This window comes from Pyrgilauda ruficollis, unplaced genomic scaffold (assembly GCF_017590135.1).
Source record: "Pyrgilauda ruficollis isolate IOZ18807 unplaced genomic scaffold, ASM1759013v1 scaffold14, whole genome shotgun sequence".
Classification (NCBI taxonomy): Eukaryota; Metazoa; Chordata; class Aves; order Passeriformes; family Passeridae; genus Pyrgilauda; species Pyrgilauda ruficollis.
In genome coordinates, this window is record NW_024512543.1 from 5,078,984 (window position 1) to 5,195,787 (window position 116,804).

General features: G+C 42.6%; 4 protein-coding genes across 5 annotated transcripts; 1 reads left to right on the forward strand and 3 right to left on the reverse strand.

Annotated features, from left to right (window-relative positions):
* Positions 1-1,988: 1,988 nt before the first annotated feature.
* Positions 1,989-9,865, reverse strand: LOC121349447 (synaptojanin 2 binding protein). 2 transcript variants are annotated; one of them, XM_041459885.1, is made up of 4 exons: positions 9,715-9,865; positions 5,700-5,836; positions 4,096-4,191; positions 1,989-2,649 (listed from the first exon to the last, which is right to left on the reverse strand). In XM_041459885.1, the coding sequence occupies exons 1-4, from the start codon at positions 9,779-9,781 to the stop codon at positions 2,509-2,511; spliced, it is 441 nt and encodes a 146-aa protein (XP_041315819.1). In that variant the 5' UTR covers positions 9,782-9,865; the 3' UTR covers positions 1,989-2,508. The 2 variants fall into 2 exon arrangements, with proteins under 2 accessions (XP_041315819.1, XP_041315820.1); XM_041459886.1 differs by lacking the exon at positions 9,715-9,865 and adding an exon at positions 9,181-9,457.
* Positions 9,866-9,929: 64 nt separating this feature from the next.
* Positions 9,930-16,869, reverse strand: LOC121349534 (disintegrin and metalloproteinase domain-containing protein 20-like). Its single transcript, XM_041460080.1, has 2 exons — positions 14,830-16,869; positions 9,930-10,088 (listed from the first exon to the last, which is right to left on the reverse strand). The coding sequence occupies exons 1-2, from the start codon at positions 16,867-16,869 to the stop codon at positions 9,930-9,932; spliced, it is 2,199 nt and encodes a 732-aa protein (XP_041316014.1).
* A 5,097-nt stretch (positions 16,870-21,966) lies between these two features.
* MED6 (mediator complex subunit 6) lies at positions 21,967-34,024 on the reverse strand. Its single transcript, XM_041460072.1, has 8 exons — positions 33,893-34,024; positions 28,399-28,558; positions 27,300-27,391; positions 25,031-25,113; positions 24,208-24,316; positions 23,635-23,750; positions 22,859-22,886; positions 21,967-22,480 (listed from the first exon to the last, which is right to left on the reverse strand). Exons 1-8 carry the CDS (start codon positions 33,912-33,914, stop codon positions 22,353-22,355), a joined length of 738 nt encoding a protein of 245 aa, XP_041316006.1. The 5' UTR covers positions 33,915-34,024; the 3' UTR covers positions 21,967-22,352.
* A 16,272-nt stretch (positions 34,025-50,296) lies between these two features.
* Positions 50,297-78,872, forward strand: TTC9 (tetratricopeptide repeat domain 9). Its single transcript, XM_041460081.1, has 4 exons — positions 50,297-50,498; positions 50,581-50,985; positions 72,403-72,585; positions 77,724-78,872. The coding sequence occupies exons 1-4, from the start codon at positions 50,297-50,299 to the stop codon at positions 77,801-77,803; spliced, it is 870 nt and encodes a 289-aa protein (XP_041316015.1). The 3' UTR covers positions 77,804-78,872.
* The last annotated feature ends 37,932 nt before the right edge of the window (positions 78,873-116,804 follow it).

A 116,804-nucleotide genomic window follows, 5' to 3' on the forward strand; every position in this document is an offset into this window, starting at 1 on the left:
AAAGATGAAATCAAGGCTTCAGAAACCACATGGTGGAAAATACTTTGGAAAATCATGGAAAGGTTAGGTAAGACAGTCCAGCTGCTGAAAGAAAGTAGTATGAGCCACAGTTCACAGGAGAGTTTGGGGCTGAGGTATTTTCCACTTGGGTTTTGTCAATAAATTGGACAAGAGGTGACTGGAGATTGGAAAAGGGATTGTTTGGTACCAGGCAGGTACACAAAGATGTTACTTTTAGACTGGATGGTTTAAGTCCTGAGTAAAAACTACTACCCAGACTTCTGAAAAAGCTACTGAGTGGCAGCTCAATAATTGTGAACACCATGCACCAGAAGGGCCTATTCTTTTTTAATAAGCCACACCAATTATCCGAGCATTGACTATAACCCTTCCCCTCCGTAATAAACTGCCTGCAATATAGATGGGAATCATGTCTGAACAGTATCAAAGTCACAAAGCTGAAAGGTTAAACAAAAAATCCCAAAGGTTTTGCTTTCTCTTACTTCAAACGAACGTTTCAATGGTTTGTTTAGAAACTACTAAAACTAACCATTAGCTTCCATAAATTCTCATCCTATCCTGTTCCACATACTACTTTTCATCACAGAAACTCAATTCAGGCAAAAGCTAACAAGACAGGCCATTTTCTTAGTGTCTGCCTCTTTATTCTGAAAGCTGTGATAAAACAGCCTCAATTTCTAATCATCCATCTTAATAGACACATGTGCTGCACATGGACACCACAGCCAAATATAGAGCAGGTCACAAACCAGCTGGTTCATGCTGTAGCTGCAAAGATCTGTCTACACGGCAGCCCTTCTGCTATCATGCACAACTGGTTTGCAGGCCTAGGCAAGTCACTGCACAGCTTAGCCCAGGCCAGTCAACATCAATATTGCTCCCAACGTCCCCTAAGAACATGGAGCAAAATTCTTCCTGTTTCCTCTTCCCCTTACACTAGAGCAGTCTATATGCCAAAGCAAGATTTCACGTGATCCAAGTGCTCTGAAACTCCGAGGTGATTTAGGAATGCCATGTTCAACAGCATAACCACTCCTATCTCCAACAGACACCAGGAACACAGCCCTGAGCAAACACAATTTCAAATACATCAGCAATGTCCTATGAGAGTAGAGATAAGTAAAGCACCAAGACACCAGTTTTTCTTTGAAAACATATATTGCATATGTGATTTCTTCTTTGGCATCATACAGATCAGACCATGCATTTTGCTTTTCTTTTACAAAAACAACATAACACATTGATTTCTTGGAGACAAGAGAAACAGGTCTTACCCACAGAGCTCCTATCAGCTGGGGCATTTAAAACTATTCAAATCACAGTGAGGAGATGAGACCCTGGAGGTAAATTCAGCCATATACTTTCCAGAGGAGGGTCTCTTCCCTCTGGTTTTACCTGCTAGGCTTTACCCTGGCTTAAAGCTGACTGCCCATCTCCTGAACATCACATTTCTCTTCACAAACAAGCAAAAGCCAGGACAATCCCAGCCTGCTCTCAGCTTCTTCGTTTCAATCACCATAAGATTCTCCTGACTGCAGAGAGCAAGTTAGCTGCTATAGAAAACTCTATCTGAAGTATTCCCTGTGCAAAAAATAACCCCCAAACCAGACCTCTAACCTGAGAGATGCAGACTTCAACCCACTTGATGAATGGAGGAACTATTGCTTCACTACTAATTTAAAGACTCTTCTGCAGCTTCAGCATGCCTGAATCTCTTGCCACCATTTATCCTTGTGATTCAGTTGTCTGCTTGTCTCTCTCCAGTATGCTAGTATTTTGTGGAAAGCTTTCTCTTACAACTCTGACCCAAAAATGAGCAATCATTTTGACAATCAAAATCTTCTTCTAGCAGCAAGCTATCTTCTATCTTTCCACAACTGGCAAAATGTCTCACCAATACTGCATATTGCTGTTAAATCAGCAGCTACACTGAAGATTTTACCTGCGAAAACACAGATCAGATTTTACACATTTAAGGCATTTATTTAGCAACAACCAACAAAACTTCAATGGGAAAAATAATATACCCTTTGCGTTGCTTCTCTTTATTCATGGTTTGGACAGAATTCATTAGATTCAAGAAAAAATTCTGTGGAAACAAGGCAAAGCATCTAGAAAATGTTTTTGATTTAAAACCACCCCAACTCCCACTCCCTTTAACCAAAAGTTAAACCTTAAAATGTGGAATAGATGAGTGTGCTTGAAAGTTCACGGTGCAAAATAGAGGAGGATGGCAAAACCTCCTCAGATTTGTCAAAAAATACAGCTATCCCACTCGTTACATAAACACAGTCCTCTCCCTTCCCTTTTTTCTCTCTGTTTCTATCCACCCTGCAACAAAATCAATATATACGAACATCAGCAGCAACTTTGATGATAGGCAATGATCCTTTTTGGCATCAGTCTGTGACAAGATTGTTGATTCTCTATCTTTAAATTGCATCATAGCTGTGTGAAATACGCAGTGATATCCCAGCCGTGAACTCTTCACATCCGCTGTCGATACCTCAGCAAGATCCAGACTGCTGTGGCAGCAAGCGCCAGGCCTGGCACAAGAATGGCTGCCAGAGGAAGCCCACCTGATTCTCCATCTCCTCCATGACCCACAGGGCCATTCTGTGGCTGCAACTGCAAGGAAAAAAACATTATTTATGTCAGAACCCATAACAAGAGAGCCCCCAGTTCTGTGTCTGGACCAGGTGGTTCTGTAAGAATGGTCACATAGTTTCCCCAGGTACCTGCAGACTCCACACATGGAGGGTTAAAACAGCTTAGGATGGACTGAACTCAAATGCAGGGTACCCAGTCACTACCAGGCACCTTCATGTTTCTCTGCCACTTTCTAAACTAGGACTTAAGTGGAGCAGGACACACCTCACACAGCAGACAAATGACACACACATACCCAATCACCCCTTGATGCACTTGCCACCACACCATTTCCTGTTCTCTTTATCAGGAAAAAGACATCAGTAATTCTCTCTGGTTTTCTTACCTGCCTTGTACACCGGGTCCAGCAGACATACTCCTTTGTTAAGGGAGTAGAACAGGGATCTCAAGCCACCTCTCCCCAACATGCTTTGGGTAGATCAGTATTTCTTTTGTCAATTTCCATACTATCTGGGGATTAAGGGTTTATCTCTTTCTACATCTAAAATGGTGCCAATATATTTAATGTATAGCAGTCCATATTTCCTATTATTGTAAAATCATTTATGTTGGAAAGACCTCCAAGTCCAACCATTAACCCAGCACTGCAAAGTTTACCATTAAAGCACCATTAAGCACCACACCTGCACATTTTTAAAAATGTCTTTAGGGATGGTGACTCAACCACTTCCCTCAGCAGCCTGTTCCACTGCTTGACAACCTTTTTTCAGTGAAGAAATTCCTAACACCCAATCTAAACTTGCACTGGTGCAACTTGAGGATGTCTCCATTTGTCCTGTCACTTGTTGCCTGGAAGAAGAGACCAACCCCCACCTGGATAAAGGCTCCTTCCAGGCACTTGTAGAGAGTGATAGGGTCTTCCCTGAGCTAAAGACCCCCAGCTGCTCCTCATCAGACTTGTGCTCCAGATCCTTCACCTGCTTTATCACCCTTCTCTGGACATGCTCCAGCACCTCAATGCCTGTCTTGTAGTGCTGGGCTGCACACACAGTTCAACACTAACTTGAGTGATGGCCTCTGAAACAAAAGGAATTCTGTCTCCAGTAAGATTCTGGCCACTGAAATAAAACTGGGCAACTTGAGATTCTGTCTTCACACACAAAGCTTTACCTCTGAGAAAGGAGAACAGTGAGCAAACACAACATACCAAAGCAAAACAAAGACCTGGCACATGGCCAAACCCATCTTTTCACTGATACAAAGGTTACACTGGTTACAAAGTTATACAGAGACAATGACAGCTGAGGCAATGAGAGAAGGTCATAGGTCAAACAAAATTTTTATATGCACATATCACACTGAGCACCTGGACACAGTACTCTTCTTCCTCATGAAACAGCCACCAATTATAGAAACCAGTCTAAACTGAGCCAGAAATAACCCTAAGAAAGAGGTAAAACATACCCTGCGCTGAATTTTCAGAGACACGTAATAGCCTGCATTCCTGAACAGCTCCACAGCATCCTTGTGCCGCAAATCCTTCAAGTCTTTGCCATTGATCTAGCAAAAAAGGAAAAGGAGAGCCAGATGCTGAAGGTAAAGAAAGCAAATTTTTAACGGTGCAGGCTAACATATGAAGGATATGACATAAAAATCTTCATGTTACACAAAATTCTGCATTTGGAGCATGCTACTATAATCATAAAGATTCTAATTAATTAATTAATATTATGATGTATTTTTATATGTTGAGACAGAACATGAGAAATTCCAAGTGAAAACAGAGAGGTACTGAAAAAAACTACCTAGAAGCAAAATAAGAATAAAAGACCCCAGTTGTGTCAATAGCAGCTTCTGATGCTGTTGCTTTACTGGAAACAAATCAAAGGTATGATTCTGGCAACATAAAAGAGCAGCTACAGCAAAATTATTATTTTAAGTCTCTTCCCTTGTTTCATCTACTGGTGCACCTTTGAAATGTCTCTGAGAGAGTGTTGTAAACACACTTTTATAAGCACACTGATGTAGCAAAGCCAACCAAAAAAAAATTACATACATACTTCTTGGCATCCACTTGATCCACTTGCAAGTGTTAGGATTTTTCTTAATTTAAAATAATATATCATGGCACGGGGTTTTATAATCCACTTGATTTCATTCACTGAGTGAATTCATCCTACCTTTTCAATTTCACCCCCATTATCCCTAACTGTAACCCCTAAGGTCATATCCAGTCCCTCCCTTCTCTTCATATTTAGAGATCCCAAACACAAGTACACAAACATTAAACTGTCAGGAAAAAGAGAATATTCTCTGTTTAACTTAATATCACTTTCTGGATCAATAATAGGCCCCAATTACTGCAAGGTAGTCTAGAGAGGGTAAAAAGATCACACGTGGAACATAATAAGCAAGTGTGAAATAAAATTAGGGAGTACAAAAAGGTTGTGTATCATACTAGGAGAGGCTACTTCTTCACCCATCACTTTGTAAAGCTTATCTTGCATGATTGCCAGCTATCCGAAGAACCAGTGGGTGTGAACATCAGACACTTGAAAACAATTTTCTAAAAGGAAAGCAGCCTATGTTCTTCTTGAGGAGATGAAATGAAGAGAAGAATATTATGGCCTAGAAATGTTATCGTCTAAAAATCCCCCTGTGCAAAAGGATTAGAAATCATGGATTACCACTCAAAAAATGGAAATTTAAGAGGTAGAAAACCTTTATTTATGTGGGTGTAAATGATAATCCATTGTGAGCAAGAGAATGCTTGATGCATTCTAAAACCTTAAGGAGGCAAGTCACAGAGGAAACACAAGCACAGCACCAGAGAGCATTTCTGTGGCAAATCAAGAAGGCAGAGGAGCTAAGCCCATGTGTAGAGGCACTCACCTCCCTGGTGCTCAGAGCTCTCCCCAGACCCCCAAGGCATCTCCTCCTCGGAGTTTGCTTGGGATCATCTAATTAATTCACCAGATCCCTCCTGTCTATGCACTGAGAAGGAAAACCTGCCTCTCACATTGCATCACTGATCAAGAACACAGGGGACAACAGAAGAAAGGGCTTACCGCTAAAATTTTATCTCCTTCTTGTAATCGGCCATCAAGGTAAGCTGCCCCATCCTTTTTGATCCAGCTGACATAGATGCTGTTGTCATTGGCAATGTATTGCTGATCTGTCCCTCCAACAATGTTGAAGCCCAACCCTAAGGCAAGCCAAAGAGAAAGCTGATGAGAAAAAGCTCAAAGCTTCACATGTTCTTGCTATCTTGCTTGTTGGGGACTGCACCCTCCCACATTGTCTTGCTTTCTCCACAGCACACAAATCTGCATTTTCCTTTCCAAGCACCTTTCCATTGTCTAGAAAAGTTATTCACATAAAACTGGTCTTGAAAGCAGAGGAGAGACACTAAATGCCTGAGGACCCCATTTGTGTAATGGTTCATTACACAAAACACCTGTGAGCTGTTTCAGGTGGGTTCTGGGGAATAGAACCCACCTGAGGAGGAGCCTGCCATCATTTCTGAGACACTGATTCAGCCCTCAGCAGGAATAAACTTCTTCAGCAGAACATGAAAGAAAATGAAAGTTTTCTGCATTTCACATGAGATTATAGTAAATCATTACCTTTGAGCTACAAGAAATCACCTCTGACAAGTGTTTCGTGAGCTAGGAAACAGGGTAAGGAAAGGCAAGGAGCATTAGACCCTGTCTACAGATGAGGAAACAGGCAAAGAAAACTGTGCTACCAGCTTGAGGGCACCTAGAGCTCAGAAGACTCCCCTTCCACATCCCAGGAACTGGAAATGGTGTGCTTTGCCTCCAAGAGTAAGATTAGGTTTCATGAAGCTACTTCAAATTGTACACAATCACTTTGTTCTGCTTCATGAATTCAAACACGATAGGAAATAAAGACAAAGTTTGCAGATTTAATGCAAAACAAAAAGGAAAACACATACATTTATTAAAACTCATGTCCACTATATATTTTTGCCATTTTGTATTATTTTTTAAAGGAAGCCTCAGTTACAGATGTCTAGCTGGATCCAGCTTCTGGTTTAAAGTTAAGACTTCTTGTTTCATTGAAACCCAGAAGAACAAATTGAATTTACAATCTGGAAACCCAAAGATTACGAGATTCCGCACTGTACATGCAGCAAAGTTTCTCTCTAAATAAAAGTGCGTGACAAGGGACAGGAAAGACTCCCTAAGAGGCTTGCAAGGAAAAAGGAAAGAAAAGCCAAGGAAAAAGAAGAAAAAAATCAAACACGCAATCAAAGTAAATGGAAAAAAAAAAAACTTTTTTTCTGACATGAACCAGTCATCCAAAAGCTATTGTCAAGAACAGCTGAGGGCAAGTTCTGCCCACGTTTAGCCAGATTGATTTATTTGTTTTCATTTTCTTTCTTATTTTCTCTTGAACTTGGGATTGGAAACCTTGGGAAGGAGAGTTTCAAATGAAAGTAAAACCACCTTATGCCTGCTGGGAAGCAGCATTTTAAATTAGTCACAGGAGATCAAAGCATTTACAAAATGAGTCATGGTATTTTAAGCGTGCATCTACAGCTGGGAAGTAAAGAAATATTAGCAGCAATTTTGCCACACCTTTTTTTTTCCCTTCCCTTCCTGGCAGCTTCACACAAGTGGGGGAAAAATGAAAGTGAGAGAAAATTGAAGAAATACTGACATTCCAACTAGAATAATATCTATTCCAAGAAGGACCAGTTGTGCACAGTAGTACACCTTTCAATAGAAAATAAAAATAAAATTTAAAAAAAATCCACACTCCTAAAAATTATTTGCCATAAAGCCAATAACTTAGGGGAACTCAATACTACAGAAAGTATAAGGTTTAATCAACATTTATTAAAAAGCCAGAAAGAAGGAATCAGGATCTCAGAACACACTGATTTTCTCTCATATATAAAACCTCTGAAATACATATATATATATCTATCTATATGAATAAAGTATACATTTTGCAACTTTTTACCCATAACTGGAAAAATAATCAAGATTCACAGCTTCCATGAGCAGAGGCAGATCTCTGTGACAAAGAGGCAGCAGTTTGTGCTGGACCAAGTTAAGTATTCACAGGGCTTTTTCACTGTGTCTTTCCTTTCCAGCACTCAGACTTGCACTCTGCCTAAAAATATCTTCCCTATCAATCCTCAAGCTCTTTGCTATTCTCTTCCTTCCAGTTCATGCAGCTCAGAAAGAGACACAGCACAGCTGGAAGAAAAGGAGCAAGGGGAGAGAGCACATAGCACTAAATCTCTTGTCTGTAATGGTCCAGAAGCAGAATGGCAGAGCTTTAAAAGCAGGCACTGGGCTAAACTACTGACCCTCCCTGAGGCTGCAAACTGTCCTGTGCCTCACTTACCCCCTCTGAACTAAAAAAGTCCCTCAAAAGTTCCCCTGCCTTAAAAAACAGGACTGGCAGGATTAGGAAATGAGAGACTGATATACAAGATAACACATGAAAATTTGAAAAAGACAAATATACACTGTCCTGCCACTTGAAATACATTCACAACCAATGCAAACTTTTGCCAGAGATGTTTAGCATCAGACCTATTTTAAAAGCTGCAGTCAAAACTCCAATTCAAGAGATTACAGTACCCAATTGTACTTCACAGGAATGTGTTTTGTTCCTTCCACAGAAATGAGTAATAATTCACATGGCAAGCACATCAAGGCCAGAAGGGGATGTAGGACCTTCAAATCAAATAACATAGTTAGAAACCTAAATATAAAGATGCACAGCCCGTCTCAATGACTGGACAAATGCTGCTCATGGTAATCGAGACTGAAATCACAGTGCTCACATTCAAGACCATTCTCAACTCTGCCCTTTAACATTCCCTTGCACTTTCCTTAAAAATTTAGCTCCACAGATGTATGGAAACAGCACTCCCATCGGAACCAGCTTCATTTAGCACAGTTTTCCCTGGCCAGCACAGCTTCATTAGTTTAACCTCATGGCTATGCAGGTAGGGCTACACATCTTTCAGAGCAGACACCAATCTGGCGAGCAGGGGAGGCAAAGGGCTGCTCACACCCTCTGGGTCCTGATCACCAGCATGAGAGCCGGGACCAACACCAGCCCCGCACAGGGCCCACCTCCACCCCAGAGAAAGGAAACACACACCAACAATGCGGGTGCTGGGGTCTCTGGGGAGCCCCTGGAGCCAAGGCTGGCCAGCAGCCGCACCCAGCAGTTGTGCACAACAAAAGGGCTGCCACGCTTTCATTCCTACTCCTTTAAATTAAAGAGAAGGCCTCAAACACCGAAGTACAGCTCTAGCTCCAAAAGCCTTCCTGGAGCCTGACATACTCTATAGCCAGGATTTTGCTCCAGAGCTGTCCATTTCATGCTAACTTGCCTCACTTCTGAAAGTGTCATTTGAGTGGCACCATAAATCCTATAAAAAAAGTACGGTTTCCATGAGCGCACCTGCTGTTGACACATGAAAAGCAAAGCCAAAAAATGCCCCACGAACTGCCCTATTCCCTCCTCCTTCCAGCCTATGCCCCTCTCCCTACCCACCCCAAAGCATCGCAGGTACGCTGCACAATGAACGCCAAGGTGACAACAGGGGACGGCCACTCGGGCACGTGATTTTCAAATGGCCCCTGACTCAGGGTATCCAACGCGGCTGGGCGCTCAGCGGCTGCCGCCTCACTTGGAAGCAACAGCTCCACCGGAGATGGCAACTTCCAGGGAAAACCGGAGGCGAGTTGTCCGCAGGCACACCAGCCTCTACCGGAGCTCCCGCAGAGGACGGACTCTGACCCAGCCAGCCCTCCCTCACGCAGGGCACGAGCTTTTCCCGCAGCAGCGTATCCGCCACGGCTATCTCCAGGGGAGGCCCCTGGGCCCGGCACCTCTGGGCGCTGCGCTTCTATCCCCACCGCCGGGACGCTCCCTCCGCCGCTCCGGTGCTCGCCTCGGCCGTCCCGCCGGCCGCCGCGACCCCGGGCTTCCGCTCCGGCCTCGCGGGGGGCTGCGCAGGCCTCGGCGCGGCTGCCCCGGGCCGGGAGGGGCCGCGGACCCAGCGCGGAGAGGCCGCCCCCACCTTACCTGAGGGTCTGCGGGTGAGGCTGATGATCTCCTCGGCGTAGCCGCCGCCCGCCACGCTGCCGTTCATGCTGCGGCCTGCAGGAGAACTCGGCTCCCGGGGCAGCCGCTCTCACCTACTGGGCCGCCGCCGGGCCGCGCCGCGCCGCGGAGCGCTGGGAGTTGTAGTCCCCGCGGGACGGGGCTGCTCCCACCCGCGCCGGGGCCGCCACCGGCGCTCACCGCAGAGACGGAAGAGCAGCGAGCCCAGGGGAGCCCGGCACAGCGTCCTCCTGCCCCCGCACCTTCCCAGGCCCCTGCGCGGCATCTGTGCCTCGCCCTGCTCCCCAGGCTGGAGCTGGTTTCCTTGAGAAGGTTAAGGAATAGGCCGTAGTTGTCTGGGGTAGGCGTAGGACAGAAGAAGGGAGAGGTATGACCTGTTCCCAGCCCTTTTAACTGTCCTCACAGCAAACTGAAAAACAGATCATACCGTGCTGGGCAGGAACAAAAGCCCAATACAGGCAAGTAGCACAGAGAGCATCCACGCCAACGCCGAGTTACCCTGCGGTGCAATAAAGTGATCTAAATTCAGAAACACAAACGGTGGATAGAAACACCGTGCTGCTGCTGGGGCAAGAAATACTTAACTAGATCCTGCAGAAGGTGTTTGGTTTGAGGATTTGAGAAATATCCTCAGAACTCTACAGAACTCTAGGTAATTACCTAGCAATAAAGGGCAAAGTAGTTCAACTTGCTGGGTAAGAGAGGAGCCACTTGAGCCCAGGACTCTGTACCTCAGGGTTTATTGACCCAATAGATTATCGGGAAATAGCAAGGAAAAATTTATCCTTATCTATTTCATCACATGCTACAAGCGTGTCAATACAGACAATGACAACAGGGAACAATGTCAGCTGAACCACCTGACTGCTTGGCACTATGAGGACAGCCACATCTACACGCTGCAGGAAGCTCTCTGATGAAAATGAGGACCAGCTTACCTGGTCCTCAATGTTACACTACCATTTTATTTGTTTGGTATTGCACTAAAGATAAGATGCTTTTGACTGCATTAATTCCAAGATTATCTGCACTGAATTTAATAGGGAGAGACAACCTGGACACTGGATCTGACTGCTACAACATTAATGCTTAGTGCTAAACTGAGTGTTATAACACCTGCCTCAGAGGTGGGAGACAGGCATTCAAGGGCCAATTACACTTGCAGTGATGAGCAAAACCATGACTCGTGTGATCGACTTTTTTGTTGTTGCGAAGTAGCATTTGCCCTAAGTTGAGAACTTCCCAGGGTCTCATACACTGCCAGTGGGGAGGTGCACAAAAGCTGGGAGGGAGCATGGCCAGGACAGGTGGACAAAAGGATATTTCATAGCACAGAATGTCCAGTATATAAGCTGGGAAAGTTATTTGTAAGGGGGCCCAACACATTCTGGGACAGGCTGGGTATCAGGCAGCATGTGGTGAGCAATTGTACTGTGCTTCACTTGTTTCTCTGGTTCTGTTACTCTCAACTTTCAATATTATTATTATTATTATTATTATCATTATTATTTTAGTTGTTTCAATTCTTAAACTGTTTTTATCTCAACCCACAAGGTTTACCTTTTCTTTCTGAATCTCCTTCCCTGAGTGGGAGGGATGGGAGAAGAGTGAGCAAGCAGCTGCAAGGTACTTGGCAAACTCCTTCAAGATACACAGTGTTCCTTAGCAGCAATTTAATGTATTTTAGAGATGACAGCCTTGGCTTAGAACAAAACAAATTTTATCTTGATCTGAGATAACTGCAGTGTTAAGAGTTTTTAAAAGTTTTCTTTAGCCAGGAAGAGATTTCAAACAGGAAACATGGGTATATTGTAACTTCCCAGTCCTAGGCAGTTCCAGGCATCACCTGTCATGACTGGCCTGCCACATATTAACAGCTACCCAAGCCTTAATACCCTTACTGCACTGGCACAGACCATTTCCCAGAACCAGAGAATGGCTTGGTTTGGAAGGGACATTTAAGATCATCTAGTTCCAACCCCCCTGCAATGGGGTTCCACTAGTCCAGCTTGTGTCTTCTTATTTCCTCCAGCACCATTTCATGTACTACAGGGACCCACATCTCTTGGGAGATGGTGCAGCAACATTTGCAAATTGCCTCTTCATGTACAAATGACTTAGATATTAACCAAGTTCTCACATCCATTTAAAGCATTTTAAAATGCAGTTAGAACCAGGAGGGGAAAAAAAGGGAAACCAGAAAGGTTAGGACTGACCTTAGACCTGCACCTTCACAGCACCTTCAGAGTAGTGGGGCATTTCTAACAAACCACCAGAAACATCGAGTTTTTCATTGTGTTGAAATCAGAAACAACAATATTTTCAAGGAGAAAATCTCAGAAAGGGAGCTTACACATTTTATGAAATATAGAGTAGGTTTGTTAGATACACGTTTGTCTTGCTCATAGGGCCCAAGAAGAAATGGAATAAAAGTATACAGAAATACTCTTATCCAAAGCTCACTGAAAGCCTCCTCCCAATTAAGTACTGGTTTTGCAGAACCATCTTTAAGCATAGAGAAAAACAGAAACTACAGAATTTTATTACTTTATCTTTCCCAAAACTGCATTTGCAAGTAAGCTTTCTGGGCCAAATGTGCTTTCATTTACACCTCTGTCTCTTCAGTATGCAGGTCTGTAAACAAGAACTCCCTGACTCTGGTGTTTCTCTGTCTCAGAATAGATCTATACTTGGGAATTTATATTATACTATTGATCAACAATGGCAGGCCATCAAGGTGGCAACCTGACACTTCTGCCACTCTTTTTGTGTTTAAAAAGCAAAATAAAAAAAGTCTTAGCAGGTACTAGATGTGCATAGGTAGTTGGAAGGTGCTGGGTGTAGTGCTTTTATTACTTTTTATCTCCATCTTTCAATTAATTCACATCTCTCTTGTCTGTCTTTTATCCCTTGTTTGCAACACCTGAATTACAATTGTTATTTCTCAGAGGACACCCCTCCCACTCCCCCAGTCCCCAAAAGAGGTCTCTAGTTATGAGGAACAGATGTGGTGTTAGTCAAGGGCAGTTATCTTGCCTTTTGACACAAATGCAGGACCAAGTTTTCATCATCTAATCAAAACCATCCATATTCTATCATGACAATAAGCACAGCCTAAACAAACAATGTGTTACCTCATTTCTGCAGACAGCCTAGATAAATATTTAAGGACCTATCTGCTCTAGACAAAAAGCTGGGAAAAACTGTGAATCATGTGCTTTGTATTTCACATCCCATCATAATGTAATTATCCTTTCTGGATACAGGACACCAAAAAATACACATAAAAAATTACAGTTTAATACATATTCTAAAAACATATATTATATATTTGGGAAGCAGAAAGAGTTGACCATAATAATTTGTATAGTCACCAATATCTTTCTTCCCAAATGTTCCCAAGTGTTGGGAACCCTTCCTTTACAGAATGTTTGCTAAAAGTGTGCTCTTTATTTTCTAAATACAAATAATTCTTTTGTTAGCAGACAAGTGCATTATACATTATAGCACTTGCTCTTTATCCTGAAACACCTTTAAAAAAAAGGATTAACTGTGATCTGGACTACAGACCCCTCTTCATGCTGATCTGATAGAACGGTGTAATTACTGCTGTAATACAAATAATAACAATAAAACTTACTGAATGGTATTTCCATGTCCCTAATATTTTTCAGAATTTAGGCATCTTTTATGTTATGTTAAAAAAATTAAAATTACAATGTTCTGTGTAGCACTCCATAGAGCTGCAAGGACACATTCTGTTATAGCTGAAGAAAGAATCAGAGAATAAGCCAAAAGAAACCCCCTAAGATAGTCAGATAAAGTATGTATCATATATTGCAGATATTCTAGGTAGGGGAGACTTGCAGAATAATTCCAAATACTTTAGAAATTCAGTTAACTTGGGGAGCCCCACAGACAGCTCCTCTCAGAGAAAATAAAATACATAGCACTTCTCAGAAGCAGTCAACAGTCAAGACAATGGAAAATTTCCAGGAAATAAAAACAGTTTGTTCTTGTGAAATGCCAGATTTGGAGTCACTACACTGTTGACACATATTTTATGGTTCAGAAATGCAATGCTTTCTGGTTGTGATCTGGATAATCCTTCTCTACTCTTCCACAAAAGGAAGACCCTGGTCCCTATGGTCCACCTCCTTTCTGAAGGCTACTCCCTGTAAACAGCTGGAAGCATTTGTGAAACAGACACCTGTATCTCACTGCAATACCTGTTCCTTACCTGTCTGTGTGTCACAGATGTAAATTAAATCACAGAGACACAGAACGGTTTGCCTGGAGACTGCAAGTGCAATTTTTTCTCTTTTACTGTTAACCAATGACAAAAGATGTTCACAAACATCTCTCTCACTGAATTGAGGAAAACATTAGGTGAAGGAGGAAATTGAAGCAAGTAGAGTAGCAAGTAGTTTGACATCTGCTCTTGGCATCCCTACGTGATAGTCGAGACCCCAACAATTTTTATCTCGAACAGGAGTTTGGGACTAGAGTTACATGGTTCTGCAAGAAAGATATTTTGACTAAGTTTTCACACTGAATCCTACCACATAAAAAACATCTATCTACACCTATTTTAAGAAGTTTGCATTTTTATACTGTTGATATGAAGCATAAACACAATATCTGCAGTTTACTTAATTACATCAGTTTAAGAGCTCAGGGTACAAAGAACAGCATGCCTTACTGCCTGCATTTATTAACTTGAAAGAAAATATACAGAGATAAGATTTACTCTGCATTTAATGATATCACATGAGATTAGAGCTGTTCAGAACCTGCTGAATTATTTTGATGCGTTATCAGATGGCTCTGCTAAAGGGGTATTTCCTCAAGAGAATCCAAAGATACTGCCTTTTTATCTTTGGTGGATTTTCACTCACCAGCAGGCGAGTTTCCTTTACGAACTTGTCTTTTTTTCAGTCTTTGAAATAATTGCAATATTCTATGGAATTGGGCTTTTATCTTCGCAAGCCATCCCGCTACTTTCTGTCTAAAACGGATGGAAAGGGCTACTCCAACAATACACACAAAAAAAAACCCAAATAGTGCTAGTCTTACTTTTGCTCTCTCAGTGTTCTTGGCTGGAGGGGGTCCACTGTCAATGCTACCTCCATATCCTTCCAATTCACAATACGGAGGAGCCCAGCCATACTCACAGTGACAGTTCTTGCGATTGTTACACACTCCTCTGTCATGACACTTTGTCGTGTTGCAGTCGTAGTTCAGCACTAATACACTCATACACGTCCTGTTGATACAAAGCATATCACTACCACATGGTGTGCCATCTTCCACAGCTCCCTCATCTGCTCTTGGTATCCCTACGTGATAGTCGAGACCCCAACAATTTGTGTCTCGAACGGGAGTTTGGACTACTGTTACATGGTTCTGCAAGAAAGGTATTCTGGCGATGTTTTCACATTGAATCCTACCACACAAGACATTCTTCATACTGCATTTTTCAAAATAGATATTGTCACGAATACCACAATTCCCAAACCGGTCACCTTGAGTATTCACTGCTTTGAAGCAATCTAAAGGGGCAACCTTGGCTTGTCTGCCAAAGAGATGCTGGCACTTTTCTCTGTGGGAAGAACACTTTCCTTGATAGCAATAAACACCATCATTGCAAGGAGCTCCATCTTGTAGGTATACATCCAGTGGGCACTGAGGGGAAATCCCATTGCAATACTCTGGCAGGTCACAGCTGCCACTACTTGCTCTGCAGAGTGTTCCTGCTGGAAGGACCTTACAGTTCTTGCAGCATTTTCCAGATGCACAGTCTGAACCTGCAGTAAATGTACAGTTTGCGCGGCAACAAGGATCTCTTCGGCAGCTTGCTGCTGAACCACAGTCACATTGCTCTCCACTTTCTACTATCTTATTCCCACAGTATTCACTTTTCCCGGTGTAGAAAGTGCCAGGTGCTGGTGGCTGACGAAGGCACGGAGCACCATTTACGACCAGCTCAAAGTACTCTTTGTAACTGCAGTCACTGAATGAATCCGTTTCAGCATTATTTTCATACATAATGCACGTCTTGCGTTTGCAATTACATTCTGGTTTATCGTGGACCATCCCAAGATTATGGCCCAGCTCATGGACAAATGTGATAATAAGTGAAGACAACTTTTTTGTAGTGAAGGAAACAACAGACGCTGCCCAGTGGCTATCACACACTGCCCCTATATATGCCAATCCCAGGCTGCTTCCAAACCACTGGAATGCAAATAAGTGAGCAACATCGTGGTACATGCGAGGTAACAGGTTTGACTTTCTCCAGGCGTTAAAGTCACTAAGTACCTTGGGAATAGAGTTGGTAATATTTATAAAGTTATTTTCAGTCCAGATCTCCAATCCTATAAGAAAGAGCCGGACAGAAAGCTGTTTGTACAAAATGTCCCCAAGATTGATGACTTGCATGACCTCCTTCAAGACTTGGGATTTGCTCCTGCCTGACTTCACAAACCGCACGTGGTCCACGACCACTACCATCTTCACATACCTGATGTGTGTCCACCAGTCCTTCAGCTTTTCGTTCTCGTCCACTGCCTTGGGAGCTTTGAACCACGGCAGCACAGCCTTTTGTTGCTGCAGCACCTCCGGCGTCAGCCCGCAGCTGGTTCCCTCGGGGCTGTTGTCCTCCTCCATGCGGTAGAGAATGTGCCGGAAGGCCGGATCATTGGGGACGGGCTCGATCTGGTAGGTATCATCCTCCACCCAGAGCACGCCGTGGAGGCCCCTGCCGCAGGTGCTGAGGCCCACAAGGGAGCCGGGGCTCCCCACCACGTCGCCCTGGTAGAAGCAGTTGTCCCGCACGAAGGGGTGCTCCTCCCGGCGGGCCCCATCCCGGCCGTAGGTGACCAGGGTGAAGGGGCGGGAGACCAGGCCCCTCCTGGGCTGCAGGCGCAGCACCCGCGGCCGCCCGGCCACGTTCAGCCAGTAGGAAAGGGCCGGGGTGTCCTGGTCGCCCCGGGGGCTCAGCTGCCGCGGCACCGTCACCCAGGCGGCGCGCGGCTCCGCGGGCCGGGCCCCCCGGGCCCCGGGGCACCCCGCCACGCCCAGCAGCAGCAGCAGGAGCCCCGGCAGCGGCCCCATCGCGGCCGCCGGCACCGGCCGCCCCCGCCCGAGCGGGGGTAGAACCTGGAAGGGCCCAGCCCGGGCGGAACCGCCCCGAGGCTCCAACTGCCGCCGTGCCGGCCGGGCCGGGCCCACTCCCCGGGAAACGGCACCTGCGGCATCGGCGAGCGCTGCCCGGGCCTCCGGACAGCCCACCCTGCTCTTTGAGCCAGAACAGAGGCCCTTGTGAGGAGGAATCAGTAAATTTGCCTCTCACAAACACGTTCTTAGCTTTTAATAATTTTCATTTCACATTAATGGGTATTTCTCCCTCTGAGCAGACATAGCAAGGACAACCCCCAGTTCAGCTTCACAGTCCTTGTCATAGATGTTTGTGTTGAGCAATTTGGGTAGACCACAAGTGGGAAAATCTGTTTTGAAATCTCAAAGGGTTGGTTTTTGCTTTTTTTGCTGTTTTTATTACAGGATAATTTGTGAGTGGACATCAGAAACAGGCTATGGCTTAGAGTTAGAAATGAGTAAGTACAGAAATAGTCCCTGTGGTGACCTTAGCACATCCCTACTACAGCATACACACCCTCCAAGAAAAAAGGTAGAACCAGGGGAGAATTCACTTCCACTACATTCCATAATATAGATGTAAACTAATAGTACCAAGTATAAAATCCTCAACCCTATCTACACCACAGCTGCTACATACCTACAGCAATGCATGTTAATACAGACAGCACTTATGCTGCAGCCATTTTCCCACATCATGTCCTCTCTAAGTACTTGTGTTTTCATAGCACTGGAAAGAGAACACTTACCGGTACATCTACCACTGGCTACCATCCCCATTTTGGGTTCAGCTCTGGCAAGACACAACCATAAGACAGCGATCTGGGTGGTAAGACACGATGTCCTGTACAACACAGATATGCATGCTGGTTTTCTAGCACATAGTGCTGGGATTCAACATAGCCACAGCTCTTGCCTTTTAGGAACTCTTCACAAATTTCTTTTCAGCGCCACAAGCACGTTTGGGATGAAATCCAACCTGCTATGGCCCTTATCTTTCTCAACTGCAGGAGGTGTATCCTTCTACCATACCATCTCAGGAATCCTGCTTTTTGTCACCAGCTTCTGTGTGCTGGCCATCACCCTGGCAGAGGCAGCAACACCTAACATTTCAAACTACTGGAGAGAGGCACTTTCCTTCCAGAGGCTGGGCAAGAAAGAAAGAAGCAGCTGGCAGAATGCTCAGAGCCTCCTTCTACTGCCTTATGCCCCAGGGTCCTGAAAGGGCTGGTACGTTATGCTGTGCACATGGCAGGTCTAATTAACAGCTGTGGAGATTACCAGCATGCTGCAGATTCTGTGGTTTGGTACCTTGCAAGCATGGCCAGCATTAGCAGCACAGACCTTGTAATACACTTAGACTAAAGGAATGAATACAGGATGCCTGCTTCTAGTAGGATCCATCTAGGAAGATCTTTCTGGATATCCATCCAAACTCATGACCTTTCCATTTTAGCGTTACATTTATTTTCCTATTGGTTTTAAAATTATATAAACTGTTTCTGAAGTCTTTTATGTGCAGCTAGTTGTTGAATGCTTGTCCACTCTTTTTCAATTATCAGTTTTGCATTTCAGTATTGAGAACTACATCAGATTATGTCTCTTGAAATAAATATAACCCAGACCAGAGTAATGGAAAAATCCTGTTACCTAATCTGCATGCAGTCTGTAGTGCTGTTTTTAAATGCAAACTTCTGCTGTGTGATCACTCCTTAATTATACAAAAGACCCTACTAAATCACTCTGCTAATTTGCAACAGTCATGTCTTATCACCCCTTCCATCCCTTGACATGAAGTTGCCTACTACTTACTTTCTCTTTTAATATAAACATAACTATACAGTTAAGACTAGAAAATACTCAGGTCTCAAAGTATTAGTATAAAGCTAATTATCCCCTTTGCCTTGTCCCTCCTATTGCCTATACCCTTCTTGCTCCAAGAACAGCTTGCTCTGGTAATGACTGACCAAATGGCATCTTTCTTTCCTAGGAAAGGGCTACCAAAATATGAAGTATGGGGGCAGAGTGGCAAAGAGGAATGTGTGAGAGCAACATATAGCCTGGTCAGACCTTACTTAATGAAAAGATGACAAAGGCAGTATTTCTGCTGCCCCTGAGACACCATTAGCTTTACACAGCAAACTGAGACAGCCAGAGTACCCCTCTCCTACAGTCTAGCTGGATTTTTGCAGGCATGTGTACATATACACACACGTACATAGAAATATACATAACTGTTCATGGGTATGCAAATATTTATATGTACTTTCAGGCTCTGAGGAAAATTGTTTCTGTTAAGAGTTCCAGGTAATGTTCAGCTCCTGCTACTCCATGATTTAGGCAAAGAAAAGCCCTTTTGAAGTCTGAATGGTTATTATCTAAGAGCAAAATGTAGAGAAAGTTCTCTTGTTCATCCAAATCTCTCCTTTACACAGAAGAAAGTGACGCACAAACAAATTTCAGAAGTGCTTGCGTCTTTCCCTTTCATCTACAAGCTAAAAATACTGAATGTCGTTTGGAAGCACTTTGGATGTCGCAGTCAGACTCCACACCAAGAGCGAAAAGGCTTAGGTTTTCATGCACTGAAAAACATTACTGACTACAAGATAATCTGCTTAACATTTCAACAGTAATATCTGACATAATGTCACTTCAGTAAATTAATATCTCAGCTCCCTTAACTGATGAAATTATTGTAGAATATCTGGTCAGCAAGTAACAGGATCAGATCTTTCAGTTCCCCATATGGCAAACCTTCAGCACTGGACAGCTACTAGGAAATCAACACACTGGTAACATTCCTTACTGTTTGAAAATGTAACTTCCTTTCCAGGGAAAGATCGTTCCCCTGGAAAAAGTTTATCACATTCAAATGCTTGTTTCATGATTGGAAGCCATGTGCTATTCTCTCAGTAGTTTAGGTGCTGGCACTTTAATTCAGATGGGATCAGACCAGGAATCCATCCCTTTTAACGCCCTTTGACACCAGCCAACACCAGGCATTTCTGCAGAAGACAGAAAGGCTGCTGAGAGATATAAATGTGAGGACAATCTGCCCCTTCATGTTCCATCTTTACCTCTGATCAGCTCAAATTCTCAGATGGAGTATAATGGTTCAGTCCAAATGTAACTCCAATTCACCTTCATTTACATGTCTCTCTCTTGTAGTACAAGACAGAACAAGAGTCCTCTACTTTGCTATTTGTTATACTATTCAGTTTTATAAAGACTTAATATTTGTCTTCCCAGTACCATCATAGGAAAAACCTCTGTCCTACTCATTTTACTGCCCTTATTCAAACCCTTCTACTTCAGGGAAATTCCTTTTCAGACACTGAATTGCACAACACACTTTATTTCAGGTGAAGTCCAGTGACTGACAGAATATTTTGCTCACACTATCTTGCAGCATTCATTTTTTGCCACAGCTGTATATGCCTTCAGCAATAAGCAAGCTTTCTTCTGCTAGTAGTGTTAAATATTTCCTTAGATGCATGAATAGATTATCTTCTCCATTAATAAAACAAACCAAACCAAACAAACAAAAAAAACCCAAACACCAAAAAACCCACACACAACCAAAGCCCAATACCCTAGATCTTCATTAAGTGCAGTCTGTCATGTGGCTTGGTAACTTTTTCCAAATTACATACAGGTTCTCAGCTCATTTAATGGCCATTTCCAAGGACTTTTTTTTGGCCATCCACAGCAAGGACTGCTGAGGTGCCTCACCATTCATGTCTCATTTCTGGAAATCCTGCATTTCCTTCATGGGGGTGGATGAGGGAATGGCTTTTGTGCTTCTTCTACTACTTGTTTTCAAAGAAATTTCTGTAATACAAGAAAGAACCAAAACCCTGTTGTTCTAAGTATATTCACACCACCTTGTATGGTTTTGAACATCCCAGAGTAACTGCTTTCTATATTTTCACTTGATCTGATAGTTCACACTATTTTCTTATCTACTTTTATCAACATTTTGAGAAATGGCTGTTCAAACCTGATCCAGCTTTGAAATAAACCTAATACACATCAAGTACATGAATATATGAATTTCAGATCTGTATCTGCATTAACTGAGAACAGCTATTGGCATATCTGCATCTTTTAACATTACAGCTTTGGATTATACAACAAAAATGACATGGATCTTTCTATCATTCAGTAATAAATAGCCCTGACACGTCCTTCTATCATTCAGTAATAAACAGCTCTGACTGGAGAGCTACGTTACTGAAAAAGAGTGTCTTGTAACCTGAAGATAAATTTGACACAGGTATTGAAGCATACTTTAGTCTTTCTGCCTATCTACATTTTGGTTGCTGTGTACAAACCTTTTTCTTGCTAACTACAGTTTACTGCATGAAAACAGGTAACAGTTGTGGAAAGAAAGCAAACTATTTCAAGGTTCACTCCATTACTTCAGTGAAAAACCAAAACCAAACTAAAAGTAATTTCTTTTCAACAGATGATTTCTAATTTTTCTTAGAAAAAAAAAGCTTTATGTAAGCAACATGCTTAAATAAGTGTATAGGTGTCAGTGATGTTTCTCTTCCTCTGACCCACTTCCGCAAGTCTAAAAGGCACATGTCTAATGGAGCAAGGAAGTGCCAGGAGCACAGAGGAAGAGATGTGATAGATATATTTGAGTTACAGTGGAAAATCAGAAATATAAACAGCTTCCCTGAGTGTGCAGCATCAAGAGATCTTAGCCTGTTTTACGCCATAAATCTCTCTCCCAAAACACTTACTTCTATAATAAAACTATTAGCTTAACCATTAAGTACAACCCGTGTCCAAGAATATCTAGAAATTGTGACCATTCTGACATCTAACTACATGGATTTGAAGGTCCAGTTAGCAAATCTTTTGTCTTTATCCCAAGCACACTAGAGGCACAGCAATTTATAGTGGGTAACCTAACTTTTCCTCCTCAAAATAGAAGACAATATATTCCAATGTCCAAGCAAAAAAAAAAAAAAAAAGGAAAAAAAAAAAAGCTGCCAGCACATATGACATATTTGCTACTAACAAAGTATACATTTAAGAAAGGCATTCCAGCAGCCAGGAGCTTTATTTGCCAAGAATTCAAATTCCTTTTTATATACAAAAGGGGTTTTTTTCTTTTTACAAAGGAAACCTAGACACAAAGGATGCAGGAGTTTGTAAAGATTTCAGGAAGCTGCTGAACATGTCCACGTAAAAACCATTCTCACAAGTCAGCATTCAAAATAAGATGACGACTGAAAACAGCTCCTTTAAAGCAGCTCACATCTTGACATCAACATTTGCATGAGAGGTTTCTACAGAAAAAGCTGTTACAGGAATCTCAGTCCCTGAATTATCAGTCTCAGTGGAAGAGCTTAAATATAAATAAAAGGGAGCAAGAATCTTCTGTTTTCCAGGTTCTGACTAATCCAGATGTGCAACAGCTTCTCTCTTCACTGGAGTCTCATTCGTTTTTCAGGTGGCCCTTTAGCACCAGCACTCTGAGCATTCTTTACAGTCTCTTTTTCCTCTGTCTTGACAGTTTCAGGGACTGGTTCTGGTTCCTTTTTGATTTGATCCACTAAAGATGTAACAGCAAAAGAAAGTTAAACCTCTGATTTTCATTCCTAAAACAATCTTTAGTATTTAGAAAATATTGTTAATGTCACAAGGGCAACATTAATTTCAAAGGTGTAAGAATAATAAGAAGAGAATAAATTCATACTTATATGAGTTAAAAGGTGGAAGAGATTGAAGTGATACAGTTCATGCCTTTCCTGTTTGGAGGTTGCCTATGATCAACTCAAAATCTTCACTCTTATCCATTACTTTGCACAACTAGGTAATGCCAGAATTCTAAATCACCTCACAGTAGCATCAGCAAGAGCTTACATGGCAACTGAAAGATACTGCATACAGAGCCTATTTTTTAATTCTTGTGAAAATATTACAGTTTTACCTGGGACAGGCTTTTCTCCGGGCTTTTGCTGTGAGGGAAGAAAGAAAACCAACACATCAGTGGAACCAAAGTTGTAATTCTCAACCCTTCCTGCCATTAATTTAGGAATTAAATGCAAGCAATGCACTCTTATATGTAAGAGGTGAGGGTAGAATGGGTCACTAAATACACTTTAAACAAAATCCAGTTAATATTTTATAACATCCAGTTTTTCCCCTGACAACTGAAAAACACTGAAGACAAAAATATCCAGTTAGCCAGTCTTTCCCAGAACTGGCTGAGGAGCACTTCTGTGAGATGCTGTAAACAATTTCCTTTGCTCCCAAGCAGAAGACTTGGTGGAACAAATGGCTACCAAAGACAATCAGAGGTAACTACAACAACTTCACAGAATGCCAAGAATTTCCACACTAACTAATGAGTCTCTAGAACAATGGAGTAACTAAAAATACTGTGATGGCTTGATTGAGTTCACAAAGGAAGAAACTGGAAGCAGCAGCAACATCAGATAGCTGAGAACAGACCCTCTGTGATCAGATAAGGAAGGTGTATAATAAAATTCACTGTCATAGTTTTGCCAAGGTCTTAATGACTCCAGTGATTACAAACAGAGATCCTACACTCTTATATGAGCCTTCCATGTCAAGTTCGTTATCTAATCCATATTACTATTTCAGAAATAAACAGAATTCCAATTCAGTTTCACCTGTTTAAATACCTATGATTGTCTTTTAAGTTCTAAGTTACAGTAAAAGTGTAGCTTTTGAGTGTCATACCTGAACAAATCTGGGTGGAAACTTTTGTCTTAGGTCTAAAAGCAAAGCATCTACTCGTTGTCTTTGGAAAATAGAGCTTGGTTCCTCTTTCTTCTTGGCTTTTGGTTTAGTTTTCTCTGCAAGTCACAGAAATATTAGAGAAAGATGTATTAAAATTTATTTTCTCTTATCAGCTCTTTGTTGTATGACAAGTTGGTATTTGTCTCTCCTCTGAACTTCACCTCCATTTTCTTACTGACATAAGGTTTGGGGTTTTTTTGTGGAAGACAGATTAAGGATGATTCTTACCTCCTGACAAACTGGTTTGGCTTCTGAAAATGGGTTTTGGTCCCCAGTGGGTTGAAGAGTTGCCCACTTTGTTAACACACAGTTCATTATTTTCATCTCCCACCCATGCCTTGATATTCATTCCCACCAGCACAGAAGGGCAAAATTCCTTTCACATAGTAGAGAGCCCTAACTTACCCTTCAGGCACTTCATCTCACCTCTCCACCATCGCTGTGCATTGCCTCAAGCTTTTCCCTACGTTCCTTTCCTCTCCCAAAGTATGCAGGAGAAACTAGCAATCATACCTCGTTCTTCCTCATCTTTGAAATGCCACCAGTAGCCCTTGGATGGGTGATAGCGACAGTAGGACATAGCTTCTTCAAAAGCCGACTGAATTCCATGCACTGCAGTGAGCTTTCAGAACAAGAATGTAAGGCAGTGTTCAGAACTCAAGGAGCAAACACAATGTAATCTTTTGAAAGTAGGTATTTTAAAATTAATATTCTATATTCATTTTTGTTCTGGAAAGGGAGCTTGGAATATCCAGTTTTGGACTGAGAATGCAATTTAACAGGTTCTCACAAGGCTCTTCTGAAGTGCTTTTCTAAATTGACAGAGAAAAACTTGCAAAAAACCAATAGTTTACGAGAACAGAAGGAATGAAAACAAACTTGAGCATCCAATTTGAGAAGAAATACCACAGCAACTGAAAACATATACCTCATTTAAAAATAAATATTACATTACCTTAACATTAACTTTCCAAAGCAAGCTTCACTGATTATATATTTAATTATTATTACATACGTATGTCAAATAATTTTAAAATTCTGATTATTCAAACTTCATGCTGTTCTGCCAATTGTGTAGCTTCGGTTATTCTGATCCTTCATCCTTAAATAAAGAATCCTAGTTTCTGGGCAATACTGCGCACTCACAAGATCCTGCACTTTCACGTGGGATCCCCACACGTGGGGATTAACCAGTGGGGCTTGTTTTAAGTTACTGCACCCTTACTACACAAGATCTTTCCTCAGAATGGTGAAGGAGATATTTAAACAGACCGGGGGGCAACCAAAAGTAAAAACGGATATAAACCAGTACACATCAAATGCACAGAACACTTACAACTCTGGAGTTAATGACAGATCCTAAGTCAGGTGCTTGATAAATCACTCCAGCAATAATGTAGTAGTCAGCCAATGGCATAACTGTGGGAAGAAAAAGGAGAAAGATGTGGGATCAATTTAAAGCTCTGGCCAAAGACTGTGTATTTGTTGCTGAATTTCAGTCGTAGCAGGAACTGAAAAATTGCAGTATTTTTCTTATCACAAAATTTTCTCTTGTTAACCTTTTCCTTCAAGGTGCTTTATTTGCACCTTAGGCACAGACTGATAAGGAGAGAAAAACCAATGTGTGCTTTACAGATAGAAAAGCATGTGCTGTAAAGTCCTGTCCTACTGCAAGCAAATGATTTGCTTCACAGAACTGGGGTTTTCAGAGTACACTAGAGCTACTACTAGTCAAGTGAACTGCTCTGGAAGTAATTCTACTAGCCTTGGCTACCAGTAGAAACCCACTATAATGTAAGATACCATTGTTCTGGAGTCAGCTTTCTCTAACTTCTACAGTCCTCTCAGCTAGATTTCCCAGACCCAATGGAGTGAAGCACACACAGAGTGTGCTTTTCTAAATTAGTAACATTCTGCTAAAAAAAGACTACCTTCCAAAGGCATTTGCTAAATCAGATTTGCAACATCTACTGACCAATCAAAAATTCTTGTTCATTAGAGCTGCAGTGCAGAGGAACATTACAGCTGCCTCTGTAACTCTGCTGAACACTGTTCAATTGAGAAACCATAGCAATGCTCCCAGCTTCACATTCCTAAGGACATGACCTGTGCACACATGTGTTCCAGTTCCTCCATCTCTACTAACAATTCACCCAGTACTTGCATTTTATGAAGCTTGGACACCTGCCTAAATTAGCAGTCCCAGACAGTATTACAGCCAGTACCCACTTCTTCTCAAGAGAAAAAGGATGCTTAGCACTTCTTTACAAATGGAGCAAGACACAGAACTGCAGTTTTACTGTCTCACAGCTCTGTACCGGGACCTACTCTCCTAGACAGGCAACACTCCCTAATCAATAATCTAAGGATTTTTATAATATCACTTCAATCAGGCAAAAGCCTGTCTTCAAGAATTTAAAATGTTTTAAAAACACACAGGCCTTCATCAGTTGTATTTGAGTATTCTACACTAGCTAGGAACTAATTAAATTTCAGCTTTACATCCCCATTCCCATGTCTCAAATACACTAATTTTTGTACCACAATGAAATAAAACGCATGGAAACATCTCAGCTAGGGAACTCTGCAACTCAGTTAAGGTACCCAGCACAAACTTTACAGTCACAGCGGGAAAAACATTACCAAACAAGTCTCAGTTAAGTTCCACCAAACATACATCTGCCTTACAGCATAAACACACATACTGTGGTAGCTCCAACTCCAGTCTCAATCTAAAAGGTGTCAAAGCCAGAAATTAAGGGCTGTATGATAATTCTATACTCGTTTTCAGAAGCTATGTTGAAAATCTCTAATAAAGAAATAACTCAAACAATGTACTAAAGAATCAATCATACATGTTTTCTCAATTTGGAACTGCAATGTAAACAGACCATTATTTGATATAAGCAAATAAGAAACATTACAAGACAAGGCAAAGCCCTGTAAAGACCAAAATGCATATACAGAACCTAAACTCCTAAGAAAAAGAATTTAAGAAATAACCAGCACTAATCCTGCCTTTCTTTCCTACAAAGCTTACTCTGAAAAAACCTAAATTATGTTATATGAACATGTAGTAAACAGATAAGACAATCAAATAACTATTGAAATGTGGCTACATATTTGATTAATCACACATACACAAACAAATTCAAGGTTAAAAAGGAATAATGAAGCCAGTTGCCTGCAGATGGGGAAAAAAAAGCTAAGGTGTTCAATTTAAAAACTGGGAAGTGACACTACAGGAAGGAATGGTGCTGTTACCACAAGACTCCATCCCAACACGACATGGACACTCTTGCATGGCCTAACAGATAAATGGAATGAATGCTATTAGCAATTTCCTGTAGGAAAATGTAGCACAAGGCAGCACTCTCATTCACTGTTCCCATTTCCCCACAAGATGGCACTCCCTGCCACCGGCACACTGCAGGGAACCGCTGCAGAAAGGATCTCCCCCCACCACAAAGCATCATACCCTCCCAATTAGACTGGAGATTAAGACAGAAAAGGGGAAGCAGAAATGCTTAGACACAATTTAGGAACTGATAAAAACAACTGACTGATTTGGCTTCACAACAGAGGCAAGAAGTGAGTGACTGTACCTTGTGTTGGAGATTGCCTTTGCTGCTTTCGGATAATGAAGAGAATGGGCTCTTGAGCATGGAGAAGGATGTACTCCACTCCAACCATCTGGCTGAGAAAGAAACAACCAGAGTAAATATCTTCCTCCAAGTAAAATCCGTAGGATGTGAAGAGCGACCAAAGGGCCCGGCAATAAAGCAACAAAGTTCTGATGCTTTGAAAGCTCTTCTTTATAATGTGCAGTAAATAAAGGCAAAGGATTTCCTGAGCTAGCTAACAAACCCTAGGTGCATAGAAAAGGGGAATTGTAACAACCTGACACAACACAAGTAGAATATATTAGCAACAGATAAATAGCAAGAAAGATAACAACCTATCATCGTGGAGATGTCATTTAAATACAGCAACAAAGAACTGGTGTATGCTGTGACCATCTGTGTGTCTGATGTAAAGACCTCTCTGCAACAACACTGAGCACAAGTGACTTTACCAATGGACTTCTAGCTCTGCTTGCAAACTCCCCATCATATTGTGGAGTCTTTAAATAGCTCTCAAACACTCGCTTGTGCTCAGCATAGCAGATGGGGAACTGAAAAGAAAGTTAACTTGCACATGCAATCTCAATACACAACCATATGTGATCAGTTTATTTACAACACTCACTACTCTTATTATCCATAGTAAAAAGCCAGCTCTTTGGAGCAATTATGTACTAATTATGGCACAGAGCCAGCAGTATATGGAAACACACACTATTTATGAACTCAAAGTATCCCCTAACATAAACTCTATTCACTGCAGAAAAAGCATTTACACTACTCAGGTGCTGTTGAGCAGGGAGGATGAGAGAAGACAGCTTTTCTATGTCAGAGAAATATCTAAAGGGTGATTTACTGGAATCTCAAAAGATACACAGAATCCTTCAAGCTTAACACCTAATTGAGATGGCTTAAGTAGAAAACATCCAAATACAGAAAAAGCTGGCCTCACTGGAAAGTGGTGGGACTAAAAAGCACAGAACAGAATGAGCTTTCCAGCATGCTTCCATTCAGTCACCAAAGCCTCTGAATGGAGGGACAAGGGATACTGCACATCAGCCACATGCAAATTACAACTTACTTCAAATGGTCCAGGGTCATCCGCTGCATTTTGACGACTTCATTGTTACATGTTCGGTCATAGAAAGGGTTACTTCGCTCTGAGAAATAGTCCAACACGCTCCCATTGTTTAATATTGGAATCCAGGAGCTGTCAACCCAGGAAATTCCCAACAGATTATCTGGAAAAATAAATCTACATTGAGTACCAAAGCAGTCAAAAACACTACAAATACATCCAAGAGTAAATTGACAGGAGTTAACAATTACAGCAGAGAAAGGAGATGGAACACAAACATACCACTTAACATGAAAGAATTTCATGGAGTTCAAATAATAATTGATAACCTTTAACCTTCTGCAGGTCTCTTAGTAGTATACAAAAACAAACAAACAAACAAAACCCCCAACACAACCTAAAAACCAACAGCAAACACAAAGATGCTGCTTTTGGGCAGATGCTTCCTAGTAATCTTGAATAAGAGATTCTACTCCTGACTCAAAAATTAATCTGCCAAATTGCCTACAGCAAATTACTTGTTCTATAATTCAGTGGATATTACAGCTATCAAACTACCGAACACTAACAATTATATAAAGAAAAGCAAGCTTTTTAAATGAACATACTTTATAACCTACAAGTCATAATAGGCCAGCTAAATTCTTACAGATTTAGGGAAATACGAATTAAAGTCCCTGCATTTTGTTATCATGCTGCAGCAAAATGTTCTTCAGGCACATCAAAGAAAGCAGTGTCAACAACCAGTTCCACAGGCAACAAATTTGCTAACACTGGAGATCCAGGAGGAAGCTTGGAAAAAAACCCCTGAAATTCATTGATTTTAAATCACAGCAGCAGCAAACAGAATTTCCTAGACACAAGAAAGCAGGAAGAGACATGCATTGTTTAAATTAAAAAACCCTAAGTGATGAGAAGTCATTGAAGACTGATCGAAGATCTCAAATTCCCTACTCACGGGAACCACTCCCTAAAGTTCACACATCATATACACACCCTGAACTCGCACTTATCATTCCAATGAGAATATTTTACTTCTGTGACAATTCAGCATGCTCAAGGATCATTGGATCACTTTCAAAAATATCAGCTCATACACTACTAGCAGCTTCTCTGAGGAAGAGTTATAAAGCAACACTACCTGCTTAGCAAACCAGGAAAAATTCAACAGAAATAGCTACATGTAAACCATTTTTCCTAATCTCAGAATTTTTAGCCCAACTGTTTCATGCAGGGCAGGGAAAGGGATGGAGAAGTCTAGAGGCATTCAAATTATTTCACATAGACTATTCTCTCTCCTCACTACAGAAAAGGAAATCTCAGAAACATGGCACTAAGATCCATGATTAAGTACCCAAGTTGTGGTAATGCTGTTTATTCCAAACGCCATTCAAATCCAAAAGAGCTCTCCTTTCAAAAAATCTTAAAATCTTAAGCACTTGCATTCTTCTCATAATAAGCTCTCACATTATACTTCAAATACAAACTTTCTTTGTTTGTATGATTAACAATACCTGCATTTCTCAGAGGATTGTCAGGTGAGTTTTAGAGAGAGAGAGATATACATAGCTATCATGCTGTACATAGACTCTGAAATGTATAATGTAAATGTATCATAAAATGGAATATAAAGTTGGACTCTAAGACTCAATTATCCACAGCTGCTTAGTGCCAGTATTTATAATTGCCTTCATAACTAGCAAGATTGTTCTCTTAACTATTCTTGGAAAGAGGAGAGGAAGAATAAAACAAACCATGAACCTGACATAGCTGTCATACTGAAGGGTGTACTGTTTATTTTGGGTATAAGAAAGGATGGCATTCCTGCTTCCCTGTTCCTTTCAAAAATAGAACATCTTGTGCAAAGCATTTTTTGTGGAATTTGCATCACAAATACAAAAGTAAAGTGCTTGTGACAATACTGCCAATCTGTCATGATTTTCAAGACAATTTGGAAGACAAGCCAGCAATCCTAGGCAAAAAAGAAGAGTAATTCACACAATGTGCTGAACCTGGCCTTGTTGGCCAGGTAGCCCAGCACTAAGCTTTGACAAACCAAGAGGAACAGTAAAATAGCCTGACAGTGTATTGGGCTTGCCTGACCAGGCTTGGCAGGCGGAGTTACAGGGGTGGCTTCAGTGAGAAGCTTCTGGAAGCTCCCCCATGTCCTGCAGAGACAAGCACAGTCCATGATAAGGTGGCTGTCCCCCTGCAGCCCATGGAGATCCACAGTGGAGCAGAGATTCAGCTGCAGCCCCTGGAGGACCCCCCACTGGAGCAGGTGGATCCCAAGGGAGGATGTGACCCCATGGGAAGCCATGCTGGCGCAGGCTCCTGACAGGACCTCTGCTCCCTTGGACAGAGGAGCCCAAGCTGGAGCAGGTTTGCTGGCAGGACTTGTGACCCTCTGAGAGACCCATGCTGGAGCACTTTGTTCACATCCCTCCGATGCCAAGTGCAATACAAGCCACGCCAAGCAGCCCCACGAGCCGCCAGGCCCTGCAGAGCTTCCAGGTCATGTTCACCTGGGCAAAGCAGCCTCAAAGCTGGCCCAGAGGGTAAGGCAGGTCACAGACCATGCTCCCTGTGACAAGGGGCACTTGTCCATCCTGACCCAGCGCTGGGTGCTGCAAAAATCTTGGTAATTTTGGAAAAGTGAGGGATTGCCTGTGTAACCAAGAACCATCCTGCACAGAAGGTACTTAAAAACTCTGAGCGGGTTGGATTAAGTGCCAAATATTGATCAGCATTATAACTTCTACCAATTTCAGAGACCAAGATGGATGAAACAGAATTTCTTGATGACCAGTATTTTAGATCACACATGGCCTGATTTCAAAAATTTGTGGAGATAAAATATTCTAATACTCTTGGATTGGTGAAAATGCAGTTATTGTAGTTTCAGTAATATCTATTTTGAATTTAAATGACAGTCCCACATGATGGTAGGCCCAAAGGGATACACAGTAAAATTATACTAACAATTCCATTTTTCAGAGCTGCAAAATTTTGGATTTTTCACTACTGGTTTTGATGTGTCGTGCAGAAGAATCTGGGACGGTTTTTCATAGGTAGACCCATTGATCATCCAAGACTCTACCTTAACTTCTAACCTTTATGTTCCCCAAATTCAGGGAATATTATTATCAGCTTCACCCTTACCTGAGTCCCATTCATTTTTTAAATACTTAACCAAAGTGGCTAGGCTTAAATCTGTTTCACTAGAATGTATCAGCTTTTGGAAACTGTCATATTGACTAATAACCCTAATTTGGGGAGTTATGCAGGCTACATTGAATACCTGTTTATGGTGAAGAAGAAGAGAATGGTACTAAAGAAGATGAAAGGAGAGGAATAGGCAGGGGGCACTGGGGTCTGAAAGGGCTCCCACCCTTTGGCCTGAATCAACGTACTCTTGGTAGGCAGGAAGGGACAATTAGATGTAAATGTTATTTCTGACTGTGAGAGGAGGGGATGGGTGGAAAACGTCAAGGCATTCCTGGCAGACCTCGTAGCTCCAGTACAACCAGAAAATGAAACAACAGACTTCATATTCAGGAATAAACAGAGGCAAGGCCCTGCTTTAAAGTAAAGTTACAATACCGATCGCTGAGGCAATGGGAAAAAGGGTTTTATGGCCATTCTTACAGCTCGTGGACTGTCCCAACTGGACATGACTCACGAGTTTCTATATGCCAGAATGTCCCCTTCCATTGTCAGGACAAGACTTACCATGCAAACTGAATGCTCAAGTAACTTTTTTTGAGAACTGTGTATAGCTATGCGTCTCACAGAAAAAGGCATGGAAAACTCAAATCTGCTTATCAATGAACCAGATCTCAAATGAACCTGAAAAGGACATCCTGGACACAGTACTGACTGCTGCTCAGAGTACCAATATGAATTTAATACCTGTAAAGAAGCCTTGTTCTCAGGCGTGTAGGCTGGTACAGAATTTAAGAGCAGTAAATCAGATACCTCAACTCTGTTGTGTGGATGGGCTTCTTCTACCAGGTGAAAAAGCCCATTTCAGAACAACAGCATTGGAGAAATTCATGAAGGATTATCTCCTCTGGGAGGGATCCCACCACGGAGCAGTGAAGACTGTCAAGAGTCCTCCTGGTGAGGAGGACAGAGTGGCAGGGTCAACATGCATGAACTGATCACAACATCATTCCCTGTTCACCTCTGCTGCTTGGGGGAGAGAAGTTCAAGCATTTCAGGGTGAAGTTAAGCCCAGTGGAGGTGTTTTTAAGATTTGGTTTTATTTCTCATTATCTTCCTCTGATCTAATTGGTAATAAATTCAATTAATTTCCCCAAATCAAGTCTGTTTTGCCCAGAACAGTAACTGATGAGTGATCTCTCCCTGCCCTGAACTCAATCCACAAGCCTTTCATTATAGCCTCTCTCACCTGTCTGGTTGAGAAAGGGGGTGACAAAGTGGCTTTAGTGGGTACCTGGCATCCAGCCAGGGTTAATCCACTGCAGATAGATTAAAAATAGAAGTATGCCTCAAAATCTACTTAATATATTGAACTATATTAAAGACTTCGAAGGAGCTTAAATTATCTGGAGTAAGACAGAAGGTTCTCAGATCAGCAAATAACTTAATACAGCACTCCTCCATCTACTGTCTACCTAGTTCCTTCGTGTAATCTCAAACAAGGCAGTCAGAAAAACACACAGGACTACACATAATCATTAAGAACTTGAAGACAAAAAAGGAGAGAACCTCTGTGGCATTATCAAAACTGACCCTTCATGAGATTTCCTTAAATACTTGCTCTTGTTCATTCTGAGACTCCACCACACAGGCTTCTGATGTTATTCCATTCAGACACTCTTATGGAGAAAAATAACTTCCTCTCCTGTGGCCTCTGAACTCCCACTTCTTCTCTCAAAGCTCCACCTCTTCACAACAATTTAACTTCTACTTTGTTTACAACATAAATATTCTTTAACACATCAGTCAAATATCACTTCTTCTCTTTTTATTAATATCCCTGACTCCACATCCAAATGGTTTTTGTTACTTCAGCTTTCTTTCTGGCTTTCCTAACACCTGGTCTGCCTCACCACACCCACCTAAGCGCTCTTGAGGTTACCAGCCTCACTCGCTGCTCCGGTCCCGTGCAAGTCCCACACACGCCAGCGTTTCCCACTTTCCCCCACACTTCAGAGCCGGAACTCTCTTTTTTAGCTGCACCCTTAGGTCGCCATCTCATTGCAGGACCTCTTTATTCCCCCTGAAAAGGCAGAATCTACCAGAAAGAAGCTTGCTTTCCCCAGGCGGCCCTGAGCACACGCTCGCAGCCTGCCGCACATCCAAGAAAGCTGCTTTTTGGGCAGCTTTTCCTGCCGGCAGTTCCAGCTCCCAAGGACCGTCACACCACCACACCGACCCCCTCCTGCGGCCGCCCCGAGCCCAGGCCGGGGGGCAGCGCCCCGAAGCCTCAGGGAGAGAGCCCCGAGCACCACCCTCGCCCCGGGCCTACCTCGGATGTCCACAGCCGCCATGGCCGCGCCACGCACGTCCTGAGCGGGGCGGGGCGGGGCGGCGCGCAGGAAGCGGCCTTGGAGCGGGGGGGCGGGGAGGAGGAGGGGCGGCCGGGAAGGAGGAAGCCGTGTGCGGGGAGAACGGCTCTCGTCCCGACAGGCGGTCGCTGGCCCGGGAAACACCTTCCTGAAGCGAAGGGTTGTGCTGGCCCAGCGTCCCACCGCAAGTAAAAGTGGGCTGCTCTTCGCTTGAGTGGTGCTTAACCAGAAGGACGGCGCCAGTGCTGAAAATCGACACGCTCATTCGGAGCTGTTTGCTCAAAAGGAGAGATACCAGGGTTTTGCAGTCATTCTCACCTGACCTTGGCCGGCTGGTATTTGCCGGTCACTTTCAAAGTGAAATAGACGTCGGTCACAGGTTGCTGCTCAGCATCACATCTATCCAGCTTGAGCTGGCTGGGGTAGCCCTAATTTAGTTAGCCATGTGGGAATAATAGATGTTTTGAGGTCACATCATCAAAACACTGTATGGTTCCTGTCCTGAGGTATGGTCCTTGGCATTTCTTAATTTCTTAAGTGAAATTATCAGTCATCAGTCATTTATAGAGTGAAGAACAACACTCAGTGGGTGGAGGAATATACATAAACTGAAGATTAATAAGCTGCTTATTTAGACTGACAACTACAGTCTACCAGTGTGTTGTACAGAGTGTCCGATATCCCTGTGTCATGGTAGCTGTACCTCCAGGGACTCACCATGCCTGAGCTTTTGCTGCCAAGATCAGCCATCCCCTTGCTGGCAGTAGCAGAGTCTAAGAGAGCCTGGAGTTATCACCCTGCTGATGGCACGTGATCGTAACTGGTGATGGAATCTCTTGCTCTTCCATTAGAGGCCTGTGTGAAAAAAGTATAGGAAGTACTTTACTGTGTATGAAGTACAGGAAAGGGATATTATTATTGTAGGAGAGCAATCAAGAAGTTAGAGCAAAAGAGAGATCATGCTGCTTATTTGCTCTCTATTCAATCCTCTCATACTAATGCATTAGGAGACAGACTGTAATTGCAAAACCACATACTCTTTTATTTTTTTTCTTCCCAGGATTCCTATCTCATTCAATATGTTAAAGTCACTGTATCATTTGTAAATATTCTGGGCTTATTTTCTGTGAAGAAGAGGTGCCTGGAAAACATTTGCTTTACATGTTTTGGGTGTTGAAAGATGTGAAGGTACCAAGCAAAGGCTACAGAAAATTACAAGGTCAGACAGAAAAATGCTGGTTTGGAAAACTGGACTCTAGTCTTGCCAGTAGTATAGTCATGCGTTAGATTTATGAAGTTTTTTTGGTTTTTTTTTCAGACTCGGATTTATAGATGTGCTGAACCCTCAATACAAATAAAGTAATGCTGGTCATGCTTTGTGTGTTTTGTAATTCCCTGCACACTGAGAAGTTAAGGTCTCTATAGTCTCTCACAGTTTATTATTCAAAATAAGATTTTTGTAATCTCAGTGTCTCACAGCTGCATCTCTACAAGGGAGGTGATAACAGGCCCCTTGGCTCTGAGTGGTTCATGAAAATAAATTTAATAATATCTGCAAAAATATGAGGCTGGGATGTTAAGTGTTCTGAGAAAATTAATCTTATTTTCAAAAGAAGATTTGTTTAATTGGCAAAGTAAGTAAAAATAAGTTAAAAAGATTGAACAGTGAAAGAAAAAGTACTGAACAGAAGTGCACTGTCCGACTGTAATACTGAATTCAGAAGAAAGCCATGAAAACACAGTACTTGGTATCATTTAATAGCACAACTAGATTAAAAATCAAATCTAACCTTAATTTTTCAATTTCGTGATTCCTGGGTCCTTGTCTTTGTCACTTAGATAATATTTTGTGTAAAATCTGCTTTTCCATGGGGTAATTCTCATGTGTGCACACTGCAGATCTCCATTCATTAGTTAGCTGCTACTGTTTAGCAGTTTCTGCCTTTGCCAAATACATCTCTCTAGTGCTATCCACACCAAAATGTTTCAAAATAATACTATGATAGGTCACCATTCAAACCAAATACCTCTATGATTCTGTCATGAACAATCCTCCTGGAGGGAAAAATGCCACCAGACATAACAGCCATCTTTCTGGAGCATCTCTGATGCCCTGTTTCATCTTATTTTTGTGCAAACCATTTCTTTTCAGTAGCAAATGTAAACTCGACCTCTATTTTAATTATTCATGTTGCCCATCTTTCCTGCTGACTCTGCACCTCTCCTTAGCAAGTATGTCTTCAGATGAGTAAGGGACTGAAAAGTAAAGATTACTGGGTGGGAAATAATGGGGCTTGATTGCTTACAATGAATTTTCAATTACATGGTGAGACTAGCCAAAGCACTGCTGGAAAGAATTGTTAATCTGGTAACATTTTCACCTTCTGCTATAGCATAAAAAATGAGGGCTTTTTCACCTGGCTTCCTCTAAAGGGAGAGTCCTAATGAGCATTGGAGTTCTGTCCCTCTTAGCAGGAGATGTGGATTACAGATGGAGAGATAATGAAAGCTATCACATAAAATGGGGAATTTATGTACACAGCTTTTGATGTCAGAGAAAGGCACCTTAAGCAATGAATATTTAGACATATTCATTCCATTTGTGTGCTTTAAAAATGCACAAAACACTTGGATAAAAGCTGACACCTTTTCAAGTCCTGGTGTTCAGATGTCATTTAGTGTCACTCTCCCTGCAGTGGAATTATTTTTCTGTATTTCTATGGTCAGAGCTAATGAGGAATCTCATGCTACTATGCTCCCCTGTGTGTGACAGACTGTCCCTGATTTACAGTGTTTGTTATTCCCAGTGGAAACGGGATTGTTAGCGCTGAGTGCTCCAGACCACATTATGGGTACAGCAGGGAGACTACCAAGGAGTCCCTTTATAGTTACAAATAAGCACAGCTAAACTGAGAGGACTACATCTAAAAAAGGATGGAAAACAATCTCTGTGCACATTTTTAACAGTCTGCAGAGACTGAACAAATAAGCTAGCTATATGCCATCAGGTGAAAAGTATTGTTTAGGAATCCTTATCATTAAACTCTGGAGGTTTCCAAAATATAGTAGAGGCTCCTGAACAAGGATATCATCACAGCACCTCAGATCCTGCCCATCTGCATTTGAACTCACAGATTAATAGTAAATATCTATAAGTCCCATTCTATGTTCCATTAAATCTAGTTCTGCAACGAAGCACAAGGGAAATTTAAATTCTTATGGTAATAAAAAATTTCTGGGCTTGAATTACTTAAGAAATGAGCAATTTGCTACTCATTTATAATAAATAGGAATGGGAAAATATTCTTTTAAATCCTTATCTCATGGTTTGAGAGAAAGACCTGTAAACAAACCAGAGAGAGAAATGTATGGGCAATGCAAAGAAAATGCTGAAATCACAAAATGTATAAGGAGGGAGAGGAAATGTTTGAGGGGGCTGCCATGAGTTCATCACCCATATTCTGTTTTAACATTTTTGCTTGTGAAGATTCTCTCTTTCCACCCTGAAAACACTTATGTTACTGGTATCTTCAGATGGTATTACACATGCAATCATTTACAAAATAGCTTCCATAGGTCTCAAAAGCCGTCACTGAATGATGCTTTAGAAACCCACAGCACAGCCAAATTGCAAAATTCTGATTTTTAAATCCTTAATCAGGCACTTTTGCTGACTTCAAAGTCTGTTAATTTTTCCTTTCGCTCAGTGCATCTGCATGTTCTTTTCCTTTTCCTGAGATGCTGTTTTCTGCACAGTTTTTATAAATACTGCTAATCACATGCATTGACTATAAAAAAAAATAGCCAGGCTTGTAAGCTCTTTTTTTCCCTGGAAAAATGCCACTGGGAAAATCTAACTGAAGTGGCTGCAATGATGGCTGCAGCCAGTGCCCTTCTCAAAACTGTGTCCCCCCCACCAACCCTTGTTGCTCTCAGCTGTGGGCTGCAAAGAGTAGAGGAACTGGGGGACACTAGGAGTAATGTCCCTGGCATCCTCAGGGCATTTTAATACATCTCATAGTGCTTTATTAGAGTCTCCTGTTTGAAAGAATGGGGAAAGAAAAGATTAAACCCTGCTAACAGTCTAAAAGCTTCCTGAAAACAATTAATCTCCCAGTAAGCCCCAAAAGGCTATCTGTCAAGAAGTTAATAAAGATGAAATGTCAGGATGCCACATGGCTGCTAACAACTGCAGGCAGGAGGGGAAATGAGCTTCCAAGCAAAGAAGCACAAACTATGTCATCTTGCATATGATCATGTATTAAAACCAGCAACTGCAGATGCTGACTTTTGTGTCTCTGCAGACATCTCTGACCTTAGCATCTCTGCTGCTGCATTGGCTTTGTCAACGTAAAAGGCCATGACAAAGAAGGATGCAGCAAGAACAATCTACAGGTGTTGGATCTCCCAGTGGGAGAAGCGAAACTGTCCCATGTCCCCAGAGCTTCACAGGTCACACACAGGCCAATATCCAGCAAGAGGCAGATGAAGCTGTCAGGCAATTCAGGAGCACGGCCTCTATCCCATACAGCTCTACTTGTGTGCATTTGTCAGCTGGATTGGGAGTCAACCAATGTTTTATTTCCCCCCAGTTTCCAAAGGGCAGATCAAGGCCCTGGAGTACAGCCGTGGCCCACTTGCTGCCAACAAGCAAACACTGTCTGCTGACAATGAAGGCTTGCTCAGGACAGGGAAGGGGGAAAAAGCAAAACAATCTTCTCACCATACATCCTGTTTATTGCACATGTCTAGCAATCTAATATTCCCAATCTCTGGACTGCACCACAGCCTTGGCATTTGGTGGATACCTCTCAGCAAGCTTTGAATGCCATCATTTTACTGTGCATTGTAACCCCAAATATGGCCAAATTGCAAAGACCTTGATTTTTATGCCTTTAAGTCAGGCACTTGGCTGATCTGAAAAAGTTCTTTAATAAAATAGAGTCTCTCTAGTCTGATGAAGAAATCAAGATTTATTTTCCTGATTTACTCTATTTTCTATTGAAAAACAGAGGGCTTCAGTTTGGCAGTGAGCCCTGTGCTTCCCAGCGGGAGGATGCAAAACATGGACAGGCTGACCAGATCAGGAAGTGAAAAGAAACACTTAATTTCTATATTTCAAGATTGGAGAGAGCTACAAAATCCAGCAAACAGTAATGGTGGCAGAACCTTAAAAGAAGTGTCTAGCAATATCTCTGCTTCAACAACTGCAGGCCTCATAAAGCTAAAAGGGGTCTATTTCACTTCAGTGAAAAATTTTCATTTCTGCTCTGTCCGTTGAGTCACAAATGTTTTTTTCTCTCCACCTTCCATCTCTCTAAAACAAATATCCTCACCTACCATTAAATCTTAGTGTGCACACTTCATCATTTGTCTCAGCTGCCTAATGGGCCAGGTAGGTCCTTAATTGGAGGTCTTTTTTCCTGCTCTCCTTTTGCATTATTTTTTACTGGTGTTGGTTGCCTGTTAACTCTAATACCTTTGCCTCCTTCAGAAGAATTTTACATGTCCCCACCTCAACAGGTAGTGAAAAAAACCATATTATTTCCATTCTGGCTGCACTGTTCTTCTTCATCTGTGCCTCCACACTATCCAAAGTTGAATGCAGGCAAGTGGCCCAAGCGTTGAGCCCAGGTAATGGCTGCATAGCCAGGGCTGCTCATCCCTGAGTCCAGGGAGGAGCAGGAATTTGATACTAATTTCTATTTGCTGGTCCCGTGAAAAATAATCTACAACAAAGTGTTTCTTCCCTGCTGGATAATACTGCATATATCAAAGGTAATTGGACACTGTTTTGGAGAGAGGAAAGGCAACATACCCAGTTTGGTAGAGGTGGCATGAGTTTATGGGGGCCTTTCATCTCAACAGCTCCATGGCCTTTTGACTGCTTAGTCTGATCAAGGTATTTTCAGAGAGGGGATTTCCTTGGTCACTGCAAATGTGGCTGAGAAGGTGTGTGTTCCTTTGCCTTTGCCTTCAGAAGTGTCAGCAGAAAGTGCCATTATAGGCTTCACTTTGTGGCCCTATAGCCTCTAAGGTGCTAGGTCCTCTCTGGGAAATTACTAGCGAATTGGTGATCAGCATGGGCTCTGCTATCTACAGTTTATAGAGAAATCCCACTCTCAGGAGGATCTATCCTTTCTTCTGCAGGACTAACAAAATTCCTATCACAGGCTACATTAAAAAATTCCAGATTTCCCTACCTAAATATAGGTTATCTTATACTTTGCCTCAGTAGGGTCCCAAAGAAGCAAGGTAGATCCCTTGGGTATCAGAACAGTATCAACCCATCATGCTGGTGCTTCACTGTCCATCATCAGAGACTGAGATCAGAGTTGCTATGTCACTTCACAGAAACTTCTAGAGCCTGTACTTGAGACCCTGAGCTCAGGATGCACAAAGCTGGGACAAAATAGCTTAGCAGAAGGGCACTGTCCCATACATTTTGCTCATATGAGAATCCTCCATCTGGGATATTCTCTCAACCACATCAGCCAAGAGTGAGCCAGCTGTAAATACTTTACACTAGGCTTTAGTAGGAAAGAGTAGGTTAAATTAATTAAGCTCACATCACAGGGATTCAGCATCTGCTCCAAACAAGTGATGAACCCACACATACCAGACCCTCATCTGTACAATGGAAAGAGCCATAGCACCCCTTTACTTTGCAGATCATACTGAAGTCAGCAGGTATGTGGCAACTTACAGAACATGATACTTGCCGGGGTATTTGCACATCCAGCAAAGAACTAGTCATGTTTTTCTATCAGTGCAATAGACATTGGAGCAAGGACACTAATGGATTAAAAATCAAATTATCTTATTTGATCATTCCCCCCAGTCTCCTCTCCCCAGTGTTTTAAACATTCTTTTTGTTGAACAGGAAAAAATTAGAGTAGAAAGGCAGGAGATACATTAATAGAGCTGATCTACTGGAGTGAAGCCAAACCAGCAAAGCCAGGAATGTGTTTCTATAGTACTTAGCACAGTGGGGCTGCACTGGGACTCAAAAGCTATCGTAATGTAGTGATAAATAATGGTAATAGGAACATCAGGAGATGAATACAGACAAAATGTATGACCTACAAATCTGTCAAAAATTTACATTTGCCATCAGCATACACCACATGACTGTCCTTCACAGCTTGATTCAGTGCCATGAAGCGTATACTGTTGTCCAAGGGAAAAAACCATAAGACAGGGCAATGATCACCCTTCATCAATAGGGCTGTTTCTCCAGGGTAGTCTTCCCCATTATGGGACAAATCAGCAGCAAAGTGTTTTGTTCACATATAGAGTATTGCATCTGTGGGAAATTGCATTTCTGCCCAGCAGGAAATGTCCTTATATAATCAGCTGGGGCTCTGTACTGAGACAGGACAGCTTGAGCATTAGCGAGCTATGCAGTCTTATACAGCTGTACAGCCCCAAAATAATCCTTGTTTGGTGTCTGACACTTTACCAAGTCTCTCTCTATTTTATTTTTTTTTTATTCCAAGTCATAACAAGATTTGGATTTAAGGAAGGGTAGGTTAAATGAGTTTTCTTGCCTTTGTAAATCTACTATCAGACCTGTGGTGAAATCAACATCTTCCAGATTTTAGCTCCAGGATTACTGGAGTATATTTTCTACCCATATTATCCATCTATTCAACTCACTGTTGTTTTTCCTTCCTAAAAAAGGAAAGGTGAATGGAGAGGAACTTTATATGGCCAATGACTTACTAACCTTTGAGATGAAACCTTGGACTCTATTCTGGGCAGAATAATTGATCACTTCAAACTGATTCTCAGGTGAGTATCAAGGACACAGAAGCAGTAGCCTGAATTTTTTGTTGCTCATGGGTTTTCTACTTTCTCATCCATACTGGATTTTATGGCAGATCAAATTCTCCTCTGTCTTTGAACATTTATAAAAGTGGGCATAGAAAGCTGCATTAATCCTATATTTCTCTTTCTATATGAAATTTCATTTTTTTAAATGCACGTGTTTATTTGTTTCATAGTTCTCTTTAATCAAATTTATTCAGTACAATTTACAAAATTCCCAAACCCTTCCAGTACAGAATAAGCGGTCTTGCTAATAAGGTCAAGCATAGCTTATTCTTCTAACTACTCTGTATTTTTTAGTACTGGTATTTCTAAGCCTCAAACTGTGATGAAAGCAGTCAAATAATTCTACAACTTTACGAAGGAAGGAAACAGCTCAATGAGAGATTAACCTAGGCTGATCCTCATAAGCAAACCATACTTACTTGAAAACCAGTGGGTTAAGAATTAAATGAAGTGTGGATACTGCAGTCATTAGGTAGCTGGTTGACAGGACATGCAATCAGATAATCAAGTAGAGGCACAGTCAATGTGTAATTTTAAAAAATCTACATTAATATAGATATTTTCATTTTGGAGAAAAATAGTCCATTTTGATTCTATTCAGTCTCTTCAACACAAGGAAATCTTTATTTCCGGAGCTGCCATGACATTCCTGCTCAGGGCTAAGAAATTATTGTGACAGGTGTGCACAAACAAGTAGTTCCATAAGGACTGCTCATCTGACTCTCCTCAGGGCAATATTGTTAATGTAAGCTGTGCATGACAGCTTATGGGGAAAGAAATACCTTTCAAACAGCCTAGCAATGCAATAACAGTGTGTTGCAAGAACCACTAAATAAATTTTCTGCAGTGAAATCCTCAGTGAGCTTTGATTAAATAGGGATAGTACTAATATCTACATGTCCACACTTGAGACCTTACACTGGCAATATTACATGGACCAACTAAATGAGTTTGAAAGTCTTTCACACATCAAGATCCATTAGAATTTCTCTTCTCTTTGTAGGATGAAGCAATGATGTTTCCTCACTCAAAGTTCATTTAAGCTCTCAGTATACACACAGTTATATTGAAAGCACGCAATGCTGGCCACCTTCCATCACTGCAGTGTCCTGGAAGATGAGGCCTGGCCTGGAAAGCTGTCTGGATGGGGAACAGAACCATTTTTGCAATAAAATTTGAAAGATGAGAACCTCACGTAAACTGCAGGGCTGATGCTACTGGGATCGCACACAGATGGTAAGTCTGTGACCACACTGCCTGAGGCTTTGTGCTCACCAGACCTCACAAATTTGTTTGTAGGAAATCTGGGAATGCACATCCTCAGGAAAACCCCATATGCTGCAGGACAAGTGTTGGAGATACAGCAAGAAGCATTCTCTTTAATAGTTTTTCTTCCTTTTTCTTGTAAGCAAATCACCCATATATATGGTAAATGAGCTTAACTATCTCCATGCAGCTTTTACTCAAATGGTTTCATTTGAGCACTTCTTTAGATACAAGTATCCCCATGCTCAGAAATGGATCTGTCTCTAGGATGAAGTCAGCCATCTGCTTAGCTGTGCACTGCAGCACCCTCAGCATATTAGGAGAGAGAGAGAGAAAAGCAAGCAGTATAACTACATCCAACTGGAAAAGCAAGTACAAATGCATTTACACTGAAATTTGACCCAGGCCCTGCAGTTTACCCTTCAAACTCAATAACAGCACAGGCATGTTAAAGGTCAGGACCATAAAACACCTTTGTCTCACCTCTCTTCCAAGGATAGCACAGCCATCTAAGCTGCAGGGCCTGCCAGTCTGCCGACAGAGTGGCTAAGTGCTCTCTTAGGGGACAGTACCATTTACTGTATTGTGAGCCACACTTCCTGAAATAGCCTGTTTCTCCTCAGGGGCCACTCTAATCACCATGAACAACTTGCAGGAACTTTTGAGACCAGACAGGAAAACAGTGCAAGCTCTCTCTTTGACATCAGCCCAATCAAGTATATCTAGCATAGCAAGAGCCTTCCAAGAGGCCAGGGTTTGGTACCCCTCAGGATGACAAAGTTAGTAGGCATTGAACCTTGGTGAAGATTGTGCCATGACATAAGACAATGAAAATGGATGGAATATGCAAGACAATTCTTTAAAGTCCTGGTTTTCAAAGACATTGCCAAACTAGGAAGTTTCCAGATAACTCTGCTTGTTGTGAGATCTTAACTCCTTCTCACACTGCCAGACCAGATATTAAAAAAGCAGACACTTCTCTAGCAGGTCTTCTTTCTCTGTAAAATTTCTGCTCATAGTTTTCCTCTTGCAGTTCAGCTGAAGTTTGGATTAGCTGTGTCTCACACAAAACAAGCAATTAGAAACACAAGCATTTCCATTCACTCCCATGTGTCATTTTTAATCTCATAAAAAAAGACTAAGCCACAAAACTAAGAGAGGGATGGTTTTTCCAGCTTAGAGGTAGTTAGATGCACTTTTGATGTGTGCCTTTATGATACCATGGAAGAATTCAGCTGTATGAGTTACAGCTGTATGTGCAAGGTGAACCCAAGGCTGCTGGTGTGAGCTCTTCACGTAATGGGCAAGTAATGATAAATATGCACTTATCTTGGAATGCAGTTGCAATCACTGCTTGGTTCTGAAGATGTAAGCATGGTGTAAAGACTAGGCAACAGTCCTTATGTGGAAACATAAACTGAGCATGCTTTGCTACTGGTGACCATTGGATGGCGTTTCTCTTCAGGGTACCAGCAATTCAAAGTTCAGGGGGAGTCAGTGCATTTTAGGATTCTTTTTTTGTGTTGTTCAGTAATTCAGTTTCCAGTTACACTCACATACTGTCTCATTAGACTGGAACCCAAGTGACTCACTTTGTACTCCTGTACAGATCTAAACACCAAGTGTCACCTGGTCACTCTTGGAGTTAAGCGATCTTTACTAACATTGAACTATGTGCCATTTACCTGGGCAGTAGGAGGATGCCAGCCATGAACAGACCTGCAGTAACTGCTTCTATGAAGTCTCCTATTCCCCACTAATGCTGCTCAATATGCAGTCTTTCAGCATTACGGGAACGAGTGCCTTCACCTCCATGGAGGGTTAGAACAGGCACGCTGCCAGGCTGGAGGAACAGCTGATGCACAGTAACTTGAGCCCGTAATGCTGTGGTGTAGCATTAGGCAGATCTGTAGGTCTTCCTGGGGCAGTAGCAACTGACAGTGGAGCAAGGGTCTGCTTCCTTAGGGTCTCAAAAAGCATAGTTCTCAAGTCAGGTCTAGGTCACTGAAAAACCTCACACCACACCCCTTTGCCCGTTGTAGATGTGCCTCCAGAATCAGAACAGCTTTGGATGCTGGAAGATAAGATAGAGGAAGAATGAGGGCTGAAAGACATAGGAGTGCCTGTTTTGTGGTTCTCAATATCCGTCTGATAAGCAAGATCTGGATGTGATTTTTTTCCAGATCTACTCTTTTCACACACAACAGAGGAATCAACCTTGCTGCTCTTTAGTCCAGCCTGAGTAAAGTGCAAGAGCTACCCAGGACACTGGAGTTTGCTTGAGAGATTATAGCTGTAGCCTCATGTCAACAGCCGATTTTAAGAGGTTAAAAGTGTTTTTCAAACTTTTATTTTTTGCAGCATTTCCTTACAGTATGACTGTTCTGCAAATCAGTGCCTTTTTGCACTTTTGCACTTTTAATTAAATTTAATTACATAATTTTTTTGCTTTTGGCACTTTTAATTAAAGTGCAAAAAGAAACACTGGGAATGATGTTAAATTGTTGTGATTTGACCTGTCCTGGGTTCCTGGGTAAACCTCTTAGTAAGCAATTTGTTACTGCATTTATGAAAAAGAAGGAAAGAATCCAGAATGCTAAAACCAGAATTTGGAACAGTTGTTTTAATTCTGAACAGCTGCTCTGTTTAACCATCCACCTCTTAGTATTGTCATCAAGCATTTTTTGTGACAAAGATGCTGCTCATACACACACACACGTGCAACGTCTTGTGATGGAGACTCTCTTATTTGCCTGCAAACATTTCTGTGGGCTATTCTTCCTTGATTGTATACTATTCCTGGGAGATTCATTGTAGTCTTGATTAGCCATTCTCAACCAGGTGGTCAGCAGGCATCAAACAGCCTGCAGGATGAACTGAACCAACACAGAATGCAGACTGTGGAAGAAGACATGCACAATACTCTCCAAGTGCGTTGCATTTGATGGACACTTGTAAACAAAGGATTCTTATCTTTAAAAAAGGAATTTTTGACTGCAACAAATGATAGAGAGAGATCAAAGAAATTTGTACCAAGGTGTTACCTTCTGTTAAATGTAGTTTTATTTCCCTTTCCTCTCTTCCTTGGATATAACTACATAAGAAAATTTCCCCAACAAAGGATTTCAGAGGCTTCTCTGTTTTTGTTCTCCTGGCCTTTCAGAAGTTCTTTCTCTTCTTTTCCCTGTATATGGACATAAAAGGCTATGCTGCAGAGCCTTACATACAGTTTGGAAATAAATAATGGATGATTGACTAAGCTGGTGACAGACTGTAGCAGCAGCAGCAGCTGTGTATGCTGGAAGCTTGCTGCTGTTTGGGAATTCTGCAGTTGAATTAAGGCAATGAGGGATCTCTTCTGTTCAGAGGGGATTGACACCATTTTCATCACAATAGGAAATAGGTGAAGCTTGTGCTTTGGCAGGAAGGATTTGATGAAACAACTCTCACATAGTCAGCAGTCCTATCAACATGAATGAATGCACAAGAACTGGACTGAGGCCTTATATGCCTTATATACTGCTTTCCAAACTGATACCTGGTTTTCAATATATATTGAAACTTGCTTCCTCATAGCAGCCTTTATAGTTCCATATTATGAAAAGCTCACCTAACAGCATCAATGCTACAGTGGATTCATATCCATCTAGAAGAATCATAGAATGGTTTGGGTTGGAAGGAACCTTAAAGATCACCATGTTCCAACCTACCTGCCATGGGCATGGACAACTTTCACTAGCCAGAATTGCTCAAAGCCCCATCCAGCTTGGCCTTGAACACTTCTAGGGATGTGTTCTCTAGAAGCTTCTCTGGGCAACCTGTTCTTGTGCCTCACCCCTTCTCACCAAAGACAAATGTCTTCTTTATGTCCAATAAATCTACCCTCTTTCATTTTGAAGCCATCCCTCCATGTCATAACACTACCTGCCCCTGTTAAAAGTCTCTCTCCAGCTCTCTTCTAGCCTCCTTTAGGTACTGAAAGGCTACAATAAGGTCCCCCCCTCCAAGCCTTCTTTTCTCCAGGCTGAACAACCCCAACTCCCTCAGCCTGTCTTCATAGGAAAGATTCTCCAGCCCTTCAATGTCCCACTAGAGCCCAAGTGCCCAGCTTCCTCAACTGTCTCAGGAGCCTTTCCAATTTCCTTACAGCAATATCCTGAAATGCAGATAATCTGTTCCATGTGCCTGTAAATTAATTGTCTTATGTGCAGGCAGAAACAATGGTATCTGGAGGAAGGCTGGGACAGCTCACAGATATGTAAGATCCAGTATTTTTCACAATATTTACCATTTCCCCCACATCTTCCAGCCAAGAATAGGACTCCAAAAAGACATTTTTCTTCAGGTAACCTGTGAACAGGAAATTATGGTTTAGTGAGTCACAGATCCTAAAATATCCTATGAAGCATGTGACGTCTGCATAATACTACTATTAATAATAATTAAGCAATGTAAGTGTATGCTTTGGAACATGCTAAGGAAAGCTCAGTGCAGAGGAGGAGAGACAGGCACACTCAGGCAGTTTTGGATACTCACAGCACCTGGGGGCATCCAGATAGACAGGTACACCCCATCTATTACAGAATGGGAGAGATAAGCATGTTCTGCTTCTGTGGTCAGAAAATCCCTCACCATTGGGCTAAAGACAGGCACAATAGCTAATACTGACCAATACCATGACCTCATCCCATGGCACACAGGCAATGACTGCAAACTGGCTTAATTTTATCTGAATGTACGTATGCTTTATTTCACAGTTCAGTGCATCAATATAATATATAAACTTACATTTCCTGATGCTTTCAGGTTCCTGTCGTGTTTTCAAGCTGAATATCACTAAAGGTGTTGACCTCTGGCAAGCCTATATGAGGAGCCTAGTGGGCCTGAGACAGCTGAAATCTAGATCTGAATATCACGTCATATGTTAAATGAAATGTGAGGTACCTCTCAAGCATAAATCTTGTCTGACTTGGAAAGGTGACAGCTTCTCATGTTTTCCTCCAACCACCACATTCCTCTTGAAAAGCAAACAAACAAACAAAAGCAGTCTCTTATGCTGTGGTCAGTGTGGTGACCCCTATGTCTGGTGTGATGTTTCCTAAATATTTTAGTACAGCCAACACTACCTCTCTCCAGGAAGAAGGATCTGGTGGACTAAACTGGACTTTGCCAGTCATCCTGCACATCTTATGGCAGGTTTGAATTCTCTGGCTGAGAGATCCAGCTCTCAGCTGAGGGATATTCTTTGCTATCAACAAAAGATCTAAGATGGCAAATAACAGCAATCATTCAGACATTTCTGTTGTGGTATGTTTTGGGATTTACAAGGTTGTGGTATTCATCCTCATAGGCACCAGCAATGTCAGGAAGAGAGTTTGGACATTTCTGGAAGAACTACAAGGTAGTTCTTCCAGAAACTTCTTCCAAGTTTCTGTAAGAACTACAAATGGAAAACTCATTTGGGTGCTTAAGCAACATTTGGGACTAAGCCACAGTTTGGTATGTTCAGTATAGTTCATAATGCGAGGACCACCCAGTTTTATCACTATTTTGTGACCATTTCTGACCAGATCTGTACCCATAATGCCAGTGGCCACTGCTAAACTCTTTTGTAAGAAAACTTATACTTTTCATGGCTTGTTTCAGATCACTGTTGATCAGTAACCAAAGGAAGAAATCGCAAAGATCCCTTAAGCAGAGGGGGTGGGAAGGAGAAAAAGTCACATATGTCTCAGTGCCATGTAACTCCATGGGCTCAGGCAAATGCTGAAAAAGGGAAGCAACTACTCCCAATGTCACTTTGCTACATCACCCTCCAAGAAAACATCTCCTTCTTCGATAGCTTCTGCAGCAGCTCAGATTTCAGCAATTAATCCTTTGTGGCAATCTCCTTTCCTCTGGCAAAGTCAGCGTTCCAGCACAAGAGATATATGTTTTCCCTGTGAATTCTCCCAAGCAGCAATCAATAATGGTACAATGAAACCTCTGAAATTACTTAAACTTACTTTGTGTAATATGACTAGCAGACAGATTAAAACAATATCCCAACAGGAATTTTCCTTCCTTAATATTTATGTTCCACACATCAATTCCACTCTAGCTACTGTGACTAATATCCACCACCGCCACACCCGCCCCCCAGGATTTCCTGATTTTAGATCACATGTACTTGGAGCAAGATTTGTACGTAATTTATCTCACTCTTGGCTTGAGGTTCCTGAAGATGCTGAGCATCCATTTTCATAAAGTAAGATTTCTTGAAGATGTAGCTAGTAGGGCACCTGGAAATGAAAGCACTTGAAATCATGTAATCACTGTTGAATACCTTAGCTGTAATTTCTCTTGTGAAAGCATTTTGAAAATTGTACTTCTATCACAATCAGCGTGATGCTATTTGCTTCTCCTTGTGCCTCTGACTTTTGGATTCAAGTGAGTGAATGTCCCACACTGTGACCACAACCTCAACAAGGTCCAGAAACTAACCAGCAGGGACTAACATTACCAGTGCATAAAGCACAACTCAGTGGCCCTGCTAACAAGGAATTATTAATGCAGAACTGCATTAATACCTTTACATGGAGCTATGCCACACAGCTATCCCAGTTTGCCCAGCACTGCAACACCACATGCCACCACAGTAGGCTGTACATATCCCAAAGAGAAACTCAAGTCTCCATTTTAAAATGTTCTCATGGTTGCAGAGAGAAGCTTGAACACATTGCACCACAGCTGCAGCCTTACCATGTAAGAGTTGCATGGGTGATGAAAAGATGCATCCCAATATATTATTGAGAAAAAAAATTCACTGTGGTTTTTTTCATCTATCCTCTAGATTTTAAGCATGTGGTAAGACCTACAAAATATCTTGGCACAACAATGCACGCAAATACATCCAACTATTCTAATATTCAATGCAGACATGGTATTAGGCCTAACAAAACAATTGTTGGTGCCTCATGCTCCACACAGTTTTTTTGCTGTTGGTCTGCAGCAGGAGAGTCACTCCCCACTGATACCCCCAAACCAGGAGATGTTGTAGGCATCAGTGAGCATCAACCCATTTTTCAGCAGCACATAGGAAAATCTGTTTCAGGAAAATCAAAGTCCCTGAGTTACTGATGCCAGGGCAGTTACTGGCCCTTGGGTTCTGCTGCCCTGATGCAGAGCACACAGGAGATTTCATGGTCTGGCACTTTTGCTCAGTGATACAGAGTATACACACCGAAAAACTTCAAGGGACCATGAACAAGTGTTGATGGTGGATGGCCACTGGTGGGATCTGGGAGAGGAGATGGAGCCGGGAAACTGGGATGAGGAGGGGAATGGAGGAGGTGGAATCCCAGGCTGTCGGCAGAGAGGCGATACCCTCAGAGGCAGGAGAGCAAGGCACAGGGGACCAGAAGGGACCCGACTGTGGGGGCTGGAGTGAGCTCAGGCGCAGGGAGGGCAGGACGGCGGGCGGAGGTCTGTGGGGTCAGCCAGTCCGGGGAGCTGAGTGTCCCGGCGTACGCTCGCCCCTTGCCGGGCCGGCGCGGTGAGCGGTGAGCGGAGCCGGCGCATCCCCACTCCCGGGACTCGCCCCCGCCGCCCCGCGCCGCGCTGGGCGGGGGTCGCAGCGGAGCCGGCGGCCGCGGGGCGGGCGATGGGCACGGCCCCACCGGCGGTGCCCAGCCGCGGGCGGCGGCGGCGGGCAGCGCCGAGCCGGGCGAGCTCATCGGACGGGCGCTGGATTTCAAGAGCGAAGGGGCGCAGTGCTACAAGGACAAGAAATTCCGGGAGGCCATCGGCAAGTACCACCGCGCCCTGCTGGAGCTGAAGGCGCTGCTGCTGCTGCTGAGCCAGGAGCCGGCCGGGCAGCGCCCTCCCGCCGCCTCCGCCGCGGCGGGGCTGAGCGAGGAGCAGCGGCAGGCGGTGGAGGCCATCGAGGTCGATTGCTACAACAGCCTGGCAGGTCAGCGGGGCCGCGGGCGGGGGGCGGCGGGTCCCCACCTGCGCCGCGCACACCTCCCTCCCCCTCCGCAGAGCAGCGCTTCTCTCGCCGCATCTCCTTCCCTTCCGCTGGCTTCCATTTTCGCGTTCGCGCTCCCGCTGGGCACAGCCGTGTTGCTCCGGGCAGCGCTGGGGAGGAGGTGCACGGCCGCTCCTGGCGCTCGGGCTCTCCCGCGACCCCCAGCCCTTTTCCCGGGCGGCTCCATCCGCCCCCGATAAATCAGTGCCCTCCTCCCCCGGGAGACAGGTGGCAGGGCGGCAGTGCGTGCGTGGGGCGCTCCGGCTGACAGATATCGTGGATCGCGAAATGGCCAAGATTGCCTGCTGCGCTGTACCCTCAGCCCGCGATGTCCTTCAGTCCCTTCGCCACAGCTCCGGCTCTGGAGCCTGTAAATTAATGGTATTACAGAGAGACGGACTCCTACCAAATTTGATGTAAGGAAGGGGAAGGGTTTGGGCGCAACTGCAGTACCTCCACATAGTTCTACCAGATATAAAAATAATTTTTTGGCTTCTTAGCACTGAAAGTTGAAAGCCAGTACAGTCCTGGCTTTTCACTAGCTCCCAGTCATCACTGTGGCCAGTAGACATTTGATCGTGCCTCCCTTTGCTCCTTGCCATCTGTTTAGAAGTACTGCAGGAAGATGGAGAGGAGTGGTGGGGGGTTTAACTACTTTGTAGTCTGATTCTGAAGTCCTTACAGAAACAGAACTCCTGTTGACTTCAAGAAGCTTTATCCAAACAAGTGCAGGATCAGATGTTATTTTTGGTCCCCAGCAGCACATGTTTTTTTTCGTTTCAAACCTGAAAGCACCTCTACAACAAAAACTTGTGCCTAGGTACATACAGGGAAGAGAGCATTCATAACTTGGACAAGACACACAAAATAACAGCATTAAAAAGCTCTGCTGTTTTCCAGAAGATTGAAGGGTCACTCATCACCCTTTATATCCTTGGGGTTAAAAAATGGCGCAAATCAGGACATGAGCTTTTGGCTTTCTAGACAGAGTTGGTTAGCTTTGTTTCCTGTTCTCTAGTGCTGGAAAAGATGCAGTGTAAAGTGAATGGTTTGAAACACCAAGCCAGCATCCTCTCATCATAATGCATGCCAATCTCTTACATTCAACATGCCTTTTGGGATGTAATGGGGAGCACGATTTAGCTCCTTTTCATCATGTTTCCAAATACTCTTCCTTTGAAAGCCTATTGAAATCTCGTAGGTGGAGAGGCAAGTGAGATTTGAGAGCGATACCATAATTGCACAGATGTAATTTTGTCTCTCTACAAATTTCTGTTCACAGGTTTATTAAAATCCATTGATTGTATTTGGCAAGGATCATCTAGATTGGCAGGGTTACACAAAGAGCCCGTAATACTCTGAACAATATAGCTTGGTGAATTCCTGGGCTTGAAAAAGGGCTCACAGGCACTGTCTCTGTTAGATACAAATGAGACGTGGTAGGTAGACAGTAAATGAAGTGGGAGAGAGAAATGGAATTTGCTTCTGAGGCACATTCTGCCAGTACACAAGTTCCACTTGCTAGAAATGTCTTGACTCCTGCTGATGGAGTTGTCCTATGTCATTATCATTGTCCAGCTCACTTTTTTACAGTTTCATGTTTGTGAATTTTTGTCACTGTTGGTTGTATTTGATCTTGTCAGCAGTAGCAATTGGTGTGAGAAACATTCTCCATCTTTATCCTAGATATGAACAGATTTTTCCCTAAATTTAGCCAGTATGAACACAGGAGGAGGTGAGTATAATTAACCCTGGACTTACAAGCAGTACTTTTCCTGGGATAACCTCACAGCAGGTCAAGCTGTCATTTTGCACAGGCGGTTGTCACATGTTTTCAGTAGATGGCATGCACAGAGCAGAGAACAGCATTTGTCTCAGAAATGCATAGCTTTTTGTGTGTCTGCTGAGCTATCTGCAAGCAATTTTAAAGAAATTCTCTGCATGCTGGAGAGGGGAGCATGCTGTTAAACTGGAATTGCAGTGTTTTTATTCCTAGCCCAGTCACAGAGCTCCCACTCTAGCAGGAGGGTCAGTGAATTCATGTTGAAAGAGAAGGGAAGAGAGGAAAGGGAGTTTCCCCAGAAATGTAACAATAATTATATATTTCTAATAGCAGCTTCAAGACGTGCAGCAGTGAAACTTCATTTTCTAAGTGTGATGCAGCAGAAGACACCAGTTTCCTTACACTGTGGGCTCTAGCAGAGGCACCAGCATGTACTGTTACAGCTGAAATCAGTGTTACTTGACATGGGGAGAAGAGGAGATGCAGGGAGTTTTGCTTCTGAGCACTGCTGGCTGCCTAGAGCTGTTTCTAAAATAAATAAATGTGCATAGTGCAGAAAGCATAACAGCAGTACATGTTAACTCTGGAGAAGGCAGCTTTTCACCTAGCTCTGAAGTATAGCCGACAGCATTACCAGCTGTCATCTGAGCGTCCTTATTATCAAGTTCTTTTAGCACCTCCGCTGACTCTCTAAGCCTGGCATTTGAGAAGCCCACCTTGCTTTTGCACTGTCGTTTTTCATGTGGGCACCACACATCCACCTGTCAGAGATGCTTTGCATCACAGCTACAGATGCACACACACATTGACTTGTTTAGATGCAGCATGAGAGTTAGAGGAAAGCATCAACTATAGGTAAATATACACATAGGTGAGAAATAAACCTAGAGGGGATTTTGTGTGATCTCATGGGTAAAGGCTGGGGTTGTTAGTTTGGTTTTTTTTTAAATCTGACCAATTGCATGAGTAGGCACATGTGGGCAAATACTAAACGGTTTTCAGTGCCTCTCATTGCCTGCTGAAGGTAAATTTAGGCAGAGATGTGCACACAGATTCTTGTTTAGGTCCACTTGTTTTGTAGAGCACCTTCAACAGGCAATTCTTCTATGAGATGGGGTGGCCAGCTCACATATTTATTAAAAGCCCCACAATATTTGGTGTGTTTTCCAGGGTCTGCTGCTGTAGAGCTGCGTGGCACATCCACCGCCTAAACTAATTAGCCCATTTCAAAGGATCCCAGATCTGCTGGTCTTAAGTTCTTGTGATTTTTTTAAAATTACTGTTTTAAATCAGCCAAGGATTTTCAGAACTTGCCATTGGCAGAGTTGCTCATGTTTCTTTCACTAAGCTGCTAGCTGGGCTTCATTTTAAGCTCCAAGAGTTTGCCTTAAAGGGACTGCCCTTCACAACTGTGCTGCTGCATTCTTGCATGGGCCTGCCAATACCCCATCATTTTACCACAAGTCATTCTGATGAATGTCACCAGAGGCAAGAGCAGCAGCATGGCCAAGGCTCCCAGAAATTGCTAGGGTAGGCAAAGACAAAAGCCTACCAGCAGCGGAGAGCGTTGCGGAATGAATGCAGGGTTGTAAAGCAAACAGTCCTTTCTTTATGACTCACTGGCCGTCTCTGACCTTGAGGAAGTCATTTGACCTCTTTTTGCCTCTCTCAGCCCTGTTGAAAAATAAAGAACAAGGACCACAGTCTCATCTTTATGGTGCATTCAGCTGAGTTTTCTACAAGCTAGTGGTTTATGTTCTTTTAAAAAACAGATAGATGTACAAAGAATGCTTGTGGAAAAGTGAACTGGCCAAATACACCTCAGGTCTTGATCTCCTTTCCGCTCATACAGCATATCTGATCTAGAAGAAGCTCAAATGCTTTACGTACTGCATGCACATGGGGGTCATTTATCAACTACAAATGCAACCATTAAATGCAATGATTATTTTATGCCACCATTACTGCCTAAAAGTTTACAGGATTAAAAGCACTATGTCTACTCTGCAGAGAGAAAGAAGTCCTAGTCATTCCAAAGCATCAAAATGCTAAGGGTAAGCATAGTTCTAAGCTTTTCTGGTGAGGGAATGTTGCAGTGTGATAAGCAAACCTCTGCTGATTTTCCTAAGCATTCAGAAATTCTAGAGCTAATTCTGGCAGGAGAAACGGAACCAGAGAGAGATCTGGGGATGACGAGTGGCACTGGGGGATCTGGTTGCTAATCCTCCCTCTCTCTGCAAACCAGCTGTATTATCTTCACCAAATCTTTTGTAAACTTCAGTGGATCCATCTGCATTTTTGACCTCCTAGGAGTACTGTAAAGCTGTTAATTACATGAATGTAAAATAGATGTATAGTGTTTATATTCCCATTCAGGTACCTGTAGTTTACTACAGGAGTCTTGGCAGAAAAGCACAAATGCCTGGACAGTGTATTAAAAATTTAGCTCTCCTAGATACATCTCAGTCTGGAAAATGATGTTTGGCGTCTTACACTGGCAGAAAATTTGCACTGGTACCATTCCAATGGCTATGTGAAGGTCATAGTGACAGTCCCACAGAACATGACACGTCCAGCAGCACAGGAACCTTCTAGCATCCTCAAGTTGGGGTGTAGGTACTACTTCCAATTACCATCAGTTGCGTGGTCTTCTGTGAGTAGTTCCAGTGAGAAATCCAAATACAAATACTTATAATACGTAATCCAAGTAAAAATGTAACTAAGCTCGAGAAAAGCTGGTAAAACTTTCCACTGACCACCCACTAGGAGACGTCAAAAGGAGTTTCTGCTAAAAGCCCATCCAAGTATATAGCCGTTAGCAAGTACAGACTCTACCAGGACACATGGTGCTGTGGGTGTTAAAGCAGTCTTGGATTGTTGCTTGATGTGATTTTTTTTTAAATGTACTGCATCAACAAAAACACCCTCTACAAGCATGCCATACAGTGGGAAAGAGGGGCAGCAGCAAACAGAGCAGCAGGATGTGGTCTGCATTTTCACTTTTTGGCAGCGGGTGTTTCCTGACACTCTTGTTTTAGGTACATCTGACCAGCCTGAAATGCTTGGAAACTCCTTGTTTTACAGGACTGATGCAATTACTGCTCCAGGGAGGGGCAACTGCAGCAGAGAATAAACACCAATGACTGTGTGTGGTTTTTTAGTGATAGGCCCAAACTCTGACATGTATTTAAGAAAGATGTAGAATTTAAAGCTATTGTCATGAATTGCTCTTTAGAAATACTCAGTATTCACCTATTCCTTTTTATTTAGGATAACAAAGATCTCCCCTGTTCACAGAGTTTATTGTGCATTGAAAGGGTGGTCTGGAAATACATGCAGATGCTGGGGGGGCATGAGGGAGGGAAGAGAAAGGATAGCAAGCTGCCACCAACCTTGGTTTAAGTGATACATGTCTGAGACCATCTCTTGCTAAAGCAGAAGATGTGTTTTTCTCCCTATATGTCACTATTCATTCCAAGCCTTTTCAAAACTTAAGGCTCTGTGGGTTGCAGGCTTTTTTGCAGCCACTTCTACCACAAGTTTAATTCCCTTTGCATGAGGAGAAGCCTATCTCAGCTGACCTTGTCAGCATTTGCCTGAAACAGAGAAGGTATATATCCCCTGACCAGACTGTCCAGAGGAGCTGCAGTCTTGATGACCTGAGATATCCCTCAAAGTTTAGCTACGGCTTGCTATGGGAGATGAAGCAGGAGATACTGAAAATCACAAAGCTCTCCAAGAACAGAGTGGTTAATTTGTTTACCTAAGATTACTGCTTGTTTTCCACCATGAGAAAGCTGCTGTTTTCTGAGTTCTGTAGTATCACATCTTTCCAGCTTTACTCCATCCTCTTCTGAAGTGTTGTCCAACAGTTTCCTTCAGCAGGAGTTATGCAATGAGTCACAGCCTCTTACACCTCCACAGGTTTCCATCAGTGCTGTGCTGAAGATGGTTCCGCTGCTTCAGTAAAACCTGGTGTTAAAGCTGGGTCCCAGTCAATTGGCAAATATACCCATGAGCTCCATAGTTACCACCTTTTCTGTGAGCTGGGCCACTTCTGAATGGTTCAGCAGGTGGAACATCCTTCTCTTCTTGCTGTTCACTTGGGCTTAGGCCCAGAAATGTCTAACCCAGCTCCAGGCCTCTTTCTCCAGCCTTTCTCTTAGAACTGCTTATCAGTTCAGCAGCACATCCCAAGTTCCTTGTCACTGTCCTCTGGCATTGCAACAGATATTCCAAGAATGGAGGATCATCAGGAGTTCGCACATTAGGATTTTAGGAAGGTAAAGGAGCTGCTGTGAGGAAAGGAACAACAAAAGTAAACCGTGTAAATAAAAGGGAAGGTCTAAATGTTGCCAGCTTCTTGACATTGTGTTGTGTCTCAGAAAGTAACATACAAAGGAGTGTGGAATAGAAGAAACAAAATGAAGAAAGGGAGAAAATACTTAATAAACTTTTGAGAAAAATTACTGGCTATTTATTTGTTCTCTTGCTTCATCGATGAGAAATTGATAGAGAAGGAAGACAACTGCTATTAATTCTGGTTTCAGCTTACTCAGATGACCACACCAGTGACTAATATTGAGGGTTAAAAATGCTTTGAAAAAAAGTCAGAATTAACTATCATTAACTAGAAAGATGTTACTAATGGCTGCTAAGGAATCTCTCTCCTTTTGTTCATTTCTGCACTGCATCTTGGATGGGAAACAGTAGGCTCAGGACATTGATGGATGAATGCAGGTAAATCTTGTGGTGGCATGGAGTGCTACTATTCTGTTCTCTCTAACAAAAATTGTAGAGTCAGTGCAGTTTGTGGAAGCTTTGCTGGAATTGCTGAACATAAATCCAGCTGGGGCACACTTACTTGAGTGAAGGTGAGAGGTGGTAGTAGTGGTTTTCTACACTTGCCTAGGCAGCTGAAAATGGTAACCATTGAATGTGAGGCTGGAGCAGAAAAACCCATCTCAGGATAGCCATTTGGAGTTTAGGACACTGCCAGAAACAGCACTAAGACAGTTCATGGAAATGGTTTAGGCACAGTCATTTTTTTTCTCTGATAAACTATGGCAAAAGTGGCAGCTGGGAGCAGTGGTCTTTGGTTGTCAAAGCTTGACATGCCAGAAGTCAGCTATTACTATGCATAGGCAATAACTGATCTTAACTTCAAAATCTGCTCCATTTTCCCCACTTCCCAAAATTCTTGACACACCATTGCCTTGAGGCTCATAGGCTGGATAGCACCATCTGCTTCTTTGTCTTTGTCCCGTGTACCCAGTTCTCCCATTATACATCTCAGCACAGAAGGCGGGGCTGCTTGCACAGTCCGTGCCTGTACCCTTTGAATTCCTTTACTTGCTGTCCCAGTTGCAACACAGCTATGTCAGACTTTTTGACCAGCCACACAAAGCTTTGTTCCTTCCCAGACACCCCCCATCTCTGTTATGCCAGTGAGGTCCTCTTATCCCCTCGATGGGTGATGTGACATTTATAAGAAGCCAGTCAGTTGATGCTGATCACCTGTTTTTGTGTGACTTTCTACAAAAGACTGTATGTGTGCAAGCATGAGACTCTATTCCCTATCTTTACATGATGTGTCACTCACCTTGATAAAATTATCAACTCTTCCAATCAGGGACATGAATTCTAACACATGCTTATCCTGTGTGGCCGTGACCACAACTCTGTCCATCACAGTAGCACATACTTAACTTGAAAGCCTTAGGCAGTGTAAGTCACCATCACTGAATAGTTCTGCAATAGTTTCCCACCAGAAGTGTGGGGGGGAAAAGCAATCCCATGCTGTTTGCACCTTTAGTAGTTGTGGATGTTTTCCAGAAAAACATAATTGCCTGACAAGTCCTGTGTCTCAAGGTCCTGATTATGGTGATATCTCAGTCCTTTTCACTCACATGTACCATCAACAAGGCAGGAACTGCAACCCTGTACATGTCCTTGGGTGCAGAAAACAACCATCCCTACATTGCTACATAAGCTTTTCAGGACCTAGGACACGGATTGTTGCTTGCAAGGCTACAGCATTTTTCCTTCTCCAGCACATCTGTGTTTCACAGATCAAATCTCTGCCCTACTAAAGCAACTACTTTTATAGCCACTGCTCAGTATTCCCTTTCTTTCTTCAGTGGGAGCACTGCCCACTGCATTTACTTGCTGCCAGTTTAGGGGGCTGTCATGTAGATTGTTCTGCATCAATGGCAGCAGCAACTGCTTTCATATCAGAGTGGCAGACAGCAAAACTCTGATAATCTGGCTGTCGATCCAGTTGCCTGGGAGCTGCTGGAAAGAAACAGCTGGGTCAGGAAGCAAAGAGCCACCAAACTAGTGTTCCTCAAATTTTGATTCCAAAGCTCCTTTGATGCCCTGATTACAATTGTCAGTTTCCACGCCCCTGGCGTTGTTCTGGCCTGGCCACATTAGAGACATCTGACAGAAAGCTCATTTCCTACCTGATGAAACTTAGATGAGTTACCCTGAGTATAAGTGACCTTATTCTTGCTATAAGTCACCTTATTCAGTAAAGCAAGAGCGTTCAGGGCTCTCTTGGTAGAACCCAGTCAGTCAATGGTGAAAATTTGCTACCCATCTGATGTATTTGTAAAGTTTAGCCTAATATGTAAAGACTGCTTTCAGATCAGGTCGGTTGGATGCTGCTTATCTTCAGCCTTTTCCAGTTTGAAAGACTCCACTCCAGACAGCAAAGCTGTTTACTGCTACCTGAAGCAGAAGGAGACAAGAATACAAAACAAGCAGTGGGGTATCCTTTGCCCCACACATTTCCTAGTGTATGGGAGAGGAAATTTACTCCTGGAAGTAAATTAAAAGCTGAGGACATGTCTGGGACTTGAAAATTTGTGTCAGACCTTTAATGCTTCCTTTGTCTATTCCTGGACCAATGTGACTAACAAACATCTACCCCCAGTGTGTTGTGTTATCCCTGCAGTCACCATGAAATCCAGAAATGTACTGTGATATGAAAAGCATCTTTATGATACAAAGGACAATCTAAGAATCTTTCAACCAGCTGCAGGGAAGAAGCTGTGAGAATTCACATTCCTCTGCTCACTCCTGCTTCCAGAGAGGAAGAGGGCAGAAAGATTTTATTTCGTCCACACTTTCAGAGAATAAATCCAAGCAAACAGGAGCTGCCCAGGGAGAACATCACACCACCCAGCTGATCATAAAGAAGCAGAACTGCAAGATCAGCTGAAAGAATGAGAGAAGGAGTGTCTTACGGTGCTTTGGAAAACCATCCTAAGTCAGCCCTAGCTGTTGTTCTGCAAAGGCACCTTTTTTGCTGTCTAGTGATTCAAAAAGGATCAAATCAGAATCTCTGTACCATACCTGAAGCAATCATTCTTTCATCAAACAATGTGGTGGAAAGTTAAGCCTCAACTCCTTTAGTCACCATATATTTTTAATACTTTAATATTTTAATACAAACATAATTCAAATCCTAGATTACTGTCCTCTTAAATGCTTTGCAACGATTAATTGCTTAAGACACAGTAGCATGTTCATGTTGCAAGGAAACCAGAGCAGTGTAAGATCCTCACCTATACTGGAAGTACAAAGCAAATGGATCGACTTTCCTTTTTACATTCCCTAACCACTGTGATGGAGCTCAAACTGAGGCAGCTCATGGGGTGTGGTGGTAAATTAAATTAATAGATGAATACAAAATAATTTTTAAGCCCCAAGTCTGATTAACTTGGGAGTAAAGTGCCAGAAGGTATCATGGAGTTAAAGAACCTAATAAGGTTAGAAAAGAAGGCTTAGACATATAGCTAATCAGAACATTCACTGCCCTATTAAATAGGATAAAAATTGAAAAGCAAATATTACATTTTCATGCTTGAGAACCACTGCTAACTGGTTTGAATTTTTGAATAAACTTCTCTAAGATTTTAATTTCCCTATCTACGGCCATGTCACATAAGTGACTCAGTCATTCTTTGATCATCTGGTGTATTCACATCCTTTTCCTCTTCGTTTTTTTCCAACTCGAGCTTAAAAATTTTAGCAAAATTAGTTTTAAATTTTGTATCACCAAATTCTATTGCAAATAAATTTACTTCTGTGTACCAGGTCATGTAGTTCTTTATATATGACATTGTCATCCTCATCCCTTTTGACAGTATTTTTGAACTTGACAGTCAGTAGATCACTCTAACTTTGGCATAGGGCTATTAATAAAACACTAAACAAGCACTAAACAAGCTCCTGAAATAATTCTGAAATTATTCCTGAGATATTCTACTAGTGATCTCTTTTCAGACCAGTAACCTCGTCAGCAGAACCCATTCACTACATAATTGTTACATTGTATCTTCTGCTTCCTTAGATTAATCCAAAAGGCACAGTCAAGACAGAGAATTGTATTGATTCAGTACAATGATTTTGGTGTTCCTGGTGCCTGAACACAGCTGCTACTGGAGTGGAAGTCACCCCCAATCAGAGGTGCACTCCTGCCTCATTCTTCCACAGCCAGCAATTATTACATAGATATGCTTTATGAAGGCTTTGGGAGTGATCAGAGGTTTTTACCTGAAGCACTTTGCCACAGCATATATTAAAGAGCAAACATCTTATTAGAGAACTGGCTTATGCTTTTGCATAGTTCAAACCCTGATTTTTTCAAGCAAATAATATTCTGAATCATCCCTCTGGTCTTTAGTTTATTCGTTTTCAGTCTGATTTCCAAAGGAAATGAGTCATAAGTACATATGTTTTCTGCTGTCTGCCTGTCAGTCCCCTCTCAGTAACTTTCAAACCTGTTGGCCAGCTCAATTTGATAGGAAGAGAGATGTATCAATGATACTAAACTAATATGGTATAAATGGAAGATAGGGAAGAAGCAGGGACACTAGAGGCTCAGCTGCATGACAGGGTGATGCTTAAACTGCCTCTACGTGGCCTCTCAAAGCTCAGGCAGGTGACAGCCTGGCACAGGCAGGGTTAGTTCGCTGTTGCTGACAAATCACTCTTCTCATTAAGTTTGTTTAATGCATTTTTAAGGCAAATAAGGTTGAGAACTTTGTTTTATACCTCTCTTCAGTTAGAAAACAGTTAACTTTTGATTTGCCTCTTTGATTCTGTCAGTTGTTTTCTCCATCCCTCCCACAAAGCATAAAGATTTCTCTCTGTTTCAAAACATCATTAAAATGGAAAAGCTTTAGGCTACACTGGATCTGGATAAAACATATGAATGAGTAATTAATTTAATGAAGGAAATATTCCTCCTCATTTGACATCTCCATCTTGCCAGATGAATCTTTTCAGCTAGGGAGAGTTCAAGGAAAATCCAAAATCATTTAGTCCCAATCAATTTTACCTGCCCTCCACTCCTCAGCAGACTCTATGGTCAGCTCTTTCATGTGTTCTGGGAGGTGAACCGTGAGGCACCACAGGGCACAGCACACAGATGTTATCCAGCCACGTCATCATGCCTTGTTCATGGTACAGCATAAAGTGCTAGCTTTCATCCCAAACTGAGCGTGCTGCAGTAAGCCAGGCTTGAGGCCATCATGGCATGCCCAACTGTCTGTGACTTCATTGGAAAGCCTTCATGCTGTTCCAGCTGCATTTCACAGTAGTGCTGTCAGTTGTTTGACCTACTATGAGAAAAGGATGCATTTCTCTTCAGCAGAGAGAGCAGCTTGAAATCCCTCATGTCCTCCAAAGTGCTTCCCTATTTACAGAAGGCCCTTTTTGTCTCATATGGGTTTTGAAAAAATACCATAATTCCACTAAGACTTTAATTTCAGTGTTTAATGTGTTACAGTAAGAATTATAAATATTTGATAGCAGTTGTTGGAGTTGATTGCTGCTGAACACCAGACATTTACTAGATGGTTGTCTGCTGTTGCTGATCTTTGGTAAAATTCTGTGTACTTTTTCCTTGTGAAAACAAGTCAAGAGACAAGATTCCTTCAGTGGGTGTCAATAGCAACAGGAGGCCAGAGGAGGAAAGCGTACAGTGTAGAGAAGGTGCCACAGTGAGAAAGTAAAGCAACACAAGGTGAGCAAAAGCAAATAGCACCAAAGAGGCAGTGGAATAAATAGCAACTGGAACAGATCTGAAGGCCAAGCATGTCTAGTTGACTGGACTAGACTGGATTAGATGAGCACTGATTCTAAAAGATAAAGACAGGTCAAAGATTACTAGACAGTCATAGAGGAGGAAACCTCTAGGGTGTTTAACCTGGCAGATCAACAATAACAGCCTTGGCAAAAACAAACAGAAGGAACTTCCATCTCTTCTAATGTGGCTGCAGTAGGAGCTATTATAGAATAGAATTTATTTATAGAATTTATATAATTATATAATTTAGAATTTATAGAATCAAAATGTCGTGGTAGTTAAAACCTGACTGAATCTCTTGCTCTGTCAGTGCTTTGATAGGACTTTGCTCCTACCTCTCCTGGCTGAGAAAAATGAAGGTGCAATATGAAGATCATCTCCATGTGAAGCTCTTTTATTTTGGTAAAATAAAGATTTGCTGGTACATAACTAGAGGCAGATTTTGGCTTCAGATAGTTCTTGTTTGCTTAAAATCTACATTTTAACTACTGCTTTAATATTACCACTGCCAAGATTTTTCAGTAAGCCTCTGGTGTTGATTTGAAGGACTAGTAACTACAGGAAGTGGTAGGCCAAAATACTCTTACAAAACAGAAGCTATGGGGATCAGATGAAAAGTTGGCTGAAATTCCTTGCTTCTCAAAGCCTTGGCTCTTTGAAGGAAAACTGCAGTATTACATCACTGAATTTGTGACAAAAAGGAAGCAAAAAGCACCACAGACTTATCTTAAAGTAGCTTAAGAATCATCATACAGAAATAATGAACACTTTTAAATAGGCTCTTCAAGCCTACACAAGTATGAGATTGTGGAATATAATCACATGGCAAAGGCTAGCAGTCATGCCAGCTGTTCTTAGATGCTTACCTGTCCCAGTGTCTGGCCAGGATGTTGCTCTGACATCCTCCAACAGGACCTTCTGATAGCAATTAGAACTAAATGGCAGCTGTCAAGGGCAACCCGGGATGTTCATGCTCTGAGTGTTCAGGACAATCAAGAATGGGACTGACGAGCTGTCAAGAGTCTTCTATCCGTACCCATGGGTGGTACAAGCATACAGATAAGACATATCTCAAGTAACATTTGCTTAACCTGTTCTTAAGTATTTGCAAAGCTATGAACCTTCACAATTTTCCCAAGCAGTCTCTTTCAAAGGTTTACTCTTTTCACTGCTATAGAGCTTTTCCTAGCTGAAATGCAAGCCCTTTTCTTATTTTCTGAGTACAAGGAGAACAGATAATTTCCTGGCTATAACCTTCTTTGCATTTGAGTTGCTTTTTTTCTTTTTATGTGGATGAATAGGGTTAGCCTCTCTTCCCTCACTGTCTTGGTGAGGCCCTGTCCTCTCTGGACCACTTGCTATTGTCAGGATCCTCCTGTGGATTTTCAGAATTGCTTTCCAATTACCTGTTCCTCTGCTTGACTTACACAGTTGGGTCTTTTCCTGCATATCTGTAGGACCTTTAACTTGCTGCTATCGAATTGCATCCTGTTTTTGTTAGAACCAATTTGTGGGGATCCTTTGGAATTCTGCCCCTACCTTCCAACAGATACTAGCTTCTCACATCTAGAAGTTATCTGCAAATTGACAAGACAGCCTGCAGTCTGTCATTTAGGTCTGTATTGACAATACCAAATGCCGTGGGGCCTAGGACACATCAGTGCAAACTGCTTAATGTTGCCTTTCATTTTGTTAACAGAATTAAGTCTATTCATTTAGACTATGCTCCTTCAACTTGCTTAAGAAAGTGTACTAAAATTTGTCATTTGACTAGTGTAAAAGCCAAGATGTCTACTGTTTTTCCTTGATCTTCAAGAGTGATCATCCTATCACAGATTGAAGTTAACTGATCTGTTCTGACAGCTCATATTAGTCCTAAGGTAGGCTGCCAGCCACAAAAACCCTGACACACAGACTCAGCAGCTCCTTTGAGAACTTCTAAATACCTTTTAATGTGTACCATAGTGGAAGCACCAGCATACTTCAGTCACTGCTACTGCCTGTCTCTCTCCTAGAAAAGCTAATTGGAATGATGAAGTCAGGATCTTTCTTCTTGAAGGGGTATGAAGGACTTAGGAGCAGCAGAGAACTGAAAGAGACCATGCTATGTATTGGAAGGAAAGCATTGCCAGGATGGCAGGAGGGGGAGGAACAGTTGGTATCTGTTCACAAATTGAGTCAGGTTGAGAAGAAGGGGAAGGCTGTTTGGAAGAGGTGGCTCACTTTGGGCTCTACAAACATTTGTGGATCCACACTTCATTTAGCATTAATCCCTCCCTATGGAGAGAGGCAACCTGTCATACAGTTTGGATTTTAATTTTCCACCCATTTCCCTGCAAGCAGAAACATACGGGTATGTTTAGGCCTTTTTGGTACCTGGAGAGGAGTAAATGAGAGCCACTGGCTGGAAACTTGTACTGTCATTGTGATATTCCCTTTTCATCCCATTAAGGATGTTTGGGAACTAGGAGTCAGCTGATCAGATTATTGCCAGACATTATCAAGCTGTCTATAATTAGCTTTTTATTGGTGAGAAGCCAGAAAATTCTCTTTGTTTGCAAGCTTGGACTATAGAGAAAGAAGAGAAATATTTAATGGAAGAGATTGTTTGGAAACTGCAGATCCTAATTAGTGTCTCAGTCTAGTAGGGAAACTACATGCAGCATTTGTCTGAAAAAAAAAAATAGATATTTTAAGCATCCTCTTTTGAGGAATGCTGGTTTGCATTCTTGAAAGGCACAGCACACATGGAGCTCTGTGGAGATACGGATGCTTTTCTCAGTTCCTCTACTACAGGCTTCTTACATTCACACGTTATATGGCTTCTTTTAGTGCCAATCTATTGAAAATTTAACACAAGTTAAAACATAGGTTAAAGCTTGGGCTGTGCCTTGTACATGTAGCCTGTGCAGTTTATAAACTCAGGATCAATAAATCCAGAGAAATTTGGATAAGCATTCCAGTAGCCAGTTCTTTTTATGTTGTATATTAAAATTACAGTATTTAAGTCCAAGGTGACTTTAAATCTAAAATAACCCTTTACATTTTCAGCATCATCTTGTGAGTCACATGTTACCTGATTTATTTTAGAAGTTAATTATATTCAAATTACTAACACATGACTGACATTTTCAGTCTCATATAGTAATGGTATCCATTTTAATTCTTCCAGTGAACATTGTAAACTCTATGTCCTTTTTGTCAACACCATTTACACAGTCTGCAGCAAACAGAGATTAATGATACATGCCTTAGTGGCATGGTTAGAAGGTTGCTGTCTAATCCAAGACAAATATTTTTAGTTTCCACATCCCCTATCCCCCCCGCTGCCTCCTGTTTGATTTGGGTTTTGTTATTGTTATTATTGTTGTTTTATTCCAATGATTTCTCTTCCCAAGTGCTTAAACTAGAGCTTACCACTACCATGTTTTCTCTTTTCTGAGGGAGACCATCACCAAGCCTTCTGAAATACAGGGCTCTCTTAGTCTGCCCTGTTATTTTGAGCCTTAGAGAGATGTGAGAATAAAGCCTGTTCAATGATATATGAAGGTCTTAATCAAATGTCTGAATAAAACCCTGAAGGAATTATATTAAAGTATCAATCATGTTTCCCAAAGTAGAACCCCAGAGCAAGAATAGGAACCATCTTCCTGCAATTAAATAGATTTTAAGTGAACTGTTGGCTGCTATACCTAAGGTGAGATCATATCCGAAAGTGAAGTATTTTGCAGAGTTTAATTGTGGTTATTTCTGGGAATGACACTGGCAATTTGTGAAATACAGGTTGAGTTTGTAGCGGCTGGAGTACCTAGCACTTGCTAAAGAGGAACAATCCATGTATGATTTTAAATTCTAGTGGTGGAGTTAAGAATAAATACAGTAAAGAGGGAAGATCCACTTCAGGTTTAAGCAGTAATTAGTTTAGCTACTTCTCTCTGCATTGCAAGTAAACAAATCAATACAGGCTGTTTTTTTCCTTCTAAGGGTTGAAAAGAAAGGTCGTTTGGATTCAGACCTTTCTGCACAGGTATCTAAGAGTGGTTCAACCACATGACTTGTCATGAACTCTTGTGCAGGACACCTACTCCTTGCAAGGGCAGCCTGTCAGCAGTGCCAGTTAGTTTCCCTTGGTGATACCCCAGCATAGAAAAAGGTGATGCAGAGCAGGGATGTGACTGTGGTTAAGTGATGTGCTAGAGATGCTCATACACAGCTAGGGAGACTGGTTTGTTCTGTCTGGATTTCACTGCTATAAATGCTCCTCTTGGTGTCCAGGCTGGCTGCACTGTGTACTATGTCCTTAGCACAATGCCCCAAACTCTTAACTTCACATCTCCACCCAGACTTCACCTCCCCAATAGACCTCAGTTCTCACTCATACACTGCTTTCACCAGAAACCCCTTTCTGTGCCTCTGCTCCTCCATCTTTCTGTCATAACTGAAGCAATGCCTCTTAGCTTGGTTTCCACTTTCTGCTCTTTATTCCAGTGACCAGTGAGCCAAAAAGAGGATTTTTATGATCTCTAAGTTTTCAGATCACAACATTTTTCTGGATCAGATTGTGCCCAGGATGGACTGAATATTCAAAGGATTTGGGTACCAGATTCTAAAGCATACCTCTACAGAGTACTATATGCAGTACCATACTGGTTTTATTTTCAGAAGGTTACCAGTTGGTCAGCTCAAGATTACCTTGGGGATAACAGAAGGCACTTGCTTGACACAAAGGATATCTGCCAGATTTCTGTTTGCAAAGCCAAACAAGAGGGCATGAGATGCATTCAAAGAGGCAGTCACCAGAGATCTTTAACAAGGGGAAAATAAGCTATGTTTCCCTAGCCTGTTTTTTCAAAAATTCCTGAACAGTCTTGTCCGACATTTTCCAAAAGCAGATATCAAAGGTGGACATCACATATGGAATATTTTAGGTCATAAACTTAAAAGACCAGCAAAGTTATAAGCAGATGACTCTCAGTGAAAGGCACAAGAAAATCTTAAAAATAGGCAATGCAACCAGCTTACCTGAGTGAAAGTAAACAAAACAGGACTTTGTGATACATGAGTTTGCAATCCAAGGTTTTCCTGTAAGGCAAAGGCATTTTCATCCCAATGTGCTGAGCCCAAGGAACATGCCACCGAGTAGGGATGCTTGCACAGCCCTAATACTGCCTGCGCCGCAATTCAGCCCACTCTCTTAAGTGTTCTGTAACATGGATAGGCCTTGAGCTTTACCTACAGTGGGAATTTAGCCTGTACAAAATGTGTCTGGACAATTGTTCTGGAATGAAAATTTGCCCTTTGGTGAACATTCCGAACTAAGCAAGTCTCTTGATGTTGTTGTTCAAAATGTCCATGTTAAAGCCTGGACATGCTACTCCCAGACTTAGTTTTTAGCTCAGCCAAAATTAGAAGCCAAAAGTTAGGGCCAAACTGAGTTTTTTGCATAACCTGCAGAGGTATTCTCACAGAAGAGGTTTCTGTAGTAAGATGCTAACTGACAGCACTTTCAGTTGAACTTCATTTTGAGGGTTCAGAGAATAGCTACAGAAGTAAGGAAAGCTGAAAAGATAAGGTGGGGTTTTTTTAGTAAGGGATTCCAGATGCCACTTTATACAAGCTAATAAAGAGAAGATGAAGGACTTGATCAGGGTCTCAAAGTACCAACACAACAAGGATACCTAGGCTTTTCAAGGTAACATGTGGCTACCAAATTGAAGCTAAATAAAAATCAGTATAGAAATGTAGTGATGTTTCCTAAACAATGAAAGTCATTAGCCTTAGAAATAAAAAAGCTGTCAAGGATCCCTTCTCACTGGTACCTGTCAAGCCTAGATAATGTCCTGAAAGATACTCTGAAATTCAAAATTATTTCAGCGTGGAATAAAGCAGAATCCAAACCCCTCAACTGCCAGGATTTTATTTACAACTTCCCATCATTGCTCACCACAGCTGTTGGTAAATGTTAAAGTTGTAGATGTATTTTGGCTCTACAGGTGCTTTAATCTTGGTTTTGCTCAACCTTGTGCTGAATAGGGCTATACAAACTAGCTCACTTATCTACTGGTACCAGATCTGTACTGCACCTCTAAAATGGAGCTGGATGACATATATTTGAATCCACTAATTAAAATGTACAAATCTAGGTTTGACATTACTCTTGTGAAGAAAAACAGCCAAATTTTCTATTTCCTTGCTTAAACATCAGCAGACAGTTGGGAAGTGTGATGGACAGGGCCCCTCCTCTGGAGCTAATAGCATTAACCTTCTCCCTGTTCCCAAGGCACATTACACTCAGTAGTTTCAAGATGGCTTTTTTTCGATTTGATTTTTTTTTTACAGCAGATAGGGATTCTTCATCACTACGTGACATACATAGGCTTAAAAGTTAAGAACTACTTATTGCTTAAGCTGACACAATGAATTAGCTGCCAAATTGAGAACGATAACCAAATATGATGGATAACTGTCACATGTTGCTGGAAGCAGGGTAAGCAGCCTTTCTGAGTGGGGGAGATGTAATCACCAGGTGCTGTATTACAATGACAGCAAGACCTGCAGGGAATGGGCAACTGTAGTTTGCCTCTGCAAGTAATGAGCACCCTTCTAATCACCAGAGAGTTACTAGAGCTGGTGCTGTGTAGGATCAAGCCCATTCAGTTTCAAGAAAGCAGGAGGATGATCTGGATAAACTTCTAGATTTGGTTTCTCTGAGTGAGCTCTGTTCCTCAGCGGGATTCACCGGAAGCCTATTATGAAATTAGAAGGAGTGTGAAAAGGTGTTTGATGTGGTAAAGAAACACTCCCAGCCAGAGTTACACGTCTGTTTAGGAAAACAACACATTTTCAAAACAATTTTCCCCTGACTGAATTAGGTAAGAAGTACAAAGATTCCATGTCTCCTCCATTTCTGAAAGCTGAATTACTAACAGCCTCAATATTTTTGTTGGATCACAGTAGATAAGATCATTTCAGGCCACCAAGAACTGGAAGCACGCATGTCTAAATATTTATAAGGGAGATACTCCCTTCAGGTTCATTTCCAACAGCCGCTTCCAACACTGGCTCTCCAAGTGGCCAACTCTTCCAGCAGAACTGCTTCCTGCACATCCATCTGCTCTGTTTGTTCAGATAAACACACGTCTCTCCTGCTGGCCATGTGGTGCTGACTTCTCCCCGCCACGTGCATAGTTAGCGGGAATGCCCTGCAGAAGCTTTACTGTGAGTATGAGTCACAGAAGGAACCCAGCTGGATATCTGGAAATCCATTTGGGTTTATGAAATAGCAGGATGTGGGAGAGTTTTTCTTCTCTTTTCAATGAATACGTGAAGCAAGTACAGTATGGAATTACTGAGTTAATATACGTGAATAGACCACCTGCCATTTTTCCCAGAGTCATTTCTGTGACTCTCACTGGAAATACCAAGTAGCAAATGAACAGAGAAAGTGAAATCCACCCCCTAGCTGCTCTGAAAGGCAGAACGTGAAAAGCTGGCTCAGATTGGCAGTGTGCAGAAAGCTACTGCCACTGCTGTACATGTTACTGGCCAGCAGATAAACAAGGCAATCCTGTTTCTGGGGCAGTGAAGCCAGCAGTAAATTTACACAGCCATCTTTTCAATAGCTTTAAAAAATAAAGAAAAACAAGCCACAGTCATTTCAAGCTCCATTAGAAACAGAGTGAGAAAAATCAATGTGTGACAAATAGGAAGGGACAAACTCTGGATAAGGAAATGCCACTAAGGTTTTAGAAATATATGTGTTTTTTAACTGGCAATCAAATACAAATCAGAATCTTTCAAAATACCTATGCACATAATGGCAGGAGCTATTAGAATATATTGACATTCCATTATTAAAGCAAATGGGACACAGCTCACGTTAGTAATGGCTCTGTCATTAAACAACGTACCTGCAGTGGAACTACTTCTGCAGTCCTTGTTAAATTAGTCTCTAGCGTCAGTCCTCTGGTGGTAGAAGCCTGTTTATGATTGTTCCCAGTAAGCTGTTTAAGTTTTGAAGGTGTACCTTGGGTTAGAAATGTATTTTGACCACATTAAGTGATCGTGGATTTGGACTAATTTAGGTTGGAAGGAATTTTTGGAAGTCATCTAGCCAGCCTCCTTCTCATGAAGTAAAGTGTGATAACAGAAAGGGTTGTGGGGCTTAGTCTAGGGGTATGGGGAAAGGGGATGAAGGAGTGCATCACATTTCTGACCCAGCACCATATCCTCTCAGCTGCAGTTACCATGCAAGAAATGAAGTCTGGCTGTTCACTGGTGACACCTGACCTGTGATGACTTGGATTTTCAGGAGCACTGAGTCTCCTTCTTGCCAGAGACACACTGAGTAACACCACCTGCCATGGGAAATTTCTCCCCATGCCCTGGCACTTGACACTGCCAGCCTCTGAACTGATCCTTGCAGTGGCATTCTGCCTTCCTTCCCCAAATTGTGTCATTCTCGAAGTTGCCTTGGATTGCAGCACTAGATGGGCTTGTGTTGCAGCTCCCTGGAACTGTGACTGCACCATTCCTGTTTTTGCCAGTGTTCCCCAAGCCATTCTTAATGCTCAGGTCACCTGTATGAGGTTTAGCCCACTGGAGTGGGCGCTACAGAAAACCATGAGCACGGCTGTAAAGCGTGCTCAGGGATCTTCTCCTTTCCTCTTTATTTCACTCCTAGTTGTAGGAAACTCACAACGGGCACTTTCTTCAGCTCCTAGACATTTATGCAACAACTGTCCTTCAGCACACAGAACCCTCAGCATGTTGTTTATTTACTGTTTGCCTTTTCCTTTAGGAAGTCGGCAAAGCTCATCTCTGGGAATGAACTTGTGTTGCAATGCTTAGCAGAAAGCAGGTAGCATAGCACATTTGTTCCCTGTACTACAGCTCCAGGTGTGTCTGGTTTGCTGACAGCACATTCCAGCAGGGCAGAACCCCTTGTTGTTTCCTATAGCAAAACGCTGTACAGGATCTCATGGATAAAAGGCAATTACATATTATTTTTAAACCTAAGAGCCTTGGATTAAGCCAAATACGAAATCTGATCCAATTTATCCCCTTTTTCCTTGTCGGATAACTGTTAGTCTGCCTTTTTGTACTTTTCAGAGCTCCAGCACTCAGTCCGGGGCGATTTCACAACAAATGAAGCCAGCCACTGCCACGAGACTGTGTGGCATTCCAGAGCTGTGGAGGGGTGTTTACGTTCTCCCTCTCTCCCCCGGTGTTTCATGTGCCTATGTCTCCCGGGAGTAAACACAATCCCTTTGCTTTGCAATACCAGAAATAGAAGCATTGGTATTTAAATTGCGAACAATCGGGTTTGGCAAACAATCCCTTTCTGAATCACGGGGCTGAGTCATTTCCCTCACCTAAGCCGCTCTCCCGTGCACGTTGCAAGAGCAGGGGAAACTCCAGCACTAATGTTTTCCTGTCTGTCTGTCTGTCTGTCTGCCGTCCTCCCCATGCCCTGCAGCCTGCCTGCTCCAGGCCGAGCTGGTGAATTACGAGCGGGTCAAGGAGTACTGCCTCAAAGTGCTGCAGAAGGAAGGTGAGAACTTCAAGGCGCTCTATCGATCGGGAGTGGCATTTTACCACCTGGGTGACTTCAACAAGGCCCTCTACTACCTGAAAGAAGCAAGATCCCGCCAGCCGACAGGTATGGGGAAGGGAGCAGGGATGTGGCTTTGCACTGAGTGCTTTTGTATTTCTTTCCATGAGATGTCATTTGTCCCTGACTTGATTGCATTGATTTCCACAGGGATGAGCATGCATGACTCACGGTATGTCCTTGCCTGGACTCCCCTTCAAGCACTCGTGGGTAGTGCAGCAAGGTCACAGTGCCCAAAGATTAACTGCTGCCAAGGCTGCAGCATGACCTGGAAGAAGACAGTATTGCTGTAATGCTGAGGTGTGGAGGGGATCCTGCCTCTCTTTTCCTCACTAACTTATTTTTGAAGAAGAAAGCAGGGCAGGGAAAGAGTGTACCCCAACCATTACATCTTCTGACTCTCTGAGAAAAAGCTTTTTCCCCTTAGCAATGCCAGGAGACTATTTGTTATCCTCAGTAGCCTTCTGCCATCTCAATAAAGGGTTAGTATTCTACTTTGATCAAAGAGACAGACATTTACCCACAAAGCATTCATCAGGATGCTTCAGCTTCTGCCATGAAATCAGCCAATTCCTTGTTAAGTATCTGTCATCCATCTGTCAAAACCATACAGTTCATTTGGGGACAGCAATGAAATTATATATCCAAACAACTGAGCCTTGCCAGAGCAACCATCTCCATGCTAACCTGCCCAGCCTCAGAAGGTGGGTGAAAGGCCAGAGATGAGGGTGAGGCAGAGATCATGCTTTCATTTTTCAGAAATCATAGGGAGATAAAACAACACTGTGGTTTTAAATGGAAAGGAATTTCGTAGAACTCAAAATTAAAGAATTTCAAGAAAGTAAAATGGAAGCCATGTGCAAAGAAAATCCTACAGAGCAGCTCTTCATGTGAATCTGAGAGGAGAACTGGATGGGAAAGAGAGGCAAGCCTGGGTCCTGGTGGAGCATGGTGGAACCGATATTCATTGAACTAGAGGAGGGAAGGGAGGCTGTTGGAGCTGGCTGTGCTTGATGTCCTACAGGCACTGGCCCTGCAGGGCTCCTGCAGTGGCTGTGCCCTGGGGGACCATAAGGGAGGGTGTGCTTGGGAGTGTGCTGGGATCTCCTTCCTCTTCCACTTCCCCTAAGGGTGCTTGGTCCCATCTGCTGTGCTTGGCCATGGGCTCCAGGCAGTCTGACAGCACAGCTGTGCACCCCACACTCCCAGAGCAAATGTGTTTCAAAGCTCAGTTTAGCCTATTTTAGTTTACAGTGCCCTTCTGCTTTCAGCCCTTGCCAGAACCAGGAAATGGAGAAGCATATGCAAGAGAAAAGTAGTCAGTGGAAAATAAGTTATCCTAACCTTGAAGTTTTGACTAGATTTAGATGTGAAAAATTTCTTTTAGCTGAAGAGCCTAGCTTCCATTTTTTAAATATGTTTCTGTGCTCCCTTACCACCCCCCTCCTCGTGATACTATTTATTTGGTATTCCTCATTGCTTCTTGAAATAAATACTAATTTATTCAACAGCAACAACTTCAAATACCACTTGCTACAAAAACATACCAGAAAGTGTCCCTAAAGGCCCTTAATGTATACAAAACCCAGTTCTGGCCTTCAGTTCTGCATCAGACTCTTTCCTGTTATTTGTACACCATTCAAGGCTGTTGTTCCACTGTTTTATTTATTATTATGGAAAACTTGAAGGGCATTCATGGGGAAAGAATTGAATATGTACAGTAAGAAAGGATGTGGCTGTTAAAATGCAGTAATAGGAATTAGGCAGCACTATCAAGAATTATTATGTGACCTAGAATAAGTCAGTGTCTCCACTTTAAATGTCTCCATCTGTGAAGTGTGATTGTTTTCCTTTATCTGAGGTTTCACCAGGCTCACTGGTTATTATTGCAGTCATGTTCTGTGTGTTCTTTTTTTTTTTTTCTAATAAGGAATGTTTTTGGCACAAATCACTGGCAGTTATTCTCTTTGATGGGAGAGCTTTTGAATGGTAAAGAGGAATTAGTTAGCAAAGGGGTTTAGTGTTCTAAAGGCCTGTCAGAACAGCAGATCCCTTTTGGCTATTCACTATCTGCCCAGGGTGAAGGAAAGTTGGATTTGGCCTGATTTCTTGTGCCACCTCCAAACAAAAATCACAAAAGCAGATCGAAATAACGCAAGATAGTTGTATAACCCTCCTACTAAGGGAGAGGGAAGCTGCAGTGAAGTCATGTACAGCATGCATGGACCCTCCATGAGCTCTGTGTCCAGAGGCTGGGACAGCATAGGCAGCCAGACATGCACCTTGCTGCAAGCCTTGTTCAGCCTTCTCCCACTGGGGCTGCATTGTCACGGCAGGGACTGACTGGGATTGAGACCAGACCATCAGCTGGGAATGGCCTGGTAATGTCAAACAGTGGTCCCTGCTGTCCCTGCACTGGGAGCCCATGTTCAGACATCCTGTGGGCTGCCCGGACCAGATGTTTTTTTCTGCTGTGCTGTGCAGCGTGGGCTCACAGCTGCACTCAGGCACTGTCTTCCTGCACCCCTGCTACTCAGAAATCCTGGGAACAAAACCCAGGCCATGGTGTCTGCGCAGCAGAAAAGCAACTGGGCTCTGAACCTACAGGAGAAGCAGAAATTACCTTTGAAATAGCATTAGGCCACTCTGCAGAAAGACACAGGCACAGTCCTAAGAGCCAGGAAACACATTCCTATTGGAGCTCTAGCAGTATCTCTTTGCATGGGTGTGACACCTTATCTGAGTTGTTCTTACTTATTTCCACATCAGCCAATGAGGATCACTTTTTGTCCACTGAGAGATCAGTGGATCTGTCTTCTCATTAACATTTCCACATAACTTTGAAATACTTCTGCAGGCAGAGCTAAGTATGGTGCAATACTATTTGGTAGAAAAAACTTGACAAAAACAGGGCTCCACTCCTGTAAACAGAGTGCTGCTCTCATTATTCTTCCTTAGTAAAATAATGGCCCTCATAAAGGAAGTAAAACATGCCAAAACCAGCCTGAGAAATCTGTAAACAGCTTGTAATGGGAGCGTCTCCCACCCTCTGTCGGGCTACAAATTATTTTGCTTATGCCTTGCCAGGCATGCCGAAATGTCCCAGGTGAGTGAAGCTGTGCCATCAGCAGTCACTACCTTACCTGAAAGCCAAAGGAGGCTGGCAGCTTTTCCCAGTTATGAGCCCACTTCTGCCCCCTCAGTGAGATGCTGGGTCCCTGCGGGCCCAGGCAGATGGGATCTCCTGACACGCTCACAGTTATCCCTTCTCACCTGCACCAGGCAGGCATTCCAGATGTGCGCATCAGCGGTGGGGATGTGTACCCAGAGCACAGCCCATCAGAGCTTAGAAGAGCACAGAGCAGAGGTCACAGTGAAATGCAGGCAGCACGGCAGGACCCTGCTCAGGCTGTGTGTACTGCCCAGCGTTCATTTCATTTTAAGTCAGCCAACTGCAGTCATTTCATTTTTAGCCTAAAATTCAGGACTACCTTAACTGAATTTCTTCATTCCAGGAGGCTGCACAACTGAAATAATTTTGTTTTTTAAAAAGCTGCTTTAAAATTTGCTGGGCTGGTAAGAAGTCCTAATGCATAAACAGCCCAGGATGCTGGTGCATCTTGTTTGACAGAAGCAACAGCAGAATTCTTAGCTTATTAAAAATGTCCCAAATGGGTCAAGGAGCTTAGTCATCAAATCCCACCTTCTGGAGTGCCTAGGATGATGTAGCTGAACCTGCAGAAAACTCAGCAGGGAGACCCACCTCACCAGAGACAACTTGAGAAGTCACAACAGCATGGTCATGGCCCACAGATGCCCCATGGCGTGTTGGTGGTTAGCTCTGTGTGGCAGAAAACTGATCTGTCTGGCACTAATTCAGCACTGGCAGAGGGCACAACAGAGATGTCCTCATCTTTAAAGGAAGCTTTGCACCCACAACTTCTTTGGGGGGGTACAATACCCACCCTCACTAGTGCTGGACATGTTCCCAGTAATTTGTTCATAATTTTGAAAGCTGAAGCACTTCTCATTTCACTAGCTGGTGTGAAACACATTGCAGTTTGAATGAGGAGGAGACAAGACTGTCCTCTGATTGGACTGCATTGCACTTCTGATTGGTGTCTGAGGATCTAATAACTTCAGTGGACCAAGCTGGCCCTGGTTGGCTGTCAGAGCAAGGCTCTGAGCAAAGAACCATTTTTTAATCAATACGGAAGTGAAAGTGGCTGTGTTTTTACTTGCTTGGTTCTGGTACTACATGGCTTTTGCCACTTGGTGGGTTCCATGAGTGTGTGAAGTTACCCTCGTGATATTTCCATCAGCTTGGTTTAAGAGAGGATTGACCATGACTGCAGAATCACTGGCTCTTCTGGAGACATGTACTCATTTAGATCAACCTGTGATTCAGGGTGAATCAGGTTCCCTTAGGGCTGAGGCCACACATAGCCTGTGTGGTGTGTTGATGCTCTGAAATTCTGGAAGGAACAAGAAGGCTCAGCTTAGCACCTGCACGCTGCTGGGATATCACAGCTTTCTACTAGGATGGATCAGTGGCTCTGTACCTCCAGGAACTTCATTAGACAAGACAGACAAGGCAGTATGCAGCATACAGTATATGACAGAAATTGCAGAAAGAGTGTAATGGTGGAAGGACATCCAAGCAGAAAATTTAAGAGAAGAAGGGGTATAAGACAATATGAAGGATGCTCTTCCCAATTCTATTCATCATGGAAAAATGTGAAAAGAGTGGAATAGGCTGTAAACAGAGGGGGAGAGTGAAAAGGCAGAGCATAACTGTACACAAAATGCCTTTAGGGGCTTGCATGCAGGTACTGCAGGAAGAGAAGCCAATAGAAATGTGTCATTCCACAAATACATGCAAGGATGACCTGGATAGTTTCAGCTGTGTGAGTTCAATTTACTAACCAAGCATAATCGGAGAGAAAGTACAAACTAGCTGAGGCAATACTGTGAGCAACAGGGATGGTGAGCGCAACTCAGACCACGCTCTCCAAAACCAAAAGTTCTGGCTTTGGTTCAGTGCCCCTTTCCAATTGGTGCTGTCCAGCACACAGCACTGGAGCCATGCTGCTCCCCTGTGATGTACCAGGAATGAAGGTGCATTCTGTCTGTCTGCCACAGGGAGTTGTGTAACCACCATACCTCTGTGTGTTCTTTCCCTGCAGATACCAATGTCATACGATACATCCAGCTGACAGAGATGAAGCTCAGCAGATGTTCCCAGAGAGAGAAGGAAACCTTGTGAAAATGAAGCCACTTCAGCTGAAGTGCCCAAGGGGGAACATTTCCTTCCTAGAAGCTCATTTGGTGGATTTTCCCATTTGCTCTGCCTCATCCTCATCTCCTCATCCATTCACTCTCCCTTGCTCTTCATTGAATACCAGTTTTGAAATGAAAGAGACTTGGACGCTGGATATGGCTGCTTGCCAACCATGGTAATACCCCTTCCCCGTGGCAAAAGAGCACAACAACTACAGCCAGCCTTGTTCCCAGACAGTGTCACACACCTGGAGTAGGCAATGCTGGGGGACCTGTCTGGTCCTGAACTGACTGCCTATTATCTATTAGGGAAACAACCCCCAGAACAACGACTTCCTGACCAGGCAAGTTGGAGACAGAGGGTTTCTGCTCGGAGTGATCACTGGAGCTTGGAAGAGCTAAGAAACCAAGAGAGCCACTGGTCATTCCACAGGGAACAGCAAATGCCTTTTTACCATCAGTTCCCTCTGCCTGCTTCTCCAGTGTGTGTTATTGGTCTTCAGTGAGAGCTCACATGCTCCCAGTCTAATGTCAGTGAAAACTGTTTCTAAACATCCTCTTGATGAAAGCACAGAGCACCCTATGAACCCCCTGCAGAGCTGTCCCGGTGCCAGAGGAGAAGGCTGTGGGCCACCACAGAGCGCTGAATGGACTGTGAAAGCATGGTGTACAGTGTGAGGGAAAAACTGTGAAATAATTCATTAAAGGCAAATAAAAATTATTCATAGGCAACAAGTCTGGGCATTGCTTTTCAAAGGAGCCTCTTCGGTTCCCCATGTCCAGACAGGCAACATTATGTAGGGAAGGGGCAGCATAGGGTGGGGAACAAGGGACGTCTCCATTCTTACCTTGGCTCTACCAATGCCTTGCTGTGTGATCTTGGGCAAGTCACTTTTAGCCTCTTGGTGCCTCGGTTTCCCTATCTGTACACTAGGGATAATACTACTTCCCTACCTCGCAGGGGTGTTGTGAGGATGTATCAGTTAATGTTTGTAAGTAACAGTACAGTGATGTACAGTGCTAAGTATTATTAGTACATTGGATTGAGGTCTTGATTCTCCCACCTTGTGTTGGTTCTTCCTGTGTCCTGTTTTTTTTCTTTTGTAGGAGAGTGTGGTGCTGATAACAGGGCAGGACCAACAGCTTTGGAGCCTATTTTGGCAGCCCAGAGGGCCTGTTTAGACCTTCTCCAGCAGTTTGGTCTTCTCTGAGAGCTCTGTCTCCTTGGCTCAAAGGTCCTTTTCTGAAACTGCCAATAATGGGATCAGTAAGTGCCACAAATATATTCTCAATGTGACTTGCCCCAGCAGTGGCCCAAAGGGACATGTTCCCAGTTGCAGGATATACATGAGTGGTTTCATCCCATGGTGGTCAGTGTCAAGTGAGTGTAGCCAGAGTTATTTCACTTGGCCCTCACCTGAAACACAGAAACTGAAACAGAGCTAAACAGACAAAGTTTGGCCAAGTGCTGTGTGCTTTGGTTCCAGCAGACATGGTATCTGCAGACAATTTGCTGTGGCATCTCACATTCCAGCTGTGGTATCTGGCCATATTTTTCTCCAGCCAAAATTCAAGAGAGTTGTTAGAGAAACATAAGAGAAAAGGGAAACTGAATATAAGCCAACAGTTTGCCCTAGCAGCCAGGAGAGCCAGCTATGTCCTGGGGTGCATCAGGCACAGCATTGCTAACTGCGCAAGGGAGGGGATTGTCCCGCTCTGCTCTGCACTGGGGCAGCCTCACCTTGAGTGCTGGGGGCAGTTTTGAGCACCACAATATAAAAATGGTACAAAGCTACTAGAGAGTGTCCAAAGGAGGGCTACAAAGATGGTCAAGGGCCTTGAGGGGAAGCTCTATAAGGAGTAGTTGAGATCACTTGGTCTGTTCAGCCTGGAGGAGACTGAGGGGGGACTTCATTGTTGCCTTTAACATCCTCACAACATGAAGCAGAGAGGCAGGCACTGATCTCTTTTCTCTAGTAACCAATGACAGGACCCAAGGCAACAGCATGAAGCTGTGTCAGGAGAGGTTTAAGTTGGATATTAGGAAAAGGTTCTTCACCCAGAGGGTGTTTGGGCTCCCCAGGGAAGTGGTCACAGCACCAAGCCTGACAGAGTTTAAGAAACTTTTGGACAGTGCTCTCAGGCACATGTGTGACTCTTGGAATTGCCTTCTGTTGGACCAGGAGTTGGACTTGATGATGTTTGTGGGTGCATTCTAGCTCAGGATGTTTATGATTCTATAATTTTATGAAATCTCTTTGTCTCTGAAAAAAACTTCAGTTGTATTATTTAGTACAGGAACACATCCAGCTCACATTGTGGGTGGGGAAGACACCATCTAAAAGTTGCATATAAGTCCCTGAAATAAGACAGACTTACCTCAGTTGTGTAGAACTTAAGATCAACTGAGATGGCACCAGAAGTTCATGTTACTCAGGTGGGAGATGGAGAGCAGCTGCTTCCCAAAATCAGGAACAGTGTGTAGCTACTGTAAAGGAAAGGGCTGCTGGAGACAGCACAGCCACCTTCTTCAGATGGCCCTTGGTTCACACATCTGGGTCACAAATAGCAAGCATCCCTGCCCATCACTACAGATATCTAAGCAATAAATGGAACTACAGCTGCTACGAAGATGATTTAAAGACAGAGAGGACAAATGAGGGAAATTCTGTAAGTGGTTGTTAACCAGAGCAGAAGATAAATGTTAGGCAGAGATGTGCTTGGATGCATGTAAGATGTACCTAATATTGCATAAAAGACAGCGTTAGTAAGGTTCTGGTTCTCAGGCACATGCAGTATTCTATCTCCTAAATATATCACAGCACACAAAAAAATTCAAAGAGAGATGACTCTCCCCTACTTCATATTGCTGATGACAGTTCATCCTGCAGTCACATGTGTCTCTTCACTAGGAGTGAAATGAGGATTCATCCTGCAGGCAATGCAGAAGAGGACACCACCTACGCAAACAGTCTCTGCCCCAGGAAAGCTCATGCAAGCAGAGGCAGGCTTGTTACTCATGACCTTAATGTAAGAGAAAGGGCATTCTCCAGCCACTGGAGATGTAGGGCCATGACTGTCATTTTGTCTGGGAACAATTTTAGCCCTCACAGTGGCTTCACTGACGTACTGTCACTGCATCAGTGCCATGTATATGGTAATATAAAAAGGGCACAGCAGGCTCCAGTCTCCTCAGTTTTAAGCATCTTTCCCTCCAGGAGCACTGCAAAGGGTAGAGGAAAGAGGGAAGTTTTTGAATGTGCATAAGAAAAATATTTCAGAGAGCCTCCAGGTGCTATACAACAACCTATTTTCTTTCAGAAAACTGTTGTCCTTACATACACTGACAGCCAGGGCACCTGTAAACAGTAACACTCGCACCAGAGGCTGGAAGAAGGAAGTCACCATAAGAGGGAACAGAGTTGGGGACTGTTTTATGCAGTGACACTGAGTTTGAGAGAATTATGGACATACTTTTTCCAGTGAGTGGTCCTTCGCAGCCAGATGTGGAGGTGTAGGCAGAGGCCACCCTGGGTAAACTCTTTGTACACCCTTTTTACACCCTCTTTGTAACCCAAGTTACAAAGACCTTGTAGGGAGTTGGAGCCACATTGTTGGAGGTAGCCATGTCCACTACAAGTTGGTGGTATGTTTCTGCAGAGCAGTCAAATAGCAATGGGAAGATACACATCCTGGAACCCCAAAAAAGTAAACAAAGCTTTAGCTCAGCCAGGTGGTGAATCTGTATGTCAACATGCAGAACACAGGGGAATGAACACAGACCTCTACCTATACCCAGCAGGGCTAAAATGTCCTCAGTGCAATGAGAAGTGAGCCCATTCATCCACCTCATGGTAAAACAGCAGGAACAAAATGGCAGGTGCCAGGCAGAGCAGTAGGACAGCAAGCAGGAAATGAGGTTGAAAGGAGAGGGATGAGATGATCACGGGATGCAAAATATGAGCCAAACCCAGGTTCATGGGCAGAATGATAATTGAACTAGAAAAAAAGTGACCAAAGGCTTAGACACACTATTTGCAGTTCATAACAGGACCCAGTTTTGGCAGGATACACAGCAGGGAAAAAAGACAGCAAGATTAGATGTGATTTTTCCACTTGGAGGGGGCAAAAGAGGGGGAGGCTTCCTTCCTGCTGTACAATCATTTTTGAAAGTGCAAAGAGAGGACAAACAGATGCTGGCTGTGGAAATTTTCCAAATATATGTTAGCAGTTGCCGTTGGTAAAGGTGGCTTGAACAGGGTGGAGAAATCTTTGTTTAAACTAGGGAGAGGGTATGACTACTTTCTGGAACGAATGGGAAACAAGGGTCTGGATATTCTTGCTTACTAGTGAAAGCCTCTAAGATGAAAAGGAGAGTCCTGAGTGCAGAGCAACTCCTTTAGTTGTGCATCTCCATTTAGCTTCCCCAGAATTCCTCTGCAAGCCTCATCTGTGTAAATGTTACCTTCAAAATACATTGAGTAGCCCCAGGAGTGGCCCTCAGTGTTCTCATGCTTCACAGCACATCTCCAGAGGGTTTATCTGCACTGTTTTGTTTATGCTCAGTCCCATGATGACACCTTTTTGATTTGCTTTTTTCCTAGGAGCAGGAGAAGGGAAAGGTGAGGGTATACACTGGGTGAAGGTGAAATCAGACTAAATTCACACAGGTCCTGCTGACTATCCATCTTCTCTGGTTGTTTATTCACCTTTCCTCCTGCACCCTGAATGACGGTGATGCTCTTCCCAAGTTTCTATGGTGAAATTTCTTGATCTGCACAGTATTTTAAAGGCTTGGGCAGGAGTTGCTTAAATAAGGAGTAACAGTGGTGAGCTAACATGCCTGCCAGGTGGGATGCTTGGGAGGGTGCAGTAAATGATCAGGTTTCTTAATACTATCCATGTATTTGCATAACCAATTACTATGATCACTGCAGCTGGTAAGAAGTGGATTCCGTAGATTGTTCTTGAAGAGTTTCTAGGTTACTAAGGTACTGCAGGCTGTACCACCCTCCCCCACCAACAACAGCTTTGATGCTGCCTCAGTGAAGGTGACGAAAAGACAAGGCACTGTTGTGGCTCCTCCCACAGCTTGAAGGAAGGTAAATTCATGTATTCATGATAAGAACATAAGAAGAAACCCGTGGCAGTATGTAACTTTGAGGCAGTTAGCAGCTTGTGAGATGGAAGGGCATATAGGTGGTCCCACAGATGTAGGGAAGGGAAAACCTTCCCTCTCCTTCGCTTCCCAGACACAGGTGCTCCCCCTGTCACAGCACAGGCCAGCTCAAACTGTTCAGTCCAGAGAACTGTACCTACAGAAACTCTTTCCAGTAGCAGTTGTGATTGAAATCAGGAAATAAATAGACTGTGTAGTACCCAGGAAATTACCTTCTTACTCTACCTTCATTCTCACTCCTTGTCCTTTGGAAAGCATCCGTTGCTAGATGACAAACAAGGGGGCATATATGACAATATTCAGCCACGGCCATGGTGAATGAAGCTGCTCTCCAAGAGAGGCTTCACAGGCCCTACCACAGCCTCCTTTTTTCCTTTACTGCCAGCCAAGTCTTATACACAGCAGCAGCTCTGCAAAACCTACTTCCACAGCTTTTCCTTCCACAGGGCTCCCCTTCACCACATTTTGCCTGGAGGGAACATGAGCCTGTGCCAGCTGGTAGCTACCTCTGGCAGCTCCCCATCACTGGTTAGGAAATAATTTGTAATGCAGCCAGGTGGAACTGGCAAGGGCATCAGGAAATAAGAAGAGGAATTTGGCTGGGGCTTTGGGACCACCACAGATTCTCATACAAGTACTGCCACCAGATCTTCAGTGATTCCATGTGCCCAGGTGCAGAATGCCCGGGATCAGCATATATCCATCCCCAAGGCACCTAGAGAGCTCCCCGTTGTGCTCCACAGCCTACAGAGGAGATGGCAGATGAGCTCAGAGGAAGGGTGAATCACCCATGTACTCTCTGCATCGTACTATTTTCTCCTTAGAGCTGAGCTATCAGAAGTATATGAGCATATATTCTCTTGTCTATTGTCAGAGCTTCAAATCAAAACTGTGATTGATCTGAAACTGTACATTTTTGGTATTAGACCCAGTTTACCTCGGTACTGCAAAGATTTTGTTAACTTTGTCTAATATTGGTACCTAAAATGCAAAATATGAGCACTGAAGATGACAGAACAGTTTTCTATAAAGAATTCTGCCAAGAAAAATATAATTTCAGAACAAAAGGAAAAATACCTGGTTACTAATAACGGAAGTGATATTTAATATTAAATCATCTCAACCAGTGATTTTTTTCCAACATTTATGGAGGCACTCCTCACTCTCTGCATACGTGAATGTGCATGTGGGTGGGTGCACAAGGGTGTCGTGGGGTGCAGCCCTAGGGGGAGAAATGTACAAGGCAAAGCTGAACCTGACCACATCCTGCTGCCCAGTCCATCCCACAGCAGGACCTGCTCTGCTTCAACCAGTCCTGACATGTTCTTCCCAACTACTTGACTCTTTTGAAATGAGAGCAGGGCAAATGCTTGGTTGCCAACTACTGTTGTTACCAGTTACTAGTTCTGCAGGCTTTTCTCTGGCCATGAATCTGCCATGAACATAGTGGCTTACACATGCTCCCCATGGACAGAGAGGAAGGAGAAGGTATTCCAAGGGAAGCGAGAGCTTCATTGAATGTGAAAGCCAGCCTGAGTGAAAACTCTCATGACAAATCAATAAAAGCACATACAATTCAGAGTCTGGGATCCTGTTTGAGCAAGAAAGCAGAATGAGAGTATCTCAAAGGACAGTTTAGGTGGGAAAAGGAGAAAAAGACATCAATACCCATATCAGAAAGTCTGAAGGACCTGACTTCTGGTCAGAAGCTCTGACTCCAGGGCAGAAGAGGGGTTTTTGGAGTGGGAGACATGAGGAGTGAAATGCAAGAGGAAATAGAAAAACAGAATGTGGTAGAAAAATTAAAAGACAGAGTTGATAGCAAGTCTTCCCACCCCAGCAGGATTTGGGCATCTACCATAGCTCTGACTCTGGAGGCAGACAGAGGAAGAGTGAGGACAGTATCATCCTGAGGACACAAGGAGGAGACCTCAGGAGTGGCTATCTGCTAGATCTTTAAATCCTGATCCCTTTCTTTTGCCTTTTTATTGCTTTCAATGTCGTGAACCAAGAGACAGCCCAAATGCCTTATCCTGATGTATTTCTTAACACATGACAACAGCATCAGGGCTGGGGGAACAGGGATAACAGGGTCATCATTTTAAGACCTATATTAGCTGGAAATGGTAAGCCACCTTCATTATGTTTTTGGGGACAGAGTTATTCTGAGCCCTGAAACAAAGCAAATGACAGCTTTATTACAAGGCTCGTATTTTCTTGATAACTTCTGTTTCCAGCCCATATACCAAAGTTGTCCATAAAATCAGGCTGCTGTTCCAGTTTGGTAGGGGGAGCTATTGCTGTCAATGCTTCTGCTTCAGCACTGGTCCAAACTCAGTTGTAGTTGCACCTGGTTCTTCCTGCAGCAGCATCTTTGACTCATGTTCTAAATGTTGCTCAGCACGTGATACTAAAATTAAAGTGTGTTTTAATGGCCACAAGAAAAAAGTATATATTCAAATTATACAGGATGAAACAGATGGACTGTTTCTCTGATTTTGCTTAGCAAAGAGAGGTGGGGAATTTACAGTTGGGAACAAAGGATTTTCACTTAACCAACAATGGATGGTTGGCAGCCAGTCTAGCTGCCAGCGTTATTTCGTGATGGCAGCCCAAAGAAAGCAGCTTAGCATGGCCTGTAACAGCCTCAGGGGAAAGCCATGTGCAGGATGGACCATGTTTTTTGGCTCCCTGAAAAGAGCAGGTGATAGAGCTACAGCCTCTGCAGGCTTCCTCCACTTCACACAGCAGCAGTACAGGGTTGCAGCAGAACTTCTGGCAGCAGATAAACCCCAAGCTGTTTCATATTGCCTCCAACAAACTTCTGGTTAGAGAAATGGCCACATACAAATGGCATATTCCTCACTCAGAGGTGGTCTCCCGCATTTTGTTGGGGCTGAATTAGATCCAAAGTAACAGTTGCTGAATTCAGTAGGTTGTCTTTGAGGCTCAGCTGCCTCTTGGCAGGCTCTGAGCATTGACTCAGGGAGAGCATATGAGCCCAAGGACACAAGCCAAGATGCCAGCCCTTTCATGGGGTCCTTTGGATGGCCTTTAGCTGAGCAGGATATGGGGGATGAGCCCAGGTGCTCATAAAAACAAGATCAGCTGTGCAGAGCAGATGTGTGACCCTTTCGTGGTCCAGAGGCCAGGCCCTCACATCAGCTCCCTAAGCTGCAGGGCGGTGTCACAAAGCCAGGGCTGACAGCTGACTGGCACATCCCCACTGCTAACAACCCTCACAGGCTTTGACTATCCCAGTCTTTGGTGCTGGGTCTACACTGTCACCCTGAGGTCTCTCTTTCTAAAAGCCCTTTAAAACCTCAGTATTAAGGACTTCAAACATCAGCAAATAAACTGTAAAAATCCATGAGTTTTTTTTGCAGCTCAGAATGGCTCAGGTTATCAGTTCTTAATGTCTGTGGCAGGCAATCCTGCCTGCTGTTGTGTCACACAGGCCTGGGCTTCCATATAGACATAGAAAAATAGTTATTTTGTCAGTGGCCCAGCAAAATGGAAGAGCTGAGCAAGAGAAAACCTTGCCTTGAGCATCACCAAACCAGCATGTCACAGCAACCGAAACTCAAGTTATCACCTCAACCTGGCAAGCTCAAGCTGCTGTTCAACAGGCTGTCAGTCCGGGAGATTTGAATGACGTCTGGAAAATTATTTCCATATGACAGAAGACAAAAAGCTGTACACAGGAATAGAGTCTGAATCTGCAGTTTACAGGTAACTGTATAGCTTGACTCAGATCAGGGGTTGGAAATACAACACTCTCAGTTTGGAAAATCCTTAAACTTACAGCATACACAGTGTGCTGGTTTCAGTGGGGGTAGAGTTAATTTTCTTCATAGTGGCTGGTATGGGGATGTGTTTTGGACTTGTGTTGAACACTGGGTTGATGATATAGAGATGTTTTTGTTATTGCTGAGCAGGGCTTACAATGAGGCAAGGCATTTTCTGCTTTTTGTACAGCCACACTGGTGAGGAAGTTTGGGGTGCATGGGAGGTTGGGAGGGAACACAGCCAAGGGCAGGTGACCCCAACTGACCAAAGGGACATTCCAGGCCATATGGCATCATGCTCATTATATAAAGTTGGGGGAAGAAGGAGAAAGAGGGGGACATTTGAAGTGATGGTGTTTGTCTTCCCAAGTCACCGCTGCATGTGATGGGGCTCAACAGAGCCCCATCCCTCCTGGAGATGGCTGAACACCTGTCTGCCCATGGCAAGCACTCCATTAATTCCCTGTTATGCTCTGCTTGTGTGAACAGCTTCTGCTTCCCCTATTAAACTGTCTTTATCTCAGTCCAGGGGTTTTCTATCTTTTACCCTTCCAATGCTCTCCCCAATCCTGCTGGTGGGGGAGTGAACGAGCGGCAGCATGGGGCTTGGCTGCTGACTGGGGTTAAACCACGACACAGTCAAAATTCAAATCAACAGAAAAATGAAGTACCCCACAGTAGCATCAGTACTGGTTCTGATTATAAATTGAGCTCCATTTTTCTTCTCAAGCAATGAATCTATTTCTAAAACATATGCTGTTCTTGAGAGACATCCTTCTTATTTTCTGTGTTCTGGGACAGCCATGTCCCACTTCACCTGTTATTAGTCTACAGACTGATGTGGAGCTCTAGGGATCCCAGATGTTTACATCTTTGTGATGTCAGATGGACCCACTTCACTAATTAAAGATGGCTGTCTAATAAAAGATAAGATCTCTCCTTTTCACTCATCAGCAGTATAAACACAAAGTCCCTGCAGGGACTTCACAGCTCTGTTCATGAAGAGCAAGCCAAACCAAGCCACGTCATCTCATACTATAAATCTGAGGAAGTACCAGCTCTGAAAATAGGACTTGAAAAGATCCTCACGAGAGCATGTACATCACCCCATTACCTTAAGGCAATTAGGTCAGATCAAGTTAAACTGCTCCTGAGTTTAGTTTATCTAACCTGTTCTCAAAAGCCTCCTATGACAGAATATCACTGGCTTCATAGATGAAAAGTTAAGAGACTTCTTACTACAACTTTAATTGTCTCCTTTGCAGTGATTTAAACTAATTACTTCTTGTTTCAGCTACAGCAGATATTATCAAAAAGTTAGTCTCTGTCTTTGCAGTAAGTCATTATGTTTGTGAAAGGTTCTTCTCTAGGACTGATCTTTCAGCTTTCATCAAGATTTCTTACACTCAGCAAGTTTTCTGGCTCCTTGCTTGTTCTACTCATTCTCCTCTGGAGTTCTTCCAGGTGGTTTACATGTTTATTGGAGTGCAGTGCTGAAAGCAGGACAGTTCTCTAGCTATGGCTTTCCTGCACAAGACAGAGCAAAAGCATTTTTTCAGATAATTATTTCTGATATATGATAGGCCGCCTTCCATATTTGCTGTACTATCAAGACATTATTGACTCATATTCAAGTCTCACCCCAGACTGCTTTGACTCGCTCCAGTTTTTCTTTTATGTTGTCATCATGTCCTTTTGTATTTCTGCAGCCAACATTCCTTACTGAATTGCATCCCATGTGACTGAGAAACAGTCAGATTCTACAAAATCAGATATCACAATTCCTTTTCCATAGAAAGAACAGATCTGCATCTCTGCTTTTTAAAGCATGTATGTGGTCAAATTTTAAGAAGCAAAAGTAAGATTCAGCATAAAGTACCAGGTTTTGGGTGGGGAAAAATCAATATACCTGTTCCACTTCTGTACCATTGTTAACAAGTTCTGCTGCACAAGCTCAGCAGTGCTTTTAGCAGCTACAAAAAACACTTAGAGCTGAGAGTCACAGGCTGTTGGGATCATCACTCACAGTGTCTTTCATCATGCAAAGCAACTCCTCACTCCTCTAAATTAAGTTGCAGAGTCAGCCACATTCAGATCTTCCAAAATAAGCGGGATTAATAATGCCTGAGCAAGATTGGAACATTGAAGAACCAATGGCACAAAAATCAAGTGTTATTCACCACACCTTGCAAGCCCTTTCTCCAATATAACCCAGTCAAGCAGAAGATTCATGTTTCTTTCAAAACCTTCTAAGAAAAGATCACAGCATTGCAGCCCATAGATTTGAATTACCAAATCTTCTGTGTGTCTTGGGTTTTTTAGCAGCTCATGCACCTGATCTTGAACAGAAAACCAGGTGATGCTAAACAGAAATGAAAACTGAGGATGAAAGAAGGAGGAAAAAAAAAAGAAGAAAAAAGGAAGAAAATACTAATTCAAGTTTGTACCGATTTCAGCAAAGATCATGGCTTGGCTTCTCTTCATAAATTTTTATTCTTTACTCACAGGTTGTGAGTAGCTCAGTGATATCCAGAAAGACATTCTGAATGGCTGATTTGCTGTTTGCCCTTTCCTATCAAGAGAAAGTGTGTGCAGCCAAGGACTTGGCTTGGTAGGTCATGGGTTGGAATGCACACATTCCAGTGCTTCTGTCTTTAATCAACATGTAAGAAACAAATATTGGTATCTCCCCAAGGCATTGAAGGAAATAATGCTAATTACACTAGCTGAGGATCTGACAGATTGGGTACAAGTTGAAAGTGGATCAGAGGGGAAGAAAAGTTGTGTAGGGTAGTAGAGGCTGGACTTGTTTCCTAGTTCTGCACTCTCACTTAGCCCATGTCAGAGAGCTGTGAGAGCCCCACTTCTCACTTCATTGAACAAGCCCCATCTTCTGTTGCAGAGTATGGAAGAACTCAACAAATAACATTTCCAGCACACTTTTGAAAGGACCCTATGAGCATGAAGTATTACTGCTGCTGTTGTTAGGATTAAGAACAGAGTCTGCTGCTGAATAATTCATTTGATGTGAAAAACAGCCAGCAAGTTGTTGAACAAAAATGATGTATAATGAGACATAATTGCAGAGTGGTTGAGGAGAGCAGGATGCAGATGGAGCTCTCAGGTTGGTTGCTGGTGACATCAGAGCATGGACAAGCACAGATGCGTGTTGGGTTGCATACTTCATTTTCTGAATGATTGTATCACTTTGCCTTTAACTTTTGAGATACTCAAGGACTGCCTCATTTGGAGGGACCATTTCTGGTGGAGAAAGGATTCAGTATTCCCAGTTTTTTAGTACTCAACCATTACTGATAAGGCTCTAGAAGTAGTAAGTACTGCTGACAGGGAGGCACTATCTTGTCACATCTATACTGGTTTTCTTGACAGAAGGAATGGGCAGAGCTGCTAATTCCCCACATATGTTTGGACACCAAAACTTTCTGCAGCAAATTTAAAAAATTGGAAGGAGATTCTGTGCCTCAGATTGCTGCTTGAAGAAAGATAGCAGCATTCACAGAGCCCAGCCTGCAGTGTGGGAGCTTTAGAGCTGTCTCTGTTTTTCATCAAATCACACAGGAAAAGTTTTCTCTGCCTAGGCTTGGGAAGAAAATGAATTCCTCTCTACTCTGCTTTCTTTACACCCCACCTAGATTACTGCATCCAGCTCTGGAGTCCCCAGTATAAGAAGGACATGGATGTCTTGGAGCAGGTCCAGAGGAGGGCCATGAAGATGACCAGAAGGCTGGAGCATCAGCAAAAAACAGGCACTAAGTCAAAAACTAAACCGGAAACTGAGACCTACTTCAGCCAATTTGTCATCAGAATTAAACAAACAACCAGAACTTCCAGATACTATTGATAGATTCAAGCCTGGCTTGGGAGACTGAAAGACAAAATCCCTCCTGTATCCCACGTCTCTGGCTATTTCTGACCTGTGAGCCAGATTCAAGGGATGGGGAGCTTGGAAGATATGGATGGCTTGGAGCCAGGAAGAGAAAGTGGAGCACGAGAAGAGGCTTTATCATGCATTTCCTACATAATAGCCAAAAGACCCTTCTGTTCTTTCTCATATATCCCAGAGAGAGCACAACTGAAGTGTGAAGAACTGTTTAATGGATTTAGTAATGGTATTGATCTTCTGTCATTTAAAAAGGGTCTCAGGGCCTAATCAGATCTGTAGAAGTGTCTCATTATTTACTTTGCCAAAGGAAAGGATTAGATATAAGAGAAAGAAAAGGCCCTTCTGCAGGCAGGGTTTACTCAGCAGGATGAAAATCCATTCCATTTACTCTTACCTGTGTTTGTGTTTAAATAGGAAAGAATCCAAACAACCCTCAATGAGATTCTACCTGGAGGAATCAGTACAGTAGCAATAAACAGAAGTAGACTCAGCAACACAGTAAATTGACTCTTAGATCTCCAGCATCCTGATTTAGCTCCATTATATGGTCACATAAGAAATGTCAGCAGAAATTGTATTGTTGATGACAGAGACAGATTGAACAACTTTTCACCTTCTGAGATACAAAGTGAGAAAGAGTAAGCCAGAAACCCTCTGATAGCATTTTTATAGTCACCTTTGAGACAACAGAAAATTATCTTATCACACCGTTGCCTGTAATGTCCCTGCCTCAGAAAACAGTGATGGTTTTATCTCCTTGACACTTGAACCCAAGTTAACTTCCCAATCTGTCTTTCAGGGTGGCTGCAGATGAGACAGCCCATTTTGTACCTGTGTTGTAGCACAACTGAAGCTATGCAGACATGGAGTAGCAGCTGTAGAACTGCCTACTCAGCCCATGTTGGGTCTATCAGCAGAGCAAAATATTTCAGGTTGAACACAAATGTTGACTTTGCAGTGAGGTTTCTTTTGCAATGATATTTTTTCATGTTAACATTCCAGATATTATCAGTATGTTCTGAGATAGGCACACACACACACACATATACTTGCATGATAACTATAATGAATAATCTGGTTTGATTTGGCTTGCAGGAGATACTTTAAACATCTTTTTATTTCAATTCCATGCAAACTCTACACCAGTTTCTACTGCTGAATTCCACAAACAATAGAGTGAATTCAAGAACCTCTGTATTTTCCATCACTGGAAAGATTTTGCATTAGTTCTCTTTCAGGTACTTCTTTTTGGAGACTTTTATTTAAAACACCTCACTGTTTAACACAGGAACCTTGCAGGTCCCTTGCTTTCTTGGATCAACATTCATCTGCCTTGCTCAGCACTGTCATTGTACTTATTCATCCTGATGCCCACTTGCATTTAGTCATGGATTTGCCATATCCCTGGCAGGTTTGTAGTGAAGGTAATGGGCCATTTTATGGGACATGAAGGTTTTGGACATCCCCCGTGTCCCAACTACAATACTTGAAGAAAGGAAGGTGCACAAAACTGAATTACCAAGAAAAGGTTAATTCTTTCATTTTCTAACCATAGAAAACAGGGTTCTTCTTCCAGGGCAGAAATGGGTTAGCAGGTGAGCCCTTGGAGCAGCACAGGCAGGCAATCCCAGTGTGACCTTCAAAGCACAGGGACATGGCTCCCTGAATCAGAGGCTTCAGCATGGGAAAAAGAGCCACTGCCAAATTTTAAGAGAAACCTGAAAGTGACTGACAAGTGCACAGACTGTGCCGAAGTGTCGAGAGCAACAGAAGGTGTGCTGCTCTACTGCGGCAGCTCCAGCGCTGGAGAGAAGTAGCCAGGATGGTGGCTGCTCCCAGGGCAGAGAGCCCAGGGCTGGCAGTGGCAGTGGCAGAGGGCAAGGAGGAAGGGGTAGTGGGAGTGTAAATTGTCACTCCTTGTATAACCAATGGATTTCACCTGGCAGTCACTGACGGACAATAAATTTAGAAAGAAAGGAACACCATTATTTTAGTGCTCCTCTTAAGAAGGTGACAGCATTGGAAAGGCGCTATTTATTATTTACCTGCACTGCAATACCTTACATACTTTAGTCTGACATTAGAGTCCAGTATCTCAGAGACACTTTAATAAACCTGTACCTTTGAAAGTCTGATGTAGATTCAAAAAGCCTGCAGAGGCAGGAGTAGCCAGCTGCTACAAATACGTTCCCTGATTACAGGAGTTGGAAGGCACGAGTAGCTTTGTCTAAAAAAAGAACCTTCCCGTTATGCTCAACCATCTATTTTGTGCAATAATTGAATGTCTGCTAAAAACCGTCTTGTGATCTGTTGCAATAAAAGGAATATGTTTGATCATAGCTTGGTTGTGCTCCCTGAAATGCTGCAGCCCACAGCCTTTAGGGCAGAAAGCCTGACATGTTCCTTCTCAGAGCACCCCTCATTCATACAGAAATGTTTTGGGCCCCTTGCACATTTTGCCTACAGTGCCAGAGCCCTTTCCTTCCTAAAGCAAAAGCCTTCAAGCTCTCCTTCCACTGCTGGAGTATTTCTTACAGGGAAGGGTACCCTGTGCTTTCTATCAGGTTTGTAACCTCCTTCCCAGATTTCATGCTCTGTTATTATATCCACAGTTGATCACAAAAATAGATGGCAGTTTTTATTTCATGCTTAGCCTGAACCCTACTGACTTAGCAGGAGCAAGGGAGATGTGGTGAATTTGTCTTAGCTTGTATCATGTCCTCTCTGCACCTTCTTAGCTATAGGAGGACCTGCCATCTCATGAAAGCAATCTACTGCAGTATGATCCAAACAGCAGTAAATACTTTATTTTTTCATTTGTCACCATGTTTAATCTAAATCAAGTTTTACAGCCTAAAACCAGATATTCCTTAGAACTGCAGATAATTCAGCACAAGTAAAATGCCTTTTTTAGAACTATATTCAATAACAAGCAAATGTTAGTAGAAGTGCTAATATCAATAGGAGTGAGGAGATGTTTTGGTTTTAAATTCCTGATTTCATGATGCTGAGAAGCACATCACAGTTGTTCTGTGCTGTACTCCAGTGACTGCTGCAATGCCAGCTGTAACACCCTCTTGGAAACTACAAAGAATGGATGTCCTCTTCTGAGCGGCATTTGGGTGCCTCCCCCAGCTCACACATACTTGGGTGCATGTGTAAGAAAGGACATGAATGCACAGGCACATACACACTTTAGGGGTATTTTATATTTCCCTCAACCACATCCCACTTGCCAAAGGAGATTGTTGAATAATAGTCTCTGAAGCTCAGTGCATAGCTATTCCAGCCCTTCCCTGGCTATTTTCTCCCTCACTGAAACAGATTTTAATTCTACATCAGACTTCCCCTTATGCAGATTAACTTCATCAACTTTTGTTTTGACATAGGTGACCCCATGACACCAAGAGATCCCTGGTGCCAGCTCAGAAAATCACATCCTTCCTTGCCTATTCTTCATCAGCTCAGCTATTCCCAATGCTCTTAGTCTTACCCCAGGCAATATGACTTGCATGTGAAAGCTTATACATTTTGCTGTTCTTTGGTACAAAGAGGTTGTTGATTGGAGTGATGTCCAGAATATCATTTGTCTTGAGCACACATAGGTAGGAAAGGGCAGGAGCATAAGGAGAGAAGGAATTTAAAGTTGTGTCAAGGTCTTGACTTGCCTGTACAGGAGAGTATGTCATCTGTAACACCTACCTTAGGGGAGGTCAGAAATTACTTTCCTTTCCTTGTCTGCCACTGGAGCTAGAACAGCAAAGACTGGGTATGAGAAAGATGTATTCAGCCCACAATGCCAATCAGAGGGTCACTAAATGGGACTAAGACTTAGAAATCAGCACCAAGTAGCTGTTACGAACACCTGGTACTTCACAAAGTTAAATGAGTGGAACAGCATCAAACTCCCAGGGTAAGGGAGTTCCTGGATATTTTATGCACAAAGGCAAAAGCACCTCTACTTCCCTGGGCTCCTGTCCCCTCACTCATGTCCCCCTCAGTGGAGGACAGTAACATACAATGACAGCTTGGGACTTCATGTCTCCTCTATCATTCATGTCCTTTAGTTGCTATGCTGGGTCCTAAGGGGTAGAGAAAGCACCAGGACTTTTCTTCCTTTAGTTATGAGGAAAGTTCTGTTCCTTTCCCCACCAAAAGTTATTTTGCCATTTTTGGTTTTATGTTACCATTTGATGTTAATCCACAGGTAACTCTATTTCCCGCCTCAAATCCTTTTCTGAGGTCCTGATTCTCAACCAGCACTTCCTTTCTCTCTTTCATGTCATGTAAAGTTTATTCCTTTTCTTTGAATCAATACAGCTTTATTTAGGATGTCATCTTTCATAGAAACTGTATTCTGAAATGCCTGTGAAGAACTCCAGATCATGGCCTATATCTGGGACAAAGTACTGCAAGTGGTAAATATTGCACGGAGTCAAAACATTCAATCACACTTCGTCTCACCAAACCTGATGTCATCAATTCCTCACCTTTTCTGTATCTTAGAAATTTCACATTGCATACTTTTCCCCTCCCCTCAAAGGCTGGTGTTTGTCCTTTATGCAGCTCTGATAACAACCACAAATCCTCAGGAAAGATGTTCTCAATTGAAATATGTGCCCAGCCTATATTTGCAATGGGCATTTGAGATGCCCAGCTAGATAGCTCCTTACCTCCCAGAATATCCAATCACATTAGTGCTACCTAAGTTATCGAAAGTATTGCTTATTCAGAAGATGTTCTGGGTGCTGGCCCCGGGACACCAGCACAACACGCGACTGTAAGAAGTACCCAGTAGCGTACACTGACGGACTTGTACCTGCCCTGAAAAGGATGCTTTGAGCCCAGGCTTGTCAAGATCTCATCAAACAAAAGGCTATCCTGTAGCACGAAGAGGACCAGAGGCATACAGGTGGTCTCCTGGAGGGCACTAAAAGGGAAAATGACAGCTCTTCCCCAGCAAAGCTTTAGACTTTCTATATTCTCTCCGTATACATCCTATGTTAACCTCCCAACCCGTCTCACTGTCTCCATACCCACTGATGCAGGAGCAGCAATACTGACTTCTGCAGAGGCATCTCCTGTAAGCTGAGGATTGTTCCCCTGAAATGTGAGCAAAATAAGGGGCAAAATGGGAGGAAAGAAGACTGTCATTAAGACTTATTTGTTTTTATATGGCCAGAATGGGAACAGGGATTAAAAAGTATTAGCACATAGAGTGAAAAGCAGAAGCAGCAAAGACCCCATGTACTCTGATGCCCAAATGATTTGGTTCCCCTCAGGACTCACTGGTGTTAATGATGCTTGTCCTGCCCACTGGATTGTGTGGCAGATAACCACTGCCTGCCACTGATTGTCAGCACCTGCCTGCATCCCTGCACCTGGGGGACTCAGGAAGCCTAATGCATTTATCTGAGGGGCTGGGAGACCCTGCCACCCCAACAGGTCAGGAGACAGCAAACACAGCTCAGGGATCATCTCTGGTGGCATGCATAAGGGGACCCATGGCTTGGACTGTGTGGGCTCAGCACTGCTGTCGAGCAACGCTTTGTGTAACATACACCACTGCTGAGGGATGCTGACACTCACTGTGTGTTTTAAGTTTTGATCAAGACAAATGCTTTAACATTATGCATTCACACACCAGTAACCTTCCTTTATTAGCTAAAACCTGCAAAACTCACAACAAAACATTTGACTGATCCTTTGCGTAGAATGCAACATAATATCCTAGGAAACAATTATCAAAATGAAAAAATAGCCTCAACTTCTGTATGTAATTTTTCTGCTTAATGGGCCATTAAAAGGCTCATTCTTGTGCTGTATTCATCTCTTTCCTCTTAGTGCTGCTCTTATTAGAGCATCTTGTGCTTCCCTGTAGACCTCTAGAGACATTCAGCCATTTTGTTTTAATATTATTATCCTTGCTAACAGCTGAAGGCAATTGTCCAAGAGAGCAAGCTAATGTACACCTACAGTGTACATTTTCTGCAAGTGAAAAACACTTGCAGAAAATCAAAGAGAGCTGTGGTCAGAGAAGGGAATTAAGAGGCAGGACTCCTAGGAGCTACTTCCAGTTCTGCTTAGAGCTTACACATCTGGAAAGATTTTTTTTTAACCTCCTTTTGCCTCAGTTTCTAAACTGTTGAATGATCCATGAAGACCTGGATTTAAGGTACTAAGTGCACTCAAAAAAAGGTGGTCCACACTTCCCATGCCCCTTAATCGCACCACTTTCAACATGTAAATTGGCAATTCTACCCATGTCCTTCTTCCTTTCTCCATCCTCAACTCATCCCTCTTACAAATTTTCCTTCTGTGGGATTAGGATTTCTCCCTTTTTTTTTTGCGGGGGTTGGGGTGTGAATTTTCTCCCATTTGTTGCAAAGAGACAATAACTATTGATATTTAAAGAGGTAAAAGAAACAGCCAAGGTGAGGGAAGGGTGCAGCTGGCCACTCTCTTACCTGGGCAGTTTTCTTTTTGGAAGGGCAGAGATATGATGAGATTTTAGCTGGGGGGTGCGGGATGAGATTCTGGCCGGGCGGTGTGGGGCTCGCTCTCTCGCTGTGGGCATTGGAGGAGAACAGTCGAGCTGTTGCTTACTGCGGGGAGATTTCACTGCCACCGCCAAAGCCCAGCCCTCTACTGCTTCTTCCTTACTATGGGTGCGCCTTTGCTCGTAAGAGTAGCCATTGAACCTTATTAGCATCCTACCTCACTGGAAAGGACCCTCACTATCTGCTTGAGTGCCTCAGGGGAAAACCTTCCAAAGGATCCTATCCTGGTGGCCTTCGGGAGCTTGGCTGCCACCACCCAGCCCTGCCCTTTCTCTCCCACTGCTCTGGCTTTTTTGCTACACTGGAACCCTTCACCCCCTGCCTGCCAGGACACCCGGCGGCTCCTGCCACAGCTGTGGAGTTTCTGATACATTTCTCTTGCTACACCGGGGTCTGTTCCTCCCTGCCCTTCCAGCCGCTCCTCCAAGGTTCCTCCTACAGCCCACGTCGCCATCCAGCCTGCCCGCCATTACCGCGTGAGGGAGACGCGGCTGGGCTGGCGCCCCCTGCAGGCGCGGGTGACTCGTGGCCCCGCGCTGCCCGGCCGGGAGCCAGCAGCGCCCCTGCCGGCCGTGAGCGGAACTGCACCGAAGGGGGCGTGCCTGCGCGAGAGGAGCCTGTGCCATGGCTGGGCTCTGGTTCTGTCTGTTCCTCTTTGTTTGCCTTGTCATACAGACGAATAAAGAACTGTTATTCCTTTCCCCCTGGCATTGCCTAAAAGCCCCTTAATTTCAAAGTTATAAAAATTCAGAGGGAAGGGGGTCATATTTTTTGCATTCCAAGGGAGGTTCCTGCCTTCTTTGGCACACACCTGTTTCTCAAACCAAGACACCCTCCTTTTTGGCTGTTATGTGCACTCATTTAAATTGCAGCCAGAGACATCTGCAGTGGATGTTAGGAAAGCAATTCTAACAGGAAATACAGTGAGGTGATGATCATTTCCCCTGTAATGTAGTTAAAAGAAAGGGAACAAATGTAGAAATGCCTGTCCCACAATCACTCTGTGTAGCTGCAAAGTGCTGTTATCCTCAGGCCACGCAGCCAGAAAGGAGGTCACAGCCGTGCACTGCTGTGGTTCCTGTCCTTACTGCTGCCTCTCAGCTGTCCTGCCTGTCCAGACCCTCAGCTACCTCTCCTCCTTCAGTATGTGGCTTTGCTTTGCTTCCACAAGCTCCTGCACCCAAGGCCAGGAGTGAGGACGTGCTGCACGGCCTTGCAGAGGCAGAGGCCCTACCTTGTGCTGGTGTGTACTAGCACTTCACTTATCTGTCTCCCTCCTTGAATATAGAGAAAGTAAAAATTGTTGGTTTTTAGATGTGCTATGGCTCTAATCACCTACTAGATATGAAAAACACAATTCACTGGAGTAATTTAGCCAGTGAACAACTTACAGAAACCAGAAGTGCCAGGAAGACATTTTGGGGAGGTGGAAGCACATAATTTGTACTTCAATCATGATGTTCACTGCCAGATAAAATCAGCAGAAGCCTTAGCCTGTACCTGGGACAAAAATGACAAATGGTTGATGAGATTTGATAGACAGAAAATGGAGAAAAAAAATCTGAGAAGTCATTACAGAATCAAATGCAAGCAGTAGCACGGACTAAGCTCAGTTCTGTGGTGGTCATACACTCACCCTGAATTATTTTGTACCTTGTTACTGGCCTGTGGTTGGCACCTATAAATGCAAAAAAGTCAGCTCTGCTAGAAATAGATGTGCTCTACACCAATCAGAATCTCATCCACTCGAAAATACAGGAAAAGGCACAGCTACATAAGCTGCAAAACTGAGTGCTGGCAGATGAGGCTCTGGAAACACATCCAAGAGGGTCAGGTGGGAATTGGGAAACAGAATGGCAGCAGGAGGAAAGGAAGGATATGTGGGGGTCATTGCTCCCAGAGTTAGCAACAGGAGACAGGGTTTCATGGTGCTCAGTCAGCAGACTTGGAGATGTGCAGGCATCCTTATATCTGACTACTTACTCCTGCCTTATGTGTAAGGCTGCTTGGCAAAAAACACCGAAAGCCTGGGGGCTCCTGAGAAAGCTGTCATTTTGCAGCTTTTGAAGGCACTAACAACATGCTGTGAAGTCACTGAATGCCTGCTGTAAAATTCAAGCCCTCGGTGAAGTGTGGTTTCTGCAGAAGCAGCATGCCAGACAAGGGGAGGGCAGCAAGGTGCAAGAACATAGCGTACACCTGCTTCCCACAGACCCACAGCTCCCCATCCAGCCTGACAGAGCTCAGCTGATCCATCCCACAGATCCTTTATAGCATCATCTCTTCTCTGCAGGGCTCTGCTTCAGTGTGGTTCAGGCTGCAGAACCCAGATGGGAGCTCTGGATGTTTTCCTTTCCACCCACAGAAGCCCTTTTATCTTTCAGCTGCCAAAGAGGCATGTGGATCCTGACAGGAAAACAATCAGCAAGTCTCTCTATCAGCCAGAGACATCAGAGACACAGGCATGTTTATATTCCAAGCTGTTATCTGCCCGGATGGAGATGTGTGCCCTGTGAAGAGCCCAAACTGCTCCCTCACCTTGCACAGTGTCCGGAGTGATGATCATTGTCCTGCCCAGATCCCCTGAGAGCTGCTTGGCCTAACACCCTGTGCACAGCCCTGTTTTTTTTGCCAGCTATCTTGGATGAGTGACAAAGGGTGTTGAATGGAAAGGGAATTGTGACACCCCTGTGGGGACCCTCGTGTTTTTCAGCGCTGGTGTGGTTCTTCCCACTTCCCCTTCATCTGCTCTGAACTGACACCAAGTGTGCCACATCACCACTGCTTCTTGCCTAGTAATCATGCAAGAAACCTGCAATCTATTTTTAAAATAGGCTGAGTACTCTTAAAGATGAGGTACTGGGGCAAGGAATATAACTAAAACAATAAAATGGGAAAGAAAGTACACACATGTTCCCAGGTCTGCCAATACAAGCTCCAGAAAGGTTATGTAAGGTGCTGCTCACATTCACATTGTGCTGCTGTTTGGAGTTAATGCACAGTCTTGGAGACAAGAAGCTTTCAGCCCTGGAATAGGTGCCCTCAGCCTCTCTGGGCACTGTCCTCTTGTTCTGCCTGGGAGAGAGGCAACTAGCAGCAAAAAGAGCATCTAATCAGCTGTAATTAGAACCAACCAGCTTCAATCCATCTACCAGCTAAGGGAAGGGCTTCATACAAAATGTTCTCTACTCCCGCAAAGAGGTGTCTGTCCTCATGAGCCTCCTGGGAATGAGCAGGAGCCCTTTTCTCACAAGAAGGAAAACTGAGGAGTGTGTGTGCTAATCATGGATTACCAAGCCATTGCATGGCTGGGATGGGAGCAGGTCTGTGCAATGCCCTGCTTGTAATGACAGAATTCCTTCAGGTGTACAACAGGTCTTGAGTGTGGTAGTGGCTTCGGTGTTGTGACTGATAAGGGGAGTGAAAATCTCTACAGCATAGGACTGCATGGCTGCTGGCTACCACAGGACCTGAAGCAAATCAAATCCAATGACCTCTCTGAGCAAGGTTTCTTTGCCCTGTTGTCCAATGCTCATGCAATAAAAGAAACTTATTTTTGGCCTGTCACAGCATAGCACTGAGATGCAGATGTGGTAAACTTTCTCAGGCATTGAAGTGCTGAAATGAAACAGTCATTGCAGCAAGTTTTGTCCTTCAAGTTCTTAAGCAGGACACAGACCATCACATCCTGAGTCATCCAGCCTCACAGCAGCATGAACTTGCTGTCTATACCTTGGGTTGCTTTTTTTACGATAAATCCACTTCCCTACCACCCTGTCACAGCACAAAGCATTTAGCAATGAATAACATTTCTGCACCAGTAGGAACATCCCCTGCAGTTTGAGGATGCAAACAGTTTCTTCCTGGCAATACATAGTGCAGCTGCCAAAGGCTACCAATCTGAGCTGGAGCCTTGGTGTTATTTTAAGCACTGTTCCCAGCTGCAGCAGCACTGTGTTTGCCAAAACCCTTCCTTCTAGAAAGGAAGAAAACTAGCCAGGCCATATGGTGTCTTTCAGGGAGATGAAGTGTTGACTTTTCCCAGCATGTCATGAGGATAAAATTAATCCACACTTTAGCATAGCTGGTGAAGAATCTTGCACACCTTTCATGTTCAAACCCATGTGTTTTGCGTGTCCTTTTAACTGTGAATTTATATGTCCCTCAAACCCCAGCTTGATGCCAGGACCTAGATGAATACCTTGTTCATGCCTATCACTGAACAAATATATGGAACATCCACTGAGCTGTATTAAAAGCCAAAGTGCAGATAAATGAGGTCTTTGAGGGACAGGAGACTGGTGTCAGACTGACAGAGCAGAATGCCAAGAATTTATGTGCTTCTGACTCATCTCTGGCTAGGGAAGGGTGATTAAGATAAGGACTCTGCTCCAGGGTTACCAAACATTTCTGGACAAGTCCTGCTGCTTTTCTGCTCCTCTGCCAGAATTGAAAAGCTTAGACACGTCCACCAGGTAGCCGGGTATAAAGGTAGACAAAGGTAGCAAGTACCCACAGAACCTTCCCAGCTGCCAGCAGAGAGGTTTCCTTCCCATATGCACAATCATCCCAGGACACAAACCCAAGCAGCTGCTGTTTTAACTACCCATCAAGAGACACACTCAACTATCATCTCGGTCAATTTAGCAAATGTTTGCCTTAGATAAAACAAAACTGAAGAAAGGTGAGAGCCTTGTGTAATTAAATCACATTTACTCCTACACACAGAGTAAATAAAAAAGTCTTTTATATTGTGCACTGCAGCCTATGGAGACATATGCATATAATAAACACCCCCATTCTAGAAGTAGTTAAGAAGGGGTGTAATGAGCTATATAGGAAACACACTGGGAAGATGAATCCAAGTGCTCAGTCAGCTCTAAGGTCTCCTAGCTTCAGTCTGCTTTCCTATGGCGGATCACAGCAGCCAACACCAGCAAAATGAAGCAGACCCATTGGCAAAGAAAATGGCTGTTTGAGTTACAAGATTAGGCCTGTGGCACTTCAAGTAATGGCTGTCATAATACTTCAGTCACAAGAGAGGGGCTGATGGGGATATTGCTCAGGGACAATTCCTCTCAGCTGGTGTTATTTAGATTATGTAGAGGCAACATCCTGATGCACGCCAAAACCTTTGGAGAAGACTTAAGTTTACAAAGGGTCTGACACAAGGTTAAGACTGCCTGAGATGCAGCCCAGGTCAGAAGCACTGCATCAGAATAAGGCAGTCTGGATGTGCCATAAAGCCTGAGAGGAATCTTTTGTGGTATGATTAAAAACAGGAGTTGCACAGAGCTGGTCAGGCCCCCAGATTCCCTTAGCCACATGTTTCCAAAACTCTGTTCTTAGCTTGTGTGCAAGCTTGCTGTTAACCACCCACTCCATAGTTTAGATGAGGAAAGGAAAACAGCTTCCAACACCGTCAGCTGTGGCTTATGCAATACTTAACATTATTGTTGCTCAAAGGCTCTCATAGGAGTTTCTGCTTGGCCCTCCCTAGTCCCAAAAGCCCAGTTCTTGAGAAGTATAAGGTAGCAATTACATCTTCAAGGCTGTGTAGATTCAAGTCCAAAAAGGACTTACTTAAAGAGCAAGTTATTGCAGCAAATTCCTACACTCCACCGGACATTTTCAGTTGTGAACAGTCCAACAGCAATTTTTAAAAAATCTATTCCATCTTTAGTTGGATGGGAAAGGATTTGTGATTGAGACTTAGACATCTGTTTTTCTGATAGCTGTGTAAGTTGAGGAACTCTACAGACTAAATGGCTGTGATGCCACTTCAGAATTAAGATCTGATAATATTGATTCCTTACCCATGTCTTTAGGCAGGGGGACAGTGATGGACTTGGCTTGAAATAGTACTGCTGAAAGGTTGTGTATAACTGGTGAGGAAAAAGTGTCTGTCCTATCATGCATGTAATTTGTAATAATCAATGCATGTGAAGGGAAAAAGACTTCAGGCTAACCCTGAAGAGATGACATGTGGATGCAAGAAGTGTGGTCCTAATGTCAGAATTGAATGCAGGTGAGAAATCAATTGGCAAACATGGTTATGACAGATTGCTCCAGAGAAAGCTATGTGATTACAGAAAAGGAGATTGGATTATAAAGACAGAAAATTGCATGAAGGGGGAGAAGGCCAGCCAAGAATCTCAGCTGTTTGTACGGAAGATACGAAGCACTGAGGCTGCAGGAGCTGCTTCTTCCACTAGACTCAGCAAAAGCTGAGTTTCTGAAACCCCCAGTGGTGGTGAAATCTCCTGGGCCCTCCTCTCATTCTCTAACTACATTTGATTACAATGCTGAACTGCAGAACTAGAAAAAGGTAATAATGAACTTCAATGGATTTTGTCACTGAATAGGTGCCTGCCCCAATAAGTACACAACAGCCTCTGTAACAACAGCCTCTTTCTACAGTTTGGCTGCATGGACTCATGGTCAGCTCAGACACATCTGTGTAGCTGTGGCTGGGACAAGAGCTATGAGAAACCTCATCATAGCCTTCTCCCATGACCAAGTAGCATAATTTTCTTGCCCATAATCCTTGCCTCAGCTAGATTATGACTACACTTGCCCAGTACCTTCCTCACCCAGGCCCCTTTCTGCCTTCCTAGCTTGACCTTGGACCTGCCTTATCCCTAAAGACTTGCCTGATGATCACTGGACTGTGACTGGCCCCAGTTACTGTCACTTGACCTGCTCTGCTTACCTTGATCAGGTGCTCTGGGACTGTATCCACGGGGTCACTGCCCTACAGTCACCCTTTGCTCCAGTTCATCTTCCCTTACAGAGTAGCTCCAGTCACAAGTCATTATCAAGAAGTTCTCCTTTATAATGCACCAGCTTAGAAGATTCTCTTACCTCTAAATAAGGCCTGAAAGATCTGGGGGTACCTGTAGCAAAAGTGAAAAACCAGATGCAATTGCAGGAAGATCACCAAAAGCAAAAATGCCAGACTGCTGCAGAAATAGTAAACTCTTTGTACAATGAGCAGTTCTCCAACTACTGTCTCAGGGCCCCATTGGAGAACATGATGGTGTATGACGTTCACACCCATGAGAGCTGGTTCTTTTGATACTGGCTGCAATCTGTCACAGGTAACCCCATTCATGCTTTTTTAAAAAAATTCAAAACCTGTGATTTGTTATAAAGTTAAGATACTGGTGCATGATCTGGGGAGAAAAGAATAAAATTCAGAGCAAATTTTGCAGGCATGAAGTGAACAGACTTTGGTTATATTTAGTAAAGTGATTATGGTTCTGTTCTACTTTGTGTCAGAGTGCTATCAGTTGATCCTGCCTCTTTTCATTCCACTCAGATTTGTTCATTGTTAAATTAATGAGGACTTAACAACAAGTAAATCACATGCCATTTAATAAGATTTCAGATGAAGCAACAAAGAGGCACAAAGCATGCTCAAGTCTACTTGAAAACGCTAGAGCTTTGTTCATCCTTAGTTACAATTTTCTTTCCCTGCCAAAGCAAACTGCAGTGTCCATTGTGCCCAAGCATGAAGACAAAGTTTGTTAATCCTTGTTAAAAGACTCTGACGTTTGTTATTGTCATGTTCACTCCAGATTTTTTCAAAAGCTTAGTCTGTTTGAGCCTGATAGCAATATGCCTACAAACTTTTCATGTTACATGTAATTAAGCTCTTGTTAAGCCTAGCTTTAGTAGGGATATCTCCCTTTACTTCCATGTCAGAAGGACCAAGAATGTCAAAATTTCACTAGAAACAGCAGATTAATTAATCAAATTATATGAGCTGCATGATAGAGGAAAGCCTGCCCTCTTCTCCCTTAATCTGCATGGCCTTGAAAGTCTACTAGAAGTTTTATCAAGGTATGCTATGGATTTTCAGAGCACCACTTGCATCTACTATTTCAGCACGTGCCATCTGAATATAATGTGATACATGGTGATTTCTTCACCTGAGCACATTCAGAGCTAAAGACCACATATGATTTGCACTGTCACAGCAGAACTTGTACACCCAACCGTTGCCTACACATCCAACAATGAAAAACTCAAGTTGCTCAGCCTAAAGCATCTGCTGGTGTATTTGTTCTGCATCAGTGCTGACTCTGCCAGTTTTCATTTAAGATGTTCCTTCTCTGCTAGAAGTTAAGATTTCCCTGCTTAAAAAACTGCTATTTTATTTTCCTCTTCTACCCCAGTGCTTTGTGCTCCTGCCATGTTCTGCAGAGGCTCCAGCTTTTGATCTGCCATGATGCATGTAGATTTCTGTGGCTGATGAGGTCAGCTTGAACATTAGGGTAACCTTGTCATCGTGACAGGTGAGTAAATTCAGCTAGAAAATCTGAATCTTTTAAGACATAATGCTACTTTGCAGAACATTACAGGAGGTAGAAATATTTGTTTCAGTTTGACACAGTCTGGATTTGGGGAGGGGTGAAAAATAGCTTGAAAAACAAAACACTGTAAGATACCTTTTGTTAAAGCAAGTGAAACAGCAATTCATCTTGCATGCTATTATTTCTAACAAACTTAATTGACTGTCTGTTCACTGTCCTCCTAGTTTATCACAAAACACAGCACTTCAGCACTCTGAATGGAATATATGACTAAAGGTAGCCTACCTATGCATTGCTCAGTCTCCGCTTCTGTTGGAAGAGTGAAAGACTTCTTGCATGTACCTGTATTAGAAAAAAAAATCTTTTTTCAAAGGAAATTATTAAATTTAAGTGCTTGTGGTGCATAGTCCTTCATCAATACAGCTACATTTCTTAAAGCAGAGAAATGTGAAATTATGGTTTTGTGGCAGAGAAGAGAAAAAGTATAATCTAGGATTCAAATACATGACCTAGGAATGAAAACCATGTTGTTCTGGCTTTCACACCAACAGCAGATGAAAACAGCTTGGAAAGATCCTTGTTCATGTAACTCTGTCTCACTGAATGCTGTGGCAGAGACAAAGGCACAGCATCACAAGTGAATCTAAACCATCTGTTAAATGTCACCATGCACAAAACATGTTACTGCATAAGCTCCACATCCAGCCATTTAGATTCATATTCTAGCTGGGATATTAAATAAAGAGTAGAAAAACCTCAGACTAACAGAACAGAAATATTAGCTTTAATAAAAATGATATGCAATTCATTCTTTGGTTCAGAGAAAAGCCAGAAGGGGCTTAGCAGACAGGTACTATGTGCCAAGACTTACACTAAACTGAGTTTTCATAAAAACATTTCAAAAGCCCTATGGAGAACCCAGAGTTAGACTAGCTGATCAGGACTGAGGTACCTAGTAAAGAAAAATAAACTTCTTCTTGTACTGGGAAAAATTCTGAAATCCTCATAGCAAGGTAATGCCACTGTTATTCTAAATACCAGCTTGAAATTATTTGGAGCACAAACCCAAGAACTCAAGGCCTGAAGACAATCGCTTTTATAACAGTTTTATTCAAGTCTGTGTGCTCTAGTGTTGAGACAAGGCCTAGATCAGCATTACACTGTAATACAATAATTTTAGCCATTGAACCAAGCCTGCTTGGCATCCTTGGTTTACAATTTACAGTACATCCAAAAAAAGAGCAAAGAGAAAAGAAATCCCAAAACGTCAACAACTTCCATTAGCTCTTTGCTTCACTTAAATATTGTTCTAGAACATAAAATAATTTAATACAAAAAGAACTGTAATCCAAATACACATAATACATTGACACAACAGAGGAAAGATACAGTAGATTATGCACAAGAGTATTCAGTTGATGTGTTACCTACAGTGAAACAAACTGGACATTAATATAATTTAACTATTTAAGCCCAAGAGGGTCAGAGGCAACAAGTCCAGGTCACAAATAAAGCTTTTTAAAAAATAATGCAATCTTCTTTTCCTCTAAGCTTACTGCTGTACAGAAGTTAAAGGAAGGCTCCAACAAATCACTTAATTTGACAACATTTCATCACACAAACAAGAAAAACTTGGTGGCCTCTGTTATTTTGCTCAATTCTGGGGTACATTGCCATTTGGTAAAGTAACTGCTTCATTGCAGGTTCTTCGGGCAAAACATACCTTCAGGTGCTACTTCCATAGCAACAGACTTTTGAACACCATAAACGGAAGAGAAGACATACAGAGGTCTCCAAAACCAGACTGAAATACTTGAGCTGTAAGATGAATCCCAGTCCTACAGAGTTTGGAGTTCCTTATGAAGTACCAACACCCTCCACACAGTGATTTCAACACAAGCAGGAACTATTCCATATCTCAAAGGATCAGACATGGGGGCATGATCTTACACTAGAGAAATCTACTCACCTGGTTATTCAGATTTACAACACTGTACCTAGGAAAGTCAGGTCACCGATTTTTGCATCTGGCTTGAAATAGAAGCAGGAGCAGATCCACAATTAATAAGGCAAAAGAAAGAAGTAGCTTATAGAAAGAAGGAGGAAATACATTCTCTGGCTGAGAAACTCTTGGACTTTCAAAGCCACAGAAGAGACATTGTTAAAAGCACAGGTATTTTCCCTGATTTTTCCACCACTGTTGCCTGCTCACTCCATATAAGCCTCTCAACTTAGGTCAGGCAAAATATCTCAGATATTTCCAGCTTGTCCTGAATTTATGACAAAGAAATCAAATATATCAGCACAGTGTGCTATGCCGACAGCCGACAGACAAGAATCCTAGAACTCTACTAAAAGTGGCGGATGTTGACCACCACTGAGCTTCTCAGGTTTGTCCACCAGCCTGGGGGGATGCATTTGTAAAATGAGAAGAAACACTTGAGAATAGGCCTCAGTTAAACTGCCATTTGCACACACAGCCTCCAGTCACCACTTACTGCCCCTTTACAGCTAGCAATCTGCTAATGCAGAAGTTCTTCACCCCATGTCAGAAAACATTCTCAAAGCTTACTCCACTTATGGTTAGAAGTAGCAGTCAAATAGGCATGGCATGTGAAGCCATGGAAAGGCCACAAGAGTCAGCAATCAAACCAGCATTTACCCAGGGGCTTGTTGAGGAGCTTTTTCCTCAGGTTGACTTCTTACTCTGACAACCAAGGTAAGAACCTGGTCCTTCACCATCAGTCTCTACACAACAATCCCCCAGTTCAGATTAAAAGAGCTTTGCTCAGCTGGGGTCTTGTGCATTTTGACCCACAAATACATTCCACTGATTTCAGTGATATTTAAGTATATGATGAAGAGCTTTGTGAATTGAGGACTCTTTCCTTTTAACTTGAAAGTTAATTACCCTAAATACAAACTCTTATTACTAGCTGCTCTTGGGTTTATGTGGCGTCTTCTTGTAACAGCCAAACATGATGAGCACCGGTGCCCATGGACTTTATGTGAATCTAGGTAAATTCTGCAGTTCAAACCAAGCCATCCCCAAAGAGATCTATGTTGCAAAAGAATGGATCCTACTCTCTGCCAAGAGCACTGGCCAAATTCAACCAGTTCAACTGGAAAACACTCCTAAATATTCTTTCTTTTTTACCTATTATTTTTTCCTGTGGATATATTCTTTACAGTCTGGATATTATAGTTGTCAAGATAACCTTGAAAACAGAGCAATGGCAGAACTGATGGAGTAGCAACTGCTTAAGATGAAGTGTGAAAAGTCAGCTCAGAGATATTAGCTGCTCTGCTCAGATACAAATGCTAACCCTGCTGACACTGTAAGAGCTGCTCACTAAAGCATGCAAGACAGAAGAACAAGCCTACAATGAGTATCTGGGCAAAAAGTTGAGGGTGACAGCTGATTTTGTGACATTGACTGGGCCTGGGAGAAAACAAATTACCCAAGCTAAGAAGTGGCCACATTCACAAATTCCAGCAGAATTCAAGGAAGAAGCTCTGTTCACCTCCAGATATAGTTAGACTCAAGAAGCTCCATGTGCAAATGAGCTATGCCAAACAGCAATCAGAGGCCAGGTTTGTTCTGTAACTTAATTGCTGCTAGTGGTATTCTTATTAATGAAGCTTGGAACAACACCAGCATGTCCTCCTGCATCATTATAACCTCCCCAGCTAAGATCATGAGACACAAAATATCAGGACATGGCTAGAGCCATGTTTCTTCTCTCTCAGACCTATATGCCTCTCCAAGACAAGAAGGCCAGTTCTATCCAACCTCAGCATCTGTTCTTGAGAAAATGCTGAATGGAAACAAATCAAGGTAGAACAGGAGACAGTGTTAATCAGTCTAAAATAGCATATATAAAATAAATTATTCTTGTCTTAATGTTGGGGTTTCATCCACATTGAACACAATGTAGATTCTCACTAGCTATCCTGGCAACTAAAGTTTGAGCATGGACAAGATCTGATAGATGTACTTCTGATTAACGAAGGGCATCCCCGCTGCCTCCCTCCATGATTATTTTTCAAATTGCTTATTTTAAGCAAATACAACTTTGGCATTGCTCCTGCAGATTTGTTCTAAGCCCCCTTTTCCTAGCTGTGCATCTATCTGACCCATCAGCAACAGACCTAACAGTAGCCCACTTCAAGCTGGGTTAATAAATCCACCATAGTGCACACTAAAAATGTGTCATAGTTCCTTAATATTAGTTCTATTGGGCTGCCTGCACATTATTAGCATTCAGATACAGTAAGGACTATATTAGGAGCTGATACACTAGGAAAACAATACTGCAAATACAGGAAAACAATCAGGATCATGCACAGCTCCACTTTAAGAGCACACTAAATTATTAAAAAAAAAAAAATCTGTTTTGAAAAAAGAGACTATCACTTCTAAAAGCAGTAGTGACCAATATGGTATCTCCACCTTTTTGTCTCTGGACAATCAACTCTTCCACAAGTTAGAAACTATAAAGAAAAATGCCCTGCTTTGTCCTTTATTGTTTATTTTGGAGACATAAATATCTAAAGCAAGTATAATCTTAACTTAATAAACTGAATAGCTAGTTTTACTTTTCCATCAGGAATGTGCATGTCAAAGAGCCAAATACAAGTTTGCCTCTGCCTTCCCATCTCATTCCAACCTTAACTGCATACTTAGAGCAATTCTTACCAAAACTTAGACTTTCTGCCCATTCTGTCTCTACAGATGAGGTAGTTCAGGGTAAAACAAAACAAACCAACCAGAAACTGGGTAAATTGGATGGGGCTGTGAGTAACCTATCTAGTGGAAAGTGTCCCCGCCCATAGCAGGGGGACTGGAACTAGATGACCTTTAAGGTCCCTTCCAACCCAAATCATTCTATCAAATTAAGTAACTGTACATTCCTCAAATTCTTCTTTAGGATCCAACTTAACTATGATGTCAACAGTTTACCAAGTAGCTAGTATTCCTCTGTCCTTTGACTTACATTAAGAAGGATAATTTCACTGTCTTATTTCCTGCCAAACTCCACTTCCACTTCACCCAGTTGTATCGTACGCTTTTAGTGTGGAGATCCTTTAGGTCAAAGCACATCTGAAATGTGTATGGTTTCCTGCCCTACACTTGTTATTACGGCAACAGGAATAAATAACCAACAAAGATGGGATGGAGCCAAAACCCTAATGGAGAAACAGGGAGAGGCAGTGGTAGTGTGCAGCTCAGCACAGGACGGTAAATGGGAGGACACAAAAGGTTTCCAGTGATGGTATTTGGCCTGAAAGTACTGAAAGCTACAACTAGGAGGTCCCTCTAAAAAACCAACCTCAGGCCCCAGCAAGGAGATATGTGAGATGGAAGGCACCTTGGCACACAAGGATGCACCTAACACATATATATACATATCCGAGAGGCTTAAAAACCAAACCCAAAATAAACAATATCCCCAAACAGAAAACTAACAGACAAAACCACAGAGCTCTAGAAGCCATTCTCAGTAGGAAAATTATGTTCCTGATTAGAAAAAGGAAGATTTTTCACTATGTACAAAAGGAGCTAAAATGTATCTCTTGTATACAAATGTTGAGGAAGTGCTGAAGAGTTTCCAGTTGCAAAAAATGGGAGGTCCTTGTTAGAAAGGAACAATAATAATTCCAGTATCTACATCAGACCCACTACCCAGTCACCAGTGGCAAGTTACTTGTTAATCAAGCACAAACCTCCTAGCCTGGAAGTGACTACTTCCAACGTAAAAAAGAAAGTTTATGTAGGTAATTTCAGAAGTTGTGCTCATCTCTGACCAGAGGCAAAACTGTTTAAAAAAGCCAAGCATGAGAAAAACCAAAAGCAAATGCACATTTTAACTGCAGCATGACTTTCTACTAATGCATTCAACAGAGGGAGCACCAGAATAAGCCATAGATTCATGTCCATAATGCCTCATGAAACTGTGGAAGTGAAGTTAATAATAATAAGTTCTTCTCAAGACTGTATTGATTGTTAAACACAAAAAAAAAAAAGACAAAAAAAAAATTTAAACCAAAACCTGGATTGAAAATAAGAGGGAAAAAAAGCAAATTTGGTTAAGGATCCTTTCTGTCCAGCTAGTTACCATATTAGCTGGCTGTGCAAACCACTGTATTCTAGTACAAGGATAGTAAACTTAAGAAAAAACGTAAGAAGGCATTTTTTCCTATAGATATCTTAATTATACCATCAACCAAAGATTCATGAAATCTGAGTTATGTTCTGTGACAGTATATTTTGGTTCTTGTATTTGCTGTATTTATTGCTTGTTTGCAACTATGTTTTAACACATGTCTATCCCCTCACTTTTAATGTCCAGTTTTACCCAAATTGTAGTCTTAAAGGAGTTCTAAACATGGAAGCTAAGAAACTGTTCTTCAGTGACAGGGTAAGGATCAGAAATCTTTCCAAATGTAAATGTCCTTTTTCATTAAAAAAAAAAAAAACCAAAAGGAGAACTTAAATCACACTGCAAGATATAACCCTTCTTATTCACCACAGAGTTGGTAAGAGTTCTCTAGAGTATCTCCAAAATGCATGGAAAAGTTTAGAAAGCAAGAAGCATATTTTCCAAGGAGAAACATTTTAAAAAACCAAAGAGAAACAGACCTATTTACATTAGCTTAAAATTACTTGCAAAAAAACCAGACTATTACTGAATTTTGGGACGTAGGAATAGGTTTGATTCCATACATCCAATGAGACTCCAGGTCCCATATTCATCCCACAGAGATGAATTAGGTTTCAAATAAAAATTAATCTCAAGATAGAAAGGCGACTCAAGGTCAGAGGTTTCCTACATGTTTTATTGAACAAAACAAAGGCAAAGACCTTTCTTTACTTGACCATTACTGCCTCACCTTCAACAGAATGAGAGGTATCCAGTTTTGTGACATATCGAAGTTACATCTCTATGCAGTATTGTCCACAATGTCTTAAGATAACAGCATGCTATGAAGAGGAAGGCAACTACTCCCATTCCTAGAGGTACACAAAAATATGTCATCATAAAATCATGCTACACCAGAACAGGTCTTTCTCCATCAATAACAAAAAATTCACTTTAAAAATACTCATTTTGTTAGAAAACTACTACAAAAAGAGTATTTTCACCAAGGTTCCCTGCCCCATACTGAATATCAACCCATTGCAATAATAAAGTGGAGGGAAAGTATGTATAAAAAGTTACATTTGCACCTCTGAAAATGATTGAGAGGAGATTAAGACCTACTTGCTGGTAAAACACTCTGTAAGAAGCAACAGTATTAGAAAAGAATTTGTAACTATTTAATCACCTTAGTTTTGACACAAAAGCTTTCTTCTCTCTACTTGTCCCACACTCAATTTATATGAAACCAGAAGAAATTTATCAAAAAATGTGTCCTTTTTTGCACTGGTTGCTATGTCTGTGCCTTCCCCCAGTATCTCTATTATATTCCAATTACAGGAAAACTAAACAGGCTGCAAGGATAGCATACTTTGAAGGGCTGACAAACTTCTTTCTATTTCCTAAATCAGCACATCAATTACATAAACTAGTGATACACACTGCCAGCTGAATAAACAAAAATACAAACATATTTCTAAACCACAACCATTTCTCTCAGCTACAATCTCATTATTACTATCAGTTAAAAAACGGCCACTTCCTCTTTGTAAGGCTTGTATTCAAACATATTTTTCTCCATTCTTTTGTCATTGTTTTAGACTGCTCAGTGACGTTCATGTTTTCTTTTTCCTCATTTTCTCAGACAAAACAAAAGTGCAACTTATTCAGACATTCAGGAAACAACACAATTATTAGAAATTTTTTAAAGTAAGGTTTTCACCATCTTCCTCAAGAATACTACTATAAAGGTAGGTCAATGACCAATATTCTGACATTTTTGTTTCCCTGACAACTGGAAATACTATCAACCAGTAGGAAAAAAGAGGTTTCTGAGCTGATGGGCTCACAGCTTCTCACTGTCTAGTGGAATAGAGTCAACCACTTCTTTGGAGATTTGGAGCACCTCAGCTCCCACAGATGGGAAGGAAAAACCCCAACAGATTAAGAAAGCAGAGAATTCAAGCCAGGATGGGACAGATGGATATAGAGAGAGGTTTTGACCTAGCTTAAACATGCACACAGCCTCTGGACCTTAGGACATTGGCTGCAAAAGCTTTTGGAGTGCATAAGGTAAGATACCTGACAACTCTTGAGAGCCCCATCTCTGCCTGCCAGAGAATACCCCACCACCTACTGAAGTCAGGAGCCTTGTTTCCACAACTGACTCCTCTTGCCTGATACCTCAGGTTGGCCACTGGAAGACAGTTATGGGTGGATGCTCAAAGACTTCCTCAGGTTAATTCACATGCTAGATTCAATGACAATAATTGCATCAAAGAAAGGTTAAAAAAAAAACCCAAATAAAAACCACAAAACAAACACATACCAACCAGTATGCTTCTAACTAGTCTGTCTGGCAGCTTTGTAATAACAGTATCTAGTTTGGTAACCTTGACCTGGATCCTTGACTCTTTCATCTGTCCTAACAAAGTTTTTGATGTAGCAATGTCCACTTAGCATTAGGGAAGATACCCTTTGGAGCAAAGTACTTCTCAAAGTTCAGCTACATAGCACCTTCACCAAATGATTATATAAAAGGGAGAAAGGGGCAAGGGGTGGTTAATTCTTCATCCTCAACTTTCCTAAGTAAAAGAGATGACTGAACAACTTGCCTTTATGTTTGTCTTTCCTGGGAACTTGACAGAAACCTTAAAAGTTCACTTGGTGAAATCAACTGGCCAGATATTACAAAGTTCAGGAGGCTGAGTTATACCAGTTACATAGTGTGATCTAGAAAGGTGTCCTCCCATTTCATGCAAGTAAATGGATTTGAAAGATTTCTGTTCAAATGGAGCTGTTCCAGGTGATGCCTTTGCAGAGCAGATGATTCTCCCTGTGGTTAGCATTCAGGAACCCATAATCATGGAATGATTATGCAGGTGCTTTTATTGAAGAGCTCTGGGTGCCAGGGGCACAGACCCAAATCTGACTCCGACATGGGTTTGGGATGAACACGTTTTTATACCCTTATCGTTATATGACTACTTAATAATTATTAAACTTATATTGTTCTGTCATATATATTGATTTCATCCAAGCACGGATTTTTGTAATTTCCATCAACCCCCCCCAACATCGTTTCTCATGATTTTTGTTATGATTAGACAATAATTATATCCAATTACCAAACAATCATCACATCTAACAATCATATCATTTATCATAGTCATTAAATGATAATACAGGTGCAGCCTAACATTTTCCCAGGGCCTACCAGGCCTATCCTTCCTTTCTAACTCCCCTGAATATTCCATGATTTAGAAACATTTTATCCCTGTACTATCACTATGACACTTATAATGATACCTTTTGGATAGAATAACATTTCAGAACAGCTGATCCAGTTTTGTTCCAGACTTTTAAAAATTATAAGGAAGACTACGAAAAATAAATTATTTTAATGTCCTTTCAAATCCCTCTGACACAGCCTTTTACTCAGATTACATTAAGGTTGATTTATAGCACAATCAAAATTAACAATCTGTTGCATGAGTTTTGCCTTTTTGCTAATGTCTGGTCACAAACTGAGTTTTCAGAAATGGAAAGCAAAAGGATGCTTAAGAAATCAATGCCAAAAGTCTAAATTTAACAAAATAGTCAGAAATGTTTTCTTTAAGTATCTGAATCCCATCTTGCCTTATCATAATACCTTGTCTAAACAGTCAACAGTCTCTCCAGCTTCAACATCTAGTGTAGCACCATTAAGGCTAGCTCTGGAGCATTTAATAGGCAGCATAAAGTAATTCTGCCATTAAGCATTTTCCATGGAATGTCATAAATAAAAAATATGTGACCTTTCAAAACAAAACATACTGTAATTCCTTGAAAAAAAAGGTGCACTTGACTAATGGGAACATGTTGGTTTCAGTCCTCACACAGAACTAAAAAGCCTTACATACAGTTCTTCCTCAAACATGCTGGTTTTTAAAATCAGGTTACAAACATCTAAACACACAAGTTCACTGTGCTGACAGCTGCAGGAACTATTCGGCTCTACTGCCTTCACAGCAGGACTGGACTGCCCCAACAGGCTGAGCACTGCATTGGCAGCACTGTCAAATGACTTATTTGCAACCAAATATCAGCAGATTAGCAAAACAAGCACAGATCTGTACAAAACCAGTGAACAGACATGCTGTACCCTGCAATAAAGCAGACTACCCTATTACACTCACATAAAGGCCACATCCCTTATATATAATGCCAAATTTGGGGAAGATTGAAGCTCTCATTACAGCCAGTAAGACATATCTGCAGTGGCACAGACACACTTGAAGTCTTTGTACAGAAAACTCTGAGCATAGGCACACCCTATTTGTGTGACTTCCTCCTTCCAGACAGGGGTCTGTTCTTGCTCCAGATCTAGGAGTGGTTTACATATTTGAACAAGAATAAAGTTCTACATATCTATAGTGCCTTTCACTCAAAGATCTCAAAGGACTTTATACCTATTATATACGTCCCAACCCCTCCCCTTGTGAGGTAGGTATTATTCCTATTATTTACAGATGGGGAAATTCAGGCACAGAGGTTACATTATTTGCCCAGGGTCACACAGTGAGTCAGTGACAAAATAAAACAGAATCCAGATGTTCTGATTCCTGTTTGCACAATCCAACTACTAATAAGCCTCATTTTCAAAACAGCATTAAACAAGTACCAGTGTGCATAAGAACAATCTTGCTTTTCATGGGTCACTCCTGAAAGGCATAAGAAAGGAGAAAAAATAGAAAGAAGAAGATGTGGAAACACATAACTTACTTCCTTCTGCAAGCCAACACATCTTTAAAGAAAGTTTCTGCTAACACCCCTCCCAAAGCTGAGGCAACTTGACTATGAACCTGAGAAACAGGGTGGGAAGAAAAGAGACTGATTGACTGACTGAAAAAAAAAAAAAACCCAAACCAAGCTAAACAGCTATACTGTAAACCTTCATCTTGAAAGCACAGGGTCATAAAATAAATAGGGCTGAGAGGGACCTCAGGAGATCACTGAAGTTCATCCAACCTACCCTGAAGCCAGGATCAACTACACCTACTTGTTTCCAACAGTCTGGTTCACCTGCTCTCAAAGACCTCCACCAGTGGAGATGCCA

Bases quoted from the DNA above. Each gene is read 5' to 3' on its own strand.
- LOC121349447 (XM_041459885.1), bottom strand. From the start codon at position 9,781: ATGAACGGCAGCGTGGCGGGCGGCGGCTACGCCGAGGAGATCATCAGC. The intron at 5,837-9,714 runs GTAAGGTGGGGG...GGCTTGCCTTAG, and splicing joins CCTCACCCGCAGACCCTCAG to GGTTGGGCTTCAACATTGTT. The intron at 2,650-4,095 runs GTATGTTTTACC...TTTTCCTTGCAG, and splicing joins CTCTGAAAATTCAGCGCAGG to TTGCAGCCACAGAATGGCCC.
- MED6 (XM_041460072.1), bottom strand. From the start codon at position 33,914: ATGGCGGCTGTGGACATCCGAG. The intron at 24,317-25,030 runs GTAAGTGTTCTG...TTGTTCTGAAAG, and splicing joins CTGTCATTAACTCCAGAGTT to CTCACTGCAGTGCATGGAAT. The intron at 22,481-22,858 runs GTAAAACTGTAA...TTACATCTTTAG, and splicing joins CGGAGAAAAGCCTGTCCCAG to TGGATCAAATCAAAAAGGAA.
- LOC121349534 (XM_041460080.1), bottom strand. From the start codon at position 16,869: ATGGGGCCGCTGCCGGGGCTCCTGCTGCTGCTGCTGGGCGTGGCGGGG. The intron at 10,089-14,829 runs GTAAGACTAGCA...CGCCTACCCCAG, and splicing joins AGAACACTGAGAGAGCAAAA to ACAACTACGGCCTATTCCTT.
- TTC9 (XM_041460081.1), top strand. From the start codon at position 50,297: ATGGCCACTGGTGGGATCTGGGAGAGGAGATGGAGCCGGGAAACTGGG. The intron at 50,499-50,580 runs GTCTGTGGGGTC...GTGAGCGGTGAG, and splicing joins GGGCAGGACGGCGGGCGGAG to CGGAGCCGGCGCATCCCCAC. The intron at 72,586-77,723 runs GTATGGGGAAGG...CTTTCCCTGCAG, and splicing joins AAGATCCCGCCAGCCGACAG to ATACCAATGTCATACGATAC.